This window comes from Microtus oregoni, unplaced genomic scaffold (assembly GCF_018167655.1).
Source record: "Microtus oregoni isolate MIOR12 unplaced genomic scaffold, Mior012 000173F_ref0000288, whole genome shotgun sequence".
In the NCBI taxonomy this organism is placed as follows: Eukaryota; Metazoa; Chordata; class Mammalia; order Rodentia; family Cricetidae; genus Microtus; species Microtus oregoni.
The window spans coordinates 289,080-422,610 of NW_024544829.1; the positions used below are offsets into that span (position 1 = coordinate 289,080).

The 133,531-nt window shown below is 42.5% G+C and overlaps 2 protein-coding genes, 1 non-coding gene and 1 pseudogene across 8 annotated transcripts; 2 read left to right on the forward strand and 2 right to left on the reverse strand.

The window, feature by feature from the left end:
* Positions 1–3,982: 3,982 nt before the first annotated feature.
* LOC121445315 (MICOS complex subunit Mic26) lies at positions 3,983–51,497 on the reverse strand. 4 transcript variants are annotated; one of them, XM_041647378.1, is made up of 9 exons: positions 51,378–51,497; positions 40,267–40,374; positions 37,345–37,464; positions 32,844–32,898; positions 29,910–30,005; positions 25,603–25,694; positions 21,876–21,956; positions 7,985–8,050; positions 3,983–4,236 (listed from the first exon to the last, which is right to left on the reverse strand). In XM_041647378.1, the coding sequence occupies exons 1-8, from the start codon at positions 51,384–51,386 to the stop codon at positions 8,015–8,017; spliced, it is 597 nt and encodes a 198-aa protein (XP_041503312.1). In that variant the 5' UTR covers positions 51,387–51,497; the 3' UTR covers positions 3,983–4,236; positions 7,985–8,014. The 4 variants fall into 4 exon arrangements, with proteins under 4 accessions (XP_041503312.1, XP_041503315.1, XP_041503313.1 ...); XM_041647381.1 differs by lacking the exon at positions 51,378–51,497 and adding an exon at positions 50,838–50,862; XM_041647379.1 differs by lacking the exon at positions 51,378–51,497 and adding an exon at positions 50,075–50,145.
* Positions 44,796–45,237, forward strand: LOC121445316 (annotated as a pseudogene).
* A 2,277-nt stretch (positions 51,498–53,774) lies between the features above and the next one.
* On the forward strand, positions 53,775–80,570 carry LOC121445309 (putative uncharacterized protein CXorf58). Of its 3 annotated transcripts, XM_041647372.1 has the most exons (8): positions 53,775–54,025; positions 57,500–57,590; positions 60,222–60,316; positions 60,999–61,110; positions 72,025–72,156; positions 76,847–77,076; positions 78,778–78,934; positions 80,397–80,570. In XM_041647372.1, exons 1-8 carry the CDS (start codon positions 53,880–53,882, stop codon positions 80,568–80,570), a joined length of 1,137 nt encoding a protein of 378 aa, XP_041503306.1. In that variant the 5' UTR covers positions 53,775–53,879. The 3 variants fall into 3 exon arrangements, with proteins under 3 accessions (XP_041503306.1, XP_041503305.1, XP_041503304.1); XM_041647371.1 differs by lacking the exons at positions 53,775–54,025; positions 57,500–57,590; positions 60,222–60,316; ... (2 more) ...; positions 78,778–78,934; positions 80,397–80,570 and adding an exon at positions 61,931–64,110 and having other exon boundaries at positions 61,045–61,105; XM_041647370.1 differs by lacking the exons at positions 53,775–54,025; positions 57,500–57,590; positions 60,222–60,316; ... (2 more) ...; positions 78,778–78,934; positions 80,397–80,570 and adding an exon at positions 61,931–64,110 and having other exon boundaries at positions 61,055–61,110.
* Positions 67,128–67,228, reverse strand: LOC121445320. The gene has a single exon (XR_005973913.1). It is a non-coding gene; the product is annotated as a small nucleolar RNA U13 (small nucleolar RNA).
* Positions 80,571–133,531: the final 52,961 nt, after the last annotated feature.

The following is a 133,531-nucleotide window of genomic DNA, read 5'->3' on the forward strand; positions in this document are numbered from 1 at the left end:
AAACATGGTCAGGAAATACACATATGTGAACACTATATACATTCACTGACATGGCCTTGTATAGGACTGCATGTAGGTGAGCATACACATGTACACCAATATGTGACTGCACTTGGGAATTGTACACATATGAACACTACATATGCACCCACATGCAACCACAGGGGACTCCACATATGTGAACATTTGCATATGCACCAACCTATTCCAATGATCAGGAACAGTACACATGTGAACACGCACATACGCACTAGCATATGACCACTCATGCTCAGAACTACACAAGTGACCACATGCATATGTACCAACATATGCCAGGACTCGGGATTTTCATGCATGTGAATACACCATGTGCCAACATATGACCTTGCTCAGGAACTGCCAGTGTGTAACCACGCACATACACCACCAAGTGGCCATGCTTGGGAACTGCACTTGTGTGGACACAATCATATGCACTGGCATCTTACTGTACTCACAAAGTGTATAGGGGTGAATAGCACGTATGTGTTAAGATGTAATAAGTCACACCTAGGACTGCCTGTATGTGAACACTCACAATATGATCCAACATATTCCCACCATCCAGAACTGCACACAACACGCTGGGCATGGTGGCACACACTTTTATTCCCAGCACTCAGGAGGCAGAAGTAGGCAGATGTCTAAGTTCTAAGCTAGCATGGGCTACAGAGCAAGCTCCAGGACAGCCAGAGCTACACAGAGAAACCCTGTCTCAAACAAACAAAAAAAAATCCAGCTGTACACAAGTGAACATATATATATACATACTAATATATTTGAGAACTACATGAACGTGAACATGTACATAAATACTGACATATGACCACATATAGAACTGTACACAGGTAAACAAACATATATCACAAAGATGACTATGCTAGGAAAAGTATATGCATGTGCTGGCATGATCATGTTCAGCAAATGCACATGTGAACACATGACTATGTACCAACATGTGACCACACTTGTAACTTGCATGTATGTGAGCATGCACATATGTGCTGATATGTAACACACTGGGAACTGCACACAAGTGAATGTAAGCACATGCATGTGATTCGTCTGAGCACTTAATGCTTGTAAACACACAGATCTGCAGACATGTGACCACACTCAGAACTGCACATGTGGAAACACGCACATAAGCACCATGTGATGCCTTTTGGAAGTTACACACCTGTCAACATGTGCATATGAGCCGGCATGTGCTCACTCTCAGAACTTTGTGTACATGTTAAACTGTGCATATGTGCCAACATATGACCATACCTGGAATTGCCATGTGTGTCAGCATGCACATATGTGCCAATGTGATCAGGATCAGAACTTCCACAAACATCAAAATGCTCATACATGATATGTGACCATGCTTAGAGTAGCATGCATGTAAACATGTTAACAAGATATGTGTCTACTCAAAATGCACACATGTGAATATATATATGTTCTGACATGTGACCTCCCTCAGAACCACATGTCAGTACACACATATGCACCAGCATATGTTTGCTCTTGGCACTTGGCATCTGTGTAAAAAGTGCATATAGTGATATGTTACTATACTTGGACACCTATCAAAACACACATGAAAAGGCTCTGGATTCAATCCCCAGCGCCACACTAGCATGCACATACGCTATACACATGCACACACATGAAAAGTAAAAAGAATTTATGACATGGGACTGAAAAAACAACACACATGTGAAGAATATGCCAAGGAAGTAAGTGGAAAGAGAAATACAATGTATTCAATATGGGTTTTGGTTTTGTTTGTCGTGCCAGGGACTGAGCCAAGGGTTTCATGCATGCTAAGCATGCAATCTAGCATTAGCCACAACCCAAATCCTTCAAATAAATATATTTTATATTGCCAACAGTTCAGGATCCAATGAAAAATGTGTTAAATATAGGAAGAAAACAGCACAAAATGAAAACAAGATCTTTTGGTCCACTAGCCATGATCAAAAAATAGTCCAAAGGCAACTGATCTATCATGGTTGAGCAGTAACTTCTGTGTGGCACCAAACATGGAACAGCTCTGTAAGACTCAATCCTATCCCCCCACAGAGAAGTAAGTCTTAGCATAGCTTTCAATCATGACTAATAAGACAGCAGTGGGAAGCCAATATCTTTCAGTTAGGAGACAGTCGAGTACTATTGATTAATAATCTCCAGAGTGAGCTGAGGTGTAAATCAAGTAATCTCAGTGAAGAAACTTGTGGACTCTCTACCCTGCAGAGGTGACAAAGATGAGCCAAATGAAGAAAGCCTAAAATAACAAGAACATAGCTGTAATTCTGACGAAGCTTAAATACACAGAGAGTACTGGTCCAGTAAAACAAAAGTACTTCAACATAAAAGAAAACAAAAGGCTTCTGGGTGGCCAGGAGAATTCTTATAGCAACAAATTTGTTTCAGCTCATTAATCAGGTAACAATACCAGCACTATTCCTGTCACTTGGCCCTATTAAAAGTATCCAATATTAATTTAATAAGTACACACCTATTTGTGTGTTTACTGTCTTTCCAGCTGCTATCAAATCTGGAAGGTCAACTAAACTGACAGCACAGGAATACAAAAGGATTAGTTTCCAAATCTTAATGAAATTTGGAAATTCTACACTCATTTTCACATGCTGTACACATGCTAACCTTCTAGGCTGGCTGACCAGTCAAAAGAGGCTCCTGTTGGTCCCCCTGACCTTGGTAATTCAGAGTTCCATGAGCTGTGAGCTGAGGAACCATGAGAGAGGAAGCCACAGACAGGGAGAAAGTACACAGCAGTATCTTCATCGCCCCAGCAGCTAAGAGCATGCGCTACTTCATCCTGCATTTCTTCCAGGCATTCAAGAACTGAAGACCTATACAACCAAGACGAGAGTCATTGTTACTGGTTTCGGAATGTGTCAGTGTCTGAGTTACTGTTGTATTGCTGTAAAGAGATACCACAACCAAGGCAACCCCTTCAAAAGAAAGCATTTAACTGGGGGCTTGCTTACAGTTTCAGAGGGTTAGTCCATGATCATCCGGGCAGGAAGCAGACAGGCATGGCTCTGGAGCAGTGCTTGAGAGCTTTACATCCTGATCCACAGAGAGGGTGAACAAGACTGGACCTGGCATAGGCCTTTGAAACTGCAAAGCCCACCCTTAGTGAAACACCTCCTCCAACAAAAGCCACACCTCCTAATGTTTCCCAAACAGTCCCGTTAACTGTGGACCAAGCATTTAAACATAAGAGTCTATGGGGGCCAGTCTCATTCAAACCACCGCAGTTAGGAATCTGGTTCCTTCTGTTGATTTCTGAAGCATCGCCTCTATATTCTCCTCCTCATTTCTGGGCTGTAGGGTCCAGTCTGCTGACTGCCAACAGGTGTGGCCCTAAAGAGCAAATATTGTCAGGGAAGAGCACACTAGTTGGTTATCCAGTGCCAGTCAGCCCTGAAAACATAATACAAGTAACATTATATGGACTGAAGAGGTTATAGTTAGGAATGTATATGTATGTGTGTAAATATGTATATGTGTGTGTGTGTGTGTGTGTGTGTACACATATATATGCATGCAATAATAATTGATGGCAAAAGATGCCAAGGATGTAAAAATATAATGGAGGGGTGTATGTGAATGTTTGAAGGGAACAAAGGGAAGCAGGAAATGGTGTAATTAAAATAAATCTCAAAAATAAGCAAAAACCAAAATCTCAAAGTGAGGCAAATAAAAGCCAACCCTTAAAAAAAAAAAGAGTAAAAACATTGCCTTTAGCACACATGCTCATGCTCACACACATCCTCCATACACTGCACGTGTGTGCATGCAGACAAACAGATACACACAGAGACACACACAGAGGAATGAGCCTCGCACGCTAACCATGTGTACACATAAACCACACAGATACAGCACTGGAGATGCTCACTTAAGCTGTTACTCAGATCAGTAAAGAAAGCAGGCCAGCTCTGTTTGAATCTGGATTTTAATTATGTACATAAATAGTGATAGAAGAATGAGAAGTTCTAAGGCTTGTACATTATTTCCATGTGAAGGACTGCTGATTAGTTGGCCTGTAATATGGCATCACCCAAGATAGCAAAGAGGCTTAGTGTTGTTTTTCCTGAAGAAAGCCAGTTTACTATATCCAATACTGACTCTCTGCCATTTGTCTGTAGAAATACTGATTTACCGTCTGGAGTTTCCAATGTTTACCTATAACTAAAAGAAAGAAAAATATAAGTTAACTGTACGCAGGAAAACAAAAATGACGCTAAAATTATGCATTTTGAAATGTATTTAGGTTTAAATTAATAAACAGTATAAGTTTTTACATTACTATTTTATCACCATAAAAAGAATGAGCTAGAAAACACAGCACCTAGGCTCATTTTGCAGAAGAGTGAGCCAAAACTCAGACTGTGCTCCATCCATACTATATCCAGACTTTCAACTGGCTGAGTACCCAAGCATACTGAGGTATGTGGATGATGCCAAGTACATGCCTAAATGGCACAGCGAATATATGCACCTCTTGCCCTCTGAGGACCAGGACATACTTCCATGTATCACTGAAGGAGAGCGCAATCCCATCATCCTCAGACAGTTGAATGTCTCTCCTCATACCTTCCTTTCCCTCACACCCTTCCTTCCAGGGATGAAACACACACAAACACACACCAAAGCCAAGCTTAATCTTCTCCAGACTGTCTTTTCCTTCATATATGATGAGCCTGCACAGCTCTAGAAGTTTCTAAATCTTTTATGTGCTGGGGATTGAACCTGGGGCCTGACACACGCTAAGCAAGCACTCTAGCACTGAGCATACAGCCCAACATCTGAGAAGCCAATGACTGACTTCCCTTGAGCTTTTAATGTAAAATCAAAATTTCTTAAACATGCAAACAACTAGCTAATTGGTCTCTCTCAGTTTATTCACCTTTTAGTGACATCCTAAGAATATAACTGATTTACTGTTTTGTTAAATTCTGGAAGCAACCTATATTAACAAGGATTAAGTAAGCTATGGTAAAGTATAGACCAGGAACTATGTAAATAAAGAAGGGGCAAAGTAGGCCTACAAATACGGATGGAGAATATACACAATAAACCCAGTTGAAGAAGCAAATTCCTTATTAAACACACCTAAGCATAGTGCTATCTATGAGATATAATAACAAAAAAATGAAGCCTAAATCTGATCAAGCTTTCAGATCCAACTGTTGCTACATGGGAAAAGAAGAAGGAAATGAAGAGAAAAGGAGAGTTGGCACTAAGTGGACATATTTAGCCACCATTTGAACATGGCAAATTTAAGACCAAAAAAGCCAAGTTTTTCGATGAATAAATGAGGAACAAGAAACTATTACATTTAAAAGACAAATAAGAGATTATTCACTAAAATGTGAAGGACAGATAATATTTGATAAACCAACTAAAAAATTATTATGAAAGGCCAGTATGGCTGAACAAGACTGTATCCCCAGCACTCAGAAGGCTGAGGCGGAAGGATCACAAGTCCTGAACGATGTAATGAGGATGTATCTCAAAATAACAACACCAAAGTTATTACTGACACAAACAGGAAAATCTATACACTAACTAGATATTAGAGGGTATTAAGGAATTACTGTTAGTTTCTTTTGGTATGATGATAAAATTATACATACCTTTTTGGACTTTTTTGTGTACTTGCAGTCAAAAAAACCAAAAGCATACAAATGTGTATTATCTATTTAAATCCATGCATACTTAAATGTCTATAGTGTACCAAATTATGAGCAGAAACTATCTCTGGGAAAGGAATAATAACCAGAAAGCTTTTAAAATTTTTATCTGGGACTGGGGTATACTCAGAGATAGAGTGCTTGTCTACCATGTATAAAGTCTCAGGTTCCATCCCTAGCTTCCAAAACAATAGCTACAACCAACATAGACTGTCATTTTATTTTATGTGTGCATAGTGTGTGTGTGTATGTATATGCATGTGCACGCAGGTGCACATGTGCCTGGTGGCCAGAGGTCGACATTGGGGATCTTTCTCAACACTGTATACCTTATTTTTGAGACAGACTCTCCCAGTGAACCTGGAGCTCACTGAATCGGCTAGATTCCAGCCGTCATGCTCCAGGAATCCATCTGTCTCCACCTCTCCAGTGCTGGGACCACAGGAACATGCCACCACACCTAGCTGTTTATGTGGGTGCTGGGAATCCAATCTTAGGTCATCATGTTTACATGGCAAGCATTTGGCTGACTAAGCCAGCTACCTAACCCCCTACTGCTCTTATAATTAAAAACTAAACCACCAATAAAGTTCTAAAAATTCAGGACTAAAAAAATCAAGGTTGTATATAGGGTAAGTTGAACCCTGGTCTAGAACCCTCTGAACACTGAAATGGCTTATTACCAACTTTTTCTTTGTTAGATTTCATCCCTATAGAGAAATACAAACACATTCTATATAAAGTATCTAAGGACTTGTATGGCCCTCTGGAAGCTCGCTCTCTAGTCTCCCTTCTGCCGCCATATACACAAAAGTGCTGATTCTGGGATGGAGCCTGGGCCTCTACCCTTTAACAAGAGCTCGGGGTAGTTATTAAATTGTTTGTCTAACAGCAGAGAACTACTGACTTTGCATTAGCATCAATGTCAAAGGGGAACTAGATTGCTGGGACACGTCAACTAGGATCAGGACCGCTGTTCAGGAGTCACAAGACAATATCTTTCACTTACGATAAGCAGCAGCTTCCAAAACTGTCAGGAGTGTCCAAAGACAACTGCCCTGTGATGTGTTTCCTACCAATGGAAGCGTAAAAAGGGGTGATGAGCAGAGCAACAGAGGATTCTGCTTAGGGCTGGGAGTTGCACTGCATGACCTCTCAAATTTCAAGTGATGTGACGCTCTGGCTCTCTAAGAACATGGAGATAGTTGAGAAAGGAAAGCCTCAAATGCAGAGTTTGGGGCATTTTAAACAGTAACTGTGATAAACAACAATATAACACAACTTTTTAAGATGGGCTGACTTTTGACTCACTGGTAGAATGCTTGCCTGGCATGTGTGAAGCCTTGGGTTCAATCTCAGTGCCACACACACAACTGATTATAAAAGAAAACTCATATTCATGGCAGGAAATATGAAAAAAATAAAGTTCAAATAAAAATGCACATTTAAATTTTCTATATACCTCCTGATCTAACAAAATATACCACCTTTCTTCTCTAATTAATAATTGTAGCTCTGGGTCTGTCATTCTAGCTACACAGGAAGCTGAGACTTAAAGATTATAAATTCAAGCCCAGTCCAGGCAACTTTATGGAAAAAGTGTCTAGAAAATAAAAGGGAACGTGAGGGCTATGGGTATAGCTCAGGGGTAGAGAGAGAGTGCTTGCCCAGTATGTGTGACGCCTTGGGTTCAACCCCAGTACCACAAAAAATTGTACATGCTCCCATGCAATTAAGTATAACTGAAACAATAATAATCCTCTTTATAGATCTATCATAACTAAGCTAATTTCATGCAGCTGAATACCTAGGTTAAATTTTAATTCCTTATAATTTGCTAATTATCAGGAAATGACAAGATCTATTATATAATTTTAACATACACAAAATACTAATAGAATTAATACTTTTATACTTAGCAGGTGCTTGGTAAGTAAATATTAAACAACCATGAGTAATAGTGAGTTGAATATAAGACCAAAAGAAATTGCATTCAGTTTCTAACCTCTGTCTGGTTCTAGTTTATCTAAAAAAATTCTGGCACTTCTCAAAAAGAAACACAAACATAATTAAATAAGTAATGGCATTTAAAGCCAGAAGTTAAAGACAGAATAAAATATGACCCTTATGTTTCCACATCAAGGTGAAAGTGCTATAATTAATTAATTAACAAGAAATCATTTTAGCTAGCACTAACAACGCTGAAAATAACCAGGTCTTTGTTTCTTTGTTTTATTCTTTACCTGATTAAAATGGACAGAACATGGAGTTTTCTATTTATTTCCAGGTGAGTTCTTCACATTTCCTGGCTTGTAAAAGAAAATACAAAGCTTTAATGTCAAGATGTCTTCAGTATTTGGCTGAACATAAACATGAATTATTATTATTTCCTTGTAAGGTGGTCAAGTCATTTTGTTGAAGGTCTGAGGTGGGGTGTCAAAGAAGGGCTTGAGACCCCGAATTATCAACTAGGACTGCAATGAGATATGTTAAAGGAGGATATAATACAGGATGACCCATTTCTCAGGAGACTGAAGAGATTAGTCCATTTCCTTCAGTGTCCTGTTGGGAAAAGTAGCTTAGGTACAGAGAACAGAAAAAAGGGCTATAGGAATTCTTATTCTATAGATCCAGCCAAACAGTTGATTCCATAAAAGCAAAATCAAATCAATATTCAAAAGATTTATTTCTTAAAAGTTGTATTTATTACTACATGCCACTATCACTGACATAGAGGGCTTGAGAGACGTTAAGAGAGCTTCTTGCATTATCCACAAGGTCAATTCATTAAACGTACACTCTTAAAGAGCTTTAAATTGAGCCACAACCATTCTGCCTGACTATCCTTGGAGAACGTATAATTAATTAGGTCATATCCATGGGAAGACATGTAGAAAAGGTTCTAGTGGGGAAAATTCATGTGCTTAAGTTCAGGCTTTCCTTTTCTGTATTTTTTAAGGCTTAGATTCTGAAATCCTATTAATAAGACCTGCTTGGATATCAAAGATCAAAACTCATGAACTGGCAGTCTGAACAACTCTGGGTTGCAGCTGGGCAGGCCGAGAGGCTGTGCTTCGGGAGACTAGACTTGATGCAGGTGGCCTTGGTGGCCTCTCTCATCAGCACTAATGAGTGAAGGGGGGGTGCGAAAGCAAGAGCATGTGACCGACTGCCAGTGCACAGCATAGCTTCTGGGCAATTCTAAAGTCTGCTCAAGCGGTTTAGAACAGTTCTCTATGTGTTGCTTTATGCCCATCATACCAGCATAATGAACACTGTCCTCTCTCATTCACAGGAGCATCCAAGTTTCGATGATAAGATGGGCACCATGATAACACCATAGCACTTTATAGAGGAGTTCTGGGGAACAAGACCATATGCACTGCCTGGTGATTCAACACAAAATACAGTAGCTGGCCTGATGGAACTCTAAAGGACCTATTATTAGTGCTAAGCCCTCCCTGCACAGTCACTTCCCACCTCCATCCCATGTGTGTGTCCATATGTGTGCACACCGCATTCAAATATTTGTTGCATGAACAAATGGAATAGGAGAGAGCTTAGGGGTCTAGCGCTGCAGACCTATCATCTAAGCACTTGGAAGGCAGAGGAAGGAAGACTGGGAGCTTACAGCCAGTCTATTCTACACACAGAGTCTCAAGGGGGGAGCGATTCATTAAAAAATAAGAGATAAGTCAGGGGTGATGGTCCACACCTTTAATTCCAGCGCTTGGGAGGCAGAAGCAGACAGGTCTCTGTGAGTCCGAGGCCAGCTTGGTCTACAGAGAGAGTTCCAGGATAGTCAGGGCTACACAAAGAAATCCTGCCTCAAAAATCCAAAGACAAAGATATAAAAAGAAAGTTAAGAAAGTAACACAATCATGGCTGACTACTGGGGCTGCCCTAAAGTAATGTGGCTTCCCACCTAATTAAATTTATTTACTACTTGCCAAGTATATCTAATGATATTCTTTAGACACATTCTATCCATACCTACCAATATCTCAACCTCAAAAAATAAGGTGCCAAATTTTCAAGCTTCTGAAAAATAATTCAGATGAAGAAAATAAGCAGGCAAAGCATTCCATTCTACTGATTGAGAAAAACAATCTGTTGCTAGGAACATGGCCTTGTTCAGATATATAACACTTATAATAATACAAATCAGAACCAATATCTCACTAAAAAAATACTGGACCTACCCACCCATGACCACGTTACAAATTAAGAGCTCTTGAGACAGTACCATGATCTCAAAGGAAACAACATTCTCACTTCAAAAAGCAGTTTGTGATTTAAGAATAAGCAAAAAAATCTACTGTATTTTCAGAACAAGTTTTCTTTAAAAAGATATTTTCCTTATGTGATTATAATGCATATTTGTTTTTCAATGTTTTACTACCATGTCTATGAACACAAATAACAATTTATGTTAGCAAAACTGAAATGGTTTCTGAAAAGCTCGAAACATCAACACATTGGTCTCTAATTATTATGCACTGCTATGTCAAGGTGGACTGTCAGTGTGGTGGTTAATCTTCACTGTCATTTTAACTGGATTTGGAATCTGACGCAGAGTTGTGTCTGTAAAAGTGTTGCCAGAGAGGTTAAACTGAGGCAGGAAGCTCTCCCCCAAGTGTGGGGGAATCATCCCATGGTCATGGTCTCTGGTCGCAGACTAAGCATACAGGAAAGCAAGTGGAGCGCCAACACTCCTTGCACTCTTCTGTTAAGATGTGAGGAAATAAGAGTCACCGCAAGAGCCACGCCATCACCATGCCTTTCCAGCCATGAGGACTGTGCCTTCATAGCAAGACCCCAAATAAGCTCTCCCTCTCTTAAGGTCCCCTTATCAGGTACTCGATCTCAGTAATAAGTAACTAAATATGGCCAGCCAAATATTAGAAGCTTTGCATCCTCCTAAAATCTGTGAGTCCTAGAACTAGACAGGAATTTGTGACTTTGACTCCCAAAATCCATGATTGAAAAAAAAATGCAGGCATGGTGGCACATTCTTGTAATCTCAGAAGTGGGAAGGTAACAACAGGAGAATCCCTTGGGCTCAGAAGCCTGCCAGCCTAGACTAGGGAAATCCCAGGTCAGTAAAAAACCAACTCTCAAAACAAAAGAACCCAGATGAACAGCACTTGAGGATGACATTGTCCTCTGAACTCTACTCCCACGTGTGAGTGCACAACAAACACACAAACACACATGCCTGCAAGTGTGTGCGCACACACACACTCTAGAGTCCTGAACTATTTTCAGCAATTGCTTAACTCCTCAAAAATGCAATTTCCTTACTTGTAAAATGAAGGTAATAAAAACGTGCCTGTCAGGCTCCTGAGTAAAGAGCACTCTGAGCTAGGCTCAATGGATATAACCTACTGTATGATAGGTCACTTCTTTTTAATAAAAAAAGTAGTTAATAAATGAAACCATCCTAAATGTCCATCGACAAAGTAAATGTGGTATGTATCCCTTAATAGATAGATTATAAATAACAAAATTTTTGTCATATTTGCAAAAAAAAGAAATGGATACAACTGAAGATTATTACATTAAGCAAGGTAAGCCAGACTTGGAAAGACAAACACTGTATGTTTTCCTTCCTATGTGGCTCCTAGATTTTAATTTGTATATGTATACAAACACACATACATACACACACAAATACACACAGATACATGTCGGTATGGGTGTGAGTGTAAGCCATGAGAGGTGAAGAAGGGGTCCTTAGAGCAGGGGGGTACTAAACATGTCTGATATTAAATACAGGGGTTACTGTATAGAGAAAGACTAAAAGGGCATGGGGATAAGAGGCATGAGGAAGCAGGATCAACAAGAACAAAGTATGTATGGAAATACCAGAGAAAATCCATTATTTTGTATGCAAATGTAAGAAAACAATGCAAAGTATAAAATAAATAGGTGAGGACAGATGACCTGTTAAAGAGCCCAGCAAAATTTCAGTTCACTGGAACATGATAGGCAGGATAGTGACACCACAGATGTCTGTATCTAAGACCTGTTACTTTCTGCGACACCTTCAGATGGCACACTCATCAGAATTACCTTGGCTTATGCGAATGGGCCCAGTTGACCTTGAAGAGCTAATAGAGGCTAAGATGGAAGCAAAACAAGGGGGTCAGAGAGAGCACCTTGAAAAAGAAGGCCTATGCTGCTGGTTTTGAAGGCAAAGGAAGGAGACTACCAAGGAAAGTCTCCAGAAACTGGGTCAGCCTCAGTTGCCAGGCAGCAAAACAGACCTAGGTTTACAGCAGAAAGGAACGAAATTCTGTCAACAACCTAAGTCCACAAGAATTCTGTTCTAGGACCTCTGGAGAGGAGTGTGGCCCTTCTAACACCTTGGGTTAGCACTGGACTTCTGACCTACTGGGCAAAGATAGTAAGCCCGCATTGTGTTCAGCCTGAGTACATTCATTGGTTCAGGGACAACGGAGACAAGGTTGTGCTGTAAAGTTCCGAAGCTGTTAAGAGCAGAGAGCGTTACTCTTCCTACCTTAGAAAATTAAAAAGAAGGTAAGGGCAGCATGGTAGATTTTCCAGAAAGCTAAAGTTGTTCTGGATGTATGTCATTTCTCTTACATAAGACTATTATAAATAAAGAAACTAGGTAATAATTTTTCTCTTTTTAAAAATAAGGTTGAAGAGCAGACCTTCAGAACTTATTCATCTTGTCTGAAACTTTCTACCCATCAATCAGTAACTTCCCATTCCTCCCTCCTCCAGCCCCTAGCAACTCCTGCCAGTCAATCTTTCCTTTTGTGTGTTTAGTAACTCCACATACCTCACATAAGTGGAATCACATGGTATATGACTGCATTATTTCAAAGGCAAATTTTTTATATATAATGTAACTCTTTATTGACTTCTCTGGGAATTTCACACCAAGCACCCAAATCCTGTTCACCTCCCTCCATATCTACCCATTACCCCTGCATCATCCTCCCCAAAAGAAACCACCCCCCAAAAAATTAATTAGAAACAAAACAGAACAAAAAACCACCTTGCTCCTCTTCCATTTTCCTGCCTCTCCAACCTCTTCATTCATCCCGCTGGCACTGGGAGTGTCAGTGTGGCACAATCAGCCCCGCCCAAAAACGTTCATTGCAACTGGTGTGGTTCACAGCCTCCAGCCTCTGACACGCCATTATCACTGAACCTCAAGGACCTCCTCTTATATACTCAAAGGCAGATCTTCGATCATCACGTAAGTTACTCTCAACTAAACTTGTGTTTAAACAGCTAAAAAATCTTGAATACAGAAAGAGAGTGCACAATGTTTACTTAGGGTGGTGGCTATTGTTTCTCTTGCATTTTCCTGTTGAGCCAGGAAAGGCCAGACTAAAACTATTAAAAGCTCAGCATGAGAGGTTCTACCCAGTTCTCGTGTTGAGAAAAGTTTGTATTTCTGTGTTTTTCTGACCTTTAAATAATTATTTTTGGCTTTTAGCAGTCATTTGAAAGTAACTTTTTGCAGATTTTAAAAACCTAGTAAAAAGAAAAATCTGCCATTTACTGGGAGACCGTTGTGTTTAGCTAATTGTAAGAGAACTCTGAGAAGCTGCCTATGGCAGGCGTGCATGCAATCCTCCCAGCAAACACAAAGACAGCCACATGTTCCAGCCTAGCCCAGATTACAAAAGAAGGCCGTGTCTTTAAAAAAGAATTATTTGGGGGCTGGAGAGATGGCTCAGAGGTCCTGAGTTCAATCCCCAATATCTGCATGCTGGCTCACAAATATTTGTAATGAGATCTGGCGCCCTCTTCTGGCCTGCAGGCACACATGCAGACAGAACACGGTATACATAAAAAAATAAATCTTTATCTGGCGCCCTCTTCTGGCCTGCAGGCATACAGGCAGACAGAACACTAAAATAAATCTTAAAAAAAAAAAGATCTGAGGTTGGCATTATTCTGAAAAGGTTTTAGAATACTCATGTTCTAATTAAGTTTCTAAAGTAAAAGAATTCTGGAGAAGATGAGTAAATCAACTGTATAAAGAATTTCCGGCTGTCAGGAAAAGACAGCAGCCACGTTTGCTGATGCACAGCTGGAACCCCAACACTCCTAAGAATGAAGCAGGACCCTACCTTCAAAGTCAATCTGAAGTACACAGTGAGACTCTCCTTACAAAAACAAAACAAACCAGACTTCTGTGCCTACACAGAGCTTTCAAATGATCAAATAGGAAGGAAGCAGCCTCTGGATTAGCTAGAAGTCATAAAAACTTGGCATGGTGGTATGCACCTTTAATCCTAGCACTCAGCAGGCAGAGGCAGGCAGATCTTTTGAGTTTAAGGCCAATCTGGTCTACAGAGTGAGTTCTAGCCTGAGAGGGTTACATAGCAACACTTTGGGGAAAGATACAGGCAGGCAGGCTGTGCCTCCTATCAGCTACCTCCCCAGAAGGTTAAGTGGAGAGCTGACTGATCCATTTTCATTTTAGGTCATAGTCAACAAGTATTTACCTTTTAACAATGCACAGCTGTGAAAGTTTCTAGAAGGTTAAAAGCAGTTCAGTGGGGGAAACTAGAGAAATCTTGAGTGTGGAATATATATTAAGTAATATTACTATCAACAATGAAAGAGCTTTCCTAGGTATGATGTTACCATTGCTGTTCATATCAATGAACCTACATGTTCTTTGGAAATACATATTGAATTATAGATGATGTATGGAGAGTACAATGAATATTTAGAACTTTCTAATGGTTCCATAGAAGAACATACGTATGTGTGCATATGATCAAATTGCATATATTAAAAGATGGTAAGACAAAATAGCAGGTGCTAATGGGTGAATCTAAGTGAACAGTGCTAGTTTTACAACTCTCCTGTAGGTTTAAAGCTTTTCAAGCTGGTGGCTCAAGCCTTTAGTATCAAATTCGGGAAAGACAGACAGGTGGGTCTTTGTAACTCTGAGGTCAGCCTGTTCTATACAGTCAGAGTTACATAAAGAGAGACCGTCTCCAAAAGAGAAAAAAAAAACAAAAAACAAAAAAAAACCTCTTCCAAAATAGACACTGGTAAATATATTCTCATTCTCTTTCTCTCTCTCTCTCTCTCCCCCCTTTCCCCCCTCCCTCAGAGTTAGATGTGCTGGCACACTCCTTTAATCCCAGCACTCAGGAGGTAGAGGCAAACAGTTCTCTTGAATTCAAGGCCAGCCTGGTGTACAAAGCAAGTCAAAAAAACAAAAACAAACAAACAAAAAAAAAAAACACCCATAGTTCTGTATACTGCCAACAGTATGCTGAAAACTACCCAATTAGCCATCAATGGATATATTTTTCCACACAAAAATATAGTCTACAGAAGTTAAAATAAATAAGCTACTGCCTTATATTGCTTATAATCATAATATTAAAGTACAAATAAGTCTCAACTGAGAGAGCTTATATGTTTGTAAGTCAAGATAAGGAAAATTACAAAAGCTGAACTGGATGTGAGGGCCCACACTTGTAATGCTAGCACTCAAAAGACTAAGGGAGGAGGTTCGGGAGTTCAACGTCATCCTCAGCTATACAGTGAATTCAAGGTCAGTCAGGACAACACGAGACTATGGCTAAAACAAACAAACAAAAGAACATGGAAGAACCACAGTGCTTTATAATATATACATACATGGTTAAACAAAATATAAAACTTGAAAGAAAACCAAGGATTAAAGAAACACATTTCAGTTAGTGACTCCCTCTGGGAGATAGGAGGGGCCTGGGTAACTTCCTAGTTTTGAAGGTGGGTAGATGTGTGGCTTTACTGTTGGGTTTGAAACTGTACTTCAATACTTTTCAAATTTATTTTTTATGAATACAGTGTTTTATATGCATGTACACCTGCAGGTCAGAAGAGGGCACAAGATCTCATTACAGATGGCTGTGAGTCACTCACTATGTGGTTGCTGGGAAATGAACTCGGGACCTTTGGAAGAATAGCCCGTGCTCTTAACCTCTGAGCCATCTCTCCAGCTTGAAACTGCACTTATAGAAAAAAGAAACACAAACCATGTTGTGATGCCCCTGTTTCTGGATGCACCTATCTTTACATTTTAGACATTTAAATTTTAGCTGAAGCAAAGAACTTTAAGTGACCAATGACAATGACAAAATAAAATATGCCTTTATCCTAATAACTACTAGAAGACAAAATGCAAATGTTTAGAATCAATTCCTAAAAGGAGATGGCATATGGCAGAGCAGCAAATTGCCACAGATTTGTTGTAGGTACTTGAGAGTATAGTTACATGAAAGAGAATACAGCTAAGAACTGAGCCACTGACGGTCAGCACACACCGGGAATCAAAGCTACTTAAGCAACTAAGGCAGGAGAACAATGTTTGAGGTGTCCGACTCTCCTACATAGGAAGACGGTCTCAAAAAAAAAAAAAACCAAAAAAAATCCTGGCCATCACTCACACCATTTTAATCTGTGTATGTCTATGTGTACAAACACACATGCATAGTATACCTGCATGTGTATGTGCATGCATGTGTGTGTATATATGTATGCGTGCGTGTATGTGTAGGCCAGAGCACATTAGATGTCATCAGGTGTGTGTGTGTGTGTGTGTGTGTGTAGGCCAGAGCACAACATTAGATGTCATCGTGTGTGTGTGTGTGTGTGTGTGTGTGTGTGTGTGTGTGTAGGCCACAACATTAGATGTCATCGTGTGTGTGTGTGTGTGTGTGTAGGCCAGAGCACAACATTAGATGTCATCGTGTGTGTGTGTGTAGGCCACAACACTAGATGTCATCGTGTGTGTGTGTGTGTGTGTGTGTGTGTAGGCCAGAGCACAACATTAGATGTCATCGTGTGTCTGTGTGTGTGTGTGTAGGCCACAACATTAGATGTCATCATGTGTGTGTGTGCGTGTGTGTGTGTGTGTGTAGGCCACAACATTAGATGTCATCGTGTGTGTGTGTGTAGGCCAGAGCACATTAGATGTCATCATGTGTGTGTGTGTGTGTGTGCATGTGTGTGTGTGTGTGTAGGCCAAAACATTAGATGTCATCGTGTGTGTGTGTGTAGGCCAGAGCACATTAGATGTCATCGTGTGTGTGTGTGTGTGTGCATGTGTGTGTGTGTGTGTGTGTGTGTGTGTAGGCCACAACATTAGATGTCATCGTGTGTGTGTGTGTAGGCCAGAGCACATTAGATGTCATCGTGTGTGTGTGTGTGTGCATGTGTGTGTGTGTGTAGGCCACAACATTAGATGTCATCGTGTGTGTGTGTGTGTGTCTGTCTGTGTAGGCCAGAGTACAACGTCAGATGTCATCAGGTGTGTGTGTGCGTGCGTGTGTGTGTGTGTGTGTGTGTGTGTGTGTGTGTAAGAGAGAGCACAATGTCAGATGTCATCAGGCGCCACCTGCTCGTTTTGAAGAAGGGGCCTCACTGGCCTGGAGCTCTCCTGTTAGGCTAGGGCAGTTGTCTAGAGAGACCCTGGGATCCGCCTCCCTCTACCTCCACAGGGTTGGGATTATAAGCGCATGCCAGCATGCATTAACTCTTCTTATGTGGGCTCTAGGGTTCAGACTCAGGTCCTCATGCTTGCAAGGCAAGCATTTTACTAGGTTTTCTCCCAGCCTGCATTTAAGACTTTAGGTTCCTGCTTTAACCATAATGTCCATTAATTTCTTTGACTGGACACAACCAAAAATATGTACTACATCACTACAGTACAAAATATTCCAAATTAGAAGACACTAATTGAGACTGGTAATACACTTGACTTGAGAGCAGTGGTGCCACACACCTTTAATCCCATCACCTGGAAGACAGAAGCAGACCAACCTTTGAGTTTGAGGCCAGCTTGATCTACAGAGTAAGTTCCAGGCAGAGCTACACAAAGAAACCCTACCTCAAAAAAACAAGGGAAAAAAAGGAAAACTAACTTCCAAACATGTCTCCCTTTATGAAGTGCCCACCTACCCCAGGGTCCCTTCAGAAAGCCTTGTCTGTGCCTTTCTTGAGTGCTTCTGCTTGTTTGGATTTTCAGTTGTATGCTTCATCCCCTTAACTATATTGTGAGCTGATATATATGTAATTGTTTTGACATTCAGTGAAGAGAATACACTCAGCTTCAAGGCCCCCAAAGATTTCTGTTCCAACATAGCTTAACTCTTTGCTCTCAATTAAAAAACAAACGGAGCTTAACTCTTCACCATATGATTAATATGCACAATAAAAAATAAACACATGGAAATAAAAATAAGGGGGCTGGAGAGATGGCTCAGTGGTTGAAAGAACTGGGTGTGCTTCCAGAAGACCTGGGCTCAATTCCCAATTCCCAGCCCTCACATAAGAGCTCACAACTGTCTGTAACTCCAGTTCCAGGGGATTCAGTACCTTCACAAAGAGGTATGTGCAGGCAAAACACCAATGCACATAAAATAAGAATAGATATTTTTTTAAGTTTAAAAAAAAAAGAAAAAGAAAGGCAGTACCCCTATAAAAAAGTAATCAACTAAAGGCTAAACCATTTTTTCCTGCTTTCCAACTGCAAAGAGCTTTGAACCATGATCTCCTTCTACTGGGTTTGAATTAGCATTTGATTAAGTAGTAAATTAAAACGTACCTGTGGTTTAAAAAAAATTCAAAGAAATCTGAAAACCATGAAACCCAACAAGGTACTATGGGGGGATCACAATATGTCATCAGAGAAAAGGGTACTTCATTATCGAATACTGTCTGAAGTCTACGCCTATCAAACCTTGAGCTAACATGATTTCCTACTACTTTTCACTGGAAACTTGCAGTAAACATCGAACATAGTCAACATCAATTTTATTCTCTCTTGTTGAGGACAGCCATTGGGAGGAGCCTTGGGGTGCATCATTAGCTGAAACAAAGCTTTAAAATGACTTCAGGTTAGATCAGATACTTTGATAATAGCTTAAAGATGAAAAACCCTCTGGGCTGTGGTGACACATATCTTTAATCCCAGCACTCAGGAGGCAGTTTTGAACTGTGAGTTCAAAAACAGCCTGGTCTACAAGAGCTGGTTCCAGGACAGGCTCCAAAGCTACAGAGAAACCCTGTCTCAAATAAAAGATGGAAAAACCTCAGAAAACAATCTAAAGTTCACTAGGATACATAACCGAGTTATGGATTCATTAGGTTAGTGATGGAGGAGAGTCATTTGTCTACTGTTACTTTCAATTGTTAATAAAGAAACTGCCTTGGCCTTTGATAGGACAGAAAATTAGATAGGTGGAGTAGACAGAACAGAATGCTGGGAGAAAGAAGCCGAGTCAGGCAGTCACCACGCCTCTCCTCTCCGAGATGGATGCAGGTTAAGGTCTTCCTGGTAAGCCACTACCTCGTGGTGCTACACAGATTATTAGAAATGGGTTAATCAAGATGTGAGAATTAGCCAATAAGAGGCTGAAACTAATGGGCCAGACAGTGTTTAAAAGAATACAATTTGTGTGTTGTTATTTCGGGGCATAAGCTAGCCAGGCGGCCGGGAGCTGGATGGCAGGAAGCGGCCCGCTGCTCCTTACTACAGGTTAGGGTCAAAAATACAAAGCAGCCCAATTGTTGATAGCTGACACACTTTTCTTGCTAGGTTTGGTTGGTGATAAAGGGTGATGATTAATTCATTGTACCCATTCTTGCCCTCACTTTCCTGAAATAAGAAACTCTTGAGTATGTGCCCTAAAGATTTAAAGTACAGATGACTGGTTTTATGCATAAAGGTTTAGATTTGTGATCCCTTTAAGATTATAAGATTACCCATCAAGATAAACAATAAAATGATTGATTCTTTGTAACTGTAATATGCAGTCTGCCAACAACAGAGTTGGCTGAGAAAAAAATGTTCTCTGCTTGCTCATGTTAGGTTAATCCATAACAAGTTACTTAGATGTAAATGTATGTGGGTTACCAGGGTGGCTTTGTTTTTAATAATGTAAGGAAAGGGAAAAACATGCTTTTACTCGTACTCATTATAATCATTCACTTGAAAAACAGAATGTAACCACATTGCAATTTTTATATTGCTTGAAAGATTTTGTTGGGGTATATAAGCTGTAGGAAAATAAGTATACAGAAGAATAGAGAATAAAGAAGGAAACTATTAAGAGAGTGTGTGAGAGTATTTTTCCCTAACCCCCTCAGATAGAAAGTCTTTATATACTGCTGGAGGCTGCCCCCCCCCCCAGGCAGTGATACTTTCTGTTGTTGTACTGAGTGGTACTGGGGACTGAACCTGGGGTCTTGCACATGCAAGGTAAGCCCTCTACCAACAAACTACATCCCCAGCCCTTAATAAAAGAGCTAGTTTAAATGGGCTTAAAAGGGACTAACTCCTTATAAACCACCAGTAGAAAAATCAATCTTAGGGCTGGAGAGATTTCTCCGTGGTTAGAGCGCTTGTTCTTGCAGTGAACCTACATTCAATTCACAGCACCCACACAGTGACTCAACCATTTGTAACTGAAGGTCCAGGAATCCAACACCCTCTTCTGACCACACACACGTGAGATATAGACATACATGCAAGCAAAACATTCATACATATAAAATAAATAAACTCAGTCTTAAGATTACACTGAAAGGATATTTATATATACAATGAGGAGAGCTTATAACTTACTCTGGAATGCTACTCCTAAATCCTGATATTTACACATATATATGTAAGTGTGCTTGTGGTGCTGGGGCCTTGTACATGCTAAGCTCACAGTTTACTTTTCCCTTTTTGCTACTAAGCCACACTCTGATGAATTTATTTAAAGACATTTTGATGGGTGTATATTAATGGTACAAAATGGCTTCACTATGATATTTTCATGCATGTTTTTAATTTACTTTGATCATATTTGTCCCTGTTACCTTCTATTTATATATTTTATTTGAGTACTTTCTTTTGAAATAATTGGAGCCAAAATGAGCTTTCTTTGATCTATCTGCAGAAAGTCTGTTAACACAAGAACCCAGTTTGCCTTTAGCTGGGTCTCTGCACACACAAGAGGCACTACACCACGTTCTGTACTAAGTCTTTATCACAAAAAGAGACCATTTCTACAGGCCACAAGGAGACGTGAAAAGTGGCACATCCTTATGATGGCACAACTTCCTTTCTCTGCTACTCATCCACCAGATGGCACAGAGAATGTGTGGCCTAAGACTATTCCCCAACACACTGGAGCCTCAGATGGGAGATGAACAAATAATACTAGACAAGAACAGAGCTTATGATTAAGTGTAAAACCAGGGAAGGAATATGTCTCAATTCTGCACTTTTGTTTCTTGAGAGTATAATATATTCCACTTGAATTCAGGGCTTTTTTTTTCAAAGACAGGGTTTCTCTGTGTAACAGCCCTGGCTGTCCTGGAACTCATTTTGCAGAGCTGACCTCAAATTCACAGAGATTTGCCTGCCTCTGCTCCAGAGTGCTGGGACTAACAGTGCTACCACTGTCTGACAAACCCAAGGCCTTTTTACATTACTTAATTACTTTCTATGTGTAGATGTTTTGTTTGCACATATGCATACGCACCTTGTATGTGCCTGGTGCCTTTGGAGGCCAGAAGAGGCAGATTCCCCAGGTTTACAATTGTAAACCCACTGTATGGGTGATAGAAATCTAACCCAGGGCCTCTAGAAGAACAGCCAGTGCTCTTAATTGCTGAGCCATCTCTCCAGCCCCAAGTATTTTTAATCACATTTATTTACATGTGTGTGAGTGAGTGGACTTGTGGGCATGAGTTTTCTCCTTCCACCATGTGGAGTTCCCAGGACCAAACCCAGGTCATCTGGCAGGAAGCACCTCTACCCATTGAGCGATCTCACTGGCCTTGAATCCATTTATGGTACAACCTTTATACAATATGCTACACTCTGAAGAAACTACATATAGAACAGAATAGAAATTACAGTCTAAGCTACACTGGAATGCATTTTAGTCACTATTTTTGACCTATTGATAATAACCAAATACTCAGACATTCTACTACTCTCCCGAAATGAACACTTGAAAATCTGAGTAGGAGACTAAAAGCCAACAAAAGCAGTAATTAAAGAAATAAGATAGTTTAAGTATTTTACAAAACTTTAGAAGAATCACATATTTAAACCAAAGGGAAAACAATGAAATCTCTCACCTTCTGAAAATGTTGCTTCCACAAATCTTCTGCAATTATGTACCCTTGTAATCCCCAGTCATACAACTTCTCCCCGCTGACCTTGAGATGCAAATAGAAAAGACTGGTGAACATTTCATTTGTGAATGATAAACAAGAGAATTTCTTTAGGCCTGCATTTGACTACTTTGTGTGTGCGTGTGTAGCTACACAGGAAGTCTTGAGACACGTCCATTATACCTGCATAACATGCCGGGGATACAGTTCAATGGTAGAGCATGTGCCCAAGAAACATCCCAGCTTCATTCTCTAGTACCACAAAAGAAGAAAAGACACTCCTATCTCAGTATGGTGGCTCACACCTATAATCTCAGCACCCAGGAGGCTGAGACAGGCAGATTAGTGCAAATTCAAGGCCAGCCTCAACACCACAGTGACATCCTGTCTCAAAGGCAAAACATTATAAAACAGAAACAAGTAAAAGATAAAAATAAAATGCAAAACCAAAGTTAAAGAAAAAAGGCAAGAAGAAATAGTCTGGTTACATTTAGTTATCTCTTAAAATGACTTACTATAAATTATAAGTATACATCTTTTATTACTGCTGCTAATGATCAAACCTGGAACATTATACATGTTACTGATACCTACATCCTAGCTCCCAAAAGGTATATCTTCTAAACTAAATGTATGAGACTACTGACAAGATGGGGAATTCCTAAACTCATACAGAAAAAGCAATTACCTAACGCATCTAGTACCCAGTCTGGTATAGTACAATCAACCAAGTCAAGGTAAAGTGAAAAAAATCATTAATTTTAATGACTTAGATGTAAAATATGTGGTCCCAATAAAGATATGTCCAATTTTCCCAGGCACAGTCATGATAAAGTCTTTTGATTAATATAGGGATTTTGTAGGTAGCATGATCCATAATCATCCTTCCAACATCTGATGAGGCATGAGCCTGAGAGAGGTCATGACTTTAAAATGTTTTTGCCTATCTTTGGCTAGCTGACTTGAATTACTAGAATTTGTGTGTGCTTCAGTGTTTTCCTTGCATGTATGTAGCATACCACACATGTGTCTAGTGCCTGTGGAGGTCAGAGGAGGTCAGAAGAGGGCATCAGAGCATCTGGGACAGGAACTACAAACAGTTGTGAGCTGCCATGAGGACACTAGGAAACCTGGGTCCTCTGCAAAAAGAACAAGTGCTCTTAACCACTGAGCCAACTCTCCTGAAAATTTTTTCCAAGTATTGGGTCTTCAATGTTTCTAATAATTTATTCATTGGTTCTACTTATAACAAAGAATGCTGATTGATCCACTCCATGATAATACTTCAAACTGTTTTTATTTGGTGTGCATGCTCAAGTGCACACAGGCATAAGTGTGCCTGTCAAGCGTACGCAGCTACACTTGGAGACCAAAAGAGAGCCTCAGATCCCTTAGACTGGCTGTGAGTTGCCTCACGTGGGTGCTGGGAATCAAGCACTTCCTCTGGATGAGCAGTGACAGCTCTCCACCCTGGGGCATCTATCTAGCCCTAACACTTTTTTCTTTTTTGGTTTTAGAGGAGACATGGTTTCTCTGTGTAACAGTCCTGACTATCCTGGAACTCACATTGTAAACCAGGCTGACCTTGAACTCAGAGAGCTGCTTGCTCTGCCTCCCAAGTGCTCGGAATTAAAGGTATATGCAACCACTTAAAATTCTCTTCTTGATATTTGTAATTAATCTTTGCATAGTGCTATTTTATAAAACACTTTCACATGAGTTATCCCTATCTTACAGAACAGTAAGGACAGGAAGACCGTAAGGACACACTCAAAGGCCAAGTGACCTGTCTAAAGTCCCAAAAGAGAGGCTCTGTAACATGCTGATTTCTGCATGTCACATTCCTCAGCTGAATGTACTGCTCTTAAAATGTATAATATGCTAACAATCTGGACCCTTGTTAGATATGGGGAGCATTTACCATATATGACACTGCTGTTGTTGGTGTTTCACATTTCCGAAAGGAAAATAACATTTACCATCGATATGAGGGCATTTTCTTTCTTTTTTTGTGGTTTGGGCTTGGAATCTTACATATGCTGGACAAGTGCTCTACCACTGAGCTACTGCTTCCCCTGCCCCAATCTGTGGGATGTTATTTTTAGCTACAAACTACAGAACAGAGCAGGATTTAAGTGGCTAAGTGGTCTGTCCAAGTTTGAGGTTTCTCAAAAAAAGAAAACTGAAACTGTAAAAAAAGAAACTAAACAACATGATATAAGATCGGAGAATCTCTTTCAAAGTTGCTGCTCCTCTGGCTTGGTTTTCTTGTAGTAAAATATACAGGACATGATTTTTAATAGTAAAATTAAAAAGAGGAAATAATACGCAGCACAAAGTTTATCGCCTGCACTGTTTAGGAGTATAGCTCAGTGGCGGTGGGGCACTGAGGATATCCTTACTGCTCCACCACCACCACTACCCACGTTCAGATCCTCTTCATGACATCCTACTCCCTTGGGGGTGAATACAGAAAATGTTCTGCAACAAATGCTGAGGTGCAGAAGGCTGTAAAATAAGTGCCTCTCTCCGAGAACAACCACAGCTGCTTCACGACCAGCAGCGATCCCCTGCCTACCAGCTACTTCTTAAACTGTAAGAGACTAAATGATGTCTAGTTTTTATCTTTTATCTCGGCAAGGCAGACATTATTCCTTCTTCCTGAGTTGGAGCAAGAGCAGGGACAGGAACATTAACTTTCTACTTCCAGAATGAAACCCATCAATTTCTAGATTCCCAACTACAACTGCAGCCCTGTCTGGGAACTGGAACGTCTGTCATTAGGAATCCAAGGGCCTAGTGTCAAGCTGGCCTGATTCTGAGGACTATACCCACTGTCTCTTTCTAGGACAGCATTTCCATGAGATATGGAAGTTCTGGCCAGTGGGTCCCTATGTCCCTAAGCTGTTAGGGACCTCAAAACCTAAAGCCTGTCTCCATGAATTATGTGTTTACAGTACCACTGATTCCAAACCAGCACCTAAAGCTTGTCTGTGTAAATCAGTGCTTCTCAAATATCTTGGCATGTGAATCGCCTGGAAGCCCTGCTAAAAATGGAAATAACTAATGCACACCCTTATACTGCTGGGTTCAATTAGTCTGGGATGAGACCTGAGAATCTGTATCTCTGACAAGTCCCCAGGAGATGCTGATGTTACTCATCCTAAGGCCATGCTTGGAGAACCCAAGTTTTCAGTCAACTATTATCTACTTGATACGATATCATCAAACTGAGGTCTGAAGGGTAAGAAAAAAGACAGTCAAATAATTGAAAACCCCAAATAGGGCACCTCATGTTGCCATAGGGAAAGTGAGTAGGGCAGCAATACCAGGGAAGAACATGGAGGCCAGAGCGCTGCCAGTGCCAACAATGCCAGGAAGGGCAGGCTGAAAGTGGCCTGTAAGTATCAGACTGAGACACTGAGTCTTTAGACTTCTGCATAAGTATACAAATGGTATCTTAAATTTTCTTGGATTACTATTCAAATCAGGATACATTCTCTGAAGACTGACATCACTGGAAGGAAGGCTAATACGGAGGAAAATAGTGAGGAGAAACAAATTTTAAGTTGGCGAAGAAATAATTCTCGGTTTGGTGCAATAAGAACTGCAAAATAAACTAAGCCAGTGGAGCTCCCAGGCCCACAGAAGCAGGAATGAAGAACATCCTTGCTTCCTGGGTCTCACTTACCTGGGCAAAGGTGATGGCTTGTTGTGGGTAATAAACAGAGGCACCTAATCCCATGAAAAAAGGAGGGTACACCAGCTTCTTTAGTTTTGAACCTGATCGATTAAAAAGTGGTACACTATCAGTTGATTTGATACACAATCTACATTATACTTTTAATGCCAAACAAGATATCTCTGACCATAAGTTGAAATGTTACTTAATAGTACATACAACAAAATGAATCACTACTTCTTTACGGCTTTGTGACATAATTATACATTTCACCAACTTAAAGTACAAACTATAATGACTTAGTATATTCACAAAGCTATGTAACCATCATCACAATCCACTCTGATATTCTCAAAAGAAACCTCCACCTTTGATGGTAAAACACATGCTTAGCATGCACAAGGCCCTGAAATCCCCAGCACCAAGAAACAATGAAAGGTACGAAGAAAAGGAGGAGAGAGGGGGAAGGAGGGAGGGAGGGAGGGAGGGAGGGAGGGAGGGAGGGAGGGAGGGAGGGAGCTGGCAGAAGCCAGCCAGCCAGCAACATCCCCCATCCCTACCAACAACCACCTAAGGCTGAGAGAAACCTATTTTCTTTTTTGTTTGTTTGTTTGTTTGAGGCAGGGTTTCTCTGTACCTTGGAAACTGTCCTGGAACCAGGTCTTATAAACCAGGCTGGCCTTAAACTCACAGAGACTCGCCAGCCTGATCTACAGAGTGAGTTCCAGGACAACCAGAGCTACATAGAGAAACCCTGTCTCAAAAATAATCAAAAAAAATAACTATTAAGGCAATGTAGTCTAAGTTGGCCTACAGGTATGTACTGCTCTGCCTTTTTTCCAGGTTTTGTTTGTTTGTGCTGCCTTGCTTTTCTGGATTCATTTTGCTTTTTGAGACAGTCTCACTATGTAGCCCAGACTAGTCTTAAACTTGTGATATTTCTGCCTCTGCCTTTTATATGGTAGGATCACAGGTGTGGAGATTACATTACAGTGTTAAGACTACCTGCACACCCAACTTGAGAACATCATTTCTAGGGAAATCGGAAGAAAAATAAATAGAACTTTTGCTTCTAGGGTTTGATTTTTTTTTTAAAACAAACTGATCATCTTCCTATTTAAACACGAAAGACAATTATTCCTTCCTGAGATTTCACTAAAGCAGCAATAAGAAAATAAAACACAGTCCTGTAAAGAAGAAAAAATGTGTAGAGAGGGCACTGGCAGCTAAATCATCCAGGATGGGGATGGAGAACAGTGGTAGATTACATGCTTAGCCTAAGGAAAGCCCTTGGTTTCATTTCCAGGACCACAAACCACAAAAAGGTATTAACTTCTACAAATATAGCACAGTTGGCAGAGAACTTGTCTGGCATGCATGAGGTCCCAGGTTGACCACACACACACGCACACACACGCACACACACGCACACACACACACACACACATACACACACACACACCAATTTAAAAAAGTATGAATGGAAATAAAAGACCAGCTGGTACTGTCTTGAAGAAGGGATCCGTGGCAAAGGAGAGAGCATATCTTCCACAGATACAGATGGGAATGACTATGGGCAATAGAGTGTGCAACCAGGAAGCAAGACAGGAAGACAAATACAAGTCCTGGCCTTTCCCTCCATGTCATCCCAGTGCAAACTTGCTCCTGGGTGTCATGACAGGCAATTTTAAAAACAGGCAAAGTCTCACTAAAAAAAAATCATGAATTTTATGCTGAGAACCAATACTGCGCACACACGCACACACACACACACACACACACACACACACACACACACACACACACACACATACACATACCGATGTTAGTGCTTAAGTATAAAGACCTTCTCCACACAAAGCTGATGGAGGAAGGTCATTGGTTAAATAAAAAGAAACTGCTTGGCCCTCACTGGTTAGAAGATAGGTGGGAGGAGTAAACAGAACAGAACGCTGGGAGGAAGAGGAAGTGAGCTCAGACTCCACAGCTCTCCTCTCGGGAGCAGACGCCTCAGAGAGATGCCATGCTCCCAGCTCCCAGGCAGATGCACACGATGAAGCTCCGACCCAGGATGGACATAGGCTAGAATCTTCCTGGTAAGCGCACCTAGGGGCGCTACACAGATGATTAGAAATGGGCTAAATTAATATGTGAGAATTAGCCTAGAAGAGGCTAGATAGAAATGGGCCAAGCAGTGATTAAATGAATACAGTTTGTGTGTTGTTATTTCGGGCATAAGCTAGCCAGGCAGCCAGGGTGCTGGGGACGCAGCCCCGCCGCCCTTATTACTACACAAAGCCAACTCCCATCCAGCTTACCCTAACATAGAACCTGCCTACCAGCAAGCCAAATCTATACACAGAATTCTTACTAGCATTTCAATTGCCTCATTCAGAAACATGACTGGACAACCAGGGATCAGCAGACATTGGAGGAGAGCCTACAACATAAAAGAGAAAGACCAAGACAAGCAAGAAGAAAACAAAAATGACCCAACAGGAAACAAAACTTTACAAAGAAAGCTAAACCTGTTAGGTGTCATGAAATCAACAGAAGAAGCTACTACACTATCAGAAAACAAAGTTCAACATAAAAACAAACATCCAGAGAACAAGACCTCATGGAAATGACCAAAGGAAAATAAAAAATGAAAAAAAAAACAAGAAAACTTAAGACACATTATGGGCATTTAGAAAGAACTCAACTATTAATTAAAAGCATTCAGGGAGGAAAAAGAAAGCGAATCCTCAAAGAAAAAGCAGATACAGATCACTTGAACTAAAGAAGGCACACCACCAAAGGCTGAAAGTATCTGTGTGGAGTCACCATGCCACAGAAATTCAGAGCACTGGAAAGCCTCAAATTTTCCAAGATTTAAAAAAAAAGGAGAAGCAACAAGTATCCAGACTGGCTATCCACTCTGCCATCTGCCATGCCAGATGCTAGTTTGAATGGAAAAGAACTCCAAGCTATCCAAACTGTCAGCATGAGGAACAGACATATAAGGTGTTAAAAGTTTGCCTTTCACATGTAATTATTTTAAAGCAACTTAGGCACGTACTTCAACAACATGGCTGAATACACCAAGGAGAAGGTGACATAGAAGCCCAGAAAACAGGGCTCCATACTGAGCGTGAAAAGTCCATGACAACCGTGTGTTAGTCTCAGGCCAGGTTACAGGCCAATATAGAACTAGGGGGAAAGTGCACTACATACAACAATCAGCAGGATACGAGGTTTGGAGAAACCTAACAACGAAATGGACACAAACTGGAAGAGGATGAGTCAGGAAAATGCGCAGGACTTTTCTCCTCGGATGAACCAAGGGGGCACCAGTGCGGTGCTCACCATCCTGACTCTAAGATACACCTGATGCACAGAGGAAAGCGGTCTCAACTTAGAGCAACCGCTGGAAAACTAGGCCTCTCTCTCTTTTATGGTGGTCAGATTAGAGCTCTTTCCTGGGATATTTCTATTTTGAATTTTTGTTTGTTGTATTTGTTTGAGAGAGAATCTCACTCTGTAGGCCAGGCTGGCCTGGAACTCACTTTGTAGCCCAGATTGGTCGTAAGGCAATCTTGCCTCAGCCTCCTGAATGCTGGAATTACAGGTGTGAACTATCACACCAGGCTTCTAACTGAAATTTTCCTAATATCTGCATTTTATGCCATAAACATTTATTTTACAACTAGTAAAATTTCACATAGATCATAAAAAATAATCTCTTCATAGAGAAGCCTTTTATTACCATTTTGTGATAGAGCAGTAGAACACAGTGGTATTTCCTGTGCTTGGGATAGATCCTAGGGCCTCAAGCACGCCAGGCAAGCATTCTACCAGAGCTAGATGTCCCAGCCCCTACAGTAATATTCGGGGATACTTACTAGGTTCTTTCATTTTAAGCATTTTTAAAGTTTTTATATCATCACTAACTGAAGGTGTGATACCTGTTAATAAACTCCCAAATCACTGTCTACTTGCTGTGATGTGATTAACAGCCTGGCCGCAACAGCTGAAGAAACATTTACAGTCTGTCAGGCGTGAAACACTTTGTTTACTCTTTCTGTACCAAAGAGCAACAGGTATTTGAACTGACAGATGTGTTTATTAAGTATACCTAATTTATTTTTCTTACCAAGAGTACACAATTTCTACATATGTTTAAAATCAAATGAAATGAACAAGGAAATGAATTATATGTTAAGAAGTCCACATTCAGGAACCAACTAATCAGAAAACTATTAATATAGATAAAGAACCTAACATATATCCCATATAAACTGAGGGGGGAATAAACCTACACAAACTGCACCTACCTCTAGCAAGAAGGAGTCCAACAAAACCAGCAAAACCGATAACACCAAGTCTTGGGAAAAATCCAGGAGGTGCGTTTTGGAGATATTCATAGTTGTCTACAATAGAATCAGATTAGGAAATAACTCCATAAATTACTCATTAAAACCAAAATCAAAAGTCTCATATATAACTAGAATATATAGTACCCAATGTTTCCCAACCACACACCCTTTACTTTCTGCTAACCAACATCTGTTTTTTTATTTTAGTCTGGTTTCATTTAGTATGGAGTGGCCTTGAACTCATGATGCATGATCATCCAACCTCACCTCCGAAGTGTTGGAATTAGAGGTATGTTTTAGCAAGCCCAGACAATACATTTTAAAGACAGTCTTGCTATGTGGCACACACCGAATTTAAACTTGCTTTGTATCCCAAACAGGCCTGGAACTGACAATCCTGCTTCACCTTCTGAGTGATGGGATTATGAATACACACCATCAGGGCCAACTGTGCCAATATGCTTCTTTGCAGCACATTCTTTCGGGAACCAAACACATTCAACTCAGAAAAGCAAGCATCCTTTGGCATCTGAACTCGTTATTTGAACTCAAGAACAATATATTTGGATAATTAAGGAAATTTTGTACTGGCTAGGTTCTTGTCAACTTGATACAAGCAAGGGTCATCTGGCAAGAGGAACCTCAATTGAGAAATGACTAAATCAGAATGGCTTATAGGCAAGTTGATGGCTGATCATGTGGGAGGGCCCATTTCATTGGGGGTGGAGCAACCCATGGGAAAGTGGCCCTGGGTGCTATAAGAAAGCAAACTGAATGAGAAACCTTGGAACACACAGTCCTAAACGGGAAGTCTCTATCAAATCCCTCCTCTTAAGGCTCAAAGAACCCCACAGAAGAGGAGGGAGGCATAATGAGTATAAAAGCCAGAGAGGATGGAGGACATCAAGGAAACAAGGTTCTCTAAGTCAGCATGAGCAAAGCTCACATGGACCCACAGAGACAGAAGCAGCATGCACAGGGCCTGCACGGGTCTGCACCAGGTGCTTTGTGCATATATTATGGCTTCCTGTTTAGTGTTTTAATGGGATTCCTAAGTGTGCAAACAAGTGAGTCTCTGATTCTTGTGCCTTCTTTTGGGCACTTTTCCTTCTGCTTGTTTTGTCAAATTCCAGTGTGTTAGTTTTCGTTTTATCTTATTATATTATATTTTAATATCTCTCAGAAGCCTTTTTGTTTTCTAATTAGACAGAAAGGGAGTGGATACAGATGGGAAGGGATGTGGGGAGGAACTGGGAGAAGAGGGGAAACTGTAATCAGGATATATTATGTGAAAAAAAAATCTATTTTCAACAAAAGAAAAAATTCCATTAGTGTGAAAAAGAAAAAGAAAAGAAAAGCAGGCTGGGCAAGCCATGGGGAACAAGCTAGTAAGTAGCATTCCTCCATGGTCTCTGCTTCAGTTCCTGACCTGACTTCCTCCATAATGGGCTGTACTATAAACTCTACGCTGGAATAAACTCTTTCCTCCCCAGCTTGCTTTGGTCATGGTGTTTTGTCACAGCAATAAAAAGCAAATCAGAACAAAGCTGATGCTGGAAATAAATAGCCACTCTTGGTGGTGACAGAATTTAATAACTGAATAATAATAAACACAGCAGTAGGCTGTGTTATTACTCATGTAATAAATAAGACAACACAAGACCTTATTTGCCATGCCTAAGTACGTCTTCAGACTTGGATTTGCATGATGTCTCCTCTCTCCTCTCTATGGAGCCAGTCTCACAGCGAATTAGAGCCTGCTTAGGCACTGTCTCCTCTGGAAAGCTCATCCTAAGCTCAGTGGCACAGACCCTGCCTTCTCTGAAGTACCATCAGATGTTTTTCTCCGTACCACCCTTGCTATCTCATCCTCGGGCACCTTGTATTTTAGCATTCATGTGAGTATATTCTCCCCACACAGAATATATGTTCCCTTGTGGTGGATTGCTTAGGCATGTTTTAAGTCTGCACCTGAAGCCAAAGCCTAGCTTCTTCTGGCTACGTGTCTTAGCTGTGACTGCTGGAAAATGGACTCACTGTCTTGGCATAATGGAATGCTTCTTCCTAAGAGTCTTTGTAGTAACTCTGTGTTCAGGAGGTAAAAAACAATTATCTCAAATAATGCCAGCTGCCATTGATCAGTGGGAAATGACAGGTTATCAGTAAGAGTAATTCCTCGGTCTTATTCCACCATGAGAGCAAACCCCTGGGAAAGCAAGACCCTAATATGCTGAGATGCCCCAAAGAGAACAGAAGCTCAAGTTCCTTCCTGCATCTAGATTTGTACACCCTCTTTTGAAAGTTTTTTGTCTTTGTTTTTTGCTTTTTGGGTTTTTTTTGGGGGGGGAGGGGGGCAGGATCTCTATATATAGTTCTGGCTGCTCTAGAGCTCACTATATAGAATAGGCTCCCTTGAAATTGCAGAGTTCCACCTGCCTCTGCCTCCTGAGTACTGGGATTAAAGGCATGCACCACCACGCCTGGCCTATGCAACATTTATTAATGACAACTAATGAATTACCATGATTCAGAAAATCTTGTGAGGAGTAAGCACGTTGTATTGCATTGCAATTTTTTTTTAGCACTGGACCTCACAGATGCTAAGAAAACATTCTGCTACTGAACTACATCCCAAGCCCTGAACATTTTTTTTTTAATTCAGGGCACAAGTACTTGCTAACCCAACAATCCTAATAATAGTTTAGAGATTCATGAACTACTACTATGAAACCAGATTCAAACATAGATTGTCTTCAGAAAACATCTACATAGCTCTAAATTCTCCATACAATTTCAATGACTCTATGGTCTCCAGCACCTATTCACGAAAACCCAGTTCAGTACTTCAACAGGATGAAGTAACTGATTATGCCTAATTAAAACTTAGCATACCTATTCCCCACTGGACGAAGCGTTCCACCTTGGGTTTAGTGTGGGAGTATTTTTCCTAAGAAGATAAAAAGAAATAGAATGAATAGGGTTTGTCAATTGGAAAGCAGCAGAATAAATATACTTGTCTTTACTGAATAAATTACCATTATTAACACTGTTCAGTACGAGGAATAAATCTGGGGCCTCCAGCAGGCTAAGCATATACACTACCTATATACCTCCAGCTATTACGTTTTTAAACTAAGGGATACCCTTTCAGTTTTATTGCTTTATTTTCTCTTCTGTAATTTCCCTTTCACTAGTAGCCTGGTGATGAGCATGCTTTACTACTGTCATGGGAAGCAAAGACTTGAAATAAAATGGTTTGACAACCTTCTCGTCTCACTCCTGAGACTGAAGGAAATAAGAAGACAGAAAATTGAGTGGCTAGAGAGATAGCTCAACGGTTAAGAGAACACACTTGTTTTGCAGAGGACAAGAGTTCAATTCCCAACAGCCATGTCAAGTGGCTGACAACTACGTAATTCAAGCTCCAGGAGGATGCAATGCCTCTGTTCCTCACAGGCACCTGAAGGCAGGTGCACATAGCCACACATGTAGACACAGACACACACATTTAAAAATGACAAAAAAAAATCCTAAAATAGGGGGCTGGAGAGATTGCTCAGCAGTTAAGAGCACTGATTGTTCTACCAGAGGTCCTGAGTTCAATTCCCAGCAACCATCTGGTGGCTTACAACCATCTCTAATAAGATTTGGTGCCAACTTCTGGCCTGCAGGGACACATGCAGGCAGAACATTGTATTCATAATAAATAAATCTTTTTAAAAATCCTAAAATAAGACAAAATTGATATTCTTGGTAATCAGAGGCGATCATTTCCCCATTAGGTTATTAACACCATCTTTCAAATTAAGTCTATTTTGATTTGCAATACTTTTAGAGCCTACATTTGGAAAATGCTTCTTTGAAGCAGGAATGAGCAGCTTTACTGAGACCAATGAGTTGATAACTCAATTTTAAAAAGACATCCCAATTCTAAAGTAAACAAACTTATCATCATTCTCCTAACAATACAATGGTTTTGAGGAGCTAGAGACGTACCTCAGTGGCAAAGTGCTTACCTAGCTTGAGTAAGGAACTGAGTTTCTTTACTAGCTCTGGCCAGCAAACAAATATATAAGTCCCCACCCCCAAACAAAATAAAAGTGTAAATAATAAAATGGATTAAACATAGGCTGGAGCAATGGGTTTGACTGCCAGGACCTGCATGGTGGCTCACAGCTATCTGTAAGTGCAGTCCCAAATGTTGAGTGTGGAGGAGGATGTAAAGAACTAACATCACTTCATTAGAAATCAACTATTTTTTAGACAAGATCTCCTAAGTAAATTGGGAGCATGAAGACCATGGAAGAGGGTAGAAGAGATGGGGAGAGGAAGGGAGAGAAGCAAAGAAAAATATATAACTCAATAAAAACAATAAAAAAATCAACTATTTTTAAAGTGTTGACTATACCTTTTTCCATCTATAAGAAGAAAAAACAGAGGCCTAGAGATATGGCTCAGTTGTTAAGAACACTTGTGGTACAGGCATGAAGTCTGGAGTTCAGATCCCAGCACCCACATAACAAGTCAGCTATCCCAAAAAAAAACACCTGTAACTCCAGCTCTGAGCAATCTGATGCTCTCTTCTGGCCTCCATGTGTGCAGACACTCCCACAGGTGCACATAATATGCACACATACACACACAAATAATAAATGAATCTTTTTAAAACAGAAAAACTACACATCAAAGTCTAGAAGAGCAGTCTATTTCTTTTGCTGGACTAATCATTTTCCCATTTTCAAGAAAGAACAAGAAATTTTCTGATCTAAAATTTTTTTAAAAGGCCAGGAATTAGAAATATTTCTCTTCATGAAGAAATCAATGTACCTAATAAAGCCATCCTAATTACAAGGAATTTTTCCCGTTTATCAGTACTAAAATAAGCACGTTGATAACTAGCATATGATGTTGACAGATATTTTGTTGCACTGAGTATCACAGAAAAAAAGTATTAAAAAAAACCCCTCAGGTTGAAAGGCAAACAAACAAAGCCCTTTTTTTCTAAGACAGGGTCTCCTTACAGAGCCCAGGCAGGCTTCAACCTTGCAGCAACCATCCTGCTTCAGCATCTTTAGTGTTGGGGTCATAGGCATGTGCCACCACAGCCAGCTGACAAATTGCTTTCATTACAGAACTAGGCTGGGGACTAGCTCAGCGGTAAGGTGTGTATGCAGCATCGGTGATGGAGCTCCTGGGCTTTTTCATTACAGAACTAGGCTGGGGACTAGCTCAGCGGTAAGGTGTGTGTGCAGCATCGGTGATGGAGCTCCTGGGCTTTTTCATTACAGAACTAGGCTGGGGACTAGCTCAGTGGTAAGGTGTGTGTGCAGCATCGGTGATGGAGCTCCTGGGCTTTTTCATTACAGAACTAGGCTGGGGACTAGCTCAGTGGTAAGGTGTGTGTGCAGCATCGGTGATGGAGCTCCTGGGCTTTTTCATTACAGAACTAGGCTGGGGACTAGCTCAGCGGTAAGGTGTGTGTGCAGCATCGGTGATGGGGCTCCTGGGCTTTTTGTCCTCCAACAGCATAATTAATGAAATTTAAATTTTTACAGAAAGTTCTAGATGAAAATTGAATTTTCAGATCTCAATTAAAATAAATCTGGATCATCTTGTACTCATATGCATTAGTTTATTCGTTTTTCCTTCCTTTTCAAAACCAAGATCACGTAGAGCAAATATGTATCAAAGCCTACAAAAGCTGTCTATAGATTATAAACTTTGGTTTCAGTGTTTTAAAATCAGATTATATTCACTTCCTGGAACAACAAATGCCTGGAACCTAAAACATGAGCAAGGACAGAGCCAATCTGTACTTAGTCTGTTCACTGGAGTGAACCGTTCAGTACGCAAACATATAACTCTACCTTATTATGATATCTCCCTTCTATTACAGCACTCAAACACTCTATAGTCATGCCTAGCATTTTCTGTTTGCTTGGTTGGTTTTTCCTTGCTTGTTTGTTTTTAAGACAGGATCTCTCTGTGTCGCCCTGGCTGTCCTAGAATTATATAGACCACACAAGCCTCAGACCTCACAGAGACCTGCCTGCTTCTGCCTCCAGAGTGCTGGGATTAAAGGTGTGCACCACCATCACTTGGGTACTCATGCCGGTATGAGTAGGCCTTATCTGAAATATATGGGAACAAATGTCTGTTAGGTTTCAAGAGTTTTGGCTTCTTAAGTTTTTTGGATTTATAGATTGAGCATCCTTAGTGTAAAAATTCAAATACAAAATAATCTTGGAGGGCTGAAGAGATGGCTCAGAGGTTAAAAGCACTGACTGCTCTTCCAAAGGTCCTGAGTTCAATTCCCAGCAACCGCATGGTGGCTCACAACCATCTGTAATGAGGTCTGGTGCCCTCTTCTGGCATGTAGGCAGACAGAATACTGTATACTTAATAAAAAAAATATTTTAAAAAATTAAAAAAAAAATAATCTTGGATTAGGGATGCACAGCCTATAGGGATTTGTAGAGTTTCTAGAGGGAGATAAAAATCCCAATTTTCTGGATGTATGTACATGATAAGCGTGTACAGGTATGTGATGTGTAGTTTGGATACAGGTACTCATTCACACATGTGTGTGCACATATTGTGAGAAAGCCACACAAAGTCAGCCGTGTTGTGAGAAAGCCACACAAAGTCAGCTGTGGCTTTCTCTCCTCCGGAGCCATCTACCTTGTTTTATTAAGATGGAACCTCTCAATGAGATCTGGGTCTTGCTGATTAGGCTAGGCTGGCTGGCCAGTGAGCTCCAGGAATCTACCAAACTGTTACCCTATCACTGAGATTGCAAGTATATGCCATCACACCTACCTGAATTGGGGCCTGAACCCAGGTCCTCACTCAGTAACTGAGTCATCTCACCAGGCCATCATTACAATTTCGATATACATTTTTACGTTATTTTCATTTCTTTCGATTAATGTCCCATGTTTTTACTTTATACTACAAACCAACAAGGTAATTGTTTGCCCTCTGCTCTGCAGTCAAGGTGCCACAACCCTTCTGGTGAGAGGGAAATTCCTCCTGCTGCCACCAGGATGCCGGGTTTCATTGTATCTGCTCTCTGGTTAGAACTGAAGAACACTTAGAAGTTAGACACTCTTAACTTAGGACTCACTATTATACCTTTTTCTAAAAACATGCACTCAGGGCTGGGCATGATAGCTTATATCTGTAATTCTAGCACTTATGCTGGTCAGTGAGGCAGGAAGATCACCAGCCAGTCTGAGGACAATGCAGTAAATTCCAGGCCAACCCTACAGAGTAAGATCCTAAGAACCTCAAATAAATAAATAAATAGAAATTAATTAGTAAATAATGAAACTAAAAATTAAAACATACACCCAATATAGACTTTTCACTATTAACTGTTAAGCAGCTGTACCTGACACCAACTTGTATATGGCTCACAATGATGTCGGAGTTGCGAGAAGTTTTCTTCAAGTTGAGTCCTTGGCTCCTCCACATATTTAGATTGACCCTCAGGAACTGAGTAGAGTGAAAGCTACACATATTAAAAACAAAAAAGTATATGCTATGAGATCATGCAACATGATCAATTTTTTTTATTTATTATGTATACAACATTGTGCCTTGATGTACGCCCGCACACCAGAGGAGGGCGCCAGATCTCAGTACAGATGGTTGTGAGCCACCATGTGGTTGCTGGGAATTGAACTCAGGACCTCTGGAAGAGCAGCCAGTGCTCTTAACCTCTGAGCCATCTCTCCAGACCCCCAACATGATCAATTTTATAGGTTAGCATCACTAATAACATAAATTACGGTTACATTCAGGGTTGTACGCAACCTCTAACTTTACTTCAGATGATCTTTGTACCTTGTTCCCTCGGTAAGGATAAGGACAAGAAGGCAGGACTACAAAGGGCCCCATCTTCTCCCTATCTACTCTATCTATTGTTTTGTTTTGGTAGTGTGGGGTAATTATTGAACCTAGGGCCTCAGGCACGCAAGGCACGCAAGGCGAGCACCTCCAGTCCCCTCGATCCACTTTAGAGTGGTAACTGGTATTTTACCTCAAACTTCAAGTGGAAAACATCCTACTGCTCTAAAGAGTGAACGGAGGCTTATTTCGGGGAGGGCACAGGTCATGGTGCATGTGTAGAACCCTGAAACAGCTTTCTGGGTGTCAGGGCGAATTGTGGCAGTCTGAAGACAACTTTCTGAGTCAGGTTTCTCCTACCGTGTGGGTCTCAGGGATCGAACTAAGTCTTCCAGCTTGGCAGCAAATGTTTTTATTATAACTCAGTCATATTACCAGCCGTTGAGTTTTGTTTTGTTTTGTTAAGAAAAAAGCTGAGAGGAATTGAAGAAAAACTGGCTACCTGGATCAAATATCAGAATGCTACTGATCAAAGCAGGTGAGCAAATGCATTGCCTACCTAGAAGAGTCTTCTCAGTAGGCACTACTAGTTCTAAAGCCTGAGAGGAGAGGAAAGGAAAAGGGCCGCTAACAAGCTTCACATAAACACCATTCAGGAAACCTTGCCGGGCCACTACTGACTTCTGTACAACATTTTATTACAAGGTAACAGAAATTGAATAAAATAAAAAAAAAATCCAAATAATTTCTGTGAGGTACAGACAAAAAAAAAGAATATAAATAACGGAGAGAAGATGTCTTACTTAGTTCATTGATCTATTATATACAAATATTTATTTAAGCATCTCTAATCTTGCTAGGAACCAGGAAGAACCCTGGCATTTAAACCCTTTGAAAGAAAAATGTGGAAAGTTTCCTTAGCTTGATAAGCAGTCCAGACTAAGGCAGGCCCCTCTGAAAAGTGAATTGTCCAGAGCCCCACCTGGACAATGTGCAGAGAGTGAAAGATTTTGGAACCCTGAGTCCAAATAGGATGTCTTCTCCAAATCCCTCCTCTCAGGGCTCTGGGAAGCATACAGAAGAGGAGAGCTGTAAGAGCCAGAGGGGATGGAGGATTCCAAGAAACAGTGTCTTTCAGACACTGTATGGCTGAAGCACACATGAACTCAGCATGCATAGTGTAATGATTGTTCTGTCTCTTTAAGACACAAGCCACGCCCACTCCCTCCCCCATCAGCTGAGACAGGCTCATCTTCAGCTTCCAGCCTGAGATCTCTCTCAGAGAGGCAGCTTCCGTCTCTCTCTTCTCTCTTCTCTCTCTCTCTCTCTCTCTCTCTCTCTCTCTCTCTCTCTCTCTCCCTCTCTCCTTCTCTCTCTCTCTCCCTCTCTCCCTCTCTCTGCTCTTCTCCCTTTCTCCCCTCCTTTCCATAACCACTAAATAAATATCCAATGGCGTGCCTATCCATTTGTCTCTCGCCCTGCTGCCGGGGACCAGCCACCTTCGGAGATCTGCCACGTGGTCTTGTGCGCACGCAGTCCCTGCCTGGGATCTCATCTCGGGACCCGGCTGCCCCCTGCCTGCCACCACATGGCCCGCTGCCTGCCGCTGCCGCTTGGGAACCTGCAGCATTTTTAATAATCCATTACACATAGGGCCTGCACAGGTTCAAGCTGAGAGAAGGAAGTAGACACAGGCCCCCATCCCTAACCAAGAAGCTATCTCCAACTGACTACCTCTTGCAAAGAAAAAATTAGTTCTCTCCAATGGAGTCTCGCTGAGGATTAAACACACTTAAGGGCAGGTCCCATGCCTTGCAGTGGCTGACCAACACAAAATAAATTCAATGATATTTTTATAGACTTTTGTCCCATATTGTTTCATTTGGTCATTTTTCGGTTTTTTACTTTTGCTTGTATATTATGGTTTCTGATTTTGTTTTTAATGGAGAGAGAATGGTTTTTCTTTGCTGTTTTTAATTATAGTTTGCTTGGATTTTTTTTGTTTGCCTACCTGTCTTCTCAAGAAAGAGAAGTGTAGAGTTGGATGGGTGGGAAGGAGGAAAGGGTCTGGGAGGAGTTGGGGGAGGGAAAACAGTGAGTAGAATATATTGTACGAAAAAAAGTCAATAAAACAATAAGTACTTACTAAGAAAACGGAAAAGTGAGCTTTGCTTACAATCTGGGATAGAGTAAGCTCTCCACTAAAAACTAAATCTATCTATGAGCTATTCCTAACAACATTCAACTATCATCTGTGGAAAAATCAGAGTTCAGAAGTTTTCCACAGAGAAAACAAACTCTCAGAAAATGTATGTCTTCCTTTCAAATATTGTCTAAGTATGCTAAGGGTACCTCAAAGAGTAGAACAAACTACAAACCTTTTATCACCTTGATACATAATTTACAAAAATTCTCCTAACTAAATCTGATGTTAATTATGTACCAGACAGTATCAGCACATTACCTCATCAACCTTCATGTAATTTTTGTGAGGTGAATCCTTTTTTGGTGCTGCATAGACTCTGAAGGTGAGCAGGCTCAGGCTGGCTGGCCCCACACATCTCTGAATTACCTGAAATACAAAAGCAATCTTAAATCTTTTGTCCATGCTACATACAAAGTACTACAAGGTAAGCAGGCCGATAATCTCAGACATTCCCACTCAGAAAAGCTTACTGTCCTTTCTGAAAAGTAAATGCATTTCTGAAATTCAGAAGATGTCAAAACTTAAGCATATACTCTAAGAGGTCAAGTTTCAAGATTTTATATTAATTTCCCAAAGATAAAAGTTCTAAAGCCTTCAACTAAAAAATTAAAAAAGACACCAGGCGAAAGCTAGGCAAATTGATACCAATCTATATTCGATACATTACATCTCTGAAAAACATCTAACTCATCATTTTATCACACACACCTGCATTTCTTTCTCTACAGCGTGTCTCAGGAATAGTGACAACCTCACCAGAAAAACTGAGCTCATTTGAAATTCACTCCCAAAATATAATAGATCAATATTAACTACAATCACTATGCTATGCAATAGATCTATCTTTCCAACTTATCTTCCTAAAATTTTGTATTATTTGACTGATAACCTTCCTCAATCCAAATCCCAGACACTGGTTGCTACCATTCTCCTATCTGCTTCTATCAGTTCAGTATTTTTAGATTACATTTAAATAAAGGGAAATATGAAATAATGAACAAGTTAGTTACTTCCATTTAGACACACTATAATACATATTTCAAAGCATCATATATATATACATATATATATATTAAATACATGCCTTTTCCTCATTTAAAATTAAAAATAAGCAGCTGGTGGTAGCCCACACTTTTAATCCCAGCACTCAGGAGGTAGAGGCAGATATGAGTTCAAGGCCAGCCTGGTCTACAGAACGAGTTCCAACACAGTCAGGGCTACATAGTAAAAAAAAAACAAAAATAAATTAAAATTAAATCCCAAGGACATTGTCACTACCACCATCAATCCTTCTGGTCACTAAGCTCTGGCAACTGTGCTTATTAAATGATAAATATGATATCACTTCTACTTGCTCTTCTTTACTCCCTCCTGTACAGTCCTTTGTAGAGCTCTCATTTCTTTCCTGAATTGTTTTTAGCAGCAACCTAAATAGTTGCCTAGACCTCTATGGATTCAAAAACACCACTGGATTCGATGCATCTGCTTCCATCAGTTGCTGGATGCAGGTTCTATGATGATATTTGAAAATAGTCACCAATCTGACTACAGGTCAAGGTCAGTTCAGGCACCCTCTTCACTATTCCTTAGGGTCTTAGCTGGGGTCATCCTTGTGGATTCCTGGGAATTTTTCTAGTGCTAGGTTTCTTGCTAGCCCCATAAGGGCTCCCTCAATCAAGAAAACTCTTTCCTTGTTCTCAGTGTTTGAGCTGAGCTCCCAAAGTCCAGTTGAAGAGAGGAAGAAGTGAGAATATGAGCAAAGAGGTCAAGACCATAATGGGGACACCCACTGAAACAAATTACCTGAGCTAATGTAAGCCTTCCAACTTCAGCCTGACAGCAAGAGAACCATCATAGGACTAAACTAGGCCCTCTGAATGTGGGTGATAGTTGTATGGCTGGGGCAGACTGTGGGGCCACTGGCAGCGAGACCAGGATTTATCCCTGCTGTTTGTTCTGGCTTTTTGGAAGCCATTCACTTTAGAGGCAATATGCCGGAGACAGATGCCAAAATGATGGAGGAAGGTCATTGGCTAATAAAGAAACTGCCTTGGCCCATTTTATAGGTTAGAACATTGTTATTTCTTCATCTCTACCTTCTGAAGCTTGGCAAGGACTTATGATTACAAAACCCCCCAGCCCGGTAAGCAGTATTACATGTGATAACAATTAGAAGAGCCCCTCTTCAGCACTTTTTCTTTCCTTTGTTCTTTTTGAACAATTTCTGGAGTTTTGGTTTATAGTGGTGGTGGTACTGAGACCTCAGGCCCTCAGGCATGCTAGGGAAACTCTCTACCAAGTTTATAAGAATCTAGGGCTTTAGCCGGGCAGTGGTGGCTTAGGCCTTTAATCCCAGCACTCAGGAGACAGAGGCAGGTGGATCTCTGTGAGTTTAAGGTCAGCCTGGTCTACAGAGCGAGTGCCAGGACAGGCTACAAAGCTACAGAAAAACCTTGTCTCAAAAACAAAACAAAAAAAAAAAAAAAGCTAGTTCCAGGACAGGCTCCAAAGCCACAGAGAAACCCTGTCTCGAAAAACCAAAAAAAAAAAAAAAAAAGAAAAAAAAAAACAAAGCGAAAAAAAAATCTAGGCCTTTGCACATAAAAGACAAAATACTCGGATAACTGGATTATATTTCCAGTCCCTAACTTTATTTTAAAATAAGCAGAAATCACAAAAGTATGTATAGCTTTTATTTAGCAAAGTCACCCAACAGACTGATGTTTGGAGTCAGTGTTACTGGGAATGGCCTCGGTAAAGAGAAGTAACCAAAGAAACCAAAGGTTTAAAACATGATGATTTTTTAAACACATCACAATCTTTGCAGCTTTATCCACAGAAACTATATGGGATCCCATTTAACAGCTGTTATTTTTGTAATATTAAAAATAATTTCAATCAAGTTTTTGTTTTTTGTTGGTTTTTTTCTTTTTCTTTTTTCTTTCTTTTTTGGTTTTTCGAGACAGGGTTTCTCTGTAGCTTTGGAGCCTGTCCTGGAACTAGCTCTTGTAGATCGGGCTGGACTCGAACTCAGAGATCTACCTGTCTCTGCTTCTCAAGTGCTGGGATTAAAGGCGTGCGCCACTACTGTGCGGCAACTATAACCTAATCGAAGCAATTTGATTGCAAAACTTGTATGAGCAAATCTATAATGTTTCATTTTTATTTTCAAGTATCTCCCTACTTGGCCCAAACTGGCCTTGAAAGCTCCATCCTCCTGCCTCTAGATCCTGAGTGCTAAGATTATGAGCATGTACCATCATCATACCTGGTTCTATTGCCTTAAATTATTGCATTCTAGCTATTTTATCACTTGGCTAACTGTCAGATAACCTGTACACTAAAATGCACAGCTCTTTCCAAAGTTATATAAAAGCATATTAAATCCCTGTGGAAAATAAATATTACCTGAACATTTTAAAAGTAAATGTCATTTAAAATTAGATATTCTTATACTTACAAAAGGAGGCATACCCATGTTTTTCCCAAAAATGTTATACCAATTCTTTGATTATTCGTCTTATCTCCAATAGCTTCCAATCTCAAAGCATTTATCCATTTGAAATAGAATGCTGCTACGATTAAGGGTACAATATAGTTCAGTAGTAGTAGGGTACATGCCTAGTATGCTTCAAGACCCTGGGTTCCATCTTCCGTACCACACACACTAAAAACCTTTTCTTTTGACTTTCCAGTCTTAAGAGGTAAAAATCTGAAATGAGGGAGCTGGAGAGATGGCGCAGTGACTATGAGCACTGGATGCTCTTCCAGAGGACCCAGGTTCCATTCCAAGCTCCCAGGCGGGAGCTCACAACTGTCTATAACTAGTTTCAGGGATCTAATGGCCTCTTCTGCTCTCCGGGCACCAGGCACACGCATAAGAGCACAGACATGCAAGCAGGCATAACACATTTTTAACATCTGAAATGGACTTTTTTCAAGTCTTTGAAAACTGACCACACTTTCAAGGCTATTCTTGTTCTAAATAATTAACATAAAGCCAAAAGATAAAATGTGAATTTTTAAGGTAAAACAAACTAATAAAAATAATCAACAATCTGGTCCAAATAACATTACACAGGTATCCGTAAAAACATATTAACAATTTCTTTAATCTGAATTAAAAATAAAGAGAAACATTTCAACTGGGCGCTGGTGGCACACTCAGGAGGCAGAGGCAGGCAGATCTCTGTGAGTTCAAGGCCAGCCTAGTCTACAAGAGCTAGTTCCAGAACAGGCCCCAAAGCTACAGAGAAACCCTGTCTCGAAAAAACAAAGAGAGAGAGAGAGAGAGAGAGAGAGAGAAACATTTCAAATCCACTCACAACTCTAAAAGCATCAAAAACAGACTACCTCTCCCTATAACAGGAGCTCAATGGGGATGTCTGTGTCACACAGCGCCCCCCTCCAGCTCTGTATGCAAACAAATGTTCTACCACTGAGCTTTATCTACCTCTATCCCTACCCAGCTTTTCTATGATGGGCACACATCCAACACAACAGAGACTCGCTCTGGGTAGGGGGTGAAAGGGAGGTAGACAATAGACATGTGGTTGCTATCTGTACCATCTGGACTTTTGAAAGGAAATATTTCAGTATTGGTTATAAAAATTTTTTAAAAATATGTATTTTTGAGAGTTTGCTTTGCCTCCCTTTCATCCACCCCCATCCGAGGGCGCTCTTGCCGGTGCGTGGAGGAGGTCAGAGCCCGCAATGCTGGTGGCACTGAGACAGGCAGGGCTGTGTGACCCGCAGATGCAGGGACCGCCCGCCGTCGCCGCCCATTCAGCAAGATCAAGGTGAAAAGGAGAACCCCATGCGGGAACTTCGCATCCACAAGCTCTGCCTCAATATCTGTGTTGGGGAGAGCGGGGACAGGCTGACCCGGGCAGCCAAGGTGTTGGAGCAGCTCACAGGTCAGACATCTGTCTTTTCCAAAGCAAGCTACACCGTGAGATCCTTCAGCATCAGGAGAAATGAAAAGATTGCTGTTCAGTGCACTGTCAGTGGAGCCAAGGCAGAAGAAATTCTGGAGAAAGGCCTGAAGGTGCGGGAGGATGAGTTGCGGAAAAATAACTTCTCAGATACTGGGAACTTTGGCTTTGGGATTCAAGAACACATAGACCTGAACATCAAATATGACCCAAGGCCAAACACAGAATCAGCAAAGAGGAAGCCATGCGCTGGTTCCAGCAGAAGTATGATGGGATCATCCTTCCTGGCAAATAAATTTTATCCAAAAGGCCAATAAAATTTTTCTCAGAAAAAATACATATTTTCTAAGCGATGTTGATAAATCATATACAGCCAGAATTTATCGCCACCATTTATACAGCATATAAAAAATGAAACTTACTTTTTTTTTTTTTTACCACTAGACGACCAGGGAGAAACTTACTTTTTATATGTAATCACAGCTTCCATTTCTAAATGCCTCTGAATCAAAATGTAAGCCTATAAGAAATTCATTTTCCATCTATTTCAAATGACAAAAAAGCAGAGCTGGAGAGATGGCTCAGTGGTTAAGAGCACTGGTTGCTCTTCCACAGGACCCAGGTTTGATTTCCAGAACAGCTCACAATTGTCCGTAACTCCAGTTCCAGGGGACTGGATGGCCTCTTCGGGTTTCTACATGGTGTACATAGACACATCCAAGCAAACACTCTAACACAGGAAATTATAAATAAATCCTTAAAAAATAGAACAAAAGCCTATCGTAAAATGACATTTGTCTTAAAAAGTAGTGGAGGTAGACTGTAGTATAATTCCATGGATGTTTTTAAAAGGTCACGCCAAGGGCATATATAGGTATACTAAGGAACGAGCATGGAAAGATGCACCCCATGGTTGCCTAGGAGTGGGGCTATTAACGGTGATTCTTTAGCATTATCTATATGTCTTGAAGTTCTGAGGTGAGTACTGATTTGTTTACAACACAGAAAGGAATAAAACTAGCTGACTCCTGAAGACATTCTAAAGAATATACCACAGAGTATGAAGATCCTTCCAAATGAAGGATAATAATTACTTTATAAATACATCAATCAGTGATAGAGCTTTAGGAATTAAATATATTGAGAGGGTAATTAAATCCATGTTCTCAAGATGTCTGTTTTGACAGACACTATTTGGGTGTACAAATACAGACCACAATCACCTCAGTCTAACTCACAGCACTGGGGACTATAAAGCTCAGGTTCACAGTATAGGCCAGGCTGGTCTTCGACTTCAACGCCAGGCGGGATCTTCCGGCAACATCTTCCCTAGTACTGGAGGCCCAGATATACACCATTAACACCAACAAAGCCAATACTTCAAACGTGTGGTGGCACTTGGAGTCTGAGAAGGACCAGTTACAGACCAGCTTGGGTTACACAGTGAATTCCAGGCCAGGGGAGGAAGAAAGGGGAAAGAAATAGGCAAAGTTCACACTATGAACCGTATCAGTTACAGGTCAGCCTGGAACTGTAAGACAATGAATTCCAGGATAGTCTGGGCTAAAGAGTAAGACTCCCAACAGAAAGAATCAAACAGAACAGAACAGAACAGAACAGAACAGAACAGAACAGAACAGAACAGAACAGAACAGAACAGGAAGGGAGGAAACGAGAGAAGAAAGAAATAGGAAAAGTTTTGCCAGGCGGTGGTAGCACATGCCTTTAATCCCAGAACTCAGGAGACAGAGGCAGGAAGATCTCTGAGTATGAGGCCAACTTGGTCTAAAAGAGCTAGTTCCAGGACAGGCTCCAAAAGCTATAGAGAAAACCTGTCTCAAATAAAACTAAAAAAAAAGAAAAAAAGAAAAAAGAAAAAAAAGAAAATAGGAAAAGTTTACACTATGAACCCCCAAAAGAAAAAATACCTTCAAGGCATACTGAGTGACACCTAACTATAATCCTACCATTTGGGAGGTGAAGGCAGGAAACTCAAAACAGTTCAAGGCCAAAAGCTGGAGAGAGGGCTCAGTGGTTAAGAGCTCTTCCTGCCCTTGTAGAGGACCTGGGCTCAGTGTCTAGCACCACATGGTGGTTCAGAGCTGCCCATGATTCCAGGTCCAGGGGATTCAATACCCTCTTCCAGCCACCACGAGCGCCAATCAATCATGCACATGGTGCAGGTAATTACATGCAGGTTGAATATTCATACACATAAAGTAATATAAATAAGTCTAAAATAATTTAAGCATTCAAGGATAGTCAGTCATGGCTATGCAGAAAGTCTGAAGCCGCCCTGGGCTATTTGAGACCTGCCTAAACCAAAAAAAAGGAAAGGAAAAGAGGAAAAAAGGTACTTTCTGGTTTTGCAAACAGAATTATTTATGAGAAGCTTTCAATTCTGCAGTTTTGTGCCAAAGTAGCTAATATTTCCTAGTTCTTCTGTATCTACTATAAAGACCATAATAGTCTTAAAAGAAAACAAAAAAATGAGGCTTAAAAAAAAGATGCTAACATCTTTTCCTCACAGAAAACCATTTTATTTTCTTTGGGGGTGGGGGCAAATATTACTACAAAATTACACCAATAAAGCAAAGAAAATACATTTCATCTGTAATTGTTCCATCTTTTTTTTTTTTTTTGGTTTTTGTTCCATCTTTTTAACCCTGTAAAAACAGCTATCTGATTCTGTCAAATAGAAATAGAAAAGTAAGAAACTTGTGTAAGCCGGGCGGTGGTGGCACACACCTTTAATCCCAGCACTTGGAGGGCAGAGGCAGGTGAATCTTTGTGAGTTCGAAGCTAGCCTGGTCTACAAGAGCTAGTTCCAGGACAGGCTCCAAAAGCTACAGAGAAACCCTGTCTCGAAAAACCAAAAAAAAAAAAAAAAAAAAAAAAAAAAAAACTTGTGTAATAAGCAGGAAAAAAATCTAATCTACATGGAAAGTATAAAGTAGAAAAAGACAAGACCTCCTGAGTAAATTGGGAGCATAGGGACCTTGTGAGAGGGTTGAAGGGGGGAGGGGAGAGGCAGGGAGGGGAGCAGAGAAAAAATGTAAAGCTCAATAAAAAAAAAATAAATAAAAAATGGGCTTTTATAACTCCAAAAAATAAAATAAAATAAAAAGGAAACAATGATCAGAGTTTAAACATTACCCATAACAAGCTACACACATTGAACTTCCTTATACTATAGTACAACACCGATACTATCAAGCCTACTACCTTCCAAGCTGGCAATTCTCAAAGCCAGACCAGTCCCTACCATTTATTCTGTCCCTTCTATGTAGAGACTTATAGTAGCAAACCTCTCAGCAGAGCCTTTGCAACCCCCTTTTTTGGTTCTCTGGTCAGTGCCTCTTCCAAATCTTACCCTATTCATGAAATCATCAACTTCAAAAGCACAGGGAACACGCACTAAGGATCTTACTAAATAAATTCTTAACTATTCAAAGTGTGATGACCAGCAGCATCAATGACACTGAGATGCTAAAATAAACAGGAGCATCTGAAGGGCCATCCCACTCTAGATTTTAACAAGAGTCACACGCACATTAAAGTTTGATGGACTGTGGCTCTCAACTGCTATTACCTGGTAACACAATAAAATTTTTTCATTCACTGACATACACGATTTTATTTATATATAGCATATACTTATTTTTATGCATAATATAGTACTGGAGGTACTCTGTATACTACCAGAGGAGAATGGTAAACACCAACCCAGCTACAAACCCTGTGATCAACAATGGTGACCTGCCTAAAACATATGTTGGTGCAAAAGTGCCAAAAATTGCCGGGCGGTGGTGGCGCACGCCTTTAGTCCCAGTACTTGGGAGGCAGAGGCAGGCGGATCTCTGTGAGTTCGAGACCAGCCTGGTCTACAAGAGCTAGTTCCAGGACAGCCTCCAAAACCAGAGAAACCCTTGTCTCGAAAAAGCAAAAAAAAAAAAAAAAGTGCCAAAAATTGTGGAAGTAACCAATCACTATTTGATTGGAACTAAGGCCCCATATCATAAAAATGAACCCATGCCTGACACTGCACACGTACCCAAGAGCCTGAGACTTTCTAGGCCCAGGGACATAGGGGAAAACTAAACACTACTGTTCTGCTAAAGAATGTAACGATAAAATGACTCCTAATAGTTTGCTGTACTCATAGATCAGTGCCTTCCTCAACCATCACCAGAGAAGCTTCCTCCTACAACAGATGGGAACAAACACAGAGACCCATAAATGGACAATATTCAGAGAGTGACAGACCTTGGAACACTCAGTCCTAAATGGGATGTCTCCATCAAATCCCTCCCCTCAGGGTCAGGGAACCCTGTGGAAGAGGAGGAAAGATTATAAAAGCCAAAGGGGGATGAAGGACACCAAAGAAACAAGGCCTTCTAAACACAGCATAACAGACACAGATGGATTCACAGAAACTGTTGCAGCATGCACAGGGCCTGCACGGGTCTGGACCAGACGGGGCACAACACTGAGAGAAGTGGACCCAGGTTCCATCCCCAGCACCCATATGACCTCTGACAACCATCTGTAACTCCAGTTCCAGTGGATCATGTGCCCTCTTCTGGCCTCTGTGAGCACCAGGCACGTGTGTGGTACACAGACATACATGCAGGCAAAACATTAATACACATAAGATAAAAAAAATTAAAACTAAAACAAATGTTCAACACAACTAAAGACACAAAGAACAACCCCTGGAATTTCCAAAACATACCCAAAGGGGGTGGTACCAGTCAGCTGAGAACCACTGTTCTACAATCACAACATTCTTTTCCTTCCCTCTTTCTCACTCCTGTAAAAAAAAACTTATCTGAGTCATCCATCTGTGTCAATCTTTCATTTCCATCAATTAACTTACATGTATGACGATCACGAAAGAGTTTCAAAGACCCCAAGTCAATGAACACGTACACAGACTCATGAATATACCGGACGTGGGCACTGCTGGTTGTGGTTCCACTTTCCACTACACCTCTTCCTCCCTGAAGAACCGCACTGTGGTCAGGAAACCATTCCTTTCCCACGTGTTTAAGCAAAGTGATCCTGGTTAACTTAAACTAACCAGAGCCCAACATTCCCCTGGTAACTGTTATGGGGCTAGGGACAGATACCTGACCCATGTTGGTCCAATCAGACCTGAAGGAAAAACATAATCCAAGCGTGGAAGTTTTATCCTCTCCTCTTCCCCTAGTGAATGACAAAGTATTGTTATTGGCAGTCAGCTTGCAACCATAAGGAAAATCGACAATGCCATAGTAAACCCAGGAGCCACATCTTTGATGATAGTGAGCCAACAAATCAATGCATTCAGTGTCCATCCTTCCTCTGGGTTTAGGGAGTTAATTCTCCTCAGTAGTTAACAATTAGACGTTTATTACCCTAACTTCAACCAATAGAAAAAAAACACTCATGGAGGAGTTACGTGACATGCCCACTATCACATAGCTAGGCACTGGCAATACCACAGCACTGGGAGGCAGAGACCATGATCTGATTTTGCAGCCCTTATTAATGTGCCCCGAACACTACAGCTGCAAGAAACTTTTAAATGGGGAGCACAATTTTGAGGTTGTATTGGCACTATTCTGTGAATATTACGTTTCTTGGAGGGCTGATTTTATAGATTTGGGGCTGCTGATGTGTGTTGTGTTTTGTTTTGTTTTAGAAAGGGTCTCTTTTTGTAGGCCTGGTTGTCCTGGAAATCGCTATGTAAACCAGATTGGCCTCGAACTCACCTGCCTCCGCCTCCTGAGTGCTGGGATTAAAGGGTGCGCTGCCTGTGATATTTTTTATGACAAAATATAGGTGACTTTAGGAAAGAATAACTTAATGCTAAAATACAGGTTTTTGAAAGTCTTCACTGTAAATGCCTACCTTATGGTGGGCAGGTGTTAAAAAAAAAAAAAACACCTGTAAGGAAGGGGAATGAGTCGACTTCTCCACAATGATGCTCACTAGAGAGTAAGCGGCAGCTTCCCCCACGTAGCCTTTCCTTCCTCAGCCTCCCCGACGTCTTCGGAGGCTGACCCTCCCCCCACCCACACGCCAGGTTCTGAAACCCGATCCTGCCAAGCAACCAAAGCCATAAAGGCTGCAGCGTCGGGACCTGGCCTCATCCTACCCACGAACCCAAAAGGGCATTAGCCGGGGAAGTGGGTAGTATAGTGTTTCACTCGCGAAAGAACTAGCCCAAGGCCAATCCCACCCATCTAGGGTTCCAAGCCTCAGCCTCACAGGTGCTGGTACCAAGCAGTGAATGAATCGCCGGGCCAGGACTTAGCCAGCCCGGAGGTGGGCAAAGCCTCGGGGGGAGCCGAGTCTGATCCACAAAAAAAGGCCCCACGGGAGCGTGGGAAGGGCTCCCGGCGTCGGAGAGGGGGAGATGACAACCGTGACCCGGTTCCACTCTCTCACCTTGAACATGTTGCTGGCAGCCGCAGCTCCGACAGGGTCACCCCTCTCTTGGTCCCGCCCACTATAGAAAAGCGACTACGGTGGCCGGGTTAGATCCTGATTCCCTTGACCGCGAGCGGGCTGGGGCGCACGAGATTCTGTTGCTCCCCGCCTCCAGTTCAAAAGAGCCAATCAAACACCGCTAGACAGCGCGTCACGTTGCTTAGCAACCGACGTCGCCCACGCGCGGGAGCCAGACGAACGCAAGCCCCGCCTTCTTGGCGGTTTTGCCTCCCTGAGGGCTGTTGCTAGGCGGCTTAAGGCTGGAGCTCCGTGTCGGCGGCAAGCTGTGGTAAGAGGGCGGCTCCTTGGCACTCTGCCGTGCCGCGAACCTACTTTCGCCTCCACCTCCACCGTTAGGCACTAGGCTGTGCCATATGGCAGCCCTGTGAACTGAAGTAGCCAGGCGGTGGCGCCCGACGGACCCGGGAAGGCTGCGCCAGCCTCTTAGGGAGAAGCTGCGGATCGACGGTGGGGCTTCGAGTTACCTCACATAAGGTTTTTTTCCCTAAAAAATGTACCGTATACTGAATGTTCCTTAAATTTTTAGGTTAAACTAAATGCCCCACGTCATTTAATCGCGAAAAATTGATATTTTTAAAAAGAAAAGTACTAAACTGTAAATCTGATAATCAAATATTTGTCCCATTTAATACCTGTAGACGGTAAGTGATGGTATTTAACTATTTGCAAGAAAAACAAGCATTATTAAGGACGTAATTTTATTCCTCCCACACAAGTCGATAGGCACTGTTCTCATTGCCGAGTGGCCAAGGCTGCGCTGCGGAAAATCTAAAGCTAGGATCCAATTCCAGATAGTCGGCCTTTTAAATCTCTGCGCAGTCTCGGCAAACGCTAGCCCGAACCAGAAAGATGGTGTAATTCGTATTTCGTTCTGCCTTTCTGTCCTAATTTGACAGAAGATGGAAGCCACATGGGCATTCTGACGATTTGGAGGTTTGTTCAATGGAAGGTCACTGTCCTCTTGTCCAAAGATGGTGCTAGAAACTACCTGCCCTTGAAGAAATTAGGGTTTTTTTTCTGCGAAAGAAAAAAAAAAACCACAAAACAACAACAAAAACGCCCACCTGGGGAAAACTGGAGCATTCCAGTAAGAAAGTGTTAAATTTGTCGTAATATTTGAGTTTTGACTTGGTGATATGTGGTTTAAGTATTTTTTAAAGCAGGACTTGGAAGTGTTAGCAAGCTTCAGGGTGGGAAAAACGCTAAGGCTCGACCGAGTGCCAGAGCAACCCCCAAATGTTAAGGGCAGCTTTTTTCCTTCTCAACAGAATTGTATGTTCCAAGCCACCCCATCTCCGATCCCAAAGGAGAAATACTGACTAGATCCCGAAGGCTCTGCATCAGTAAGGTAATATCTTAGAAGTGCGAAGCACGGTGAGAAATCACAGCGGGAGCTCTTCGTGCTCGGGGTACAGGAACCAGGGAAAGAGGGAGCTGACAGTTTCACCTCCACTAAACTCTGCCTGAACTTCAGCATTTCTTCCAAGTACGTGGAGGCAACAAGCCTCCAGTATTAGCAGTACCTGTGAGTGTCACCAATAGAAAGCGGAGATATTTTCACACCACCTACAGTCACGGCAGCCGACTAAAAATATCACTTGTGCTCATTACTACAAAAGTACAGTGGTTATTAAGTTTTTGTTTTATGCATAAAAAAGACACATCGTACTGCAATTTCATTTTTAAAGGGTATTTTGAAGATATAATTAAGATTTTGAGAGCTTCATCCAAACTGGAATGTAATCCTTCAAAAGAGTACAAAAAAAAAAATACAGGCAGCTTCAAATAATTTCATACGTGCCTGCTCACATCACCAAAGGGGCACTGAGCCACTGGGGGCGGGGGGATTATGTAATTTGCACAAAGTCTCACAAGTAAGCAAACTAAAAGAGGACTGGGGAGATGGCTCATAAAAACTGGACCAAAAACTCGACAGAAAATGTGTAAAAACCCTCTGCCCGGTTTCCATAGTCAGCAAAGTACTTCCTGCCACTAAGGAATTTGTGAGAATGAATATCCCTGAATTACTGCTCCAAAGGGTTAGCTTCCAGAGTCAGGTGTGGTGGTGAGCCGCTGCAAATGCCAGCACGTGGGGCGTTGGGACAGGAGAATCGGTTTAAGGCTCTCCTCTATGCATAATGAGAGGCCAGCCTCAGCTACAGGAGACCCTGCGTCACAAGAAGAAACATTCACTTCCACTGTAGGGTGAATAGGAGGAAAAAGCTAGGAGAGAGGGGGCCAATTAGGAGGGTATGCATAGATTCACTGTCTTTCCCACAACCACACGACAGTTTCATAAAAGAACATAAACTGTAAGCGACACTAGACGCACAATGCTTTCTTTTTAAAGGGATTCTAAAATTAACACAACAATCATATGACATTTAAGTCTAGTCCAAATGTAATAATGTGAGGATTATGACTTTAATAGCTTAATGTATGTGTTCAGATTACTTCTTTGTAGGGAAAATGAAAAAGTCCTCAAACACAGCAGTTACTGGTGCTCCAAAATCAGATAGTCAGCTCTCAGAAAAAAGCCACAAGACACAGTCGGCACGTGCTGCAAAGATAAAGGCAAGAAAAGAGTAAGAAGCCATCTTTTTGCCTTTTGTCGTTTTTCCACAACTAGACAAATTACAAACTTACCCGGGTTGCTTGTTTGTTTGTATGCTTTCTGTGTTTTTGTTTGTTTGTTTACACGACAGGGTTCCTCTGTGTAGCCCTGGCTGTCCTGGAACTCCCTCTATAAACCAGGCTGACCTCAAACTCAAAGAGATTCATCTGCCTCTGCCTGCTGAGGGCTAGGGCTAAAGGTGTGCCCCACCTCCCTGAGCTAAACTTGCCTGAGTTTACTCAGATAACTTTAAACATTCGTTAATGTGTAAATTAAAATTTTGGTGGTTTAAAAAAAATTCCCTTCAAGTTGAATATTATAGCTTTAGAATTTTATAATTTGCAAAGTGTAGTCACACGCCTGCTTGCTAATCCTGCAGCCTTCTGAAACAGTTTTGTTAGTGCACATTGTAAGTAAGTGAAAGAGCACTGGGGAGATGGCTCAGTGATTTGGACCCCTCACCTTAGGTGCCTTACAATTACCTGAAATTCCAGTTCCACAGGATGCAATACCTTTGGCCTCTGAGGACCTGCACTGACATGCCCAAGCCCAGGCGCAGACACATACATCCATGTAATTAAAATATTTTTAAATCTTAAAGAAAGGGAGAAAAAAACACAGCTGGGAAGAAAGTTAAACCAGTTAATGAATGGCATCAGCTAGAATTCAAAAGGTTTATTTCTGTACTTTGGGTCTTTTTCTTTCTTTCTTTTTCTTTTTTTTTAAGAGGGATGACTGGCCTGGAATTCACAGAGATTTGCCTGCCTCTGTTCTCAGGTGCTGGGTGCTTTTCTTTTTTCTTTTTTTTTTAATTTTCTTTTTTTTTTTTTTTTCAGTCAGGGTTTCTCTGTGAAACAACCCCGGCAGTCCTGGAATTCACGCTGTGAACCAGGCTGGCCTAGAATTCACAGAGATCTGTGTGCCTCTGCTGCCTAAATGCTGGGATTAAAGGCATGCACCACCATCCATGGGATTTTCTTTTTTTCAGACAGGGTTTCTCTGTGAAACAACCCCGGCAGTCCTGGAGCTCACTCTGTGAACCAGGCAGGCTTTGAACTCACAGAGATCTGCGTGCCTCTGCTTCCTAAATGCTGGGATTAAAGACGTGCACTGGCACCACCAAGCCCTTTTCTATTTTTGGTTGTTTATATGTGTGTGTGCATGTGACAACCTTGAGTGTCATCTCTAGGAATGCCGTTCAACTCCTTTGAGATACACTCTCTCATTGGCCTACGGTTTTTCAATTAGGCTAAGCTAACCAGCAAGCTCGGGGGTCCTCCTGTTTCCACATCCCCAGCACTGGGATGGCAAGCACATGCCACCATGCCAGGCATTTTTATGTGGGCTCTAAGGAGCAAACTCGAGTCCTCATGCTTGCATGGTAGGCTTTTAGCAGCTGAGTTCTTTTCCCAGCCCTTCTTGGGCCTTTTGTTCTCTAAGTCTACATCTTGCCAGCTAGCGGGGAGATTGGACAGATGTCCTTGTCTTTGCTGATAGCCCTACAGGAGACACTGACTGGGCGGGAGAGCACTGGAGGAGAGACCTGTGAATCAGTTACTACTGGGACATTATCTAAAGGAAATTCTTTCTCTAGCTGCACTGGAGTGAGCCTTGCTGGAGCAAAGATCAGAAAAGGGAATTTCTTTTTCGAGGTCACACTCATAAGCCCCTAGAAAAGCAATGGGGCCTCGTGTCAATTCAACTATCCTAGGTTACATTTTCAATGCACTTCAGTCAGCTAGACCGTGCTTTTAGTAACTAACTGCCTGTAATTCCAGCACAAAGGACCTGAGGCAGGAGGATCTTGAGTCTGAGGCCAGCCTGGACTAAGTTCCCAGCCACTCCGCAGTCCATAGTGAGACCCTGTCTGAACTTTTGTAAGAGCCTGACTATAAAGTAGCGGATTGCTGTAGTGCATGTGCATGCTCGTGTGGGTGCGTGCAAGTTTGTGCAGATGTGCGTGCGCTTGGATGTGTGCGTGTGAAGGTCAGAGATCTTCCTACACCTCTAAGTGGGGGCAGGGTGGGAGGGTGTGTATGCGCTTACACAGGAGCACCCACCTGCCCTGTACGCGTACGGACAGAAATCAGAAGTCAGAAGTAGACACCGAGTGTCTTCCTCTGTCACTCTCCACTTCGTGTATTTGTTTCTCGACATAGGGTCGCACACTGAATCTGGAGTGTACAGCTTCAACTGGAATCCTGCCTGCACCCACCCCACCCAGTGCCCTGATTACGGAAGTGCACCACAGCACCCACCTTTTACATGGGGGCTCGGGCTTGCTCAGCAATCTTTACCAACTGAGCCATTTCCCAAGCCCTTTACCTTAGTTTTTGAGAGACGCTCTCTCACTGAACTGGAATTCACTAACAAGGCTAGGCTGACTTGCCTAGAAGCCTTGGGGATCCACCTGCCTCCACTTCCCCAGTGCTGGGATTACAAGCATTTGCAAACACATCTATCATTTTATATGGTTTTGGGCTACCAAACTCAGGTTCTCATTCTTTACCCACAAACCTATTTCACCAGCCCCATGAATGCTTTTAGAAGGCAAATTTGCCTTCTCACACCTTCTATTTATTCGTATCCTATCTCCATCCCTTTCCCTTCTATCCTCTCACCCCTCCCTCTTCCTCCCTTCCCTCTCTCTTCCACCCCCAACTCCCCAATAGTAGTAGGAGTTAAACCCCAGGATTTCTGACTAAGGATATACATAGTAGAGTTCTTACCTAGTGTGTACAAGTCTCTGACTCAATTTCCTTCACCACATAAACCCAGGCCTGGTATAATCCCAGCTCTAAGAAGTTAGAGGCAGGAGGATCAGAAGTTTAAGGTCATACTCAGTTGTGTATCCACCTCTTCAGAGTCATGAGACTGTCTCAGAGAGAGAAGAGAGAGGAGAAAGGAAAGATTGGGGGAGAGAGGAAGGGAGGGAGAGAGAAAATGTCTCACACACACTAGGACTGTAGCCTCAACCCAAATTCACTGTGTAGTCAAAGCTACGTTTCTCTGTAGCTTTGGAGCCTATCTTGGAACTAGCTCTTGTAGGCCAATCTGGTCTCGAACTCACAGAGATCCACCTGCCTCTGCTTCCCGAGTGCCACCTGGCCCAAAGTTGGTCTTGAATTCTTGATCCTCCTGCCTCCACCTGCTAACTGCTGGGAATATAAGAATAAACCACCATGACTGGCTTTATGTGTGTGTCTTGATAAAATTTTAGCTGATTTTTTTTAATCTCAGGGGAAATATTAACTATTCCATATTCTCATTCTGATTAGAGACTACAAAAACTAGTTCCAATTGCTCCATCCAAATGTTCCTTATTAGGTCAGACTTAGTAATGGGGAAATTTAAGAGGATGCATACGTTGAAACTTGTTGAAGATTTTAGGAAAATGAAAAGTACTTCATAAATTGCTAACCTCTTTTCCTCTTATAATTAATAGAAATATTTCAGCAAAAATAATACAGAAGGCCTGGTTCATTTATGCGGACAAAACATTGTTTAAACTCCTAAAACACACAGTTTGTGCAGCGGTAGGTGGTTTTTTTTCCTCTGGCAGCTACTTCTTAACTAATTACAGAGAGAACAAATAACCCTAGTTATCTCTTTGACTTAGATATAGTAAGATTGTGTAAAGTTATAAAATTGCTTCTTCATTAATCTTAATGACTATTTCCGGTTGATTGTTTTAGATCTATTTATTTTTATTTTATTTATGTGTATGGATGCCTTCAGGTTCATCTGTGCACCTAGGCATGCAATGCCTGTAGAGACCAGAGAGGGCATTGGATTCTCCGGGACTGGGGAGTGAAAGACAGTTGTAATGTGAGCATTAGGAATGAAATCTGGTTCCTCTGAAAGATCAGTCAAGATGTTTAACTTCAGGGCCATCTCTCCAGCCCTCTGGATTTATTTTCAATATGAATGAGTGTTACTATTTTTCTGAAATTATTGCAGTTGTATTTTAGTTATTTTTAATTCAAATCTAACCATTAAATCTCTGAATTAAGAACTGAGGGTGTAAGCCAGGCAATGGTGGCGCACACCTTTAATCCCAGCACTCTGGAGACAGAGGCAGGCAGATTGCCAAGTTTGAGACCAGCCTGATTTACAGAGTGAGTTCTAGGACAGCCAGGGCTACAGAGAAACCCTGTTTCAGAGAAAGAAAAAAAAAAGAAGAACAACAAGGGGTGTAGCTCAGTGGTAGAATGTGTATTATCATGTGTGAAGCCCTGGGTTTGATCCCCAACACTTCAGGGAAAAAACCCTGAATTTCAAAGTGCACTTTTGCCCAGCAGTTTCACTTCTTTTTTTAAAAGAATTTATTTATTATACGTGTGTGTATGTACATGAGCCTGAGTGAGTTTATGTGCATGAAAGAGCCTGCAGAGGTCAGAAGAGGGCGGAAGATCCCCTGGAACTGGAGTTACAAGCAATTGTGAGCCGCTGGGTGAGTGCTGAGAAGCAAAGCACTGAGCCATCGCCAACAGTTTCACTTCTAGGAGCACATTCTACAATATCATTTCATTGCAGCATTGGTTCATGCAAGAAAGGAAATGCCTCTGCCTTCACGTGTAGAGCTTGCAGTATTAACACGAGTCTACAAATACAAAGATAGCCAAGACAGCTTGTTAGTGAAAAGGGCAAGTCAGAGTGGTATGAGGGATATAATCCTATTTAAATAAAAATCACAGATGCCCATCCTCCTTCCCTGAAAAAAAAAAGAAAGAAAGAAACCCTGGAAACTCAGCAGAGTATTAAGCCTTGCTTAAAGTAGTCTGCTATCTTCTGATATTCTCATTAGAGGAGTTTTGCAGCCCTGAGAAAGTTTGAGCAGTATGTATACTTCTTCACTACCTTACCCACAGACCTGTATGTATTACCATACAGAATTCATTTTTAATTATTGTGTTACTGATTTCTCATAATTTCAGTAAATAAATGAAGTTAATAAGCTATTTTTTTTACATCTTTGTTCCAGTGCTTCACAGTAATACTTCACATTAATAATGCCTTATCTTAGCCGGGCGGTGGTGGTACATGCCTTTAATCCCAGCCCTCTGGAGGCATAGGCAGGGAGATCTCTAAATTCAGGGCCAGTCTAGTCTACAGAGTGAGTTCCTGGATGGCCAGGGCTACACAGAGAAATCCTGTCTCAAAAAATAAAAACAAGGAAAAATGCTTTATCTTGTTAAAAATACTATTATTGTACATTTTATGGAATTATCACAGGCATAAAATTGAATAGAGTCATTTAAGGAAAAGAATGGCAATTTTAGAGTCAAAAAATCTAAGTTTGAGACCTATCTTTCTCATCTATGAACTGAGTGATAATATTCTTAGGATTAAATGAGGAGATAGATAATATTCTTAATTAATTAATATTATTAATATTCTTAATTAATGAGGAGATAGATAATATTCTTAGGATTAAATGAGGAGATAGATAGATATATAATAAATAATAGATAGATAGATAGATAGATAGATAGATAGATAGATAGAGATAGATGACTATGATACCACCATATTATATGGTAAATAAAAGGTACTTAAAAATTAGTCACTTAATACCATTATCATCCCCATATTACCATGATTCATTTAACATTAAACACTTGTTAAGTTTCTTGTGTGTTTCAGGGTACTGTATTAGATGCTAGGAATAATAACAAAGAAGAAAGATGCTCTCTCTACCTACGTGATGCTTATAATCTAGTTGGAGATACGGATAAGTCCATAGATAAATTCAATAGATTGCAGGAAAGTGTTTTCATAGGAATCTCAAATGCCTGCGATCTCAAAAGGCGTGGATACTCACATTTGGAGACCCCTGAGTTGAAATAACAGGCAAAAGGCTGCATAGACGATAAATTGAGGAGTCAAGAGTAGAAATTCACCTCTTTAGAGCCCTGCGCTCAGGCTTCATTTCACTATGCTTCCAATGTTTTTGTTGTTGTCGTTTTGTTTTCTGGGCTCTTCTGGAGCTTGCTCTGTAGACCAGGCTAGCCTCTAAGTGACAGAGATCCACCTGCCTCTGCCTCTTTGAGTGCTGGAATTAAAGGTGTGTGCCTCCACTATGAGGCTGCTTCCATTCTCGTAATCAGTAAATGACATCTGGACAGGACACCACTTTCTGTTTACAGTGTTGTCCTCTATTTCAGGAATATTGTGTGGCGCACGAACTGCTGACGAGAGTGAGCCCCGTAGAGGCTGCACTTGTTAAAGATCCTAGCGTGAAGTGTAAAGTCAGATTCAGGTAATGTAACTATGCTGACTTATTTTCAGAGAAGAAATAATAGAAATGATTTTTTTAATACTGATTATTTTTCACGACAAAGTTTAAAAGTAAGTATTTCCCTGTTTGCATTTGTTATGTAAAAGGCTAAGACATGACTCTGGCTATAAATTGACATACGGTCTCACCACCATGTGTCCATTCCTTTGCTTGATCTTTATATGCAAATGGCCATTTCTCTCCCACCTACCAGTTCCCAAATAACACTCAAAGGCTTAATATTGCTTATAAATGCTTGACTGATGGCTAAGGCTTATTATTAGCTCTTACATTTAAATTAACCCGTATTTTTTAATCTATGCTTTGCCATGTGGTTTGTGGCTTGCTACCTCATTTTTTTATATGTCTTGCTTCCTCCGTGTGGGGCTGATGTCTCCAAAACTCTGCCCTTTTTCTCCTGTAGTTCTGATTGGATTTCCTGCCTGGCTCTATACTGCCTTGCCATAGGCCAAACAGCTTTATTTATCAACCAATGTGGGCAACATATATTCACAGCATACAGGGAGACAATCCCACAGCATTTATATATTCTTTCTATGCCCTATATTTGAAAAACTATATGAGCTGTGCTAAGTACATGAGAAAGAAGCAATGGATCCCCACAACTGATGTCATATCACTAATTTTTTTATCTTTATTTCAGATTTGGTGGTGAAACGTTTCCACCTTTTATCGTGTTCAAAATTTTTTTTAAAAACGATGGTCATGGTTACAAGTATTTCAGTGGGAAAGATTTACTAAAGCCGTCAAGTAAGGTGATGTTTCATGATGGATGTTTTATATTAATATTGCTTTGTAACATCTATATGATATCTAAATTGCATTCCAAGTATACAGGCTACATTATTTTGCTATTAGTCAGCCCACCAAGCTTATTCCTAAGCACGATATTTCAGAGTGTCTCCACTAAAAACAAACATGAAATCTATTACTTATATGGAGCCCCAGAAAAATATCTTATCAGCTTTCTTTGCATTAAAACTTTAAATTCTGGCGAGGCAGAGGCAGGCACACCTCAAGGCCAGTCTGGTCTACAGAGCAAGTTCCAAAAACCAAATATTACAGTATAATACATATTGGTTTATTGAGACAGGGTTTCTCTGTAGCTTTGGAGCCTGTCCTGGAACTAGCTCTTGTATATCAGGCTGGCCTCGAACTCACAGAGATCTACCTGTCTCTGTCTCCCAAGTGCTGGGATTAAAGGCATGCACCATCACTTCAGGCATGAGAAGTATATTTTCATCTTACTCTTGAGGGATAAATTCATGTCATGTTCATCGTTAGATTAAGATGAGGTTGTTTCAATAAAATACCACCGATCGTTTCTATTGTAAGATTATATAATCAGACTTTTCCAGGAACTGAAATTCTCCTGGGTCAATCCCACTGTCCCCGTTGTTAGGGTTAAGAAAATGACAACCTCAAAAGGAAGAAGTCACTCAAAAACAGTATTTAAACATTAAAACATGGTATAATAACTTCATTAATTTTTTGTTTATTCCTGAAGTAAATGTTGTAGGGGGAGGAAATAGCCCAGTGATATAAAAAAGAAAATGTGGCTTCCCTTTTCTCCAGCATCCTGTAAGCTTCATCACATGCCCTGCTGTGTCTCCGCCATCCACCTGTCTGAGAACCTGCTAACAGACAGTAGGAAGATATCTGGGTTTTAGAAAACCCCAAATCAGCAAACCCGAGGAAGACTGACAAGACTCCAAAATGATGGCTCAAGTGGTAGACCCTTACATGAAAACTTTTCCTAACAAAAACACTGAAATTCAAAATTTACAGAATCTGAGAATGCCAAGGGTACAGAAAGTCCCCCCACCAGTAGAGGATCCCGGGATGAAATGCATTGACTGTGGGGCCTTTGGACACACTTTAAAAAGCAGGAAGTGCCCTATGAAGACTTGGGATGGTGCCATGGTCCCACTGCCCTTGGGCTTTAGGAAGGAAAGGGAGAGCCAGAACCCACGAAAGCCAAAGAATCCTTGGGGTCCTGACCCAGGGAATGAGACAGAGAGAGAGAGAAAAGACAGAGAAAGACAAGAGAAGCAAAGGTGGGCGCTCCTGCTTAAATATCCCAAGAAGCCCCCAAAGAGGAGGCCGCCGTGTTGGAAGGATTTGGCACCTTTTGGTAACCATCTGAGGCGTCCAAACAGACCAACATGTATCCATATAAGGAGGAGATCATCCGCGAAGTCCACTCAAACTAATCTGCCATCAGTCAAGAAATCTGATGAGGAACACGTGTGTGATACAGCACCTTCCAGAGAAGACACTAATATCTTACCTCTTAAGGAAGAGAAATGTCAGACCTTGGAGGTCCCTAACATGCCACAAACAGCATTTGGGCACAGTGGTGAGAACCCAGCTTTCAGTGAGAATCCAGCAGACCAAAGCACAAAGGATTGCTTCTATCGAGTTCCCCAGGCTGCTTCCAAAGTGCAGGAGATGGGCCACATGCTGAACACTCAGTCACTAGCCCAGTGTTCCAATGAAGATAAACACCCCTGTGTGTACTTCACCACACATCCAGATAGCCTCGAGGCAACCCATGAGGGAAATCTCCAGTTCCCCAGCCAGATTATCCAAAATCCTCAGGAGAAATGGCAAATAAACTTATCTCAGAAACAGCAGAAGCCTATGTTGGAGGCTTTTCATGATGTGCCATGTTCTAGTGCCAGTCAAATTGACCCAAAAGGGTTACCTCAAGTGACCAGTGTTGAACAACAGCCTCCACCCAGCGGAGCTTTCCTGAATTTCTCCCACTCTTTCACTGAGTCCTGTTATACAAAGTCCAACCACGTTCCAGTCGAACCTGTCCGAATGATCTTCACTAGATTGAGAACCGGCTACTGGAGCTCCAAGATCTTGGAAGCTTCCTCATCCCATCCTCCTGAAAAGAAAATGTCTCCGGATAGGATCTCGCCTTCCCTGAAGCACTTTGAAGGATCGTACATACCCCTGGGTCCCACTAAGCAGCCTCATAAATACCCTTCCAGCCTCTCCTTTGAGGAGAGGAAATGAGGAGATCACATCAGAAGAAACTCTCTCCAGTCTCAGAGGGACTTGTGGAGGACTGTAGGAAGGAGGAGAGAGTAAAGGAAGCTGACTGAGCCAGTTGAGTGAGGTCCTTGGACCGGGAAGCATAGGGACTGGGGGAATCCCATCAACTGAACAATAGAAGTATCATTCAGAGCATAAAAAACTGCACTTCAAATGGAGTTTGCGGAGGGAAAATGTTAAGGAGTCTCACATGAAATCTGTAAGAACTTGAGTTAGTATGTACATGTGTTTATTCACACATAAGTAGAAAGCCAGAATTAAGCTGTTTAGCATCCAAGTGTGTATTAGTAGAAAGTCTGGATGGTTGTAGGACTTACATCTTCATCCTGACCTTGGAAAGGCGCTCTTGACTCTCAGGTGTGTAGGCGGAAGCCGGCGTGAAGAAAGCTCTCTTGCACTTACACAGGCTCTTTAATGACTTGTACATATGTTTTAGAAATACGTTTCAGTGTTATTAAAGTTCTATAAACTATACCAAAGAAGAAAGAAAATGTACTCACTGCTACGCCTTCCCTAAAGTGCTGCAGCTGTCACTACTATTAGAGTAGTCAGTCCTAATAGTTCATGGTGTTGCCTTCATTTTATAATGAAATTTTAGAACTGTGTTTGTTCTTGTTATGAAGATGCTATAGTAGTATTCAGCCTGGCTGTTTCGGTGAACACTATAATGGTCTTTTAATGAGCAGAACATACCCAACTTGAAGAGGACAGTTTGGACTGCCCCTGTCCCTTTCATTCCTCTTCAAAACAGACTTCTTCTGAAGTTTGCAATGGGGGGAGGGATTGTTCTTATTCTAAGTTTACATGTTTGCTCTTTGAATAAAATTTTTGGTATCAAATTGATCCAACTTTTCTGTTTACTTATTTCTTTTCAGTATTTGTTTGTTTGTGAAAAGGTTTCTCTGTGTAGCCCTGACTATCCCCGGAAGTTTCTACATATACTAGGCTGGCCTTGAACTCTCAGAGATCTGCCTGCCTCTCCCCCTAAAGCTCTGGGATCAGAAACGAGCATCACCACACCCGACTCTTGAACTTCTTGAGCTTCTGCTTGCACTGCCTCCACTTCCAGAGTGCGAGGATAACAGGTATGCAGCACATCTGGTGTGTGCAGTGGCGGAGCTCAAACCCAGGGCTTCTTCATGTGTGCTGGGCACCAGGTGAGCACTGTACCAAATGAGCTACCTCCCTAGCCTTAAATTCATTTACTCTTTCATTTTATTATGTTGTTGTTTTTTTGGGGTTGTTTTTGTTTTTGTTTTTCGAGACAAGGTTTCTCTGTAGCTTTGGAGCCTGTCCTGGAACTAGCTCTTGTAGACCAGGTTGGTCTCGAACTCACAGAGATCTGCCTGCCTCTGCCTCCCGAGTGCTGGGATTAAAGGCGTGCGCCACCACCACCCGGCTCATTTTATTATGTATATGGGTGTTCTACCTGAATATATATCTGTATGCCACATTCCAGTCTGATGCCAGAGGAGGTCAGAGGAGGATGTAAGATGCCTTTGAACTGGAATTGGAAATGGTCGTGAGCCACCATGTGAGTACTGGGAATTGAACTCCTATGCTCTGTAGGAGAAATCAGTGCTCCTAACTGCTAAGCCATCTTTCCAGGCCCTCATTTATTTCTTTATATAAGTGGGCCAGTTTTAGTTCGTTCAGATGTCTAGTCTAAATCCACTTATCTTTGAAAATACTTTTATTATTCTTATGTGTTGGAAGTGTTTGCCTGCATGTCTGCGCACTACGTGCCTGCCTGGTGCCTGCACGTCTGCATGCTACGTGCCTGGGGAGGCCAGAAAAAGGCATCGGATCCCCTGGAACTGGATTTACAGACAGTCATGGGCCTCCAGGCGGGTGATGGGAATTGAACCCGGGTTTCCTGGAGGAGCAACCAATTCTCATAACTACTGAGCCCTCTCTCCAGCCCCTGTAATTTCACTTCTAAGGGAAGAGGAAAAGAGGAATTCAGCCAGCACACTTAGCTGCAGAATTCCCCTCCGAATCTCCATTTCTTGGGTTTTTTTTGTTTGTTTGGTTGGTTGGTTTTTTTTTTTTTTGGTTTTTTGTTTTGTTTTGTTTTTTTTCGAGACAGGGTTTCTCTGTAGCTTTGGTTCCTGTCCTGGAACTAGCTCTTGTAGACCAGGCTGGCCTCGAACTCACAGAGATCCTCCTGCCTCTGCCTCCCAAGTGCTGGGATTAAAGGCGTGCGCCACCACCGCCCGGCCAGAATCTCCATTTCTTGTTGCACGTCCTCGTCGGTTCCCAGCCGCCTCTCTCGGGTGTTCCTAGCAGGCACAGCAAGTGAAAGGGGAGGAACAAAGGAAGTTAGGCAAAGCTACTGTAATCAAGACAGAAAAATGTGGCATAAAGACACACATAGGATCCTCCAGAAAAAAATAGAACTGTATCTATATATAGATGATCAGTGTTCTTTCCAAAGGCGCCAAGGCAGGTCAAATAGCTCTAGAGCAGTGGTTCTCAACCTTCCAAATGCTGCGACCCTTTAATTCAGTGCCTCTTGCTGTGGTGACCCCCAACCGTAAAATTATTTTTGTTGCTCCTTCATATTTGTAATTTTGCTACCGTTATGAATCCTAACGTAAACGTGTTTTCTAGTGGTCTTAGGAGACCCCTGTTAAAGGGCCTTTTGACCCTTCCCCCAAAGGATCGCAACCCACAGGCTGAGTTTCGCTGTTGTAGAATAGGATAATGATTTGTGCATGCATGCGCATTTGCGCATGCGTGCGTGCGCATTTGCGTGCGTGCACATATGTGCGTGCGCGCACACACATGCACGCATGCTCTCTCGTTTTGTTTTTGACTTTGACGATCTATTCTCTCAGCATTGTTAATTTACAAGAGGTTCTCATTATTGTTGGTCCACCAGAGAATTTTCTAAAACCTTGCTACCCAAAGCATGTCTTACACACGGGCATCCACTGGGCCATTTTAAAACGCAGAACCTCGAGACTGGAGAGACAGCTGAACAATCAAAAGTATGCGTTCCTCCTGCAGAGGACCCAAGTTTGGGTCTGTCACCCACATCAGGTGGCTCACAACCATCTGGAACTCCAGCTTCAGGGGATCTTGGGTCTTCTCTGGCCTCCTGGGGCACATACGTGCATGTGCATATGTGCACACATAACTAAAGAATAAAAATAAGCCGGGCAGTGGTGGCGCACGCCTTTAATCCCAGCACTTGGGAGGCAGAGGCAGATAGATCTCTGTGAGTTCAAGGCCAGCCTGGCCTACAGGAGCTAGTTCCAGGACAGGCTCCAAAGCTACAGAGAAACCCTGTCTCAGGGCTGGAGAGATGGCTCAAAGGTTAGGAGCACTGACTGCTCTTCCAGAGGTTCTCAGTTCACATTCCCAGCAACAGCATGGTGGCTCACAGCCATCTGTAATGAGATCTGGCGCCCTCTTCTGGCCAGCAAGCATACAGACAGAACACTGTATACATAATAAATCAATCTTTAAAAAAAGAAAAGAAACCCTGTCTCCAAAAAAAAAAAAGAATAAAAAATAAGTATTTTAAAGAAAAAAATGCAGATGCACCTGTCCCACACCAGACCCCCAGGCCCAGCATATACATTTTAACAAGCCCCCCACACAGTGATCTTTGACAAGAAATCATTTATGAGGACTACCCTAAAAGACCTCCTATTCCATGGCCCGGAGTACCACTGGGTAACTGGCATTTTTTTTTTCATGTCAGACAATATTGTGCCTACATGCAATGGTGTTAAAGGAGGCACATCTCACATAATGGTGTTAAAACCCAGTTACTACACTTACAGGCTACAAAAGGATCCGTGGATCCAACTGACAAGCCTTAAGTGTTGACATATAGCAACCGTTGTTTTACATTGAAAAAGGCCTGTCCTTTTAAACTTTTTTCATATAAGAAAAACATTAATAGCTACCCTTGTTACTTGATTATTCTCTCTCTCTCTCTCTCTCTCTCTCTCTCTCTCTCTCTCTCTCTCTCTCTCTCTCTCCCTCCCTCCCTCCCTCGCTCTCTTCCCCTCCCCACCTCCTGCTCTTTTCCCCTCTTTGTGGCAAGATTCATATATACTAGGCTGGCCTCGAATTCCTGTAACCAAACTGGAACTTCTGATTCTCCTTCTGCTTTCCTATGCTGTTAATACAGGTTTCCACCACGATATCTGATTTGTACAGTAAATTCGGAGGATCAAACTCAGGGCTTCATGCATGCTAGGCAAGTGCTCTGCTAGCCTTGCCGTCTTTGTCAGTCCTGCTTGATCACTTAGGGGTGAAGGAGTACCCACGCTGGAGGTTAACGTTGAGGAAGTCCTCCCCATTTGTTTTCCATGTTGATTTTTGAGACAGGATCTGTCATTGAACATGGGCTCACCAATTTTTTGTTTGTTTGTTTGTTTTTCAAGACAGGGTTTCTCTGTGTAGCTTTGGAGCCTATCCTGGAACTAGCTCCTGTAGACCAGGCTGGCCTCGAACTCACAGAGATCCACCTGCCTCTGCCTCCCAAGTGCTGGGATTAAAGGCGTGTACCACCACTGCCCGGCTGGGCTCACCAATCTAACCAAGCTAACTAGGCAGTAAGATTCAGGGATCTGCCTGTCTCTGTCCCACGGCAGTGGGGTTTCAAGATGTATGCCACAATGGATACTGTAGGATATCTTACATGGGTGCTGGTGGTCAGAACTTGGGTCCTCCCACTTAGGCAGTAAGCACTTTACCAACTAAGCCATCTGCTCGGTCCCTCTGGCCCAACTTGATCAGTTTCTATCAACTATAATCTCGAATGTGCATCATCTCATTTAATTCCCATGAAAACTAGTCTGTATGTTTTGTTAATCTATCTTTACTCCTTAGAATGTATATGAAAGTAGAAAAGAGACTAATGGAGAAGTGGGAGTAGGAGAGAGATAGATATCTTATAAAAATGCCATAATGCCTAATAATGAAAAATAAAAGCACACATGCAAAAATAAATAAATAAAAAGACCAAGTAACTGACTTAAAATCTCCCAATTAGAGAGTGAAAGAATTGAGACCAAAGTCCGTGTTCTTAACCACTCCGGAGGTCTGGGATGACACTATACATGTTCTCTCACATGGCCCTCCTCCCGTTCTCTATGCTGAGAAACACTGTTCCCACTTTGTGGAAAAAGCTAGAATTTGAAGCCGGGCATGGTGGTGCATGCCTTTAATCTCACACTCAGGAGGCAGAGGCAGCTTGGTCTACAGAGCACGTTCCAGGACAGCCAGGGCTACACAGAGAAACCCTGTCTCAAAAAAAGGAAAGAGAGAGAGAGAGAGAGAGAGAGAGAGAGAGAGAGAGAGAGAGAGAGAGAGAGAGAGAGAGAGAGAGAGATTAGCTTTTGAAGAGAGACTTGGAGATGTATAAGTGAGATTTGAATGCTAATCTGTTTCTACCATACTGCATACTTTTCAAAGCTGAAACAATCCCAGCAGTTAGCGAGCTGTTATTTATTTATTCTGCATCTGCCTATACTGAATTATTCTAAGTCAAGTGCAAGGGTACCACTTCCATAAGTGGGAATTTCCAGCAAAAAAAGAGCAATTGGCTGGATGTGGCCAATTTCTGACAAAGAACATTTTGACTATTGGGCAGCACTCTTTATTTTTTTTCAAACACCTCTGGGCTTGTTTACATGAGCATGAGGACCTGAGTCCTGACCACCAGCATCCACGTAAGATAAATCACAGTATCCATTGTGGCATACATCTGAAACTCCCTGCTGGAGGACAGAGACACACAGACAATAAGCTGACATGTTTAAGTACCTGGTCCCTGGTTCAAGGTTCCTATTGAAGATGTGATCTCTTAGCTTCCTGCTCCAGGCACCTGCTGCCATGTTTCCCCTGGTATTTGTGGAGTCGCCCTCTGGAGCTGTACGCCAAAGGAAACTCTTCCATAAGCTGCTTTTGATCATGGTATTTTCCACAGCAACAGAAACGTTACTAATACGCTCTTTCACAAGTAGGCAGAGAGCTTGTCCAATGTTTCTGGGCCTGGTTTTCTTTGCTCACGGGACTAGAATAGACCCAGTGTATCTCAGTGTATGGATGAGAAAACTGGGTCTTGGAAGGATCGGTGGTAGTGGCTGAGTATAGCGGTGGAGGGAAGAGCTGATAATACATGCCTTCTCTAGGTAATCTGAGCTGAAGTAATCTATAGTTATTCCTAAAGAAATCGTGAAAGCAGAAATTGCATGGTTTTATATCTGTTCAGTGTGCCAGGATTTGTTTTTACCTTTAGTGCGTTTGGGCTGATTAATTAAAATCCGCAGGACATTGTAATAAAACACATTAGAGAGATGCACCAATATCATCTTTTCTTCAGGTCTATGATGTGCAAAGAAATTGGTGAAATGAAAAGCAAAAATAATCCGCCCATGGAAAAGCTCCTCCGATTTTCATTAAACTGTTCATTTTGGTGCATTAAGAATAAAATATGACCACTGAGACATTTTCTCCCCATTTCATCTTCCATGTGCATTACCAAAGCTTTGGAAGTCAAAACAAAATACAAAGGGACTATTTTGGATAATAAAAGAGAATTAGAGAGGAAGATATGTGAAGGCTAGCTATTGTGTTGTGCTTTAGTGAAAGGAACAGAAGCTCTGGCTTTTGACTCTGACCAGCTCTCTCTTATGGCCTCCTGGGCGGGGGACACAGCCTCCATGCTCTGCCAATAGCACATTTTGAGGTCCAGAGAACGAAACTGATCTGGAATAGAAAGAGACTCGAGTTTTCCTCTGCCAGCCTCCCTCCACATAAGCAGACCCTTTGTGGCCAGAAGCACAGATCCACCTTAGAAACGGTGTTAGATGATTCTGCACATACTTATGGAGGCCTGGCAGTACTTAAGTCTCTCCCAGTGTGGCCAGCTAGTATCCGCAGGACAGATATGTGGGAGGATTTGGTGTGACTAGAGCCAAGACAAAGAACTTCAGCCTCTGTGCTGTCTATGAATTTTCTCTCCTTGGCCTCTCAGACATTTTCCTTGAATGCAAACTGTTGGCATTTTAGAAAGAAGGAAAAATCCTTTATTTGCTTTTCTTTGACTACTGATAATGAAAGCTGGAAGGCAAGGGAGGTAGAAGCAAGGCAACACGCCTGCCATTTCTGTTTGAAACAATGAGTTAGCTAACAGAAAAGATTGTGAATCCCAGCAGCACATTGTCTTCTCGGTCCTCGGCACCCCTTTTCTTTTCTCTGATGCACAAATGAGAGTATGGTGTCTTTTGTTTTCATTTAAATGAAAAGAATGGGCCGGGCAATGGTGGTGCACACCTTTAATCCCAGCACTCGGGAGGCAGAGGCAGGCGGATCTCTGTGAGTTCGAGACCAGCCTGGTCTACAAGAACTAGTTCCAGGACAGGCTCTAAAGCTACAGAGAAACCCTGTCTCGAAAAACCAAAAAAAAAAAAATGAAAAGAATGCTTTGCTTTGTTTTGTTTTGTTTTCGAGACAAGATTTCTCTGTGTAGCTATGGAGCCTGTCCTGGAACTAGCCCCGTAAATCAGGCTGGCCTTGAACTCACAGAGATCTGCCTGCCTCTGCATCCCAAGGGCTGGGATTAAAGGTGTGTGCCACCACTGCCGCCTAGGTAAAAAGAACCTTTTGTAAAAGAAAAAAATCTTAAAAACTATGGTCCAGGCTGGAGAGAAAGCCTGATGGTTAAGAGCACACAGTGTTCCTGTGGAGGACACTAGTTTGGTTTCCAGCAGGCATATCAGGCAGCTTACAACGGACCGTAACTGCAATCCCAGCAGATCAGAGGCCCTCTTCTTACCTCTGTGGGCACTAGATTCATATTGCAAAATTCACATACATATACACATAATCAAATATAAACATAAAATCTTTCTTAAGATTTGGTGTGTTGTTTGCAAGTATGTCTGTTCACTGTCTGTGTGCAGTGCCCACAGAGGCCAGAAGAGGGCACCAGATTCCCCTGGTTGTAAACTGTCACGTGAGTCCTCTGGAAGAAAAACAAAGGCTCTTAATTGCTGAACTATCTCTCCAGCCCCAAATTAAAACCTTTTTAGAAAATGTGGTCCCTTCAGGACTGTAAACTCAGCTATACCTGTGGTTTTATTTCAAAACTATGCATCAGTATCTATGTGGACAAATTTCAAGTGGTTTTAAAATGCCTATATAAACCTGACATGAAGATCCATCCCTATAATCCCAGCACTTGAGAGGTGGAGGCAAGAAGAAGTATAAGCTCATCCCTGACTACATAGCAAATTCAAGGCCAGCCTGGGTTACACGTGACTGTGTCTCAGAACAAATCCTTATGTGGCTGGGCATGGTGGCTCATGCCTGTAGCCCCAGCATTTAGGGAGCTAAGGCAGGAGGATTACTAGTAAGTGCTTGGTCAACCTGGGCTACATAGTGAAACGTTATTTTAACCCCTTCCCTTCCTCCCTACCAAAGGCAGCTATATAATTTCCTTTTTGTAAACATAGCCCTTCTGTTACTAGCAAGACTGTAAAAGACAGGAACAATATTTGCTGTATTTGTCAGAAAATAGAGAAAATGTGTGCCAGTGATTTAAAATATATTATTTTGAAAATCGGCTTTCTTTATAGGCAGTGACTGATGCCTACAAGATAATGGGGGAAAGAAAATTTTATCAACAAATTATGGAAGATGAGCATTTTTTCCAGAAATTCAAAATAGCTGATCGTATGGATGTTGTCACAGTGAAAGACTACATGCAGGTAAGGAATTATAGATATTGAAAAATCAACAAAAAATCTTTCCTGACCCTACCGTCTAACAAGAAAGAATCATAATTTTTGTTTTGTTTTGTTTTTTAATACAAGGTTTCTCTGTGTAACAATCCTGGCTGTCCTGGAACTCACTTTGTAGACCAGGCCTCACTTTGTAGCTGGCCTCGAACTCACAGAGATCCGCCTGACTCTGCCTCCCAAGTGCTGGGATTAAAGGTGTGCGCCACCTCCACCCAGCTCATAATTCTTTTAATTGTGATAAAATACATCCAACATAAAATTTCCCATTTGGAGGACTGGCGAGATGGCTCAGTGGTTAAGAGCACTGGCTGCTCTTCCAGAGGACCCAGGTTTAATTCCCAGCGCCCCATAGCAGCTCACAGCTGTCTGTAACTCTGGTTCCAGAGGATCTGACATCCTCACACCAATGCACATAAAATATTTTTTTTAAAAAACTAGCATTTGGGGAGCCAGAGAGATGGCTCAGAGGTTGAAAGTGCTTGCTGTGCTTCCAGAGGACCTGAGTACAGTTCCCAGTTCCCAGATCAGACAGTTCACAACTGCTTTTAACAGCAGCCTGAGAAGACCCAATGCTGTTGTCTTCTGGCCTCTGGAAGTACAGCATACACATGCTATGCATGCTTGAGCACATGTGCACACACACGCACACACACGCGCGCACACACACACACACACACACACACACACTGAACAAAATGTAATTTTTAAAAAGATTTATTTGTTTGTTATGTATACAATGTCCTGCCTGTATGTATTCCTGCATGCACCAGATCTCATTATATATGGTTGCAAATCACCATGTGGTTGTTGGGAACCCAGGTCCTCTGAAAGAGCAGTCAGTGCTCTTAACCACTGAACCATCTCTCCAGCCCCCACAAAATGTCATTTTTTAAGCCAATGGGTGAAAAGCTACCTCTGGCTGCAGGGTACAGAAAGAATTAGGAACCAGCAAGAGTTCTGTTCAAAGGCTCTTGATATTCCAGGGGAAATGGTGGGTGCTCGGTTTAAGAATATATGTCTCGCAAGATTCAGAGTAAAGGCTATGGGCCTGGTGACAGACAGGGAGAGAAACAGAAGGAATCCGTCTGGCATGACTCGTGGGTTTCTGGTTTGCATAGCTGGACAGAGAAACGCTGAACTGGGGCACTTAAGCAGCATACTGAATAATAATAAAATAATAATTAATAATAATAATAAATGTTTTTGTAATGCTCCCTCCCATTTTTCTACTGACAATCCAAAGAGGCAAACATTGGCAATACGAAAATTACCAGTACTCTGACTCCTAATGTAATAACTATGTGACCTTAGCTTCTTCATTTGGAAGCCTCAGCCTCACGTTGCCATCTGAAGTTAATATAGAGCCTTAGAGACTCTTGATTGTGTTTTCTTTCTTCTAAGAGGCTGAGCCTCGGAGACTAGGGAATTAGATCAGAAACTAAAGGAAGCTAGAGATGCCAGCTATCTTTGCCAAGGACATGAGTCACGAACACACAGGTTGTGAATATGTCAAGGACTGGGGTCCCAGACAGAAGGCCCCAAATATTTCCACTGGAAAAGAGATAAGATTATTTGTGGGCATGAATGGCATTTGGAAAGACCTTTCCGGGCTTGTCATTTCCTTTGCTCTTTAAGTTTGTAAATTCTGCGACCCTCTGTAGGGATAAGAGCAATGAAGCTTTAGTGAGTTCTAAAGACTCGCCCAAGGTCACACAGTGAGTGAGGGGCAGAGTAGCCCATTGACAGGTCTGAGACAAACGAAAACACAGGCATTCTCATTGTTCATGTGGTGTAGGGCTGAAATAACCAAGGATATGAGCTGAAACTATACCAAGCACAGCTCACATTTTTCTATTGTTTTGAGCCAAGTTCTCATGTAGTCCATGCTGACCTCAGGTTGGCTATGTAGCCAAAGGATGACCTTGAACTTCTAATCTTCCAGTCACCACATCCCAAGTGCCACCTCTCCTGGCTGTTTGATTTCCAGTGTGTGCAGATCTGATTTTTTTTTTCAGCACGGAAGCTTGAATCCAGGGTTCCTTGCATGACAGGCACGCACGCTATCCCTAAACCATGTCCCCAGCCCCATACAAAGCAAACTTAATAATCAATAGAGAAAATCTGTTGGCACATTAAAAACAGCTAGATGTGCTGGTGCGTGGCTGTAAACTCGGCGCTCAGAAAGTTGAGGCAAGTTTGAGGCCAGCCTGGGCTACATAGAGAGCTCCAAAGCAGCCCTGAGTTACATAGAAAGATCCAGTCTCGCCGGGCGATGGTGGCGCACGCCTTTAATCCCAGCACTCGGGAGGCAGAGGCAGGTGGATCTCTGTGAGTTCGAGACCAGCCTGGTCTACAGAGCTAGTTCCAGGACAGGCTCCAAAGCCACAGAGAAACCCTGTCTCGAAAAAACCAAAAAAAAAAAAAAAAAAAGAGAGAAAGAAAGAAAGATCCAGTCTCAAAACCAAAACAAAAACAAGCATTAAAAGCTCTCTTACAATAGAAATGAAAGCCTCAAAATGTTTACTATGGTATTATTTAATACATCTAAAAACATTGAGAGTGAAGGTTTCATTTCTTTGTATACACTAATCAGCTGAGAAGATGCTAAAAAAACAATGAATTGACCACTTTAAGTGGGTGAAGTATATGATATGTGAACCTCAATAAAGCTGCAAGTATAACAGATTGGGGATGTAGCTCAATGGTACGGTGCCCTGAGTTTGATCCCTACCTCAGTCAAAACAAAGAAAAGGCATGGGGGGAAAAAGCATAATCAAAAAAAAAAAAAACATGAAACCTGTGGCTCAGGCCTATTATCCTAGATGTTTAGGATGCAAAAGGATCACAAGTTCAAAGCCCGCCTGAGGTACAGAGTAAGTGCAAGGCCAACCTAAGTAACTTACCAAGATGGTATCAAATTTTTAAAAACTGGCTGGAGAGATGACTCAGAGGTTAGGGGCACTGCCTGCTCTTCCAGGGGTCCCGAGTTCAATTCCCAGCAACCACATGGTGGCTCACAACCATCCGGCGCCCTCTTCTGGCGTCCAAGCATGCAGGCAGAACACTGTATCCATAATAAATAAATGAATAAATAATTTTTAAAAATTAGTGTTAAAAAAATAAATTTAAAAAAATGTAAAGGTCGAGGGGTAGAGCACTATGCACACAGCCCTAAGTTCTACCCTCAGCCCACCTAAAGAGCCCTTGGAAGGATGCTGGCCTTCTTGTTCTCGCGGAAGTTACAGTGGGGTCCAAACTGTCTTTGCTGTGTCTTTATCAGTTGTCACACTCCTAAGCTTGACTCGGCTGCTGACATTTTAGTCTTCGTATTGTGTATGTTGCAAACTCTGTTAGATTTCTCCCAAGAACGAAGCTTTTTCTGCCAGAGCCACTGCATTCGTCCGGTCACAACCATTTATGTTGGTGAGTTCACCCTCTCCAAGCCCCTCCGGCGATGCAACATCTCCAGTTCCCTAAGCCCTGGCCGCCTCGTAGAGCCACCCGTTTCTTCTCCAACTCGCTTTGCACTGGATTCCAGCTTCTCTTCCAGGGATACCACGTTTGGTTTCTCTGCTGGCCAAGTCTGTCTTTGAAAAGAAAAAGGTCATTTTTATTTTAATCGTGTGTGGGGCAAGATTATGTGCACGTGTGTGCAGGTGTCCACGGAGGCCAGAAGAGGGCGCTGGAGTTACAGATGGTCATGAGCCAACTGGCACGAGCGAGCTAGGAACCTAACTCGGTCCTTTCCAAGAGCAGCATATGCTCTTAACCGCTGAGCCGGCTGGCTCTCCAGCCCCCAATTCCCTCTTTTGATTATCTATTTTTGTAAAATGTCACATGGGCTTAAATATCGTGAGACAAAAAGGCCACGGAACTGCGTATTTGCTGTCTGTGTGTGAACTAGTTACAGGACTCACAGTGAGCAAACGCTGATGTTTTTAGAGACTTGTCACTAAGGATGACGGCACACTTGTCACCAGTGCAGTAGGCTGTGAACGGAAGATCCACCTGCAGAGTCTGCTTTATGCAAAGGTTTGTAGTGAGAATTGGAATCGGCTGCTTCTCGGTGAGAGACTGGTAGGACTTAACAAAATGGTGGCAGCTGACGCTTCTGCATGATGCCACATGGGTACGTGTGTGTGTGTTTGTGTGCGTGTGTGCATTCGAGTGCATGCGAAAGTGGGTGCACACGAAAGTTCGAGAGTGTGTAGTAGGCCCTAAAAGCCTTATTCCTAGCACTCTAGCTCCTAATCCCCTATACCTATCTCTTAAACACACATTGATATTGTTGAATTGAATATCTAAATTGTGTTTTAAAATTGCTTGCCTAATATCGCTTTAAATTGGAAAAAAATAAAGCGAGATTCCTACAAGTACTACAAATAAAGGCGGTAAAATTCTCCACTTAGCACCAGAGATTAGCTCGTTATCCCTAAAACAGTGTGTGCCGGTGTTGCTGCATTAGGGAAACATTTAGAGAACGTGGAGCTGTGGGAACAGAAGCTTCACGGCACGGGGCCTGCCTTCCAGTAAGGGAGTTAAGGTACACACAGATAACGGAAATGTCCGGCTGGGATAAAAGCCAGAGGAGAGAGCTGTCGGCAGCGTTTGGAGATGAGTTCTAACCACTGCGCATTCTGCATTTTTCCCCATGTAGTACTGCAGTCTTCTGGATGACTCCCCTGCATCATCTGGCGGCAAGAATAACCAGTGGCGAAGATTAAACCTCGGAAGCATTCCCAAAACGATGATGATGTACGACATCGTTGATTACGCAGAGTCCGGAGTCATCTCGAACCGTTTACAAAAAGAAATGAAATATTTGGTGCAGAAGCCACTAACAGAAGCGATGCGCCAGCACCAGCTAGAGGTTGTTTCTAAAGTTAGGTAAGAGACCATTTTTCTGGAGTTTACAGTACTAAAAGCATTCCTGAAAATGTTCCCTTGCTGAGACACAGTAGACTAAAGAGAACCACAGGGCACATGGGAAAGCCTGAGTTCGGAAAGATGGTCCCAAACGTATGCAGCTTTGTAAGCAGAACACTAACAGAAAGGCCAGTTGGTACTGAGGTGGTGACTTGTGCCACCAGGCGGGCGCCTCAGGATGCCCCGGCAAATGAGAAGGCAGTGCAGTGGTAAGGAGCTGCTGGTGACTGTCACTGGAGCAGGCACCCACGGAGATGCTGCAGCTGCTGGAAGAGAAGCCCTCAGGCCAGCACGGCTTGCTTTCAAGAGAACATAAGACGTGGTGCAACCTGGGAGCCATCCTAGGTCAGGAAGTGGTGGGCCACAGTAGCATGAGTCGGGGGCTAAGTGTGCCTCTCTGGGGAGAGGGGCCTGCGTGCAACTGTTAATATTTTTCTTTTCCTAAGTGTAGCCAAAAAGGCTCGCATTGTCCGTGTGGCACAGAGCTGAAGGCTTTTCCCTCCGTGCGGCACAGAGCTGAAGGCTTTATTCTTCCTGTTGAAAGCTCAAATTGGCCAGGCGGTGGTGGCGCAAGCCTTTAAACCCAGCACTCGGGAGGCAGAGGCAGGAGGATCTTTGTGAGTTCGAGGCCAGCCTGGTCTACAAGAGCTAGTTCCAGGGCAGGCTCCAAAGCTACAGAGAAACCCTGTCTCGACAAAACCAAAAGAAAAAAAAAAAAGAAAGCTCGAATTGAACTCTCACTCTCCTGGCTCCCATTGCCTAGGACCAGTTGTATATAAAATGCAATGGCATTATTCCCTTCCTTACCAATAACAAGCAAACCGATTCGTATTTTGGACGACCATGTTGTAACAAGATATATGGATTAGGAGCTGAAACGACAGGGACTGAACGCTATTATTCCAATCAGATTGCTTTTAATGTCCATTACTAAGACTTACCCAGCCCAGCTTATTTACAAGTTAATCTGTCTTTCTTAAGAAAGAGAAAGCGATGCTAAGACTGAAGGGGACTTGCTGGCAATATGTCTTCACACATATCTTGCAATGAGAAATGGTCCTTAGACCACAAAGAAGACACTGGCAAGGAAACACACTGGGGACTCTCAAGAACAAAGATGAAAGGTGTTGGCCCGACAATGTAATTTAGCTCTTTTATTTTACAGTCAAGGCTGTGCACTTTCCAGACAGATAGCCTGGCTTAAGACGTGGTCTGTCATCATGAAATAGATTTTCTCTAGCTCATGCATGTGAGCATTGAATATAGAACTTAACCCTATTACCACCAAGGTCAAATAAATGATGTCATTTTCCTCACTGCCATACATAACCTTCATCTCCCTGCTATTTGGATTCGTGCTACTGATTATCCAAGAATGAGTCATTTGGAAGCCAGACAGGTAGCCAAATTTTAAATCAACTGAAGAAGAAAAATATTTTCATAAGAGCATCTTTGGATAAAGTCCTAGGCTGGGATCTCCCAGAAGTAAACCCCCAAGAGCAGGAACTGAGTCGGAGCAGTTTCTTTGGGACCTGCTGAGGGTTAGGGCAGTACCATAGAAACGAAAGCCTGTGTGTTAGCAAGAGTTACCACTGGAGCTACCTGGAGCTTTGTGTTCTTTTCTTTTTGTTTGTTTCGGTCTCTAATTCAAATGTCTTCTAGGTGCCCATGCATTACAACCATCCGTCCTTTTTACCAGCCTTGGGAAGAGCAAGGTAAAGCGAAACATCTGGGCCGCCGATCCAAGCAGGCACAAAAGAAGGTTGAAAAAATGAAAAAAGCCTATATGGCAGCTAAACAAGACAAGGCTTCCTCCAAGGTAACTCAAATTTAACTAGCAGGGAACTCACTCGCTAGCTGGGGCAACCTTCAAACTGCCTGTCCGTCCGTAACTTTGTTTGCACAAAGAAATGCAAGTTCAGGGCTGAAACACCTTTCGCACACCAATACCTGGGGAGTGGGAAGCTACTTTCTGGTAACACCCGTTTTCTTTTATTATATGTTTGTTTGTTTGTTTGTTTGACTGTGTATCCCTGGCTGCCCTGGAAGTCTGTGTAAAGCAGGCTGGCTTCGAACTCTCGGAGAGTGGAAATGAAAAGCATGCGCTACCACACCCAGCTGCATTTTCGGCTCTTAAATATCCACACACTTTCTAGTCCTGGGGAGGCAGAGGCAGGGAGAGCCTGAGTTCAAGGCCAGCTGGATTATATTACTTAGCTCAAAGCCAACCTGTGCTGCATAGCAAGACCATTTCAAAACAGAAAAAAAAAAAGGTGGGGGAAGCAACCTGGAGAGAGGGCTCAGCAGTCAAGAGTACTGGCGTTCTCTTCCACAGGACTGTTTCAATTCCCAGTGCCCACACTGTGGTTCACAGCTATCTTTGACTGCAGTTCCAGGGGATCTGATGCCCCACTCTGGTCCAGGGGATCTGATGCAGTACCAAGGTTACTGCACGCACATGGTACACAGACACATGCGCAGACAAAACACCCAAACACATTAAATAAAAACGAAGGCTAAAGCTTTTTTTATATATACAAAAAGAATTCTTGCACAATATTGGTAACTATTCTATTAAACACCCGCTGTTTGAACTCCACATCAGCAAAAGCTGGCAAAAAGGAAAGAGTGACTTATTGTCCCACAGGTTCGATCCAGTGTTTCTCTGTGGGTGCTTTTCTCAGAATGAAAGCCTTCTGATGTGTGTGCTCAAAACTAAAGCAGAGCTTCCCAGGTGCTATACACTGGCCTCTATCCCTACCTCTGTCATTTTTTGAGACATAGGGTCTTCCTGTGTTGTCCAAAATGGCCTCTCCTTCTGAGCTCGAGCTTTAGCCTCCTGAGTAGCTGGAGCTATAGGCTGGAGAGGTTCTCTTTAACCATAAAAGAGCTATGCTATATAAAATCTGCCTCTATACTTCCACATTGAAGGGATATTTATAATGAACATGTTTTGATGCACTACCGTGTGATTTTTAAAACTTTTGCCAGGCTGGCGAGATGCTCAGCAACTAAAGGCACTTGCTACCAAAGCTAATAACCTGAGTTTGAGCCAGACTCCACATGATGGAAGGAGAGAACCAACTCCCCAAAAGTTGCCTCTGGCTTTGACCCTTGTGCCATGGTACTTGTGTGTTTTATCTTAAATAAATACATGAAAATATTCTTAATTCTGCTCAAAATTTGTGGAGGGTGAAGCTAAGTAAAAAGTAGAGAATAAAAATACAAAGTGGTGAAAGCCAAACGCGAAACCGTCCGCTTTTATTTGTAATTCCCCCCAGGAAGCACAGGCAGACATGTTCGAAGGGAAGGAGAAGAAGGTCATCTTCAGCAGCCCATCTTTTGAAATCCTGGCAATTGAAGACTCCTCATCAGACACCGAACTGGATAAAGAAGAAAGGGAACTATTTACCTGGTATCAAGACCTGTATGTTAAACAGTCTTCATTGTTTTGAAACACTAGTGGACCCAAAGCGACAGTTGTTTGACAATGTTGTTGGCTATCTATAAATAAAGAACAGCCCAAGTAGAAAAAAGGCTTTGGCATGCTTTCTTAACCAGATGGCTGATGTATTTGGAAGCCCCTTTGTATTATCATAGGTGGGAATGGTTTTTAACCTGAATTGATTACTTCCATTAGAGATCCTGAAACTAGAAATATACAGTTTTATCAAAGAAATGAGAAGCAAATTAATGCCTAAGTGTTTGATTCAACATTGATTTTTTTTCATTACAATTATTTGAACAGAATAAAGGGCTAATCTTTTTTATTATTGATTTTTATTGCGCTCTACATTTTTCTCTGCTCCCTTCCCTGCCTCTCCCCTCCCCTTCAACCCTCTCCCAAGGTCCCCCATGCTCCCAATTTACTCAGGAGATCTTGTCTTTTTCTACTTCCCATGTAGATTAGATCCATGTATGTCAAGGGCTAATCTCGAGTCGGCCTCCATTACTGTTGTTTTTACGGAATGGTTCTGGAATGACCTATTGTGAATTATAATAAAATGGTGATAGATCTGTTATAACAGCAGGCATGACACAGCATACCTAATCATTACTGCGCACTGCAAGCATCTGGGCACAATGTAGTGTCCGCTTTGGAGAGTTTTCAAATATAAAGACTGTTTTGAGCGATATTTCTCCATTTCATTTTGAATTGACAAATTTGCCTTCCTGATAAGAGCAAATTATTGATTTCGTCTGCGATCCAAGCTCCTGAATCATATCAAATATTACTAGAGACTGCAATAGCTAAACTGAACCCAGTTGTTTATTGAACTCTTAAAATAGAATATCTTACTTTGCTTGGGATTTCAAATGCACAGGTTGATTGTTAAAGCTACTCGGGCATGGCAAGGATCTCATTCTCTATTAAAAGACTCTTTTAAATTATAAATATTGGAAGAAATGTATATGAGTCACACTAGAGCATATTTAACATAAGCATGTATTTTTAATATTAATAAATAGCCTCATTTGATATCCACAAAAGAAGCATAATCTCTTCTCTTTAGAATTTGTCCTGACACTGATCAAATAAAACACAACTATTTGTCCTCCTTAGGAAGCAGCCTCTCATCTGGTCAAACGCATACGAGATTCAATCGAGCCCCAGTACCTGTAATAGCAAAACTAAGGAGGCTGTCACATAGAAAGACGAGAAACAGGACAGAGGTCACACTCTTTCTGCCTCAAAGAACCCATTCCTCCTATTTCTTTAGCTGTAACATCTGCCTTTCCAGAGCACACGCCATTGCAACCATATCATAGAAACCCTTTCCAAAGCAGAGGTGCACACAGTCCAGTCTCGGCAATGGCCGCTTTCATTTCCCTGTACCTTTCTATCCGTGGGAGTGCCTGTATTGGTATTTCATTGGATAAATTATTGTAGTGATACTTTGCTATCTAACAAATAAAGCTTGCCTGAAGATCAGAGTGCAGAGCTAGGCCACTAGAGAAGCCAGGGAGTGGTGGCACGCACCTTTAATCCCAAGACTCAGGAGGCAGAGGCAGAGGGATCTCTGCTAGTTCAAGACCACCCTGAGTTACACAGAATTGATCAAGTCTCTAAGAGAAACAGAGCTCACGGACAGGTGATCGTACACCGTTAATCCCAGCACTGGGGAGGTGGAGACAGGAAGGGGGATGGCTGGGTGGAGAGAGAAGTATAAGGCAGGAGGAGACAGGGGCTCAGTGCAGTCTGAGGATGGAGCCTGCGATGCAGTCTGAAGTAGTTGGTCAGTCTGAGGACAGGATCGCCCCTTTGGTCTGAGGATTCAGTAGAGGTCAAAGGTCTCTCTAATGGCTGGCTTCACTGCTTCTCTGATCGCTCAGCTTTCACCCCCTAATATCTGACTCCGGGTTTGTATTAAGAATAATTAGAATTCGTGCTACACCAAGGTCCAGCTATCCAAGTAATAAAGTTCAGCAAGCAAAAGCCCTCTTTTGGCTGCCCTAGTGAACATGTCAAATCAAAATCAACCAACTCATTCTAACATGGAGCTTCTCCTTTTCCCTTTATAAACTGCCATTTGAGAAACAGGAGTGAGTGGGGTTGGGAGGGAGGAGGGGAGGAGGGAGAGGGACTGGAAGGAGAGAAAGGGGATACTGCAGGCGGGATGTAAAAACTAAAATAAACAAATAACAAAATTTTAAAAAATAAACTGCCCTCCGCCTATGGGCTATATCTGTCTCCTCCCAGCCCTTTGACCCTCTGCGGCAAACATCCTTTCCCCATTCCCCTTGTTCCTTTCTCCTTCTCCCTCGTCCTCTTTCTCCTGTCCTTGTCTCTTATTCCCTGCCCTCTGTTCCTCTGGGACAAATATATCTCATTTGCGCTAAGAACTTGACCTGGGGGTGTCCTGCCTGGGCTCCAGTCCTTTCAGTGTGCATGCGGACATGCTCGTGTGTGTGTGTGTGTGTGTGTGTGTGTAAGAGAGGTTGATGTCAGTCTTTCTCAAGCACTCTCCATCTGAGTTTTTTGAGAGAGGGTTTTGTCACTCAACCTAGAGCTCGCCATTTGGGGGCGCTGGCTGGCCAGAGAACTCCACGTGTTTGCCTGTCTCTGCCGTCCCTCCACCTACACACACACACACACACACACACACACACACACACACACACACACACACTGTGCTAGAATTACAGAGATTTCCAGCCATGACTAAGGCTTTTCCACAGGCACCGAGGATTCGAACTCTGGTACTCAGGCTTACACAGCAAGCATTTGCCCCACTGAGTCATCTCTCCACCCCCATATTTTTTTAAATTTATTTTTGTTTTCTCTGTAGCTTTTGGTTCCTGTCCCGGAACTAACTCTTGTAGACCAGGCTGGCCTTGCACTCACAGAGATCCACCTGCCTCTGCCTCCCGAGTGCTGGGATTAACGGAGTGCACCACCACCACCTGGCTTATTTTAGTTTTTTTTGTTGTTTTGTTTAGGGGTTTAATATATTTTCTTTTTATTTTTAATTATGCGTGTATGTGTGTGTGTGGGGGGGGGGAATTGTATATGTGTGTGTGGTTCCTACAGAGACCAGAAAAGGGCATCAAATCCTGAAAAGCTGAAAATTAAAGGCAACTGTGAGCCTCAGACTTGGGTCTAGAAACCCTATTCAGTTCTTCTAGAAGCGCAGTAAGTGTACTTACCCACTGAGCCATCCCTCTAGGCCCTGTTTTGGGACTGTGGGTATTTGGTTTCGTGGTTTTAGTTACACGTATGTGTCTGTCTGTGCATGTGAGTGCACGGAGGTGAGGCACAAGAAGGAGATGGATGCCCTTAGAGCTAGAATTACAGGCAGTTGCGAACCTCCTGACCCGGGTGCTGGAAGCTGAGTAATAAATACCCTCTGCAAGAACAGTACATGAGCCGGGGCAGTGGCGGCACACACCTTTAATCCCAGCACTTGGCAGCAGAGGCAGGCAGATCTCTGTGAGTTCTAGGCCAGCCTGGTCTACACAGCGAGTTCTAGGGCAGCTAGGGCCGTTACACAGAGAAACCCTGTCTTGGAGAAAAACGAAAGAGTAGTACATGCTCTTAGCAACTGCACCATCTCTCCCACTTCTTGGAGTTTTCAAATGGTGTCTAATGTAGATGAGGCTGGGTTTGAACTCACTATGTAAACTACTGACCCTCCTGCCTAAGCCTCCCAACTGCACAGACAAGTCAGGTGGGGCCTAGGGAGAGGTTTTCAGGTCATTTGGTGAGTAGCTTAAAGGAAATGGTATGACCTGTGGCTTCTTCTTTGTCTCTTTTCTAGACCATGAGGTGATTCAGTTTTATTTCACTGTGATCTGTTGCCGTAATATCCCACCAAAGACCCCAAAAAAGCGGGATAATTAACAGTGGACAGACATTTCTAAAATAAACTCTACTTGATCAGTTGGTTACAGTGGGCACTTATTACAGAGACAGAAAGCTGACTGACACATTCTGTTGGTTTTGCGTTATGCTATTTGAGGATGTGGTTAAATACATATATAATTTCAGAATTAAATATGAATAAAGCCTACTTTATCTAGCTTTGGGGTTTGGGGTTAGTCTTCCTGGAATATCTAAAATAATTTTTCATCTTTTTTAGAGTCAGGAAACTTTAAGCAAAACATTTCAAGATATGCTAGAGACAAGAACTTTCTGAACAGGACTTCAGTGGCACAGGAAATAATTCCAAAAACTGACAAATTGGGTGTATTGTGCTCGAAGTCTTAGTCAGAGCAATTAGTTTAAAAAATATAGAGAAATAAAAGGGATCCAACTAGGAAAGGAAGAAGTTGAATTATTTTTCCTATTTGCATAAGACATAATCACAAATTTAAAATATCCCAAAGACTCCACCAAAAAACAAATATGATGCACTTTCAGCAAAATAGCAGGATACTAAATCAGCACACAGAAATAAGAAGCTTTTAGGTCAGTGTGGTGGCACATGACTTTAATTCCGGCACTCAGGAGACGAAGACGAGTGAATCTGTGAGTTTAAGGCCAGCCTGATGGACATAGCAAGTTCCAGACAAGCCAGGCCTACATAGTAAGACCCCAGTCTCCAAAAGGACAGTAGCTTTGCTGTGTGCTAACAATGGAGTTTCCATGAAAGAAATTAGGAAAAAGAATCCATTTGCAATCACTTCAAAAATTATCTAATGGGGCTGGAGAAATGGCTCAGAGGTTATGAGCATTGCCTGCTCTTTCAAAGGTCCTGAATTCAATTCCCAGCAACCACATGGTGGCTCACAACCATCTGTAATGGGGTCTGGTGCCCTCTTCTGGCCTGCAGGCATACACACAGACAGAATATTGTATACATAACAAATAAATAAATATTTTAAAAAATCATCTAATAATGAATCTAATCAAAAAAGTAAAAGACTTCTAAAAAGAAATTTTAAGATACTGAACAAAAAAAAATTTAAAGAAGACACTAGAAGATGGAAAAGACTTGCCATGAATTAATACTTCCTAAATGACTATTTTACCAAAGGCAACCCAAGATCTAACACAAACCTTATCAAAATTCCAGTGACATTTTCACAGAACTAAAAATAATGCTAAGTTCAGATGAAAGCACAAAAGACTCTTTATAGCAGAAGAATCTTTTTTCTTTTTTTCTTTTATTATTATTATTACAAAATTTCACCTCCTCCCCTCCTCCCATTTCCCTCTCCCTCTCCCCACTCCCCACCCCCACTTCCTCCCCCTCCCTCTCCAGTCCAAAGAGCAGTCAGGGTTCCCTGCCCTGTGGTAAGACCTAGGTCCTACCCCCTCCGTCCATATCTAGGAAGGTGAACATCCAAACTGGCTAGGCTCCCACAAAGCCAGTACGTGCATTAGGATCAAAACCCAGTGCCATTGCCCTTGGCTTCTCAGTCAGCCCTCATTGTCAGCCACGTTCAGAGAGTCCGGTTTGATCACATGTTCCAACAGTTCCAGTCCAGCTGGCCTTGGTGAGCTCCAGCCCCACTGTCTCAGTGGGTGGGCACACCCCTCGCGGTCCTGACTTCCTTGCTCATGTTCTCCCTCCTTTTGCTCCTCATTTGGACCTTGGGAACTCAGTCCAGTGCTCCAATGTGGGTCTCTGTCTCTATCTCCATCCATCGCCAAATGAAGGTTCTATGGTGATATGCAAGATATTCATCAGTATGACTATAGGATAGGGCCATTTCAGGCTCCCTCTCCTCAGCTGCCCAAGTAACAAGCTGGGGACATCTCCTTGGACACCTGGGAACCCCTCTAGAGTCAAGTCTCTTGCCCACCCTCAAATGGCTCCCTTAATTAAGATATATACTTCCCTGCTCCCATATCCACTCCTTCTCCATCCCAACCGTCCCATTCCCCCAAGCTCTCCTCATCCTCCCCTTTTCATTTCTCTCTCCCCATTTCCCCTTACCCCCGTCCCACCCCCACCCCCAAGCTCTCAATTTTGCCTGGAAATCTTGTCTACTTCCAATATCCAGGAGGATAACTATATATTTTTCTTTGGGTTCACCTTCTTATTTAGCTTCTCTAGGATCACGAATTATAGGCTCAATGTCCTATATATATGGCTAGAAACCAATTATGAGTGAGTACATCCCATGTTCCTCTTTTTGGGTCTGGGTTACCTCACTCAGGATAGTGTTTTCTATTTCCATCCATTTGCACGCAAAATTCAAGATACCATTGTTTTTTACCGCTCAGTAATACTCTAATGTGTATATATTCCACACTTTCTTTATCCATTCTTCCATTGAGGGGCATCTAGGTTGTTTCCAGAACAGTTAACTCTGGAGGTGTCCACTGTATCTTACCTTACGCCATCCTACAAAGTCATAGTGATAAAAACAGATATGGAAACAAATGGGCCAGAATAGAGGATAAAATAGAATAGAAATAAACACAAACAGGTACAGATGCTTTATTTTGACAAAGGTGTCTAAATCACTCATTCAGTTAAAGAAAAGAAACAGAACACCAGCATCCTCAACAAATGATGCCGAGAACGTTGAATGTCCACACATAGAACAATGAAATTGGGTCTCTGTCTCTCATCTTTCACAAAAATCAATTCAAATGGATCATAGATCCTAAACGTAAAATTTGAAATCTTGAAACTACCAGAGGAAAACATGTTAAACACTTTAAAATACAAGCACAGGCAAGGAATAATCCCAACAACTGACAAGTGGGATTACACAAAGCGAACAAGTTTCAGCAAAGAAAAAACTCAGCAGAGAAAAGAGAAAGTCTATAGACTGGGAAAAATATCTTTGCCAATGAGCTACCAGTGAATTGATATGCAAAACATATGAGGAACTCAAAAAAAAATCAAGTATCAGGTTGGCAAGATAGATCAGGGTGTAAAACACTTGCCACAGAAACCTACAACCTGAGTTTGATCCCCAGAATCCGAGAACTGACTCCTGATAATTAGGCTTTAACCTCCACACGTGCATCATGGTATGGCCACACCTACACGGGAATGTACACATTACACTCACACGTATGCATGCACGCACGAATCACACACACTAATAAAAAAGAGAATTTTAAGTTAAACACCAAAAAGTCAAAATCAAACAAGTAGTAAATGGACTAATATAGTTAGCCAACAGTTCGAGAGAGAGAGAGCTGGGCGGTGGTGGCGCACGCCTTTAATCTGAGCACTCAGGAGGAAGAGGCAGGATCTCTCTGCATAACCCTGGCTGTCCTGGAGCTGCCATGTAGACAAGGCTGAACGCACAGAGGTAAGCCTGCCACCACGGCCAGCACTAAAATAAATCACTTTTTAAAGTTGTAGTTTGGGGACCAGAGAGATGGTTCAGCAGGTAAAGCTTCTCACCACCCACATGGCAGCCAAGCAAGGTCTGTCACTCCAGTGCCAGGGGACCTGACACCCTCTTCTGATGTCCATGAGCACTGCACGCATGTGGAGCACAGAAATGCAAGAAGGCAAAACAAACACCCATACATATAAGATAAAAAGAAATAAATCAACCAGACATGGTGGCACATACCTTGAATCCCAGCCCTCCAGAGACAGAGGTGAATTCATGGCCAGCCTGGTCTACAAATGAGTTCCAGGTCGGCCAGGGATGTTACACAGAGAAACCCTGTCTCAAAAATAAAGACCAAAAGAAAGAGTAAAAAAAAAAATTAAAAAATAAAACAAAAATTCTAATTTTATACATAAACAGAAGAACCTGTTGTGGTGGCATACACCATTAATCCTAGCACTTGGGAGGCAGAGGCAGGCGGATTTCCGTGAGTTCGAGGCCAGCCTGATCTACACAGAAAGCCTCTGTCTCAAAAAGATACAGAAAAGAAGAAAGAGTGAGTTGCAGGGCTGGGGCTGGTTCTCAGTAGTAGAGTACTTGCTGGCAGCCCTTGGCTTCACGCTCCCTGGCAAAGGAGAAGAGGGGGAGGAGCAGCAGCGGGAGGAGGAGGAATTAAGAATATCAAATCCGTTCTCCGTTAGTAGCAGTTGGAGCGTGCTCACAGTCGTCCGCAAACCACCAGAGGGAGCAGTAGGCCCACGGGTGCCCCCACCTTCCAATTGCAGCCTCTGGAACTACCGCAGTCTGCTTCTCCGTTGTTTGGTTTGGTTTGGTGGTGGTGGCTTCTGTTGAGGGGTTGTTGCTGAGCCTGCTGTTTGTTGCTGTTGTTCGAGACAAGGTCTCTTACAGGGTAACCCAGGCTGGCTGGAAACTCACGATCTTCCTGCCTCAGTTTCCCGGTGCTGGGATTTTACACAGGTAAAAAGCACGACTGATTCATTTCTGTAACCGCAAACCACCTAATTTGGAGAACTCAGTCACATCCTCACTGGGGGAACTAATATACTTATCACTGAGACAGGCAGCGAGCCGTCCTGCCTGTGGGCATGAGAATAGACTTTTTGCCTGCAAGAGGGCTTAAGAGACAAGGTACGGCTAAAGTGAGGGGACCATAGCAGATGCGGATCAAGCGCATGCTCATTCACCGAACATTAAAAAACCCTGCTCACGGGGCGGTGGTGGCGCACGCCTTTAATCCCAGCACTCGGGAGGCAGAAGCAGGCGGATCTCTGTGAGTTCGAGACCAGTCTGGTCTACAAGAGCTAGTTCCAGGACAGGCTCCAAAGCTACAGAGAAACCCTGTCTCGAAAAACCAAAATAAATACATACATACATACATACATACATACATACATACATACGTATGTACATACATACATACATACTCTGCTCTCTGCTCCGACCAGACACTCATGAATCTGGGAGTTAGACTTAAACTCTCTAGTAAGTTTAGAAGAGACTTTTCTAGAAAGCCTGACCAAGGGGAAAGAGCTTTCAAAATACTGGTGTGGGGAAAGACAGTCCTACAGCTAATGGTTCACGCAGCCAGGGAGGACACAGTAGCAAGTTCTACTGTGCACAGAGCCTTGGCTCTGGCTTTCGAGGACCTGCTTCTTAAGTAAGCACAAGAACCGGGCATCCTTGGACAGCTGGAGATAAAGAAAGCTTCTAGTGCGTGATATTCTGGCCTGATCTACAGAGTTCACACTCAAGAACTACATGGCCAAATTACACATACAAGCCACAAAAAAACTCATAATATTAGTAAATTTACAATTTATTGTGGGCCCCCTTCTTAACCATCCTGAGTCACATTCGGGCCAATGGGCACTGAACATCTAACATGGGGGGGGGGAGAACTTGGGAGAGAATAGACCCTCTGAATACAGAAACCTTTAAGAAAAATATAACCGCAAGCCAGGGGTGGTGCACACCTTTTATCACAGCACTTGAGAGGCAGAGGCAGGCAGATAGATCTCTGTGAGTTCAAGGCCAGCCTGGTCTACAGAGCTAATTCCAGGACAGCCAGGGCTACAGAGTTAATTCCACGACAGTCAGAGCTGTTTTACAGAGGGACCTTGCCTTGAAAAACTTTAAAACAAATGTATTTGCTGAGCAGTGGTGGCACACACCTTTAATCCCAGCACTCAGAAAGCAGAGGCAGGTGGATCTCTGTGAGTTCGAGGCTGTGGTGTGCACATGCCAACACGCATGCACACAAAATAATTTTTTTAATGTAACAAATAAGTTTTCACGATTTTTAAAATCAAAGAGAACTCCGTAAGGAACAATTGAAACTGAAAATTTTCAAGCAAAGCAATGGTGCTCACACCTGTGATTCTAGCACTTGGGAGGCTGGGGCAGGAGGATTGCAAGTTTGAGTTCAATGTAAATTACTGAAGAAGACCTAGATTTTTTTGTTTTATTTATTTTTTGTTTTTATTTATATTTATTTATCTTTGGTTTTTGGAGACAGGGTTCCTCTATGTAGCCCTGACCATCCGGGAACTCTACTTTTTAGACCAAGTAACCCCTAATTCACAGGGATATCACAGAGATTCGTCTGCCTCTGCCTCCCTCAGGAATGTTGGGATTAAAGGCTTGCGCTGCCACCACCCAGTGTGAACAACCAGAAAGTTTCATTGTAATATTTTAGGATACTACAGACAAAAAGACAAATAGCAGCCTCCTAAATTTCCAGGAAGGAGAAAGTAATCCCACCCAAAGAAGTTGAGGCAGGCCTCTCACTGGTAGCCCTAGAGGCTCCAAGATGGTGAAGAGAGACCTTGAAAACCCTGAGGAGAAGAATATCCCCTAAATCTTCAAAGCAAGCCAGCTTCTCACTTCAGGGAAGATAGAATAAGGGCATTTTTTCCCAGTTGTGCAAGATTAGAGCAATTTCACCTCCCAGTTGCTTTTCTCGAACAACCCTAGAGGATATGGTTTCAGCAACAGCAGAGCACAAAGAGAGAAAGATGAACTTGGAATCCAAGAGCCAGGGTATCTAACACAGAGAAGTGAAAGAAATACTCGAGATAATGGGAGAAGCCTCAAAATAGGAGCTATGGGGCCCGATCTGGGAAAACAATGCCACTGGACCAATCAGATGACTCCAGAAACTTCTTAGGAAGACAAAAACATGAACCTAAGGAGTCTTAATTATGAAAAGTTTTCCTAACTGAAAGTCAGAGCATACATACCAAACTCATAAAAAAAAAAATAGGACAATGAGTGACATCAGAAAAAAAATGAAAAGGTTTCGAAGAAAGGAAGGCTAATGGTGGCACATGTTTGAGCATTAAAGAACATTCCCACACTGCTGTAACAGAAATTAGAATATGATCGCATGGGAAACCTGGAGAGCCGGCAAGTGTGTACAGTACAGTTGGGAAGGTCCAGGTAGCTCACAAGCAGCAGCTGTTGATTTCCTGCGATTGTGGAGACCACAAAGTCAGGGATCAAGGCACCAACAGACTCCGCGTCTGCGGGGAGGACTTGTGTGCAGTCTTTGAAGAATGTCTTTCTCTGGGTCCTCACAGACCAGAAAGGGGCGCATGATCTCTCAGGAGTTCTTTTTCTCAAAAAAAAAAAAAATTGACATTTTTTTTTTTTTGTGTGTGTGTGTGTGTGTGTGTGTGTGTGTGTGTGTGTGTAAGTTTTGTATGTTGGCTTATCAAGATGAGACAACAGAAGAAAAGTACTTGCAGCAAAAAGTCTGACAACCTGAGTTTGACTGCCAGGGCTCATATGATGAAAGGAGAAAATGAACTCTCAAAAGGTGTCTTCTGACCTCCATACATGTGCTGTGGCTCTCTCTCTCTCTCTCTCTCTCTCTCTCTCTCTCTCTCTCTCTCAACACACACACACACACACACACCAGTCACTTCTGCATATGCATGTATTTGCTTTAAATACTAAAATTAAAAAATACAAGAAAGGCTGGGTGGTGGCAGGGCACACGTCTTTAATTCCAGAGCTTGGGAGGCAGACGCAGCAGATCTCTCTGAGTTCAAGGCCAGGCTAGGGCTTGTTCTAGGACAGCCAGGGACACACAGAGAAACACTGTCTTAAAAAAAATACAAGAGGTCTGGAGAAATGGCTCAGTGGTTAAGAGCACTGACTGCTCTTCCAGAGGACCCGGGTTCAATTCCCAGCACCCACATGGCAGCTCACAACTGTCTGAAGATCCAGTTGCAGGGGATCTGACACCTTCACACCAATGCACATAAAATAAAGTTAAATAAACCATAAAAATATTAATAAAAAATACAAGAAAGTAGAATGATTAGCATTGTTAGGTAGTTGTTATATTTTCAGGAATTCTGTGAGCTAGTTATTAACTACAGGCATTGTTAGCAAACTAATCTGCAAAACCTTGTAACCAAGTAAACTATACAGGAAGCAGATTTCAGGACTGGAGAGATTATTCAAGGGTTAAGAGCCCCGGCTGCTCTTCCGAGAGGACCGGGGTTCAGTTCCCAGCATCCATATGGCAGCTCAAAACCGGCTCTAATCCAGCTCCAAGGGATTTGACATCCTCACACAAGCATAAATGCACGCAAAACACCAATGCACATAAAACAAAAATAAATAAGTAAAAAGATTTCACTGCTCAAAAGCCACCACTTTTTTGGTGATGGAAAATAAAACCAGAACCTCGGCCACACCAAACATGTTCCCCATCACAGCCACTGTGTTCCCAGATGGAAATGCATTGTTCAAATTCTTGCCTTTGAGGCAGTGGTTAGAAAGACAGCTCAGCAGTTAAGAACACTTGTCGGGCCAGGGTTTGGTTTCTAGCACCCACGTGATGGATAACAGCCACGTACAATTCCAGTTCCAGGGTATCTGACACCTTATTCTGGCCTCTGAGGGCACTATACACAAGGGGCACAAGCATACATACAGTATTACATCCATACACACAAAATAAAAAACAATGAAATGGTTGTGTGTTTATGATGGCCTTTGCACTTAGTGTTATTAATACGTACTTTCAATGTATGACAGTAGTGTGGCATGCTGGGAAAACACAAGACAGCTCTTTCCTATGTTTGATGTCGTGTTGGAAATTATATGCACACACATCTTTTTTAACTGTTATGTGTTTATTTTTATGCGTATGGGTGTTTTTGCCTGCACATATGCCTGTGCTCCGTTTGTGTGCCTGGTGTCCTTGGAGGTCAGAAGAGGGCATCAGATTCCCTGAGTTACAGACTGTTGTGAGCTGCCACGTGGGCTGAGCAAACTGAAATCTGATCCTCTGTTCTTCATGCAAGAGCCACTCTTAGTCCTAGATAGATGCTTTTTGAAACTTCAGGGAAGGGGCTGGGGAGATGGCTCAGTGGTTAAGAGCACTGACTGCTCTTCTGGAGGACCTGAGTTCAATTCCCAGCCCCCATGTGGCCGTGCACAATTGTCTGTAACTCCAGTTGGGAGGAGTCTGACGCCCTCTTCTGGCTGCTGAAGGCACTATATGTGTGTGATATACAGGCATGCAAACAGGCAAAACGTTCATACACATAAATATAAAATTAATAAATTATTAAAAACTTTTATTTTAAAATATATGTGTGTTCTGGGTGTGGCATCATTGCTTGTCTTAATCCCAGCACTCAGGAGGCAGAGGCAGAAGGGTCTCTGTGAGTCTGAGGCCAGCCTGCTCTACAGAGTGAGTTCTAGGACAGTTAGGGCTGTTACACAGAGAAACCCTGTCTCAAAAAAAGAATGCCTGGCTGGGCCGTTGTGGTGCAAGCCTTTACTGCCAGCACGCAGGAGGCAGAGGCAGGCAGATCTCTGTGAGTTCGAGGCCAGCCTGGTCTACAAGAGCTAGTTCCAGAACAGCTAGGACTTTAACACATGGAAACCCTGTCTCGAAAAACAAACAAACAGGCCGGGCGGTGGTGGCGCATGCCTTTAATCCCAGCACTCGGGAGGCAGAGGCAGACGGATCTCTGTGAGTTCGAGACCAGCCTGGTCTACAAGAGCTAGTTCCAGGACAGGCTCCAAAACCACAGAGAAACCCTGTCTCGAAAAACCAAAAAAGAAAAAAAAAGAAAGAAAGAAAAAGAAAAAAGAAAAACAAACAAAAGTCTGTAGAAAACTATATAAAACAAATGTACAGTTTAAAGATATCTTTTAGATGTCATAACAAGCCTTGGCTTTGAAACTTACCTTTTCATGAATTGATTTGATTGGTTTGCTTTTCAGTACTTGATTTGTTCACTGCCTTGTGTACAGTAGCCCCAGCCCTTCTTTGGAGAAGAAGCTAGTTTAATGGGCAGTAGAAGCCCCAGGGACAACTTCATACTTGCCCTCCGTAGGCACAGTTGTGTCTACTAAGGGCCTGAGCAACACTGTGTCGCACCAGGTTTCCTTACCCTCCTCCTCCAGGGCTCCTGCTCCATTCTCGGCTTCTCTCAGAGGCCCCCATCAGGCAAGAGCAGAACGGAGTGTCCAGAGGTCATCGCCTCTTTCCCTTGAGACAGGAGCAGGCGACTGGAGAGGACACCTCCGCAATTACCACAATGTCAGGAGAACCTCGACTGGCCAGCCCAGCAACCACCTACCCAAGGTAGCTCTACCAAGAATAAGCGTACTCCTTACTTTAAATCTCCCCAGCTTTACGCAGCATCACCTAAGCACACATCTGCAAACATGCTCTCTAGTTTCACCTTTTTTAAATATGGCCTTCACTTCTTTTTCATCTAGACGTTCCCTGCATACCTCTTAAAAATTTATTTATTAATTTATTTATTTACTTACTTACTTACTTATTGTTTTTTTGGGTTTTTTTTTTTTTTTTTTTTTTTGGAGACAAGGTTTCTCTGTGTAGCCCTGGCTGGCCTGAATCTATGTAGAGCAGGCTGGCCTCGAACTCACAGATACACATGCCACTGATTTTACCTCTGCCACCAAAATGCTGGGACTGAAGCCATACACCACCATGCCCAGCTTGTTTTTCTTTTTAAGATTTTGTTTTTATTTTCTGTGTATGAAGGTTTTGCCTCCATTTATGGACCACACTGCCCCAGGCCTGCATGTAGGTCTTCTTGTCCCTGTCAGTCCACCGTGGCCCTGAGCAGGACCATGTTTCCTTGTCATAAAGAGATCGTAATAGCACGACGGCAGACTCCTGGTTGGTGGAGGCTGGAGAGATGGCTCAGAGCTTAAGAGCATAAGAGCATTGCCTGCTCTTCCAAAGGTCCTGAGTTCAATTCCCAGCACCTACATGGTGGCTCACAATCATCTGTAATGGGTTCTGTGTATGGCCTGCAGGCATACACAGACTCCTGGTTGGTGTGGCGGTGTTGCTGGAGTCCTCTCTCGGGCCAGATGTGTATGTGTATAAGTGAGTGATTTTGCTTGCATGTATGTCAATATACTACGTGCATGCACTACCTGCAGAGGTCAGAAGAGGGCACCAGATCCCCCTGGAACTGGAGTTACAGACACTTGTTAGATGCCATGTACCTGGTACTGGTGACCAAATCCAGGTCATCTGAAAGAGCAGCAAGTGCTCATATCTCCGGGCGCCACCTGCCTACCTCTTTTTCATCCTTACAATTTGTTGATTTAACTGGCTGCATCTCCCAGGATCTAAGGAGGAGAATCGAGCCAGGGTCTCTCTACACAGCCCTGGTTGTCCTGGAACTCACTATTTAGACCAAGCTGGCCTCAAACTCAGAGTTCACCTGCTGCTGCCTCCCCAGTGCTGGGATCAAAGATGTGCACCACCATCTTTGTGTACCCTGCTAGGATCTGGATTTTTTTTTTATTGAATATCCACAGTGTGGCTAAAATATTATGTGCATGAGTGTTTTGTCTGATCATCTGCATGCCTGGTGTCACGGAGACCAGAGATGTCAGATGCCCTGTGGATAGAGTTACAGTCAGTTGTGAACCCCATGTGGAAGCTGGAACTCAACCCTGGGTGCTCTGCTTCAGCAGCCAGTACTGTTAACCACTGAGCCGTTTCTCCAACCCCTCGGCGTTATTAAAAACAATAATAGCCTTGTGCACCTTTAATTCCAGCACTGGGGAGGCAGAGGCAGGCGGATCTTTGTGTGAGTTTGATGCCAGCCTGGTCTACAGAGATAGTTCCAGGACAGACGCAACCCTGTTTCAAAAAAAAGAAAAAGAAAAAAGCAATGAAAACAACCGGAAAAAAATGAATTCAGAAATATATTTGCTGAATATATATTTAATATTTGTTACATATTTGAATATACAGTCAATATTACATATTTGAATAAATATAGATTCAATATTTATTACATATCTGAAAAGGATAAAGGTATGAAATAATTTCAAACTTTTCATTATTTTAAGCAACTTGATAAGACTGATTTAGGAATTAGTTGTTGTGGTTCACATTATAACATTAGCCTGTCTCTGTATTAGTCAGTTTTTCATTGCTCTGACAAAATGCCAGAACTGGTCAACTTATACAGAGGTTTTAGGCCAAGGTTGTTTAGCACTGTCCTTCTGGGCCTTGGTGGCACAGTGCACTGTGGCAGGACTGTGGGACAAAAAAAAGGTCTGTTTACCTCATTGCAATCACGAAGCAAAGAACAGGAAGGTGCCAGAGTCCCGATATCCCTCCTCTCATACCATGCCCCCGTGCATCAGCTTTTTCCTACTCCCACTGGGCCCCACTTCTTAATGGTTCCACCACCTCCCAGTAGTGCAACCAGCTGGGGGACAAACCTTTAACAATACGGCCCTTTGGGGAATATCTCCAAACCATAATGGTCTCCAGCTCAGAGGACAGCTCCAAAAATGGTAGGCCTAGCCAGCCAGATGTAGGGGCCCACACCTGCAACCTCAGCACTTCGGATGCCCGGGTTGGAGGGCTGCTCTGAATTTTAGGCCAGCCTGAGTTCCTGAGTAAGTTCCAGGACATCCTGGGCTGCAGAACAAGTCTCTATTCCAGCAGAGGAAAAAGAAAATGGTCAGAGTTTATGTGTGAAACCGGTAACAGACAAGGCACTCCTGACAAGCAAACAGAGGCAATAGAGCAATGCCTTCCTAAAGATGGTAATAACCGCGTGCCCATTTATGTAGGAGCTGCCGGTCTATTTATCAAGGTGGGTTCGATAATGCTATACTTAACAAGTACCACTAATAATGACTGCAAATTTCCGAGGAGCAATTTTAGTGGAGGAGTGCTGTCCTGGAACTCTCTCTGTAACCAGGCTGGCCTCAAACTCACAGAGATCCGCCTGCCTCTGCCTCTGCCTCTGCCTCCTGAGTGCTGGGATTAAAGGCGTGCGCCACCACCGCCCAGCCTAAGGAGCAATTTTTGGTAACCAGGTAATCAAGGACTTTTTTGAAGAGAAGAAGGAATATCATGGACATTTCTAAATGATCCCAACCTTAGTGAAAAGGGGGTGTGCAGTAAGTGACTTTACATCCTATAGAACCTCTTCCTATGGCGATACCACAGGGCAGCTCCCCTAAATAGTGCTAATTGTCCCTAGAATATGATTGATAACTTGAGGAAATGTTCATTCACATCAAGTCACATTTCAAGGCTTCCATTTTGTAACCTGTAGCTCATTAAGTTATTTTACATGTCCTTTCATTTCAAATTAGCTTATGGCATATTTTTATATCAAACTGATGACTGTAATTTAGTAAGTATACAAAATTAATCAGGTTTTAGTAACAGAAGAATATTTTTTTCCATTTCCCTCTTAAATCTTTGTTTGGAAGCAACATGAGAGGCCCAACATCTTTGGCCAAGAAAGGTAAGAAAAAGTGAATATGGCCCAAAATTCAAAACTGTGTGAGCCTAGTCTATAAATTTACAGTATTATGATTCATAGAAATGACATTAAGCTTAAAATATTCAAGTGTATCGTTTTTTAAAGTTCTCAAAGAGTAAATCATTTCCTTCTGTATTTTGGGAAAAGTGAATATTCATTTCTCCCTGGCGATATGAAATTATGACAATCTTTGGCATTCAAATTAACCTGTCAAATTACATCTCCCCCAATTCTCCAACATTCGCAGACATGAGAAGCTTCTGAAGACGACAATGAAAAGATATGATGGTTATGGGCCACGGTAAAAAAACATCACTCCCTCGTGGAATCTTTTAGAGACTCTAATACAATCTAAGCCTATTTTAGATCAATAATTATTACAGATTTCTATAAATAAGCTTTCAGTGTTAAAAGATGTTGGCTCAGCATTTCCGGAAATCTATGAGTAATGTCATTATACTCTCTGTCTGAAGAGTTTTATTATGACATCATCTCTTCAGAAACTTTAAATATTAATCCATAGGTTATTCTTAGCTTGTTGTCGTTGTTTTCTGATTCAGGGTGCTCTGCCATGTTGTGCAAATGAATGTAACTCTTTAAGCACGCTCTAGTGAATACAGCCAGTCGGCCTCCATTTCAGTCAGATTAAAATGCTCTATGCAGCGGCAGCACCTTGCCAGTCTCTCTCCTGTCACAAGCTACTTATGAAGGCACAACATCAAAGGGATTGTGTTTTGAGACCTGTCTAGTCCTGTAGCCCAGACTACCCTCCAGCTCTGGGTTCCTGGGCTCTCCTGTCCCAGCTCTCCAGATGTAGCCAAGACTTGAGGCACGTGCCGCTGTGTCTGGCAGGAACATTATTTCTCACAAAAACATTTTAGAGTCATTTGTGTGGAATACATTTCCATAGTTCAAGTAATTTTTGCAACAAATTAAATCACGCTATTCATGGTTTCCTTCTAATATCATGCAAATATTTCTCTGGAAACTAATTTCTCTCACTGTGTCCAAAATGTAACTTCCAGCCCTACTGTGGATGATGCTGCAAATGGGCTACCTGGATCTCCTGGCTTTTATTGCCTAGAGGACTTCCAGTCTGCCAATCCCTAGGCATCTCTGTTCAGGGTAGTCTCCCACACCAGGGCTTATGCAAGCATGCCAAAAAAAAAATAGGTTAGGTCAATTTGGCTCTTGAGTTGCTCTCCCTCAGAGGCTGAGAGAAGCTGGTGTAGAGACATCCCAGCTGCTTCTGTCTTGTGGGGTGACTGAAGAGTGTGAGAGCCTGTTCTCAGAGTGTGAGAGCTGCTTCTCAGAATTTTCCAGCAAAGTAGATTGAAGCCCCCATAGTGGTTACTGATGTAACACACCTCCTTTCTTGGCTACCTTGCCTCGACTTCCTTCCCTGGTGATTTCCTCATTTTCCTACAAAGGTCTATTTTGTTTCTGCTGTGTGTTTGCACCTTCTCAGGGCCAGAAGCTGCCTTGCCTGCATTCACTCCCCTGCTTCTGGCAGACCGAGGCTCGGCAGCCCTGCGGCTTTGCTTTGTTCTCTCCTCTGCATTTGAATTTGTCATTTCCTGGGCTTACAGTGCAGTGAGCAGAGCAAATGTCAATTTTGTTAGGAAATGGCTTTTCCGGCTACTCTGGATCTGTCTTCTTTGTACTCTGTGTCAAAAAACAGTCATTTTATTCCTCAGTTAATCCCTCAAGATAAACAAATCTACAATTGGTTCTGGCAACCTGGAGAGAAAAAATTGGGTCTCTGGAGTCAATAGTGAAGCACAGGTTCCAGTCAGTGATTTCAAGGGTGTTAACTCGGCTTTAAAATTCGGTGAATTTTATTCCCAACTCTACAGAAACTATCTCATAAAATTGAAGAGGAAAGAATATCTCCCAATTCATTTTATGAAGACAATGTCATCCTAATAGCAAAAGCAGACAAAGGTCGTTTGAAAAAAAAAATCAAAACTTACACAAGCTTGTTTATGAACTTGGATGCAAGATTCTGTGAAAAGGTTACAAATCAAACTCAACAATATAGAAAAAGAACTGTATGCACCATGATCAATTAGAGGTGTGTTTCAGAATATAAGTGTTTGATATTCCGAAATCAGCTGGGACTGGAAAGACGGCTCAATGATTTAACAGCACTAGATTCCCAGCACCCACATGCCAGCTCATCCCCATCTGGAACTCCAGCTGTAACTCCAGCTGCAGGGCAATCTGTCACCCTCCTCAGACTTCCATGGGCACCCGGCATATGGGACACACACATACATGCCGTAAAATTTTTTTTAATCTAAATTTTTAAAAAAAAACTCCAATCTAATTCTTTAGCCATATTAATAGGCTAAAGGAATTGATTCAGAAAAATTACTTGAAAAAAAAAATGAACACCCATGCATAATAAACACTTTGTAAATTAGGGGAACTTGGTTAACTTGATAAATCCTATAGTTAGCATCATATTCAATGGTGAAGACGAATGCTTTCCTCTTAATGAACATAGTACTGAGAGTCGTAATGGTTACAATAAAGCAAGAGATGGAAATAAAAAGATTATAGATGGGAAAGGAGAAAGAGAAACCATCCATCCCTATTTGTAGGTGAGAAGATTGTCTCCATAGAAAATCCTCAGGAATTTACTGGAGAGGAAAAAAAACTTGAAGAATAATGAGCTCAGCAAGACTATCTTTTCTTTCTCCTTTACGTCTTTGTTTTTCTAGACAGTGTTTCTCTGTGTAACAGCCCTGACTGTCCGGGAACTCACTCTGTAGACCAGGCTGTTCTCGAACTTACAGAGATCTGCCTTCCTCTGCATCCTGAGTGCTGGCATTAAAGGCACAGGCCACCACCATCCAGTTTATGGAAATTTCATTGTCAAAATTCAAAGCACAGCTGGGTATGGTGGAGAATGTGGGAGGGAAGGCAGGAGGAACAGAACAGCAGTTCAAGGTCAGCTACAGAATGAGTTTAAGGGCAACCTGTGCTGTATGAGACCCTCTCTCAAAAAAAAAGAAGAAAAAATGATAATAAAAATAAAAAAAAAACACGATGCCATCTAAAATTGCTATTTAAGCCCGTAATGTGTGGTAGCACATGTCAACGGCCCCACCACGTGGTAGGCAGAGGCAAACAGATCTCTGTGAGTTCAAAGGCAGCCTGTTCTACATAGACAGTTCCAGATAGGTCAAGACTACATAGTGAGAATCCTGTCTCAATTTTTTTTTGGGGGGGGGGGTATTTCGAGACAGGGTTTCTCGGTAGCTTTTGGTTCCTGTCCTGGAACTAGCTCTTCTAGACCAAGCTGGCCTCGAACTCACAGAGATCCGCCTGCCTCTGCCTCCCAAGTGCTGGGATTAAAGGCGTGCGCCACCACCGCCCGGCCCTGTCTCAAAATTTTTATGTTTCAAAAAACTACCTAGATATAAATCTAACAAGACATACATAAGTTCTGTATACTGAATTTTTTTTTAAATGCTGATGAAAAGAATCCAGTTTAGAAATGGCAGACTTAGCAAGCATGTAAATTCTGCCCGAGCTGATATAGAAGTTTAACACATGTTCTATCAGAAATCCAGCAGGACTTTTTTTGGTAGACTTAAACAAGCTTATTCTAAAAGGTCTGCGACCAAAAAGAGGAACATGGGATGTACTCACTCATATTTGGTTTCTAGCCATAAACAAAGGACATTGAGCCTATAATTAGTGATCCTAGAGAAGCTAAATAAGGAGAACCCAAAGAAAAACATATAGGCATCCTCCTGAATATTAACCTTCATCAGGCGATGAAAGGAGATAGAGACAGAGACCCACATTGGAGCACCGGACAGAAATCTCAAGGTCCAAATCAGGAGCAGAAGGAGAGAGAGCACGAGCAAGGAACTCAGGACCGCGAGGGGTACACCCACACACTGAGACAATGGGGATGTTCTATCGGGAACTCACCAAGGCCAGCTGGCCTGGATCTGAAAAAGCCTGGGATAAAACCAGACTTGCTGAACATAGTGGACAATGAGGACTACTGAGAACTCAAGAACAATGGCAATGGGTTTTTGATCCTACTGCACGTACTGGCTTTGTGGGAGCCTAGGCAGTTTGGATGCTCACCTTACTAGACCTGGATGGAGGTGGGTGGTCCTTGGACTTCCCACAGGTCAGGGAACCCTGATTGCTCTTTGGGCTGACGAGGGAGGGGGACTTGATTGGGGGAGGGGGAGGGAAATGGGAGGCGGTGGTGGGGAGGAGGTAGAAATCTTTAATAAATAATTAATAAAAAAATAAAAGGTCTGCGAAAAAGACAAAGGAAAGAGAATGGTGAAAACAATTAAAAAAATAGGAATGAACTAAGAAAAACAACAAGGGCCGGGCGGTGGTAGCGCATGACTTTAATCCCAGCACTCGAGAGGCAGAGGCAGGAGGATCTCTGTGAGTTTGAAACCAGCTTGGTCTACAAGAGCTAGTTCCAGGACAGCCAGGACTGTTACCTGGAGGAGGGGGAGGAACAACAAAAAAGAATAACAAAAAACAGTGAGTCGGGAATAATGTGTCGCCAGATAGCAACATTCTCTGCAGCCACAGGAACCTAGATGGCATGATGTCAGGGGAAGAAGACGCACAGACATCCATGGAGCAACGGAGAATCTGCAAACAGACTAAAATAAGCACACGAATCAATTTCCTTTGTTACAAACGTGCAAAAGCAATTCAATAGAGAAAGAGTAGTCCTTTCAATAAATGCCACTGAACCGATGGGACAGCCATCAGCAAAATTAAAAACCCAAAAAAATTTACACTGAATAGTACACAAAAAGAGATTAAAAACAGATCATGAATTTTAACATAAGACAGAAACTTAAAAATTTTTAGAAGAGCGGGGCAGTGGTGTCACAAGCCTTTAATCCCAGGACTCAGGAGGCAGAGGCAGGGGGATCTCTGTGAGTTTGAGGCTAGCCTGGTCTACAGAGTGAGTTCCAGGACAGCCAGTGCTACACGGAGAAACCCTGTCTCAAAACACACACGTGCGTACAAAACTTATGAAGGAAGTTCAAGAGAAAAATCATAGTGGTTTCTTAGACAAGACATGAAAAGGATGATCCACAGAAGTCAATAGATTGGACTTTAGGAAAATTAGCTTTTGTACAATGAAAGACCCTATCAAAAGTATGGAAATACAAGCTACATGCTAGGGGAAAATATCTGCAAATAACAAGCAGGCCCCCAGACCTTCCTTAGAAGGCCTTCAGACATTAGCGTAACTGACTCCATGGTGAAATTGCCATTTAGGATGTAAAACTCAACACGTAGACAGTACCACCTGCCAAAACTAAAATAAAGGCCTAATCCATCAAAAATCGATAGATGTGGGAAAGTCTGTAAGTACACTAACCTTGCTTTTTGGTTTTATGTAATTCTGTTTTTGGCTAACTGCTCTTGTTAACTGAGTATGTCAATCCAGAACATGGTTTTTGTGCTTAAAAGCTCACCCTGAGAAAGGCTCAGGGTTCCACTGGGATCCCAATGTAGTTTTTCTGTTAGCTAGTAAACATTTTTTATTAGTTTAAACTCATGTCCGAGCAGTCTCCTCTGGTGGATACCCCACAACGCTACAAAGGGCTTGTTTCCTGAATATACAAAAGGAGGAGGAGGGGGAGGGAAGGAAAAGAGAGAGGGGAGAGGAGCAGGGAGGCAGAGGAGGAGCGCACTGTTCACTCAACAGAATTGCAAAATAAAAAGCGATAGCACCAAATGCTTAATGTGTGCTACAATCCAAGTCACCGCAGAGATTAGAAGAAGGGGGAGTAAGATAGAGCGGTACAGAGAGATGAAGGGAGAGTAGAACAGGAGGATTACATGAGGAGCGGATGCGAGAGTAGGGTAAGCAAAACGAAGGCTATGGGGAGGACAACAACTAACACTAAAGGCCTCTTAAAAACCCATATGGGAACTGCTGCTCAAGAAGCCCCCTAAAATATGTACATAAACGAAATGAACTTAAATGGAGTCCCCATATAATGGGGGAAACAAGACCCCCACATCTTATGCCACCAAATACAAACTCTAGCGTCACGAATGGGGTATAGCCTATTGAGTCATTGGCTGAAGGGGCTCTATGACCCCCGCAAACATCATAGGCTGTCACCAAGACTGTTGACTACCCTGTGTAGTCTGACGGTAAAGCTATTGCTGGAGACACCACTTACTTAAGTCATTGAACAGGAAGAATTGGATTGGTGCTCAAATAAAAGTTTGACCTCTACTGACTAGTGTTCACAGTGCTGGAAGGTACTCTGAATGCTACCAGAAGGGTGTGGTAACCATTGATATCACCCAACTACAAACCCTGAAACATGAACCAGCTGCCTGCCTGCAAGATACGCTGGTGCTATAGTAGCACAAATATTATGGGAGCAGCCAGCCACAGTTTAAACTGGATTTAAGGCCCAGTCTGTGAGACAGAACTCGTACCCGACACCGCTAAGGTGGCCGAGAACCTGAGACTAGAAAGGTCCCGGGTTTCGGGGGAAGTCTGCTGCTATTATTCTGCTAAACACAGCAACAAACGACTTCTAATGACATATTGTTCTAGCCATAGATCAGAGCATCCCTCCGCCTTTATCAGAGCAGCTGCTTCTTGCAGCAGATGGGATTAGTCAGGACAATGTGCAGGGAATGAGATGGAGCACTCAGCCCTAAGTGGGATACCTTCCTAAAATCCCTCCCCTCAAGGCTCAGGGGTCTAAGCAGGAGAGGAGGCCGAAAGACTTTAAGAGCCAGAGGTGGTGGGCAATTCAAGGGAAAGCAGATTCCTGATACTGCAAGCCTAGTGATGCTCCGAGGCGTATATGAGCTCGCAGAGACTGTGGCAGCATCACCAGGCCTGCGCGGGTTCCAGACAGACAAGGTCCCAGTATGAGAGGGGGGAGTAGACACGCGGCCCCACCTCCAGCCAAGAAGCCTTTTGCAATTGAAACTCGCTGGTAAAGGAAGGGAAAGTCAGCTTTCTCCAATGGCGTGTCAGTGGGTATGTCAACCACACTCCAGGGCAGTCCCCATGCCCAACACAAAACTACCTCCATGGGGTTTTGTTTTATGGGTGGGTAGTGGGTGATTTTTGTTTGTCTGTTTATTACTTTTCATCTTGTTGAGTTTTTGTTTATTTGTTTGCTTTGGTTTTTGTTCGGGGAGATTGTTTTTGTTTTCTTGAGGAGATAGGAAGAAAGAGAACATCAGGTTGAGTGGGTTAGTGGGGAGGACCTGGGGAGGACCTGGAGGAAAACTGTGCTCAAAACAGATTGATGAAAAAATTCTTAGGGCCTGGAGAGACAGTTGAGTGGTTAAGAACATGTGCTACCTTTGCAAGGACTAGGGTTCGATTCCCAGCACCTACATGGCAGATCACAGTGTCTGTAGCTCCAGCTTCAGGCCTCCTCTGGCACCTACACATATAGATACACACACAAAAATAAAATAAAATAAATTTAAAAAGCAAAATCTAAACAAATAAAATAATACCAAATACTGGTAAGGGTGGGAAGGATTGAGTCACTTCATAACTAGCTAGGGGAAACGGAAAGTGGTCCAGCCACTCTGGAAAACTGTCAAAACTAAAACACGCATTAACCGTGTGACTGAATATTCCCACTGTTTAACATTTATCCCAAAGAAAACTTTGTTCAGAGAAAATACTGTGTATGAATGCTCACGGCAGTTTTACTTGTCATAGCAAAATGCTAGACACATCCTAAATCTATCTCAGTGGCTGAATGATTGGGCAAACTTCGGTACATCTGTAGATTGGAATAGTATTTTGAAATCAACAGCAATGAATTATTGATATTTTGGCAACAACTTGCATGGACCTCAAGCTCATTATTCACAGTGAAAAAAGTTAACCTCAAAAGGTTATACACTGTATGATTCCATCCGTATAATATGCTCGGAATAATAAAACCATAGAGGAGAAGAACAAATTAGTGGTTGCCAGGCAACAAGAACAGGAGGCCAGAATGGGAACTACATGCAAATGCAAAATTCTAAGATAGTATTCCTTAGTGATGATGGAACATGTCTGTGTCTTGACTGTGATGATTAGTACACAAAGCTACACATATGATAAAATGTACTCGCAAATCCACACAAACAAACACAGGCTAAAAATGGTGAAAACAAAGCCAAGTCTGGTGCTATACGCCTATGATCCCGACACTCTCGAGGCAGGGGCATCAGGAGTTGAAAACAAGCCTTGGCTACATATCAAGTTTAAAGCCTGCCAGGGCTACGTGCAACCCTGTTTCAAGAAAACAGTAAAACAATGGAGAAAATTGAATATCTACAGTACAATTAACAGTAATTAACTGTTTTACAGTAATTTTCAATTTCCTGGTATTTTATATTATATTATGGCACATGGAGTGATTTGCAATATTTTTGACACTTCCTATTAAGATTGGCTCTAAGGGAAAGAAAATTTTAATTCTATGAGTTTGTCATCATAGTGAGAGACAGAAAAAAAACATAAAAGCTCTTTGATTGTTAGCGAAAGAATCTTTAGATTACACTTAAAATTGCTGTAAGTACTTCAAATAGAAACTTGTTAGGCAAGGGATGTAGAACACTTGCTTAGCATGAGTGACATCCTGGTTTTCATCCCCAGCAAAGGAAAAAAATTAAATATATATACATATATAATATATATACACAATATATACATACACAGATATATATATATATATACACGTACACACCTACATATAAGGTAGAACAGTAAACATTTTGTTGCACATAAATTTCTGGCAAAATGTAAATTATCTGTCACCATCAAAGCCTTAAGAGAGTGTCTTGGAGCATGAATGAGCAAGAGGGGCTTGGGAGCAGCGGAGTGGAAAGCTCTGACAGGACATTTTCTGACTTTTCTCGTCGCTGGGTTTCAATCTAATCCTCTCTCTTTGTTTTGCTACTGTTGAGGGTACATAAAGGTTCATGAATTATACATTATATGATGATAAAATACCGTTCTTTGTCTTATTAAATGTTTGCTGTTTTGAATTCTATTTGTCTATTATAAAAAATTTCCATAATGCTTTCTTTTCCCAGAATCTGCTTCGTCTAGCTTCCCAAATTATACTTGTGACCTTTGCTCGTTGCTTATGTGTGTCCTTTTCTTCTTTCTTTCTCTCTTCCTTTCTCTCTCTCAATCTCTTTCTCTCTCTCACTGCATACTCTCCTGTAGCCCAAGCTGACCTCAAACTCACTACAAGACCAAGGATGACCTTAAACTCCTGCTTCCACCTCCTAAGTGCTGGGAACACAGCATATGCCACCATATCTAGTCTTTTGTGTGTGTGGAGGGAACAAACAGTGTGCACACCTAAAACCCCAGCACTTGTGAGGCAGAGGCAGGAAGCCCGGGAGTCTCAAGGCAGCCTGAACCATATAATGAGACTTCATCGCAGAAAGTATAAAAGGAGAAACAAAAAACTTTACCCATTTTTAAAAGATGTTTAAAATTTTGTCTGTGTGTCTGTGTGTAGCTATGCCCAGAAGAGGGCATCAGGTCACCTGGGGCTGGAGTTCCAGGCCTGTGTGAGCTGCCCACCATGGGTGCCGGGAAACTGTGGGAACTAGCAAGTACCTTTAACCAGTGAGCCGTCTCTCCAGCCCTAAGCAATTTTACCTGTTTGTTTTATTGTGACAACTCAGTTTTCGAGTTCATCTTTTTGTGTGTTCTGTGTCTCATGTGTTATTTCACTTCCTCTTTTGACTTTTGCTAGGATAATCCAGTTTCCAGTGTTCTCTATTTTTCCCCTCTAGTGACTCGTAAGGTTTTTACACTACTTTCATTCTAACATGATTTTGTTTAATTTCTAATCTTTATTTCTAAGTTTGAAAGTGTACTGTTTAAGGCTGGGTGGCAGTGGTGGCACAGGCCTTTTAATCCCAGCACATGAGGCAGAGGCAGACAGATCTCTGAGTTTGAGGCCAGCCTGGTCTATAGAGTGAGTTCCAGGACAACCAGGGTGACACAGAGAAACCCTGTGTTAAAAAAACAAAAAAAAAGCATACTCTTTAGTTATGAAAATTGGAGAATATCTCCATTTCCCCCACCCAGGCCCACTGAGGCATTTGTCGCACTTACTCAAGCATCTAAAATTTTGTTGAAGCATTTTGCTCGTGTTTGTATGCAACAAAGCTCTTTGGTTTGCAAGATAGGAGTACTCAGTAGTCCCAGAAACATTCCTTAAAGAGATTATCTTTTTAAAAAATGCCTTTGGGGCCAGCAAGATGAGTCAGTGGAAAAAGACAGCTGCCATCAAGTCTGACAGCAGAAGTGGACGCTTTGGGGCGAGAGGTCTGCTCCTGCATATTGTCCGGAAGTGTATGACTTGTGTGTGCATACCGTGGCACACACACCCACACACAAACACACACACTAAAATGTAGCACATTTTCAATGAAAACAATAAAATCATCTTTCTACTTCTGTGGGTCTACACCATCCTCTCTGTTCTAGTCCGTGGACCATTTGGCTCTTTTCTTTTCCCGAGATCTCACTGTCTTACTTCTGAGACCAGTTCCTGAGTTCTCCAACTTTGTGTGCTTTTCCAAAATTCTTAGGATTATTACAATCCCTTCACTTTATCAAAGACATTTTAGAGTTTATTTGAAAATTTTTACAAAAAGCCTTTCTGGGGTTGGGTTGTTGACAATCTTTTCATAAATGTTGGGAGAAATGACATTCTATTGTCTATTACTACACTAAATTTAGTAGCTGTAACATCACATATTTCTTAGCTCACAAATCCTATAGTTCAGGAATCTGGGTAGCGTTCCGGGCCTGCTACCTCAAGATCTTAGGCGCACAAGGTTACAATCAATTTGTCAGCCAGAGCTGAGTTAAGGATCAAACTGGGGGGGGGGGGGTCCATACTCAGCGCTGTCAGCAAGGTTAACCTTGCTAGTGGCTAAAAGCACAGGTTGCACTGGGTGGGTGTGGTGGTGCACGTTTTTAATCCCCGTATTTGGGAGGCAGAGGCAGGCAGATGTCAGTGAGTTCGAGGCCAGCCTGGTCTACAGTGTGAGTTTCAGGACAGCCAAGACTGCTGCACAGAGAAACCCTGTCTGGAAAAAACAAAGGGGTCGGGGGAGAAAGAGAAGAGAGAGGAGAGAAAGAGAGCGAGAGCACATGACGGCCTGTGAGGGCACTGCACACACCATAACATACATGGTGGAGAGATCCTGGAGATAGCCCAGCTTGCTTTCTATTGCCATGATAATCACCATGGCAAAAGCCAACACGGGGAGGAAACGGTCTGTTTCAGTTTACAGTTCTACACACATTCTATCACTTGAATACCAGAAGCCATGGGGGAATGCTGCTAACTGGTTTGATCCCATGGCTTGCTGTTCCATAAAACAGCAGTACCACCTGCCCAGGGGTGGGACCACCCACAGTCGGCTGGGCCGACTCAATGAAAACTAAAAGAAACAAACCTTTCGTTTTCTAGGCAAGGACTTCCTGTGTGTCCTATTGACCACTATTCCTTCTAACATCCCAGAAGCTTCTTCTAGAAGTTCCTTTATCCTTCTGGGATAAGGTTCTGGAAAGTTCTTTTAGGGACCGCATTGCTACGGTGCTTGCTATGTAAGCATGCGAGCCCAATCTGCAGCCCTGACACCCACATAAAAAACTGGGTGAGGTAGCATGTGCCTATAACCTCAGAGCTGGGGGCGGGGCAGAGACCAGAGACTCCGTGGGGATTGCCAAGCAGCCAGTCTACCTCAGTCAGTGAGCTTCAGGGTTCAGTGAGAGCTCCTGGCTCACAGGCTAAGGTGATGAGCCACTGAGGGAAACAGCTGGCACTGGCCTCTGACCTCCACATGCATATGTGCTCATGTGTGCATGCACACACACACACACACACACACACACATACACACAATTAATTAAATAAATGCACCAAAGTTCTTTTGATGATATCTGTTTATGGCTGAAAATATCTTTGTTATGTAATCATTTATAAATGCTTACTTAACGAATATAAAAGTCTAGGCCAACAGTTCTTTCTTTTGTTGCTTCAAGAATACTGTCTCATTGTCTTCCAGCTGTCAGTATCATTGGCTTATCTTTGATGTTCTGAAGTTTTAGCACTCTGAGTACGAATTCGTTTTTTTTTTTTTTATCATACTTTGAACTGCTTTGGTTTCTGCCTACGAAGATTAGCGTCTTGGGCTGTGTCCTGACGCCCACATGGTGTGAAAGAGAGAATTGATTTCCGTAAGGTCTTCTCTGACCTCCATGCTTGTGCTGGAGGTCTCACACACACACACACACACACACACACACACACACACACACACACATACACACAGATAAATAAATGTTAAAATATCAACGACTAAGATCTTTCCTGATTTCTGAAACTCGTTTTCTTTGTGTACTGCCTTCTCCTCTCTTCTTGCTGTGACTTCCTTCTGGAATGCCGCTTAGAACACACACTGGACTTCTCTCCCGTGTTCATTTCTCTTAATCTCTGATTCATGGTTTCTATCATTCTGTCTTTTGTCTTCAGTTGATTTTTTTTTGTTGTTTTTGTTTTGTTTTGTTTTTGTTTTTGTTTTTTGAGACAGGGTTTCTCTGTGTAGCAGCTCTAGCTGTCCTGGAACTCATTCTGTAGAGCAGGCTAGCCTCGAACTCAATCAAGCCCCAAGTGCTGGGATTAAAGGCGTGCGCTACCACTGCCTGGCTCTGGTGATATTTTTTAAAACTATCTTCTAACTCTCCAAGTTTTCTCTTTCGTGTTTATAGCATTATTGTGAGTTTCTAATTTGAATTATAGTTTGTATTGTTTAAAATTTTTAAAGACTTGTTTTTGTTCATGTGTGGGGGTGGTGTAAGTGCCCTCAGAGCCCAGGAGAGGTGCCAGGGCCCTGGGACTAGAGTTATGGATGAGTGTGATCGTGTGGTGCATCCCTAGGCCTAGCTTATTTCACTTGTCATAATGACCTCCTTTTCCAAGCGTGCAGCAAATGACGGATTTCATCCTTCTTACTACCCCAGAAACCTTATGTGAATATAGCATGTTTCCTTTATCCGCTCGTTATTCAAATGGTTAAGGCGTATATAAAAAACTGGCTCTCTGGCTTCTTTCCATTTACTACCCATTGTATACACCAAGTCCAGCAAAGCAGAGGCCTCTTCAATGTACCGATTTCATTTCATTTAGAGAAACACTCAGAAGTGGGATTGTGCCATCATATGGAAGGTCAGTCTGTTAATTTTTAATGTATCCATACGGTTTTCTCCAGCAGCTGTGGAAATTTATATTATCTCCAAAATTGTACAAGAGGTTCTCTCTTCTCCACATTTTCCCCAGGACCTCTGGTATTCTAAGTAGGGTGAGAAAGTACCCAGTGTTCAGTTTTGTTATTTTTTTGTCTCGTTTTTCTCATTCTTTTTTATGAAAAAAAAAATCTCATGCAGCCCAATCTAGCCTTGACTCACTTTGTATCCAATAATGGCACTCCCCACCCCCACTCCTGACCTTCCATCTCCACCTCCCAGCACTAGAATCACAATTTACCTTTTGGTGATTATTTCAAGTCGATAGAACGTGTATCTCCAAAGACTTTGTTTCCACTCTGGTAGTTTTCTGTTGGGTATGCCTAAGGACCTCGCTGGTTATGTTGAACATCAGAGACTGAGGTTTCCATCTGTCCACACCGCTGGGAGAGGGCACATGCTTGGCTTTCCTTGGGCATGGGCTTTCATTAGCTGAACTTCCCTAGGATGTGTTCTGTGTTTCCAGCCTTCATGTGTGATGGAATGGGGCTTCCTTTTGTCCCCTTGAGTTTCTATGGGGGCTCTTTGGCTGCACCCCAAAGCCCAATTAATACAAGCGCTGATTGGCAAGGGGAGGGGAGAAAAGTTTTGTTAATTTTGTGAGTGTGGGAAGCACCACAAGGGTAAAATCTGAAACAATGAACAAAAGAAAGAAAAACACATTTGTGCTGGAATGACGGGACACTCTGGGCTCCAAACAACACAGTCCCTTCAAGTTGTACTTAACATAGTTGCTTTTCCTCACTGACTCTAAGATCTGCAGCAGATGAGCGCTGGCACCGAGAGCATATGCCCTGGATCCGTGAGAATGCTCAACGGGTAAAAGGACTTTCAGCTAAGCCTGGCAACCTAAGTCTGACCCCTGGCATCCACACAGTGGAAAGAACCAACCCCTGCCAGCTCCCTTCTGACTCATACACAAACACACGTGTGTGCACACATGCATATGTGCGCACGCACACACACACACTAAATAAATGTAATTTTCAAAATTTTTAGGTTAGTTCTTATTTTACATGTATGCATGTGTGTCTCTGTACCATGTGTGTGCTATTGCCCGAGGAGGCCAGAAGAAGGCATTAGCTCCCCTGGAGCTGGAGTTCCAGATGCCTGTGAGCTGTCATGGGGATGCTCCTAGGTTCTCTGGAAGAGTAACAAGTGCTCATAACCACTGAGCCATCCCTCCCAGCTCCATTAATGTGTGTGTGTGTGTGCGTGTGTGTGTGTGGAAGAGAGAGAGAGAGAGAGAGAGAGAGAGAGAGAGAGAGAGAGAGAGAGAGAGAAGAGAAAGAATTTGGTCCATCCCCCTTTTTCCTATCAGAAAAACAAAAATGCTTTCTCTGTCTAGATATGGTTCTGTATGTGAATATGCCTGCCACCAAGGCTAACAACTTGAGTTCAACCCCCAGACCCTGAGTGGTGTAAGGAAAGAACTGGCTCCAGTAAATTGTCCTCTGACATCCACACACATGTACGCTCAAGCATGCGTGCAAACACACACACACACACACACACAAGCAAATAAAGATAAGCAAAAGGCTCCCACTTATTAAAAAAAAAAAGAACACAGAAAGCCTCCAATAGACTTTATATATCTCCTTGACAAGAAGGGGGCCCTGTGGTCACTCTTGGCTGGAAACTGGAAAAATAGAATGAATATTGTCATCATTTGGGCCTGGAAAACTATTGCCTTGCACAGTCTCTGACTTCTCTTAGTGTAGAAAAATAGAGACGGGCCAGAAGGTGGTGGTGCACGCCTTTAATCCCAGCACTAGGGAGGCAGAGGCAGGTGGATCTCTGTGAGTTCAAGGCCAGCCTGGTCTACAAGAGCTAGTTCCAGGACAGGAACCAAAAGCTACGGAGAAACCCTGTCTCGAAAATAAAAAAAAAAAATAAAAAAAAATAAAAAAAACTGAGACAGCACAAGAGTTTATTAACACAGTTTTAGAATTTAGTCCCTGGTTTTCTCAGGCAGGGGTTTTAATATTCCTGATTGGGAGCAGGTAAAAACTGACCTTCAAAAAGCTTTGAAAGAGCGAGGACCAGAAGAATTTCCCATGGAAATATTTTCGCTTGCTCTTAGTGGGATTTGGGGTGGAGCTAGACCAAAGACGTCTTTTCAATATGGGCAACTGGGACATTTTAGAAGAAATTGCCCTGTGGGTAGCGGGGTGGGTAGTCAGCCCATGGAAAATTCAGGTATTTGTCTGACATGTCAGAGCAGGGTCCATTGGGCTAATGAGAGCCACTTTCGAGCTGACATTCAAGGAAATCCCCTCCCTGTGTTGGGAAATGGGAGGAGGTGCCTACTCCGGGCCCCCAAAATGCAAGTATATGGGGTAATGAGTGAACCAGCTGTTCCCATCAGATTCATTCCTCAAAGAAATGCTTCACTGTCCACGACCTTGTCTGAGGCACCCCAGGAAGCACTGGAATGGACCTCTGTACCTCTACCTGGGCAGTATTGACCCCACAGATGGGTGTGCAGGCCTTGGGAACTGGAGTATATGGACCTATTCCAGAGGGGTCCATAGGAATAGTCCTGGGGGAAAGTACTTCAGCACTTAAAGGGATTAAAATTCTACCAGGAATTAGACTATGATTATACTGGAGAAGTTAAAATTATGTTTAAAGCCAGGGTGGGAGTCCTTGGCATCCCTCAAGGAGCAAGAATAGCTCAACTAATACTTTTGCCTATGTTTTGCTCTACTAAGCCATTCCTAAAACAAGAACAAGGAAATGAAGGGTCTGGCTCCAGGGGACTCCCTGGAACTTTTTGGGTTTCTAGTTTAGAGAACCACCCCACACTTGCATTAACAATTAATGGGGAAAAGTTTGAAGGTCTTCCAGATACAGGGGCTGATTCTTCTGTGATTGCTAAAAAATATTGGCTCACAGTCTGGCCTCTATAACTTGCCTCTACAGCACTCCAGGGGCTAGGAATGGTGAGTACTCCAGAGTGCAGTACCCAATATCTAGATTGAAATGATTAGGAAAGTCATAAGGACCTTTTTAGATCATTTGTCCTGGAAAACCTTGCCCTAAACTTATGGGGAAGGGATATTTTGCAAGCTATGGGGGCAGTTCTGACCACTGAGCCTGTAAAATTATTTCGCTAGCTCCCCTGGATTGCATCCTTACCTCATTTGGGAGTGTGGAAGTGTATGTGTATTTCCACAGGATAGTCAAAGCCCCATTTGGATTCCTGAACTGCTTGTGCATCCTACGGACAGTTCTCCTGACCATCAGCCACAGCAACAGGTAAAATGAGCCCCAGTCAGGAAGCCGCTTGTGCTGATGCAGGTAGACCTGGATAGTCCCATGTGGCTGAACTTCCTTTCCACAGATTGGCCAGCGATTTCCATTGATTGGAGACATAATAATGTTATTGGTATGTGGAAACTATCTAGCAGTTTGTGTTTTATTTCTGCTGAAATTTCCTTCTCCTTGTGTTAAATGTTGGCCTGGTACTACGATTTATGTCCAGAGCACATTATTAATTGTGGTGAGGACCATGATCACTTTACAAGAATGTTAGCAAGGATTCTCAGGAGTTTCATTTCTAGAATCCAGCTCAATGTGGTGTAGTGTCTACCTTCATGGGATGGTATCTCTGTAGACTTCATCCTGTTTAAATTTTGAACCCCCGGGCTGGAGAGATGGCTCAGCCGTTAAGAGCACTGACTGTTCTTCCAGAGGACCTGAGTTCAATTCCCAGCAACCACATGGTGGCTCACAACCATCTGTAATGAGATCTGGCACCCTCTGGCCTGCAGGCATCCATGGAGGCAGAATGTTGTATACATAATAAATAAATAAAATCTTTAAAAAAAATTGAACCCTTGGCTGCGTAGAATTCTATCTTGTTTGATAGCACAGCAAGATGGAAAACCAGAGCCAAAATAGGGCTTCTCATGTGACTGTCTATGGCTAATTATACCTTGAACGATTCTGCCCCTAACTCTTTTTAAGTTTTGTGTCTTTTGAACAGCTGTTGGACTAACGAGATGACTGCCGTTGTAGTCCAGGTTACTGGTTTGGTGCCTGTCCCAGTGAGTCACCTGGTGCTGAGCGGTCCCGCCAAGACTTTGGGATCACCACGGGTGGCTGCTATTGTCACTTCTGCAGCCTCCAAGACAACCAGAATTGCCACCAGTCAGACGACTGCTGTGGCTAGCACTGTTGATCCCTTAGCCAGACAGGTTGCCACTGCCTTAGAGATCCAGAATTCCGTGTACAATTTTCACCGGGGCATTTTTCAGTTTGACTTATACCCCTCCTTTTATAAGAACAGTCGGAGCATGTGGTTGGCTGCTCCCTTTCCTTCATTATATTTGTGCCACGCCCATGCCAGTCCAGCCACTCCCATACGGCCTAGGCTTGCTGAACAACTGGCCTTAGGAACTCCTGTAGCTGGAGGTTTCTGTTGCTCTACCTCTACAACATGAAGCAGCAGCAGCAGCAGCGGTGTAATATCGCTATTTGCCCAAGAAAGTGGGCTTCCTCTGAGCACAGCAGAGGTTAGCAGGCTACAGAAAGACCAGTGAGGCAGAGAGAGGTAAGACAGAAGTCTGTCACAGTCAACCTAAGACAGAGGCCTTGCTTGCTGAGGCAAGTGTTCTTTATGACGGATAAGATGTGAAAATGCGCCTCTGCAACCCAAGACAGGCCTGGACTAATTATATAGGAAAGGGGGAGCTGTTGGGAGCTGTAGGCCCCTGGCCCCTTGACTTTTCTTGGCCTGCCTCAGATCCTTGGCATGCTGGAGTGAAACAACTTGTTTTCCTCTGTTCTGAGCAGCCTGCAGCTGCTCTGAGCACAAGACCCTGAAGGGAGGAGAGTGGGTTCTGATGAGCCTGTAGCTGAAAGATCCCGAGAGCTGGGGCATGGCCAGAGCACTATATAAGCTGTCCCTGAGCACAAAAAAGGGGCATTCTTGGCATTCTTGTATCAAGGATGACCTGTGTGCCCGTGTTTCTGTCTCTGTGTGTATGTTTGTAAATCTCCAGCCTAGTGCCCGGCTCCCGTTCCTTCCCGTTAGTGCAAGTGCTACAGAGGCCAGCCTGGCCTACAAGAGCAAGTTCCAGGACAGACAATGCTGTTATACAGAGAAACCCTGTCCTGAAAAACAAAAAAGAAAAAGAAAAATAGAAAAGGATGTGTTACATGCCAAAAACAGGACTAGAAGGATGTGCGACATGCTAAAAACAGGGCTAGAAGGATGTGAGACATGCCACGAAAAAGGCTAGAAGGATGTGCGACATGCTACAAACAGGACTAGAAGGATGTGCGACATGCTACAAACAGGGCTAGAAGGATGTGCAACATGCCACAAACAGGACTAGAAGGATGTGCGACATGCCAGAAACAGGACTAGAAGGATGTGCTACATGCTACAAACAGGGCTAGAAGGATGTGAGACATGCCAAGAAAAAGGCAAGAAGGATGTGCAACATGCTACAAACAGGACTAGAAGGATGTGCGACGTGCCACAAACAGGACTAGAAGGATGTGCGACATTCCACAAACAGGACTAGAAGGATGTGAGACATGCCACAAACAGGACTAGAAGGATGTGCGACATGCCACAATCAGGACCAGAAGGATGTGAGACATGCCCCAAACAGGACTAGAAGGATGTGCGACATGCCACAAACAGGACTAGAAGGATGTGCGACATGCTACAAACAGGACTAGAAGGATGTGCAACTTGCCACAAACTGGACTAGAAGGTTGTGCGACATGCTACAAACAGGTCTATAAGGATGTGAGACGTGCTACAAACAGGGCTGTGCTCCAACACTGACTTCCCCAAAAGTGTAATAATAGTGCCTAGACATAATACTCAGCCAGCCCCATATTCCTGGACAGTGGGGCTATTTCTTTTAGTGTTCTGTTGAAATCCTCCTCGGTTCACAATCTTAATTATAATGGCTCTGCATGTTGAAATGCTAATTATTTATTTCTGGCATATCAAATGTGTTTTTTAAATAGGACTTTGATCGAGATCACAAAGGTGTACTGGAGGAAGCGTCTGTGAAGTTATGTTTCTGCGTGCAGTGCACATAACAACTTGCTTCCCCCTCATGCTCATCACACTGGGGATTACCACCCTTATTTTTCTTCATCAGTCTTATATTGTGGGGAGAAAAAAAAGACCTTGCTTTCATTTGCATTTTTATTACTTATTATTCATCATATTTATTGAAGTTTTTTTTCCTTTTGGTTATGATTCAAAAATGGAAATCATTTCAGCCTCGGGGAGCTAAAGATTGAGATGCCAGTGCCCTGCTCTGGTGCTGCAAGGGTTAACCGCGGTGTGGTTAACCTCATTCACAGCATTAGCTGTTAGCTACTGCTCCTTCTTGACACTGTCTCCTAGAGTCAAAGCATGACGTGTATTGATTAATAGTGTCTCTGTGGAAGTAAAGTCCAGAGAATTTCAGGGCAGTTCGACCCAGCTTGTCAGCATTGTTTATTGAGTTGCACCTGGGCTTGAAGCTCTGTCCCCCCCTACTCCCGCCGTCCACTTGCCTCGCCTTCCTCGGAGATGGAGAGCTGCTGGTTCCACAAGCGGAAATGTCTATATGACCAGCAACCCAGAAACAACCTCAGCAAAGCCTTCATTTGAATCTTCCACTTGCAGAGGATGCTCGCCACCACATCAGTGGGTCCTAAGCCGGGAGACATTTGGCCTGGCCTTTATAGATAGCCAGCCTGGGAAGAGCCCGCATCTAGCCCCTCCAGACACCCTGCTGGGAGTTGTCTGCTATGATGCCTAGCCTGACTTTCTTACCATAATGTGCCCTTTCTTTGTACAGATATTTGAGGGGTTGTGAGCGTGGGGTTTGGGGGAGGGATCATTCTGACTTTTTAGTACAAGGATTGAACCCTTGTGTATGCTGAGCACAGTCTCACTCCCCAAGCTATACCCCCTATCCTGAAGCCTTTTTACGTGCCAGTCCTGGAGCAGCATGATTGGGTTTCTGTAAGTGCAGTGTGGCCACCAGGAACAAAAGGCATATTGTCTGCTAGAAGGGTTTCTTTCAAGGAAGCTATTAAATAAGACAGACGAACCATATTATTAACTGAATCCTCATCTTACATTATCTTTATACATTTCCGTGCCGTTTTACTTGGGTTGTTTTGGTCTCACATTCTACCAGTTTAAATATTTTGACCTTTGATTTCATATAATTTGCATCTGTTTTGTATATTTTCTCATTCTCTTACATTGGCCTTTGTGTGAGAGTGGATTCTTTCAAGTAGCACAGAATTGACTTTTCTAATGTAATCTGTAAGGTTTTGTTTTTTAAATGCATTAAATTTATTTTTAAGATAAATTGCATTTACATTTATCATCAAAACTACTACATCAAGTTCACTAGGTTTTATCCCTTTCCTACTTTAAATGATTCACAGCCCTTTTGTTTGATGGGTTTTTTTCTCTTATTAGTTTTTTTTTTTGTTTTGTTTTTATCAATCATCTTCATTACTTGGGAGGGCATAGAGAAGTCCTTTTGGAGCTAGTAAGTACAGTCTTTAAGCATTCTGGGTCTGGGAAGAACATATACAAGATTTATAGACTCGTGCGCGAGTGCTGTGTGTGTGTGTGTGTGTGTGTGTGTGTGTGTAAAGGCAGGTGTGCATGTGCCGTGGTTTTAGTGGAGGCTAAAAGATGACTCCTTTTGGGTGTTGATCCCCATCTTTTACCTTATTTGAGACATGCGCTCCTTGCTCTCTCTCTTCTCTCCCCCACCCCCCTCTCTGTCTCTTCAATTTTCAAAGACTTACTGATCAATAGAATAAACTCCAAAGAATCAACATGATATCATGCATTCAGATGAGAATTGTTTCTTGGTTAGGTGGCTTCTAAAAGACCCTTAACTATAAATAGTTCGCTGCTGAAAGCTGAAGTTTGGAAGTTGGGACCTTCTTCAGTTTGCTATAGTCTACATTCACCAAGCAGAACTTACATTGCTCATGGGAACCTGGTTTGTTCCAACTGACATCGGAGTTGAACAATGTAACATATCTTGCTGCTCCAGTACCTCGAGCTCTAAGAAATACAAAGAGTGGAAGCAAGCTTGGCTGTTCTTGGCCCACTGATAGTCTAGAGTAGCACTTTTGCACACAGATAGGAGAACAAGGTCACGAGCACAAGGCACACAGCTTCTGCAGAGGCGGAATCTCTTGGCTGTCACCGCATGTGCATCTGGCTGCATGTGGGGGCTGGGCATTTGAATTCAGGTTCTTATACTTTCATAGCATAAGCGTTACCCATAGAGGTACCTCTCCAGCTCCAGTTGGTTGGTTTCCTAAAGCAGCGTTGCTGCATAGTTCAAATGTCCCTTTATCTTGCAATTCTTCTGCCTCAGCCTCCTCCAGTGCCGGGATGATAAAGATGCGATACCACTACCAATTAAAGTACCTTGATAGCAAAAAGGCTAGAAGAACCTACTAGATCATAGCAAAATGTGTCGGGAGCCAACATAAATAAGCTTCAGGCAGCTACAGCTGCACTGACAGGAACATTAGTGTACATAATTGGAGTGGGCCAAGACACAATCAAGTTGGAATCTGTGAGTTGATAATATTACCAAAAAAGGAACCTTTATTATTTACTTTTTAAAAACAACTCCACCATTTTCTTTTAGAGAAGTTTATGGCACTGCTAAATAAAATATTTAATCAGAACAACAATATTTTTTGATGCTGGCAATTGAACCTAGGGCCTCACATGCTGAAGCACAAATTCTACCATAGAGCCACACCACAGTCTCATAGCAACAATAGTTAATTTGTAAAAAGCATCTCCCCTGGCCGGGCGGCGGTGGCACACGCCTTTAATCCCGCACTCGGGAGGCAGAGGCAGGCGGATCTCTGTGAGTTCGAGACCAGCCTGGGTTACAGAGCTAGTTCCAGGAGAGGCTCCAAAGCCACAGAGAAACCCTGTCTCGAAAAACCAAAAAAAAAGAAGAAAAATAAAAATAAAAAGCATCTCCCAACCTATATCGCCTGCTTGTCAGTGAAATAGTGGCCTTTAGTTCCTTACTATTCAGCCAAGTTGAATTCATACATCCTTCCCTCCCTCTTTGCTAATAAAGCTTTAGATTTAGATATGGATGAGTTATTTGAACTCTTAAAAGTGCCTTTGCAGTTTCCATGACTTCCCCCAAGTTTTGACCATTTTTTTTTGATCCTTCATTGTTGTAGCATATTTTTGCTGGACTCTTTTCAAGACATGTGAACCAATGTTGTTTTTTAACCCAGGCAACAGAGACAAGCAAAGGGCTCAGAGGCTCAGGCTATCTAAGCTCCCTTGTGGCTCTGAGATAAGTTAGTCATGTCACCTCCCCGGCCTTTGGCTTCTCGTCAATAGGAGGACATGGATAGCAAGAATTCCTGTCTGCCAGGGTTATAAGTTGAGAGTGGGTGACTCAGTACATGCATCAACACTTCCCATCAGTGCCCGTCACACACATGTGTCGAAAACAGGCTAGCTATTAGGAAATCGTGAAAGAGAATTTGACAGGCCTTACAAATCTGCACCAGACAACATCTTTCTCCCAAAAGATGCGACTCCATTTCCTTCTGGAAGCTTCTGCTGCAGAGAAGTAGGTGAAAGTGACTGTCAAGCAGCGGTATTTGGCGTGTTGGAGGCCACCTGCCTTCGTTTGCATGCTCGCTCCCTGACTCACTGCCATGTGACATTAGAGCAGCTGTTCTCTCTCATCGTGACTGTCATCCCCGGATCCCACAGTGAAAGGTGAGAACCAGCTTCCCCACCTTGTCCTTTGACCTCCACATGTGTGCCATCATATGTACAACCATACACACATACAAACATATAATTTAAAGGGTGGCACGTGTGTAGGCCAGAAGACAACTTGCAGGAGGCTCTTCTGCCACGTGTGTCCTGGGGATTGAAATCAGGTTGGAAAGCTTGATAGCAAGCACTGAACCATCTCACTGGCCCAATTTAAAAAAAAAAAAAAATAGCCAGGCGGCAGTGGCGCACGCCTTTAATCCCAGCACTCAGGAGGCAGAGGCAGGCCTGTGAGTTCGAGGCCAGCCTGGTCTATAAGACGTAGTGCCAGGTTCTGAAGCTACACAGAGAAACCCTGTCTCGAAAAGCCAAAAAAGGAAAAAAAAAAGAAAAATTAAATGGTAGTGAAATGTAGCTGCGTGTAGGCAGTCAGGTCTCCCTGGAATGTCAAGTCTTTCATTCTGGAGATACCACCTTCTGAAGCTCAGGGCGCTCTTCTTTGTAAACTACCATTCCTGCTCTGAGCTTTGGAACAATAAGTGCCCCTATCTATGCTGGCGCCAGCTCTGTGTTCTCTGCATCCCTCCTCTCTTTCATCATCATCTCCCCTCTGCCTCAGAAGGCTGCAGCTCCTCCAGGCTTGGCCCTAGGCACAGTATTCATCACAAGAGTGGTGGACTCCTTGTGCTGGCCCAACATTCCTGGGTCTCTGTGGCACAGGCGAGGCAGCTAAGTAGCCCCAGGCCACATGAGGGAAGGGGTTCTGGTTCTTTCCAGGCCTCCATTATCTCTGTAGCAGCAGCTGCTGGCAGGTAAGTGTGTGTGAGTCATCAGTGACAAGACTCCATGCTTGGTGGGGTGGGAGAGAAGCCAAACTCTGCAGGATCCCAGAACCCCTTGCTGCTCAGAGCAGCAGCTACCTGGGGCCTCTCTGTGGGAGCTGGCTACAAGGACACACCCACCCTCAGGCCCAGACTGGACCCTCTGCGTTCCAAGAGGCCCCTTTACAGTGGCCCAGGACTGTGTGAGCATCCAAGTGTGTGGCGATCTGCTCCAGAGCACAGGCTCTGCTTGACTTTCCCTTCCTAAGCCTTGTTTTTCTACCCAGCCAGTTATCTCCTGGTAAAATCTCCAAGGGCCTCGGCAGACCAAATTGTGGACTGCTCTCTGTCGATTTTCATGTGAAATTCCCCCTAACATGGTGGTACTATCGAAAACTGCTCCGTTGCCAGGCACCTAGGAGTCTTGTATGTACAATTCAGACTTCATTGGAATTTTACCCCTCTTTGAATACCATCCAGGGCTTGCCTCACATTCATAAGGATTCCCAAACTTGCTATAGCTCAGAGTGGCTTCTGTGTGTTCTATACATGAGAACCACAGGTTTGAATACCTTCCCAGATTTAAGATACTGGTCAAGGGGACTGGAGAGATGGCTCAGCGGTTAAGAGCATTAGCTGTTCTTCCAGAGGTCCTGAGTTCAATTCCCAGCAACCACATGGTAGCTCACAATGAGACCTGGTACCATCTTCTGGCCTACAGGCATACATGCAGACAGAATAATAAATAATCTTTTTTTAAAAGATACTTGTCACTTTGTTCCTACTGGCTAACCTTGGTCAACTTTTCTTCTCCAGTATGGAGTCAAGTCAATACTACCCAATAAGAAGAAAGTATTCATGACGAACACTGGTCACTGCAAAGCACTGGCCTGATTGACCTCATCTTAAACCCACCATGATTCCCTGAAGCAGGTTCCAAGATTCCCACTTAGAAGATGAGAAAATTCAGCGTGGACTAATAAATGAGATATTTCTTTTTTAGGAAAGTATGATTTTCTTGTTGTTTTTGTTTTTTTGAGACTGGGTTTCTCTATGTAACAGTTCGGGCTGTCCTGGAACTCACTCTGTAGACCAGGGTGGCCTTGAACTCACAGAGATCCATTTGCCTTTGCCTCCTGACTACTGGGATTAAAAGCATGCACCACAACTGCCTGGCCTAGAAGGGTACTGTTTTTAACAGCAAAAAAAACAAAAAAAAAAAAACCAAAAAAACCCACAATCATTTCTAGCATGATGGGTAATGGGGGATTTTGCCTTTTACTCCCCTTTCCGTTCCTGTCACAAACACTTGGATAGTCCATTTAGAAAAAGTTTACACTGCTTCATGGCTTCAGGGAAACTGGTTTATGATGTGGTTCTGCTGTTTTGGGGCCCGTGAGAGACAGTCCTCCATGCCAGAAAGCAGCTTGCAGCCAGGAAGTAAACAAGGGAAAAGGGGGAAGGGAGCACCTCTCCATAATCTATACTTCTCTTACTAATTCCCACCTCTGAAAGTGTTCACCACCTCCCAAGGGCCCCATGCTATGTAACAAACTTTACCTTTGGAGAATATTTCAGACCCAAACTAAAACACCTATGTAGCTGAGCATAACCTTGAAGTGATGCCCTGCCTAGGATTGCAGGCCTGGTTCATGTGGTGTTAGGGAATCAAAGCCAGGGTTTTATACATGCTAGGCAAATACTCCATCAGCTGAGCTACACGCTCAGTCCCAGCAATCTTTCTTAAAGACAGGATTTCACTCTGTAGCCCTGAAACAGGATACATAGACCATGCTGGCCTTGAACTCACAGAGATCCACCTGCATCTTCCTCTCTAGTGCTGGGATTAAAGATGTGTGCCATCATGCCCATCGCCCACAATCTCTGAAAACTATAAAGCAATTTTGACCTTTTTCTGGCTTGAAAAGTAAATGCTTTTCAGGAATATTTTCCGAGCCTTCCGAGTTGCTCCCAGTTCCACGGTGCCGGGCACCACTTTCAGTCTACACTCTTGCTGCCTATGCACTTCCCCTTAATTATAACTCTGGTGGCAACTCGGACTTTCATCATCGTCTCTAATCCAGTGGTGGAACAGCAGCGCACCATGAGACAGTCTACTTTATCCTGCAGTCTAGACTCCCAGTTCCGCCTAGTTTATCACTGGGATTATTCTATTTCCATCTAAAAGATAGTGAGTAGAGCTGGATAGATGACTGATCAGAGCACTTGCTGCTCTTGCAGAGAATCCTGGGTTCAAGTCCCAGCATCCACATGGTGGCTCACAACCATCTTTGTAACTCCAGTTCCAGGGAATCCAAGGCCCCCTTCTAATCTCTTTTCTTTCATGATGTACCTCATAACATGAAGTATGGATTTCTTTTTCTATTTAACTAACTCCATTTGCCTTCAGACTCATTTCAAGACTGCTCACAATTTCACATTGTCTTCTGTCAATCTCACTATTTTGATGAGGTTTTTAATCTTTTCCTCTAAGGTCATGGAATATTTTAATGAAAGTTATGAAGTACTTTACTGGAGGTTGTAAAATCCAATTTTCCTCATATCCTCTTTTAACCAAGTCATCTGTAGCTCCATGGAATATTCATGAATATGTTTTGCTGTTGTTTGACATCTGCTCCCATAGTTCTTTGGGTGAGGAATTCATCACTCCCCAAGCAATCCATATGTTTCTCCACTCACATTTACCCATGCAATTCCCTCTGGCACAAATTCTCTTCATGTTTAGCCTCTAGCAATTCAAGAAAGGACGTATCGATGACACCACCTTGTATTAAGCCTGAGAACTTTTTTTTTTTGAGACAAGGTTTCACTCTGTTGTCCTGATTAGCTTAGAACTTTCTATGTAGACCATGCTGACCCTGAACTCACAGAGATCTGACTGTTGTCAGAGTGTTGGATTAAAGGGCATGTGCCATCCCACACAGCCTGATTCCATTTTTGTGAGTACAACCAACTTAACTTCAGTGTAATAATATGATGAATTTATTTTTGGTCCAGGGTTTTGCTGTGAGGCAATTCTGTCTGAGCTTCTTTAATGCTAGGATTATAGGTATGCACCACCACACTAGGCTCCATTATACATGGAATTTTATAAAAATATATTTCTCTTGAAAGGCATGGGCGCACACCTTTAATCTCAGCACTTGGGAGGCAGAGGCAGGCAGGTCACTGTGAGATGGAGGTTAGTCTGATCTACAGAGCAAGTTTCCAGTTCAGCCAGAGCTACATAGTGAGACCGACCCTGTCTCAAAAAAAAAGCATGGGATAAAACTGGACTCTCTGAATATGGTGGACAATGAGGGCTGATGAGAAGCCAAGGACAATGGCACTGGGTTTTGATCCTACTGCATGTTCTGGCTTTGTGGGAGCCTAGCCAGTTTGGATGCTCACCTTCCTAGACCTGGATGGAGGGGGTAGGACCTTGGACTTTCCACAGGGCAGGGAACCCTGACTGTTCTTTGGACTGGAGAGGGAGGGGGAGACGAGCAGGGAGGGGGGGAGAGGAGCGGGGGAGGGGGAGGGAAATGGGAGGCTGGGAGGAGGCAGAAATTTTTTTTCAATAAAAAATGTATTTCACTGCACAAATTCAAATCCACTTAATTTGTTGATATCAGTTTTCATCTATACAGTGCAAGGAAACTATTTCTAGTATTTTTTGTATCCTTTGAAAAATTTTCCAAAGTTATTTTAATCTGTAAAATTCCTGTTCCTATAAATGTTGCTGGGGAGATGTTTTAAAACTTGCCCAAACTGGGGGCTGGAGAGGTGGCTTAGTGGTTAATAATACTGGCTGCTCTTCCAAAGGACCGGGGTTCAATTCCCAGCACCCACATGGCAGCTCACAACTGTCTGTAACTCCAAGATCTGACAACCTCACACAGACATATATGCAGGCAAACCACCAATGCATATAAAATAAATAAATACTTAAAAAAAACTTGCCCAAATTGAGCCTGGGGTGATAGTGCACACCTTGGATCTCAGCAGAGCCAGGCAGAGTTCCAGGACAGGCAGGGCTACACAGAGAAACCCTGTCTTAAAAACAAAACCAAAAGAATCTGCACAAATACTTTTTTGTTAATAGACATCATGCATTTTATATTTCAAGCTCCTTGAAAATAGTATCAACTTATTTTTCTTGTATTCAGAACATTGTGAATTCCAAACAAGGGCTTGGATTTTTTGTGTGTTTGTTTTGTTTTGTTGAGACAGGGTCTCCCTGTGTAGGCCTGGACGTCCTGGAACTTATTCTGTAGACCAAGCTGGCCTCAAACTCAGAGAGCCATCTGTTTTTGCCTCCTGAGTGCTGGGATTAAAGGTGTGTGCCAACACACCTGGCTATTTTATTTGTAACTAATTGTTAAACTTCTTAGAAGTAAGCTAATTTGCTGTGTCTAAATTTCTCTATTTGAAAAATCTTGTCAGCCTAAATTTTGTCAAATTGTGAGTGAGTGACTCCTGACAAAATGGAATGGACAGTGATGGTGCTATAATACCTGTAAAGGAGGGTGGTCCACTGGGAGTAATCCAGGATACACCCAGACACCAAGTTCTCAGCACAAAGGACATTTATCACTGCAGAGGGGCAAGCAGGGGGTTGATGCAAAGGCGGGGGCGGCAGCAACACGCAAGCAAGCAGCAAGCAGGTGTTTTTGCAGGAGTGGGTTTTTAGGGAGAAAAGGGGGGCAGGATCTATGCTAGGGTGAGTTCGTAAGTCCTGATTGGATATGTTAGCCAAATAATGAAATTTGATTGTTGGACCTTGGTGTTTTGGGCCAAATAAGGTAATAGGCTTTGGGGGCTAGCTTTAGGAATGTAATCTAATGGTTTAACAAGGTAGGGAATGGTAAAAGGCAAAACCTGTCAGCACCATGTTTGCCATACTGGGGTCTGTTGGAGAGCCCTTCAATACCCCTGTCCACCTGGCCCTACTTTTCTACTCTTCATTTGAGGATTACAGTGCTGGGGAGTTACAGTCCCTGGGAACCACCTTAAACCAATGACTCATGAGAGTTGGAGGAAAAACATCCCAGCTTCCTAGTCTCTCTGATGGGATGATGCTGAGGTAAGGAGGGGGGATTGAATCCAGCTGATCTCCAGAGGATAATGTCTGATGATATACTTGCAGCCTTTATTCCTGTCCTATAGTTATCTTTTTTAAAACAGAGCTTAAGTGGGGAGTTTATTGAGAGAAAGAGGAAGAGGAGGGAAGAAAGAAAAAGACAGAGAGAGGACCTATAGTCATCTTAAATTATTTGCAGGTTAGCCAGATGGATCAGTGAGTGAAGGTGATCGCCACCCCAAGACTGATGACCTGAGTTAGATTCCCCACAACCAACATGGTGCAAAGGAAGTACTGACTCCTAAAAGTTGTCCTCTGTCCTACACACACACTATGGCAATATGGCCCTGCACAGAGATAAATCCATAAAGTTTTCCGTGTTATTTTTCTGTGTGTACATGCACATGCTGGTGTGTGTGGCTGTGAGCATTCATGCAGAAGTCAGAGGAGGATGGCACCATCTCTTGTCCCACCCTCCAACTTCTGCTTCCTGGAATTGTCTCTCCAATTAACCATATTTTAAATCCCTTTTCAAGGAAGTCCAAACTAAGATTAGAAATGTAATTGTATAGGTTTTGCCACTGTCTATTTTAATTTTTTTATTTGAAAATTTTATACATTTACAATGTATCTTGGCTATATACTTGTACTGTCAGTTTTCTAGTATTGATTTGATCAACTCTAATGTTTTCCATTGTCATTTGTTTTTATTTTTTTCTCTTTTGGTTTTTCAAGACAGGGTTTATCTGTAGCTTTGGAGCCTGTCCTGGAACTAGCTCTTGTAGACCAGGCTGGCCTCAAACTCACAGAGATCCGCCTGCCTCTGCCTCCCGAGTGCTGAGATTAAAGGTGTGCGCCACCATCGCCCGGCTTGTTTTTAAATTCTTAAACACTTGAGTTAAAATGAGCCCAGACATATTTTTCATTCAGAACAAATTTTGCTAGGCACTGTTTTATGTTGTTTCTGCCAGCAGAGTCAAAGTCTGAAATGTTCACCAAGCAGGCTAAAGAAGGCTAGGGTTGGGGTGTATGCCTCAATCAGCATTCTGCTTTGTGTGACCTCCCAATGCATTTTTGTCTTCCTCCCTTGGCAGCCCTTTTTTTCATATCTTTCCTGTTGAGAAATACCATTTAATCTGCATGACCTAGTGAAAGTCAGTCCCGCATGACCAAGGACAGAGTTAATTCTTCCGTGAAACTGGTCCTCATTTTCTTCCATAGCATTAAAATCCCCGAGCTCCTACAGCAGGCTGTTTTTTCTTCTAGCACTTTTTATTTTCAGTGATTTGTTGTTGCTTACACACCCTCATTAGCAAAATGGATCTTACTTGGGTTGTGGTGGCAGGTGTTTTAATGGGAACTGAGCCTAAGTCCTTGCTCATGCTAGGCAAGTGTTTTACCACTGAGCTACATCCCCAGTCCTTTTTGTGTTTTCAGACAGGATCTCACTAAATTGCCCAGGCAGGCCTTGAACATGCAGTCCTCGTGTCTCAGCTTGTCAAGTAACTGAGATCACAGGCCTGGGATCATCATAGTTGCCCTCTCCCTGAACCTGATGTCACTCCTTTAATCCCAGCAGTCAGGACACAGAGGCAGGCAGATCTCTCCGAATTTTAGGCCATCCAGGCCTACACAGAGAGACCCTATTTCAAAACAGAGGTGGAAGGAGAGGAGGAGAGTGACTAGAATTAGAATTAAAATATAAATTTCATCTATTGGTATCCATTTTTTTCTTTTTCAAGTACAGTACTCAGTATCAGTGAGGATATAGCAATCAGGTTATATCCAATACTAATATGTGTATAATACTCCACAATTTTCTGGAGCCAAATCCAGCAATTATTTGTAAGGGACTCTTGAGTTCATTCGGGGCCATGAAGATATGGCTCAGTGATAGAACTCTTCTTATTTGGTATGCATAAGGCCCTGAGTTTGATCCCCAGCACTGCAAAAATAAGTGCATAGAGTAGTATGCTTTAAATTCCATTTTCAGAAAACTACTTTAGGGAAATGCCCAGAAGTTTGGATGCTATAAGTATAGACACAAATCAAAATAACTTTAAATTTATGACGTTCGTGTGGGGGTGTGCATGTGCCATGGTACACCTATCATGCTACACCTGCAAAGGTCAAAGGATAACTTGTATAATTAGTTCTTTCCACCATGTGGGATCCAGGGATCAAACTTAGGTTGTCAGACTTGGAGCAGCAAGCATTTTCCACTGAACCTTATCTTACCAATCTTGACACAAAGAACTTTAAAATATAGTTTGTACTACTAGGGACAAGGTCAGATAAATTGCAGTATATATTTCAGAACACCAAGCAGTCATTAAAAATATTTTCAAAGAAATTTAAAGGCAGAGAAAATTGCTTCTAATAAAATTTTACAAGGGGGGACTTAAATGTTTGACACATCTATTGTAGCAGCTTTTGGAGAAGATTAGCTGAGCTTTGTTTGGCTGCTCTGAAGTCCTACTCCTTTTTTTTCCTACTCCTTTTAAGTTGTACAAATTATACAAATTCTTCTCTTAGAGGGAGAAAGTACGGCCCTCCTTGTGAAGTGAAACCCTCAACGTGGTGTCATCTTGGCCAAATATTGGTGTCATGAAGTAGAATCTGACTGGGCCTGCAGGGGGGAGTCCTATTTTGTAACCCAAAGTGCCTACACTAGATAATATGTTCATTGTCTTCACAACTCTGTAGCTAAGAAAAAAAATTTTTTTTCCACTGGTAAGAAGCCCTTTATTCAATAGCACCATGGAGGCTTATATACCAACTGTCAAGTGGGCCAACAGGTGAAAACCTTATCCTCTGATCCTCAAAGTCAAGGCAAAACATGCTTGTGAAGCAGAGCTGGTAAACAAGTTTGACACAGACTTTAGTAACTCAAATCAGAAGGAAATTAAAGATCACTAGCAGAAAAGAGCAGCTGGAGGCCAGAACTCCAAATGGTCCCAACAACTGGCCATTTAGATGATGTTTTAATGTCTGTTTTTCTCATGATTAGTGAGCCATGTGTTTACCTGTACCTGATTGCTATTTTAATGTTTTTCATTATATAGAAAATGGTTATTCTTGTCCTTTGCCCAATTTTAGACTTGTTACCCATTTCTTTCCTAATGAGTTGCTAGAATTCATTATAAGCTTTGGATATTAAACCCTTTTTATACAGTTAATAAATCAGCATCCCATTCCATAGACAATTTCCTTATTTTGTTGAACAGAAGCGTTCTAGTTCATATACTCATTCAGTGCGTTTCGATTATTAGTCTTACATGAGAAATGCTGAAAATGAGAATGTAGTCAAACATAATTTGGGGAGTGTGATGGTTTATGAGGTAAAGGTGTTTTGCAGTCCAGCTCAAAAAGCTAAGTCCACAGGAAACCATATAATGAAAGGAGAGAGTTAAATTTTTTTTTGTAACCTGAGGTTTCTCTATCCCTCCTTGTCCCACAGACTTTTTAAAATAATCACTCAAAAGCTTAATATTAATTATAATATCTTTTGCTGATTACTCAGGCTTATCACTAACTAGCTCATACATTTAAATTATCTATATATTGCCACTTGGCTGGCTGTGGCTTTACTGTCATGCTGGCATCTCGTTTCTCGGGTGACTGCCTGGCATAAGAAAAAAATTTAAAGGATTTATGAGAATTTTTCTTGCCTCTATGTCTGTGTATCATGTGTAACCTGAAAACTGGAGTTATAGATGATTGTAAGCCACCACGTGGGTGCTGGAAATCAAACCCAAGTCCTCTGCAAGAAAAAGTGCTCTGAAGCACCAAGCCATCATTCCAGTCTCTTAGCTAGACTTTTAAGAATATTCTGGAGAAGGTGAAGGGAATGGGAGGAGGGGAGGAAGTGGGAACTGGGATTGGTATGTAAAATGAAAAAGGTTTCCTTTTTTAAAAAATAAAAAAATACTCTGTGATCAAACATTTAGTTTATATGGCCATAAACAAAATCAGAATGAGTAGAGCAATCTTCTCAGAGCCTTTAATAATTAAAATGCTAAATCTGATAATTTCTCTAAGAAAGTGGAATGGTATATGTTGGTTCCCAGTAGTACTGAGACCAGTGAATACTTTCTTACCCCACATTTTGTGAGACTGATGTTCCGCCAAGCACCTTTTAGGTCTGTTTTATTTGGCATTTTCAGCCTGAATCAGGAATCCCAAGATATCCAGGAAGTATTTGTTGACAACTGTGATAAGTGTGCACACATCAGCTTTCCAGACATGAGAGCAGTGGTAGGAGAAATGAATGGATGTCTTCAGAGAAGTCAATCTCGGCAGACAAGCTCTCTAATACAACTCCCCTCCTCAAAGGGAGCATTTTCTTGGTACTTCTCCAATTTTCTGGGTTCTATTTTTATTGAGGATTTACCATGTGCCAGATACTAAGATTCTTGGAAGACAAAAGGGACAGTATCTGTCCTTAGTGTACGTACAGTTAGGGGTATAATGGGGAAGGGAGTTATCCTCACATATGAGAAAAGGTGAGACCTAAGTATACACAAGGTGCTATTAGAAGACTAAAGGGTAGAAGTTTTAAAACAACGAGAAAATGTTTGTTACCAAGACTGGTTTATGAAGGCCAAGAAAGGGTGAGTCAAGAGAGGATAGGGTGTGGGGTGTGGGTCAAAAGGCAATGAGGCTTAAAGAAAACAGCCTATTCAGAAACCCATGAGGTTTGCATAGCTATATAGTACAGGATATAAGACACTGAACATGGATTTGGGGGGACAGCTCAGTAGTAGAGTTGTTGTCTAGTAAGTGCAGGGTTCTATCCCCAATATGGAGGGCAGGTCAGAAAAAGGTTTTACATGGCACGCTAGTGATTTGGGACCTTACTCTCACAAGATGAAAGGCAATTATTGAAGAATGTTCTATCTCAGGAGCAGATTTACCTTTAGAGAGCTCTCTCTGGCAACTGTGTAGAAAAGAGAATATGGAAGCTGATCAGAAAGACAATTCAGGAAGTCTAATAGGAACCATGAGAGTGTGAACCAACAAGCTTAAGAAGATGGATGAGAGTTTAAAGTGGCAAAAGACCAGTGTGATGTCAGACCTGTATTCCCTACACAAGGAAGGCTGAGGTAGGATCACCCAGCATTCAAGGTCAGCCTAGGACACACAGTAAGACTGACTTAAAAAACCCTGGAGATTGGTAAGAGAAGTCACATGTTGGGTAAGGACAATGCAGATTTCTGCTTTGAACTACCACAGGCAATGACAGAGCCACACACATAATCCAGGCAAAATTGTGGCCAGATATAAGAAGGAGTGCAGTATTTAGAAAAATAAATGTCCCCCAGGCTCAGGCATTTGAACAGCTGCCTATCAGTTGTTGGTGCTGTTTGGGGAGGTTTAGGAGATATGGCCTTGCTGGAGGAATCCTGTTCCTGGGGCGGGCTTTAGAGTAAAAGCCTATCCTACTTCTAACCTGCTCTCTTCTACTTCACGCTTACATTTGAAGACATGAGCTCTCTGCTTCATGCTCCTACCACCATGACCCTGCTTACTGCCATGGACTCTCATCCTTCTGGAGCCATAAGCCAAAATAACTTAAGTTGTCTTTGCTCATAGTATTTTATCACAGCAATAAAAAAGTAACTAATCCAGAAGATAAATATGCTCAGTTTACTATGCCAATGAAACACATGAGGAATGCTTAGGAACTGGCTGGAACCCTAAGTTGAGAAATGTGGATTTGTCAGGTGACAGAACTAAAGTTTGAAAGGAAGCTATAGGTGTGGCTAAGATTATGTAGGAAGTGTGTACATAAAGAAAACCAAGCTAAAAGCCCAGAAACTGTTACCTCTAACTCATCTAGCTCCCTCTAGCACTTGCCTGTAACCTACAATGGAACCTGTCATGCTGCAATGAACACTTACTATGAACATAGCACAGGCTAGTCCTGAGGGTCTTTCCATTCAAGGCAGTAAGATAGGGTATTTATATCCAAGGAGACTATGATCTAAGCACGGAGAAAGAATTCTGTACTATGCTGTTGTGCAAACTGAATGAAATCAAGAGCTACAAATGAGTGGAGTGTAGAAGAGACAATAAATTCACTGGGTAGAAATACAAGAGGTGTATTATTTTTCTATTGTCATGATAAAATACCATGACCGAAGAAAATCATATGAGAGTTTTGAGCTTACAGTCACAGAGGATTAGACTCCATGATGGCAGAGCAGAAGTACCAGGCATGTGGGTGGAGTAGAAGCCAAGAGCTGAGGGCTTTTCTATCTACAAGCAGGAAACAGAAAGCACACTCAAAATGGCAAGTCTTTTGAAATCTCAAAAGCCTGCCACCACTGACACACTTCCTCCAACAAGACCACACATCCAAGCCTCCCCTTGGGACCAAGTATTCAAATGCCTGAGATTATTGGGGGACATCTCCTTCAACCATCACAGAAGCATTTCAGTTGGGCTTCATAAATTAAGTGGACTGGCAAGGAAAGAGAAAGACAATTTGAAGCTGGACACGAATACACCGAAAGGTAAATAGAATGTAAGAAGGCCACTGGAACAGAGCGCAGGAAGTGGTGGACAGAAAAGCTAGAAAATGATCTGAGTAAGTCAGGTCCTTTGGAATCCTGCTGAGGTTTCTTAGGAGTTCACATGAAAGGCACATGTGTGTGCATGCACACATACCTAAGACTACTTTCTGCCTATTTTCTAAGTTAAGAACAATGAAAGAGGCTGGAGAGATGGCTCAGCGGTTAAGAGCACTAGCTGTTCTTCCAGAGCTGCAATTCCCAGCAACCACATGGCAGCTCCCCACTGTCTATAACTCCTCTTCTG

Coding starts and splice junctions, on each gene's coding strand:
- LOC121445309 (XM_041647371.1), top strand. CDS start 62,072: ATGATGGCTCAAGTGGTAGACCCTTACATGAAAACTTTTCCTAACAAA.
- LOC121445315 (XM_041647378.1), bottom strand. Junction 30,006..32,843: donor CTTCGTCCAGTGGGGAATAG/GTATGCTAAGTT, acceptor ATTCTATTGTAG/ACAACTATGAATATCTCCAA. Junction 8,051..21,875: donor GGAAGCAACATTTTCAGAAG/GTGAGAGATTTC, acceptor TTCTTTTACAAG/CCAGGAAATGTGAAGAACTC.